Source organism: Tursiops truncatus, chromosome 12 (assembly GCF_011762595.2).
Source record: "Tursiops truncatus isolate mTurTru1 chromosome 12, mTurTru1.mat.Y, whole genome shotgun sequence".
NCBI classification, from domain to species: domain Eukaryota; kingdom Metazoa; phylum Chordata; class Mammalia; order Artiodactyla; family Delphinidae; genus Tursiops; species Tursiops truncatus.
In genome coordinates, this window is record NC_047045.1 from 67,177,978 (window position 1) to 67,322,156 (window position 144,179).

The 144,179-nt window shown below is 36.3% G+C and overlaps 3 protein-coding genes across 4 annotated transcripts in view; 2 read left to right on the forward strand and 1 right to left on the reverse strand.

The window, feature by feature from the left end:
• Positions 1–5,291, reverse strand: part of NMBR (neuromedin B receptor) — a 5,540-nt gene extending 249 nt beyond the window's left edge. Inside the window, 6 exon segments of the mRNA XM_019951407.1 lie at positions 1–238; positions 2,684–2,735; positions 2,738–3,027; positions 4,461–4,593; positions 5,002–5,081; positions 5,083–5,291. The exon segment at positions 1–238 is cut by the window's left edge and continues 249 nt beyond it. Coding sequence (XP_019806966.1) covers positions 1–238; positions 2,684–2,735; positions 2,738–3,027; positions 4,461–4,593; positions 5,002–5,081; positions 5,083–5,291 — 1,002 coding nt within the window.
• Positions 5,292–28,829: 23,538 nt separating this feature from the next.
• GJE1 (gap junction protein epsilon 1) lies at positions 28,830–30,691 on the forward strand. Its single transcript, XM_033867383.1, has 3 exons — positions 28,830–28,868; positions 29,548–29,730; positions 30,296–30,691. The coding sequence occupies exons 1-3, from the start codon at positions 28,830–28,832 to the stop codon at positions 30,689–30,691; spliced, it is 618 nt and encodes a 205-aa protein (XP_033723274.1).
• A 10,332-nt stretch (positions 30,692–41,023) lies between these two features.
• Positions 41,024–106,412, forward strand: VTA1 (vesicle trafficking 1). Of its 2 annotated transcripts, XM_033867784.2 has the most exons (9): positions 41,024–41,190; positions 59,321–59,415; positions 61,962–62,089; positions 62,722–62,797; positions 80,692–80,800; positions 86,177–86,350; positions 98,396–98,476; positions 101,743–101,785; positions 105,321–106,412. In XM_033867784.2, exons 1-9 carry the CDS (start codon positions 41,070–41,072, stop codon positions 105,352–105,354), a joined length of 861 nt encoding a protein of 286 aa, XP_033723675.1. In that variant the 5' UTR covers positions 41,024–41,069; the 3' UTR covers positions 105,355–106,412. The 2 variants fall into 2 exon arrangements, with proteins under 2 accessions (XP_033723675.1, XP_019807310.1); XM_019951751.2 differs by lacking the exon at positions 101,743–101,785 and having other exon boundaries at positions 41,026–41,190.
• Positions 106,413–144,179: the final 37,767 nt, after the last annotated feature.

Genomic DNA, 144,179 nt, shown 5'->3' on the forward strand with positions numbered 1-144,179 from the left:
GAAGTGCCTCCTGAAGCTTTCACTGAGCAGATGAAGAGTAAATGGATTGACACAAGAACTGCAAAAACTCAGAACCCGGGCCACTAAGGTGACAATCATGTGGCCTAGAGATGGTTCAATCTCATTATAGTTGAAAGACCTATACATGTAAAGGATGTGATTTGGAAACCAGCAGAAGACAAAGCAACACACAAAGACCAGCACAATTTTGGCCAGGACTTTCTGTGTTTCCATCTGCAAATATAAGGAAATAGTCCCACTGATTAAAATGAAAACGGAGGCAGCCACATTCTAAAACACATCATGGTACAAAAGATGTAAAACTTAACATGCAAGTGCATCCAAAAGCACAAAAAGGATTTTCCTAGTCAAAGTAATGATTTTAACAATTTGATGAAGCCTATTTTGGTCACTATACTAATTTCACTTTAAAACATTTGACAGTTTATAAATGGGTATGTCTTCATGTTAAAACTGTGATCTTGAAAATTTTCTTATTTTTAACTCTTTTTCCTTTGCTTAACATCTTATTGTGATCACTATAAATATAAATCATTTGTTTGTATTAAATCCATTGAATTAATAAACCACAGAATAGATTCAAGTTTAGAAAATTTTTAAATCAGACTATTTTAAATAAGAAATACTGATCTATTGAAAAAGGGCATGACTTTTTTAAAACCCTTACCCACAAAAAAAAAAACAAAAACCTTGAGATTTAATTTAAACTCCTGACTCCCATAAATCAAAATAACCTGACATAATTGTCATTTCTATAAACATTACTATGTTCGGCTGCCTAACCTTAAAATAAAAATAAAAACATTTTCTATCTTTTCATAAAATTCACCTCCTATGTTTACTGTTTTATAAGAAAGTCTTCAGGACTGTGATAAATAGACAAAATTCAAATATGGGACATTAATCGTTTTAAATCTAAAAATCATTTTCTAACATCTAGAGTCCAAAGTTTAGCTCAGATATGTCTAATTTGTTTGAATATTTAAATAAGGCAGCATGAAAGTGAAAACATAATTTATTAAGATATTTATAGTAGACAACATATTTTCTGAGCTAAAGCTATTGGTAGTTAACTAGAATATACCAGAGAAGTCTGGAAAGGTTTAGGATTGAAACAGATCTGACACTGGGGAGTAAGTAGTAGTGAATGGTGACAGTAAACAAAGGTGCAAGTGAAAAGGAATCTAGTTCAAGAAGCAGAACGTGGTACTCCAGATGTATCCCAGTGGCATAAATTAGGCAACTTGGCCTTATAAATGAGGTGGATGTGAAATTTACATTACTAAGCACAGTCCTCCCTAGCAGGTGGAGCATAGGTGCAAGAATTTCGCAGCAGTCTATACTTGGAGATTCAAATGTATAGGTAGGCTGTTAGCATTGAGATTACTTCTTGGCAGATGTCAAGCCCAGTTACCCAGCCAGAGTTTATAAGTCCCAGTAGGGAAATTCACATACATACACACACACAAAAGTCAGAACTAAGACCACTGAAAAACAAAAAAGTGGAGGTGGGGAAGGTCAGAGGAACTCAACTCTAGAAACCAAAGCAAAAACTCAGATACCCAAACTGAGATACAAATTGGATCACAGGGCTCTGAATAAAAGGATTGTATATAAAGGGAAAAGTACAGTGAGCCTGTGACCCAGACATTTTTGCTTCAATGATGCCAGGTATTGAGGTAATAAATATATTACTTTTTCTAATAATTACTTTAATGACTGGTATTTTTTAAGCCTTTAAAGCAGATGTGGATCACTGATGTTTATGGACATCAATAAATAGAGGTCACCATCTGCACAGGAAAACCTTAACCAGATTTAGTGCCCAAAGCCCCAGCCTGTGCCTCCAGCTACAGCCCATCAAATTTTAATCATCTGTGATTCAACTCCGCGTACCTACAGAGCCCTTTGGAAGAAGTTCCTCACTAGGAATGCACAAATGTACAACTTGAAACTGTCCCATAACTGCAGTATTTCCATCTTAACGCAACTGGTTTTACCTTACATTAGTACTATGTATTCTTTAGAGAAGAAAAAGTACATAAGGTGCAGGTCATAGTTTTAAAATTAGTATGTAATATTTATTTATCGGAAAAGCTATAAAGTTGAATTAGACCAAGTCCTATTTCAGCACCAGCCCACCTTCTGATCACTCTCACTATTGCTCTGCTGCCCTCTGTTCCCAGTCTCTCATTTTGGCATCTTAGCCAAACCTCATCCCCGGACCCCAGCAGTGTCCTACAGTCCTTTCCTGATGCGTCCTTCCCCCAGACTTTCTGTCATCTTTAGTGAGCTAATGGGAGAAGAAAAAATAATTGAATAAATGTATACTTATAATGTGAAATTCTTTTCTGGTTTGTTATGTGTTTCTTTGCATAAACATTTGCACATAAAGAAAAGCCACCAGAGACATTAATTTCAAATGAGCCTAGGCCCAGATGTCAGATAAGCTGGACCTCAGTGGGCTTTTAGAGCTAACACATGGCCACATATTAGAGAACCCCCAACATCCCTTCCAGTTCAGGCTAGTGCGTGTTCCAGTGCCCTTCTGACTGTTCTAATCATTTCTGATAGTGAAAGCCCATGAAATAGAACTCAAAATAGCACCTAATGCTTCTGCCCAGCTTGCCCCCAACACACACACCTACCAAGCTTACCTGTTTTTTGGTAATGTTCATTGTATTCTCCCAGAAGATTATGTGCACTTTTAATTAAGTCCTTGCAATATGATAATAATAAATACTAATAATAACAAGTGGTATAAGGAAGTAGACCGAGAAGAGGAGCACTGAATGAATCTTTGGATGTAATTCATCAGTCTGAGGATAGGGTATACACGCCGTGAAGCTGCCATTATCCAAGCCACCGATGTGCGCCACTTGGGAAAACACGGCTTCTGGAACAGCCAACAGCACCGAGACCACCCAGATACCCACGGCCTTCACACAGGTCCACAGCACTGCCCCTGATGTCTGGATACCCATGGGGTTTACAGTGGCTCTGTTCCTGGGCAGATAATACATTTCAAATTACTCTCTTAAGAAAGAAAAATTAAAAAGAGAAAGGAAAAGAGAGAGAGAGATCTTACTAAAAGAGTGGTGCCAACACCCCATTATTCCCAGGCTGTTACGTACTGTGTGGAATAACTAAGATCCTTGGTGTCTCTCTGTCTACAAGTTATTCTACTGCTTATTAGCACAGAAGACATGAAGAGAAAAGCAAATATTTTACATTGTCATTTCCCAAATTGCAGTAATTTGCTTACCTCCTTCACAAGTATTTTCTAAATCTACACGTACTACAAGTATCATTGTATACTGAATATTTTTATTTAAATACTTTTATTCCCAAAAAATCTATTACTACTGAAATTGATATAATATACAATAACCATAAAATATAAAATGTTCACAAAATAGTATTATTAAAATTTACCTGGATACTCTTCTGGAGCTTCTGAGGCTGGGTCTCCTACTTTTTTTCTTAAGGACATTAAGAAATCTTAGAGGCTAATCCAGACTGGGATTTTCTCCCTAATTCAGTCATAAGGACGAAAAGAACTGAAAATGGAATAACATTCTGTCTTTACAGTTCAAATTTCTTTAATGTCAAGACCTCATGCAGTCTTCTCTCCTCCCACCTAACACCATCGTAGTGGTAAATGAACCACACTCCAGGATGCAATGGCTTAAACAATCCAAGCCTCTATACCTCATTCAATTACACATGACTATTAAGCAAGGTAATAAAAATACAAACCGAGCAAAATTGTACATAAACCTCAAATTACTTATATCTGTCTTTAAAAGTATTTCAGGTTACAGTATACCTAGGAGGTTAACAAGATACAGCAGAAAGCAATTTTAGTCAGACAAGTCTGCACTGTTATCCCATCTCTGATATCCTTTGGAAAATCACTTAAGATCTTTTTCTTCATCTGTAAGGTGGGGATAAAAACACCACCCTCAAAGTTTTGTGATTAGAAAAACTGTATAGAACACCTATTACAATGCCTGGCACCTAGCAGATATTAACCATGCCATGACCCTGTACCTTCTCTTTATTTACATTTGAATTAGTCTGATATTCTAAAAATTCATAATATTTCAAGCTACATAACAAGCAGATAAAGTCTCCTTCTGAGGTTCTCTAAAGATGTGTCTCATTGCCCACGGGAGAGGAGCAGCCCCCAGCCTCAATACCTTTCCGAGGGGAGCCTCTAATGCAATTTTAATTATTTTTAAAATAATGATTTTCTTATATTTTTTTCAAGCGTCACATCAGTCAATTTTAACTCCTTTTACTCTGATTCCCAGATACAGTCTCTCTCCTTCTCCCCTCCTCCTCTCAGCCCTTCCTTTCTCCCTCCTCTCCCCAGGTACACTCCCTGCCCCTCTTCACTGCTTTTCTAGACCACCCACAGTTACCTATGCCCTTACCTGTGGGTGCTGAGGGCAGTGAGAGTGAACACGGACACCCCCACGGAGGTGAGCTGGATCACCCGGATGAGTTTGCAGCCCACCTTTCTGAACATCCACTCGTCAAAGAAGTAGCAGGATTTGTTACCGTATGCTAACACATATATATGGAATCTAAGAAAAAAAAAAAAAAAAGGTCATGAAAAACCTAGGGGTAAGACGGGAATAAAGACAGACCTACTAGAGAATGGACTTAAGGATATGGGGAGGGGGAAGGGTAAGCTGTGACAAAGTGAGAGAGTGGCATGGACATATATACACTACCAAACGTAAAATAGCTAGTGGGAACCAGCCGCATAGCACAGGGAGATCAGCTCGGTGGTTTGTGACCACCTAGAGGGGTGGGATAGGGAGGGTGGGAGGGAGGGAGACGCAAGAGGGAAGGGATATGGGGACATAATGTATATGAATAACTGATTCACTTTATTATAAAGCAGAAACTAACACACCATTGTAAAGCAATTATACTCCAATAACGATGTTAAAAAAAAAAAAAAGTAGCAGGAAGCATCCACAGGGACGCAGGTGATCAGCAGCAGCACGTCCCCAACGGCCAGGTTAGAGACGAAGATGCTGGGGACTCATGGCGCTGTTGGTGATGAAGATCTTCACCAGCATGATGTTACCCAGCAAGCCCACTGTGATGATGAGCAGGTAGAGGGACGGGATCACACAGCGGATCACGAACTCCGCAGTGGTCCCGTCCGGGGCGGGTAGGAAATCCCTTTCCAAGAAACCTCTCTGATTCACGCCCGCGGTCCGGGAGAGGTTGGAAAGAGACTTGGGGGGCATGATCTCTTTCCCAGGAGAGTCCGCTGGAGTTTTCATGCACCCAGGTGCCTTGAAAAGTGCAACGCACTCTTGGGCTTAATGGATTTCCCTCTTGCTAAGTTTACCTCCCGCGGGGATCGCGTCACACCGCCTTGTCCCGAGGAGGACCGGGCCGGGTGAGAAGACTGGCCACAGGCTCCAGCCTTTCACTTTTAGAAGGGGCACGCACATTGGCTCCTGCTGGCTCCGAATTTAAAAAAAAAAAAAAAAAAAGGAAGAAGTTGAGTCTTTGTTCCAGTCCTCAATGGTTTGTTCTCGCTTATAGATAGCGGAGAACAGCCTTTTTGTGAACAAAGATTTATCCCTCTGGAATTAATTAAAATACCTGCCAGGGCTTCCCTGGTGGCGCAGTGGTTGAGAGTCTGTCTGCCGATGCAGGGGACACGGGTTCGTGCCCCGGTCCGGGAAGATCCCACGTGCCGCGGAGCGGCTGGGCACCCCCGTGAGCCATGGCCGCTGAGCCTGTGCGTCCGGAGCCTGTGCTCCGCAACGTCCCACAGCTTTGCTCTTGTTTCTGCAGTTCCTGCTGTATTTTGTGGGATTGGAGGGGCTGAGTCCTCTCTCGCACACTGCCTCCCTATATAGATCTATCCTTACTCACCTCCGAGTAGGAGACGCCCCAGACAGAAGTCTGTGAACCTCTGAAGATTTGGGAGCTGAGCTGGTGAGTCCCTGAGGCTCTCGCACTGAATTTAGGAAAGAAAAGGAGTGACAAAAGAGGAAGTAAATGAATGGAATTCCCTCCCTACTTTTCTTCCTTGATCCACTTTTCTCACCCCAAATATAGAAACTTTCCTACTGCTGGCATATTATTTTTTAACTTACAGTTTATTGAAATATAGCATGCATAAGGTACACAATTCTTAAAAGTAAGTTTAGTCTAACCACCATTCAGAAATCTACAGTCTAACCACTATCCCCTAATGTCATCACTATTCATTCTGCCTTTTATCATCTAAAGTTAGTTTGCCTGCTTTTGAGAATCATATAAATGAAATTATAAAATGTTTAATCTTGTGTCCAGCTTCTTTTACTCAACATTATAGCTGTGAGATCCACCCATATTTTTGTGTGTAGTATTTTTCATTGCTGTATACTATTCCAGTATAAATATACCACTGTTCGGGTATCCCTTCTAATGTTGATTGACATTTGGATTCTTTATAGCTTTAGCTAATTTGAGTAATGTTTCTGTAAATATCCATGTGCCTGTCTTCTGGTGCACATTGGAATTCCAGACGTGGATTTGCTAGGTCACAATGATTATGTTAAACTTGAGCAGAAATTAACAATTTTTCAAAGTGAATTCCAAGTTTTTTTCTTTTGGAAACTTGCTTGACAATACCTATTAAGGCTGAACATATGCACGTCTATGACTGAGCAATGCCATCCCTAAGTATATTCTCAATATATATCTGATACATTGTTTTAAATAGAATGTCCCTAAGAACGAAATAACTCTCCAAATTAACACCATTTGAGTCTAATATAAACCTCTCAGGAGTGGTACAGTTCTGAAGTTAGCCAAATAACACTTTTTACATTAGGAAAAAACATCTGGCTAATTCTTGGTTAAAGGATAAAATTGTATGATAACAAGAAAATTGGTCAAGGACTGCCTACAATGATCTAGTCATAAGCTGATGAAAAGTGCCAGGCCATTTGTAAAATTTAAGTAATTTTTTCAGATGCTGCTGACCAAGAACAGCATTTAATTATCATAGTTTAATTAGACAAGGTAAACATTTGCATTGTAATCAATTTTACGTTTTTCTAACACAATTACAAGTGCTAATTATACTCTTCTTGGATTTCATTACTTAAAATAGTCTGTTATTGAGGTTGGCTAAATAGAATGCTTATATAATACATTTGAATATGTGTTAATGAACTTTATATATCATAGATATCAAGGCAATTAATATTACATATAAGTTGAAAATGTCTCTAGGAATTTTATCTTCAAAGTTATTTAAGTTTTCACTTTTAGCATCCTATCTCATTATGCAAGCTAAATTAACTACAAAGCAATCTTCTAAATTCTGAAATCTCTCAGCCTTTCAAACTGCAACTATACATTTTAACCTATTTTATATGAAAACATATTTTAATCTAAATTGCTGTATGCATAGCTGTATTCTCTTCTGATTGTGTCTGGATGATGCTAAGGACTTAGATAAGAAAAATGTCTCATGTAAAACTGGATTAATAAATATCCAATTGCCTAGCGTTGTAGAAATAGGGCACCTGAATTATTGATTTTTTTCCATTTCAAGTGAATCCATATGCATTTACTGAAGGGCTTGGGCTCGTAGGAGTGGAGAGTATGATAAATGTGTTAATAGTGATGGCCTTCCTGATATTTTATTAAAATATGTTATAAAGTTATTGGCACTATGTATGTGTTATTTAGACACATCACCAAGTTACATATAGGTACACGAGTGTTGTCACATTTGTATAGGAGCAATATACATCAGAGATAAATATCTGTTGAAGGAACAAACCTTTTTTTTTAAATCAATGTGTCATACACTACATTAGATTCCTTAGCATCATGTCTAATTTAACATTTATAAATATTCTCTGAAGTAGGTATTTGAATCTTAATTTTACATATGAGACAATCAGAACTCATAGAGACAAGATAACTTTCTTAATTTTATAAAGACATCAGAAAAACTGCATTTTAAAGCTTATTATATTTGACTTCAAAGTCTATTGTATCTCACTGTTCCCAGAGAATAAAAGTGCCTGGGAAAATGTGATTTCTATATAATTGAAGGATATATTTTTAGTACTAAGGCATTCAATGTTTATAAAATATACATTATACATTTCATGGCCTTAAACTGAACAAATGCTTTTCAGAACTATATATAAACATTTCTTGCTGTTTCAAATTCATGCAAATAAGTTGGAAACCACAACCAAAAATAAGGACAAAATCAGTCAATTTAAAGTAAGCCAATAATGGCACAGATGATATAATAAGTAGATAAAGATATTAAAAATGTTAGCAAAACATTATTTCATGATTTTGAGGCGTAAGAGGAAAACATTAACATGTAAGGAGAGACATGGAGCATATAAAAATAAATATATTGAATTTATATTGAGATAAAAACAATGTCTGTGATGAAAAATAAACTTTACAGGATTAACAGCAGATCAAACACTGCAGAAGAAAAGGTAGAGAATTTGATAATATAGTAAGAGGAGCTATCTGAAATGAAATACAGAGAGAAAAAGACTGAAAATAATGAACAGAGTATCAGCGCACAATGTCTGTAACTAGGTCCCTGAAGGACAGGAAAGAAAGGAAGAGGTTTTTAAATATTTGAAGAAAAAATGGCCCCCAATTTTTCAAAATGATGAAAGCAAATCCCAGGCAGAAGAAACAAGAAGAAAACTCTACCAAGATTGAAAACTAGCAGCTTTCCCACTAAGGTCAGGAAAAAGGAAAGGGTGTCCTCCTTCACCACTTTTATCCAACATTGTACTGCAAGTTCTAGGATTGCAATAGGGAAAAAAAAAGAAAATGAAAGGTATATTGATTAGGAAGGAAGAAATAAAACACTCCTTGTTAGGGAATGACATGATTGTCTATGTAGAAAATCCAAAAAAATCAACAACAACAAAAGAGCTCCTGTAACTAATAAGCAATTACAGCAAGGTTGCAGAATATAAGGTTAATTTATAAAAGTCGATTGCTTTCTTATATACCGACAATAAGCAAGTGGAATTTGAAATTAAAAACACAGTACCATTTACACTAGCACCCACCAAAATAAAATACTTAGGTATAAATCTGACAAGGTATGTACTAGATCTGAGATTATTAATGCAGATGAATCCATGGAGAACATAACTGGGCTCAGATACTGGAGATCACATTACTTTCAATCAAGGTGGCCTACGGGAGATCCACATAGGTATATTGGGTATATAAAGGTATATTTACGGGTAACCACTCCCACATGAGTTTGTCTTGGGAAATGGAAAAACTTTCTGTGCAAATGTGTTTCCTAATTTCACTCAGGCAGTTACAATACAATGGACACAACATATATGGTAGATAAAACAAAACTGGACTACCAGGTCAAAGAGACCATCAGGGGAAATGAGACTAGACATAGGTAAATCAACACAAACAGAATTCACCTTTAATGCAAAGAAACATTCAGAGGATAAAACCTTCTTGCAAGAGTATGGTGCCCCATGACATCTTATTCTAGGGAGAAGGCAAATGAGAGTAAGCTTCTTAGTCTGGTAAAGAAGCTTTAACTAAATTTCTTCCAAAGGGAAGAAATGAACAAAATGGTAGGAAGGAGCTTGTACTCTGAATCAAAAAGAGCTGTTAGATATATTACTACAGATAGAAGCAGAAGTAGCCCAGGATGGGAGGACAATGTCTAGAATGGCAGTGCAAAGAGTCCACATACATTCTCCCTAGTGAAACAACCATAATTGGTGAAAATTATAAGTAAACATAAATAATCATTTAATGTCTCTAGAAATTGTCCAAAGTACATACAGCAACTGAAGAAATATTATTCAATATTATCTACTAAATCTAAGTGAAAACATCCAAAGTCTGACATTTGAGACTTGATCTTCTTTTTCTATCCCCCACACTGCTAGCTCTGCATGACAAAATCTCCTCTCTGTGTGGATGCAACAACGAACACAAGACTCCTTCTGCACCCATCAGAGAAACCAATCATTAAGCACCATGAAGAACCATGGTAATGTGATATCACAGATACACGAAAAAGACAATTCTCCAGAAACCAAACTTAAAGTCATGGAATATTATGATCTAACTGATAAAGAATTCAAGATATAATAAAATAAAATAATTTTATTCAGGAATAAAATTAATGAACAGAAGGAATACTTTATCAAAGAGATTGAAATTCTAAAAACAAACCAAACAGAAATTCTGGAGTTGAAGAACTCAATAAATGAGATGAAGAACACATTAGAAAGCACTGGAAATAGAGAAGACCATATGATAGAGAGCATTAGCGAGCTCGAAGATATAAATATAGAAATGAAACAAGTAGAAGAGGAGACACAATTAAGATGTTAAAAAATGAAGAAATTCTATGACAGTTATCTGACTCCATTAGGAAGGGCAATGTTAGAATAATGGGTATCCCAGAAGGAGAAAAGAGGGAGAAAAGAGCAGAGAGTTTATGTAAAGATATAAAATCAGAGAACTTCCCAAACCTGGGGAAGGAAATGAATATACAAGTCCATGGAACTAAGAGAACATCAAATTACCTAAAAGCAAAAAGGACTTCTCCAAGACATATTATATTAAAGCTGTCAAAAGTTAGTGACAAAGAAAGAATTTTAAAAGCACCCAAGGAAAAAAGAATGGTAATCTACAGAGGAACCTCCATTAGGCTATCAGCAGATTTTTTTCAGCAGAAACTCTACAGGCCAGGAGAGAGTGGAATGACACACTCAAAGTATTGAAAGTATTGAAAGATAAAAACTCTCAGCCAGGAATACTCCACACAGCAAAATTATACTTAAGATATGAAGGAGAAATAAAGGATTTCCTAGACAAACAAAAGCTGAGGGAGTTCATCAACACTAGACTTGCCTTACAGGAAATAATGAAAGAAGCTCTTCTATCTGAAATGAAAAGGGAAAAGCACACAAAACTTTGAGTAAGATGATAAATAGACATCCAGGAAAAATGCAACTCTGTTGGGATAGTTTGTTAAAAACTTAATTGTAGCACAAAGGTTAAAGGGAAAAAAGCAGCGATAGTACTATAACTACTTCAATTTGGTAACAAATTCACAACAAGAAAAGGGATAATTTGAGACAAAAAATTCAAAAATGGGAAAGAGGAAAAGCATGGAACCCATATAAGCAAATGAAGATAAGATGCCATTAGCAGAAAAAGGACTATTTTATCTATGAGACAGTTTACACAAACCCCATGGTAACCTCATGTCTTTCAAAAATAGGCAGGATTATAGTTTCTTGGGAGATAGTAGCTCCCAAGAATTTCATTTGAATTCTGAATTTTGTGCTTAAAGGAATCACCACACTGTGATTCAACATTTTCCCCTCTTGCAGCATATGACTGGAAAGTAGTTCATAGAGGCAAACAACTTGACTTAGTTTTCAGTAGAAGGTGCTTTATGTTTTTCAAATATTATGAAGTAAACATGAAAGAATAAATAGTATCTTCAAACTCAATATAAAGTAAGAATTGAATAAATATCGAAAATCATTGGATGTGGCATCAGCACTCCTCAAATAAGAGACAGGATGACTAGCATGTCTTTACCCCCTTAATTCTTATTACTAAACTATAACGTATCTTCATGGGCAATAGGAGTTGACAATTCAATATTTTGTGTCTCATTAGCTCCACCTACCGAGTGCTGGTCACATTTCAGAAATAGTTACAAGTAAATGCAAAAGGAACCAAATCAAAGTAACAGAAGGATGACAATAGAATGATTGTATCTCAGCATTTCTTTTAATCCATGCTATTTGAGTAGACATGCAGTAGCCAGAGCAGTGACCGTCAGGTCAAAAAAAATAAGAATTATCTTTAAATTTCATTTATATAAGTATGACACTTAATTTGATTAAAATATTTGACAAAAGCAAATATTAAGCCATACCAGCCTTATTCATCAGAATTATAATAAAAATTATATAAAAAATCCATGTGAAAAATCTTTGCAAACCACAAAACACTAAAAAATTTAAAACATTCTATACAATTTAACCCATAATGGAATGCCATTTTCAGTTTTAATTTTTTTCAAAAAACTTTAAAATGCTACAACTGAACTTATGATCTAAGCTAGGCTGTTACTTTAACTTTGGTTAATCAAAAATTTGGGAAAGCTGAAATATTTTATTTCACTGGAAAGAGATTTTCCATATTTGATGTTTAAACCCCTTTCTTAGTATTTTCTCATATCTAAAAATAAAGGGAGGGTATTTTTATAGCATAAAGTCATATTTTATTTTTCAGTTTTGAAAATGCATTGAATCATACACACGGAACATGGTGTATTAAGACTCAATTGATGAAAATGGAGTGGTAATTCAAACTTCTGACTTCTCTGAAACAACTGAAAGAGTCAGGAAGCACATGAAGAACTTAAAGTGGTTAAGTATCAAGTTTATTGATATTCAACAGTTTTGTCTGAACATTTCCTTTTCACGTAGAGCCTTTGATGTTTTGAAAATATAAACATAGCCAAAATATTGAAGTCACTAGTAGTCTCCAAATGCAAATACATGAATATTTAGCAGAAATCTTCCTTTGGTTCAATTCCTTCCTACATTCACATTTTCCTGGCTGTAAACCTCTGGTGATGCCCCAGAGGTTTCTCAGCATGAAGAGCCCAATTATGAAATGGGAAAAGCTCACTCAAAGCCTATACATGCAGTTACAAAGTGCTCTGGAGAGGTTAAAAAACTGATAAGAATTTGGTCCACTGAATATAACCTGCAGTGATATTGCTAGAGAAGACAAGAATTTGAATGCACATAGGTTGGAAAAATAAATTACCTCGTTGCCTTGAAGGCAATCTCCTTGGGTCAAGGCTAAGACCTTTTTCTTTGGTGTTGTGTGGAGAATTATCTTTATCACTTTTTTTTTCTCCACATAACTAAGTGGTTTGTGGTCAGTAATCTGCTACTTTTTCACAAATTGTCTTTCAAAAAATGGAAAGGGTTCTCGTTAGTTAAATGGAAATGATTGATCATGATAACAAATGTCTTTCTCAAAATCCATCATGACTTTAAATTAAGGTCAGGGTATGAATAGGACTTCTACCTTCCTCATATTTATTTTCTCTCTCTAGGTTTTATGTCAGTCTGTGTCTAGCTAATGTCAACAGCAGAAGAAAATAACATCATGCTTCAAGAAATGCAGTCTTGTTAATATTTATTTAAGAGGTACTGACTTGATCATCAGAAAACATTTCAGTCAAAAAAACCCAAAAATGTACTTGTGTCTACAAATACATTTAATTTCTATAGCAGAAACTTTAATTCAAGGAGAAAATAAACTAGTCCTGAGACTAAGGATGGTGGCACAAAACATAATATTTGTAAAGGTCAGTACAACTTACTGATTAGGGTTTCTATGCCAAATAACTTGCTAGACAGTTTATATTCATTATCTCATGTCGTATTCTTACCAACACTATGAACTCCATATTATTATGCTTGTTTTACCAGGAAGAAAACTAAATTTATAGAGGTAAACTAACATATCCAAGGTCATCCAGCTAGACAGTGACAGAAGAGAGAACTGAAGTCTAGTGAATCTCCATTCACTAGGAAAAATGCATCCTGGCAAGGAGCTACATGTGATAGGATTAAGAAATACTTTTTTCTAATTCACTTAGAATCAGAGTCAGTTCACCCAGCTGTGCGCCTGTGGGACTGTCTGCCCAAATTAAGTGATTCTTTCTCATTTATACAAAAATGTCCAGGGATCTAGTACCAGCCCCGTGTGGTGACAAATGTTCTACAACTTCAGGGAGAAGTTTGCTTTTAGCTCAGTTGATCAGAAATAGGATCATACACATAAAATTTAAACTTAGCCTGACAAGAAGTATAGAATTTTAACTAGGAAGATGAAGAGTGGGAAGGTAAAGTAGGACATTTTTTTGGAAAATGCAAAGGATCCACCCATTGTTCTGTGTATTCTATTAATCTCACAAAAACATACACCTACCCAAACGCATACACCCACACCCACACAAAAACATATCTTCAGCCTACAATTACTATAGGAAGCTGTGCACAGAATATTTGGCTCAAAGGGAGTGTGTAGCATTATTAAAACCTTGTTTGAATGCAGATAAAGTTCTTCAAGGGGTTCTATTTTTAGAACCTTTTATGAAGAACTCATGCTCACTAACATGAGCATGAGGTACTTTCACTAACAGTCTTGAAATTCTAGAAGGTTGTTGATGTTTTTGAGTTGTGACATAGGAGGAATCAGGGGAAGGTCTCTCTATCATATCTGTGATACCACTTGATTCCAAATTACTCTGTCTACCAACTCCAGGGTCTTGCTTTTTCCAAGATCTCCTTTTGTCATTTGACAATTGATAAGCAATTTTCAGCCAGGTGTGACTTAGGCATTCTTTTATTTTCTTATCCATCAAATCCCCATTCATAACTGTTACATATCTCAATAGATTTAAGATCTATTGGCATAAAAACATTTTTCAGATTATTGTTATTGTAAATTTTATCCAGTGAGGCAAATAACCCCATAATTATTATCTTTGTAGTTAACATAATTGCTTTAAACAAATTAACTTATAACATCATCATTAGAAACCTGCCACCTCACCCAAAATAAGTTAAGTCTTACATACGTTTTTTTTCTTTTTTTTTGCGGTACGCGGGCCTCTCAATGTTGTGGCCTCTCCCATTACGGAGCACAGGCTCCATAGGCGCAGGCTCAGAGGCCATGGCTCACGGGCCCAGCCGCTCCGTGGCATGTGGGATCTTCCCGGACCGGGGCACGAACCCGTGTCCCCTGCATCGGCAGGTGGACTCTCAACCACTGCATCACCAGGGAAGCCCTTATGTACGTTTTATAGATAAAAAGTGTTATTAGGAACTTACAGCCCATAAACTCACCTTAAATTCTTTGTATCTCAAAAACATAAATGATGGGACTGGTTTCCATTCGTTGCAGTGTACAAGGATCTTGTGATGATAAGGTCACTAAAGGTCACTAGGCATTCACAAAACCTTTCACTACATCTTGAAAAGTATGTACCCTGAACATATAAAGCTGGATAAATCATTCCTTCTAAAACTATCAGAGACTACGTGATGGTTTTAGTTCATCTGACTCATAAAACTCAAATAATTATAGTCAGTAGCATATTTATATAATCATCTCACATATGGTTTCATATTTTACCCGCTCCAGTACATTTGCATCCTGAGATCTATATTAACATTTTAAAGGTAAACTAGCATACCCTAATACTTAATAAGTAGGAATTCATAGAAAAATGGACGTTAAAATTTGCTTCTAAAAGGGAGAAAATATGGTTTATATATTAAGTGTTCATAGCAGGAAAGTCATTAATCAGCTTTCAAAAGCTAAATTTGTCTCAAGCTCATTATTATTCAAAGCAATGAATTTTCCCTGGTAACATGTCACAAAGGGAATAAAGAATGGAAGTTCTAATGATAGCCCAGCAATTTAGAACAGGGTTTTAATTCAGTAATCTGGAGTTTATGCACATAAGACTGATTATATGCACCAAAGTTTGATACTACAAGCATTTCATAAATTAAAGGAATGCTATGTATTTCAACAATGCAAAATATGATTCAGTATATACTGAAATTAAGAAACTGTTGGAGTATACTGCTTTGCCAAATATAAAAGGATCATACTTTTCTCCACACTAAAGCATGCAACAAAAGCACTTACAATTTCTCATTATGTCCAACATTGGAAAATTACAGCAAATTGATCATTTATAGAACCTATACTGATGAAAATTGGGGTGAAATCAAGGATAAGCACTGACAAATGAGTAATATTAAGATTGGGCTTCTGAGTTTGACTCTGTAGCAAATAATTTCACAAAAACCATTGACTGTCAGATGTTTAGTTCCCTGCAGATACTTGGTTCACAGAAAATAATTTAATAAAACTGAGCATGAATGAATTTTAAAATTTAGTATTTCTCAGGAAGATGAGTAAAGCCTCCAATCAATAAATCTACAGGGTCCCGTTACAGCGCCATAATGCTCACTAACTCCTTCGGTATTGAAGTAATTTGAAATAATATGAAAACTTGGGCATGTGAAAGGTATATGCTAATACACTCATATCTGTAGTCATCACTAAGTTATTACTAAGAATATTAATCCTGTGCACATAGCCAACCCTAATACCTAAGTTTCTCATTTGCTATTGGCAATTTGTAATAAGTTCAGATAAGAACCCTCCAAAGTCAGGTCTATTGATACAGATTGTCTCATGTTGGGAGAATCTGTTAATTGAAGAATTACACTAACACACCTTCAGGTTTATCTAGGAATCACTTTTAGGAGAAATGGCCATGTCTGAAAATCTTTTGGAATATGTGGACTATTCAAAAAGTGTCAGGAAGCATGGAAGTTTTGGGGAAGTTAATGTGAATCTGAGAGTTAAGAAATATTCCATTTTCCGGCACATCTGAAAGATAAACACCTCAGCTACCTAGAGCTATCTTTTTTTTTTTTTTTCCAAAAGCGACTTTTTTTTTTTTTGCGGTACGCGGGCCTCTCACTGCTGTGGCCTCTCCCGTTGCGGAGCACAGGCTCCGGACGCGCAGGCTCAGCGGCCATGGCTCACGGGCGCAGCCGCTCCGCGGCATGTGGGATCTTCCCGGACCGGGGCACGAACCCGTGTCCCCTGCGTCGGCAGGCGGACTCTCAACCACTGCACCACCAGGGAAGCCCCTTCTTTCCTCTTTAAGATTGAAATGTATTCAGGAACACATGTATTATAAAGGTTTCCAATTTAAAAAGAAAAAACATTCCCAGATTCACTTGGGCTGCTGAAGGTTGTGTTTAAGAACCACAGGGAAGGAAGGCATAGGAAACCATCTTAGCAGATGTTCAATAACTCTTGATCTCCATACTCCTGATTCAGAGGCCTATGTCTGGTCTCAGAGAGAGCCAGAGCAATGGATCATCTGTATGCCAAATTACCATTCTCTCACTTGGGTATGTCTCATATTCATGCTCCCCAAGTGTCTTAGATTGGGTTCCACAAGAATGGACTTTGAGATGATGACATGTGTGCAGAAGGTTTATTGAAGAGTGCTCTCAGGAGTTGACACTGTAAGGAAATGAGGAAAGTAGGACTGAGCAGATGAAGAAACACTTGCAATGTGGCTGCAGCTGAAGTCTCCATCAATCCCAAGGGTTGCTCCAGAGCTGGAATGGCCCTTTAGAGTTGTTCTGAAATAGGACAGGAGCAGGCCTTTTAGCTCTGCATCAGCCAGTTTCTGGCCACATATCCCTGTGCTCTGGGAAGGGACACAAGCTTGGGTGAGGCATTTCCCTGCAATGGAGGGCTGTGTTTGGTGAAGAATATATGCATTGCCACCAGCCAATATTCCCAGCAGCGGGGGTATGGTGCAAAGGCAAAGTGCCATAGCGTTCACCACCCCAAGAAGAGAGCTCTGGCTCAATCAGGTTCCTTCCACTAAATAAGAACACGCCATTAGGCATGGCCTTCTCTACTATACCTACTCATGGCCAGTTTCAGCTGGTGCCCTAAGAGCTTGTTCGGTCTGTTGAAGCCAAGTAAATTGGCCTGCTTTCACCCAAAATATAAAGCAAGGACTCTAGCAAAATGGGTATTTAAATGTTTATAGACTCATCTTCAGTACAACTTCTCAATAACAATCACATCAACAACAATAATAAAATAGTATTTTACGTTAATTTGGTACATACAGTGCTAGGTACCATGTTAAATACTTCTATTTAATCTATCTTACTTAATCTTAATAGCAACCCTATGAGATGTGTACTGTTATTTTTATATTACAGACGGAAAATTGAAACCCAGAAAAAAAAACTGACAAATGTATTTAATATCACATGACTGATAAGTCATGGAACTTAGGGTTTCACACTCCATCATTGTAAGAACTTTACTAAACTATCTACACAACTTGACTTATTACTAACCATATACTACTTGACACTTGAAAAGAACTCTGTTGACGTCTTAATTTTTTTTTTTTTTTTCTGGTACGCAGGCCTCTCACTACTGTGGCCTCTCCCGTTGCGGAGCACAGGCTCTGAATGCGCAGGCTCAGCGGCCATGGCTCATGGGCCCAGCCGCTCCGTGGCATGTGGGACCTTCCCGGACCGGGGCACGAACCCGTGTCCTCTGCATCAGCAGGCAGACTCTCAACCACTGCGCCACCAGGGAAGCCCGACTTCTTAATTTTAAATGTAAAGTTAGATCTACTGCGTTACAAAGATTGCAAAGTTGACATTATACTTATTCAAAGCTCATATGATCTTAACTCTTTGGAACATTGTCAAGAACCCTGAAACCAGTGTAAAAGGTTTTATGTTCTGGTAGAAATGGAGTAATGAGGATTGGGTATTCTCTTCTACTTTCTGCATAACAACAACTAGAAAACTGGATCAAAAAAGGTAACCATCATTGTAAAATATGAGACAGCCATTGGAAAACAAGCAGCACAGGACTATAATCACCAAGAAGAGGGAAGCAAACCACGGGAGCCTTGAACACAAGAACTTACTTCCTCGAGGTAGTTTTCAGGCCACTGATCAGGAAGTGGAAACCCTAATAGAGCCCAAAGTCCTCACTGAATTTAGGAACCAGAGGCAGCATCTGAGGAGGCAGAGATGGCTAGAATTTGGAGGGCAGCGTACTACTGAGGTGGGAGCTAAACAGAGAGAACTTCAGAGATCTGCAGGGGGTTCCACTTAAGGCTTTGACTGAGTACTGGTATGCTTATGCATGAGAAGAAACTTCCCATGGCTAGAGAAAGAACCACCCACTAAGATTTAAAGTACAAACCGGGCTGAGAGTAATTTGTGTCTCCACAGGAGAGTGGAAAGACCTTGTAAAGCAATGTGTACCCTGTAGAATACTTAGAAACATATTATTGGAGTTGTGAGCCTAAATAGCCATATACTACAAGTTAATCTAAACTCAGCTTTGCAATGCTTTGATCAGGCCTCAAGGGTATCCAACTGATTCCAGTGACCTACCTGCATGCCAGAACAAATTCTAACACTATTGAAAGTATGACAATACAATACAGCAACCAACAAGTCAAGCATCCAGTATTAAAAATTATCAGTTATATAAATACCAGGAAAATATAACCCATAATGAGGAGAAAATCAATCATTAAAAAGAGACATAAAAATGACAGAAATGATGTAACTAGAAAATAAGGACATTAAACAGCTATTAAAATATACTCCATCCTCAACATCACTCATCATCAGGGAAATGCAAATCATAACCAGAATTAGAAGTCACCTCACACCTGTTAGAAGGGCCATCATAAAAAGACAAGAAGTAACAAGTGTTGGCAAGGATGTGGAGAAAAAGGAACGCCTGTGCACTGTTGGTGGGAAAATTGGTGCAGCCTCTATGGAAAACAGTACGGAAGTTCTTCAGGAAATTAAAAATAGAACTACCACGTGATCCAGCAATTTCACGTCTGCGTATTTATCTGAAGGAAACAAAAACACTAACTTGAAAAGATATATGCACCCTTATGTTCATTGCATCTGTGTTTACAATAGTCAAACATGGAAACAACCTAAGTGTCCATCAGTGGATGAATGAATAAAGAAAATGCAGAATATATATGCAATAGAAAATTATTCAGCCATAAAAAAAGGAGGAAATCTTGAAATTTGTAACGTGGATGGACCTTGAGGGCATTACACTAAGTGAAATAAGTCACTGAGAAAGACAAATATGATATAATCTCACCTATAACTGGAATCTAAATTTTTTTTAAAAAACTGAATTCATAGATACAGAAAACAGATTGTTATTGCCAGAAGTGGGACATGGTGGGTAAGTGAAATGGGTGAATGGGGTCAAAATGTACAAATTTCCAGTTATAAAATAAACTAGTCATGGGGATTTAATGTACAGAATGGTGACTGTAGTTAATAATAATGTATTGTATATCTGAAAGTGGCTATGACAGTAAATCTCAAAAGTTTTCATCACAACGGAAAAAGATTTGTAACTATGTGTGGTGATGGATGTTGATGAGACTTGCTGTGGTGATCATTTCACAATATACAAAAATATCAAATCACTCTGCTGTATGCCTGAAACTAAAATAATGTAATGTTATTTGTCAAGACAAAAAGTGAAATAAATACATATATTCCATCTACATTTACAAAGGTAGAGAAAAATATGAACATTATGCTCAGAGAAATGGAAGACTAAAAAAAGACCCAAATTAAATTTCTACAGCAGGGCTTCCCTGGTGGCGCAGTGGTTAAGAATCCGCCTGCCAGTGCAGGGGACACGGGTTCAATCCCTGGTCCAGGAAGATCCCACATGCCGCGGAGCAACTAAACCCGTGCTCCACAACCACTGAGCCCGCGCTCTAGAGCCCGCGAGCCACAACTACTGAAGCCCGTGCACCAAAAGCCCGTGCTCCACAACAAGAGAAGCCACTGCAATGGGAAGCCTGTGCACCGCAACGAAGAGTAGCCCCTGCTCACCACAACTAGAGAAAGCCCATGTGCAGCAACAAAGACCCAACACAGCCAAAAATAAATAAAATAAAGTAAAATAAATACATTAAAAAAAAAAAACCCAAAACGTCTAGAGCAGGGTTGGCTCTGGAAAGATTGGCAAATTTTTTCTTAAAGGGACAGATAGTAAATATTTGGGGCTTATGGGCAATATGATCTTTATTGCAAATATTCAACTCTCACAAAAGCAACCACAGACAACACATAAATGAATGAGCATGACTACATTGCAATAAAACCTTATTTTACAAAAAGAATGGGCTGATCTATGGACAATAAATAGTTCACTGACCCCTGTCCTAGAGATAAAAATATCAGAAATGAAAAATGGCCTGAATAGGATTAGCTTCAGATAAGATTCTGTACAAGATCAGGGAAATTAACATAGTGACTATTCACAATGAAACACCATGAGAACAATGATTTATAGAGAGAATCAGGTATATTTGGCAACATATCAAGCAGTCTTGTTATATATACATATTCTTAGTCCGAGAACAAGAGGTGAAGGAGAAAGAAAAAAATATTTGAAGAAATAATGGCTGATTTGTTTTTCTAAATGTGTTGAAAACAAGTCTACAGATACAGAGAGCTCAACAAATTCCAAGCAAATGAAGAAACAGGTTTAGAGTTGTTAGATAATTTTGCCAATGTATTTCCATTACAAGCTATGATTCAAATACATGTTTGCTGTTTAAAGAACCCAGGTTTTTACTTATTTGGTAGGCTTCCTCTCAAACTTGATAGAATGACTCTAGTCTCCATAATAAGAGCAAAAGTCGTATTTTTTGAGAAGCCAAATATGCATCAAGCGCTGTGCTCCATGTTATCGCATATATTCTCTCATCTAATTACAGTATCTCTATTAAGATACAGATACAGTATCTCTATTAAGATAAGAATAATTTTCCCCATTTTACAGATGAAAAAACTAAAACTCACAGTTAAGACAGAATGTTTAAATAACAACCAGTGATGGTAGAAAAAGACATGAACTCAGGTCTTCTGGATTTACAGGCTGTGTTCTCCTATAGAGCTTGGCTATATGGATGGAGTATCTGAAAAAAGAAATAAAGCATACGTATTATATAACTAGAGACCATGTAGTTTAGGAATATTTAAAATACAAACTCATTGATAAAGATGGAAAACAAGGCCTTCAATTTAACCATTAGGTCAAGTAATTACTGGCATCATAAAAATTACTGACAATAAATTTCAGAGCTAGTAAAATAGCTCCAAGTATGGTTATAAGACTTAGAATAAAAAAAAAAAACATAGATTGTGAAATTATTTACAAATCATAGAATCCAGTCTTTTCATTTTGGAGAAATGGAAACACACCCCAGAAGGTTAAATAACTTGCCTAAAATAACATCATTGGTTACTGACCCTTTATTCTAAGCCATCCCCAGTTCCATTCCAGAAAATATAAATTATTCATGCAGAAGGACAAACCCAACTTTGGCAGGTCAGAGATTTCAATGAGATGTGAATTGGTTAAGGACTGTGATTTATGAAGTGAGGCAGCTATCCAGATTGCCTTATCTCAGCTGTCCTTCTGTGAAGCACACTATTGGGAGCACCTAAATTGACCTCTATTCCATCCCATTCAACAATCATTGGATAGCTCATGTGGAGGAGGGTAAATACTGTAACGGTGCAAAACTTATATAGAGATCATTTCTTCTTGTTTGCCAGATATAAAATAACCCAAGATAGTTTACGACACTACTCTGAAGGATTTAATATGTCATGCCTCATTTTAAGCAAGTTCTCAGGAGTATACACATCAACTACATGCATGTATACACATGTACACATGTACATACATACATACAACACAAGCACACATGCTCTTATGTAAGCCCCATGAAGGCAGGGGCCACAACGTTCTTACATATTACCAATACCTTACACAGCAGTTGATACTGTAGGCGCTCAATATTTAGTGTATGAATGAGAAAAATGGGTGAATAAGCACAAACGCATAGAAAAGCATAGATCTAGAGCAATACATATAACTCAATTTTAAAGTACTAATTTAGAGCAGATTACTAAATAGTAATAATAACTAACGTATGGATTGATTTTCATGTGTAAGCTGTCATGAATAGTGCTTTTCTACACTGTTAATTTATTCAATACTGTCTTGGGTTTTGCACAGAATTAAAGGTTTACCCCCCTTCCGGGTTAGACCACAAAGGTCTTAAATGTTTTTAATCTCAGAAATTTTAGGACATCAAGAATATCTGTCAAAGATTATATGTGACTTCCAGGGTTTAGCTTAGTACTGGAAGGTAGCAGCGATCCATAAATGCCAGCAATTTGTGTGTATGTGTACAGTAGTAGCAGCAGCAGTAGCAGTGCTAAACCTGAGCTTGTCTTCACCCCGCTATCTGAAGTTAAAAGCTTTAAGCAAGTTTGAGCAAGTAAGCTGGTATGGTTGCCTCAAATTTTTGGCCATTTAGTCAGGAAATTGATAGAGGTGTCCTGGTCATTTTTTTAAATCTTTGAGGCTTGGAGAGCAGAGGTAGCTTTTAGTGATTAAATTTACTCAAAGCCCACTGGGGTTCAATCCCACTAGTCCTTGCTGAGCAAAAGTCCATATCTTGCCATCTTAGTAATAGACCCTAACAGAAGAGACACACCTCCCAAATAGATGAAACAGAGATGAAGAGAGAGACACTGAAAATAGACATGGCATTTGCATGTTATTTATCCTTCCCTGAAACATTCTTACTCTGGCCAACCCAAAGTTTCTTTACATTGAAGAAAGTAGTGGTTCTTCCTTGTTTAAGAAAGATTATTAATATGTTAATATCCTATAGTCTCCACAACAAGGAAAAATGAATAGAAAACAATTGATGGTTCAAGCTCTCATTAAAGACAGGAGGAATAGTCCTCCAAGTGCTTTAATAATCCACATGCAACAACCCTGTGAGGTAAATACTATTGTCATCCCCAGGTAAAGAAGCTGAGATTAAGATAGTAAATTTTCCTGAGATCTCAAATCTAGCTAAATGGTGAAAACAGTGTAGATTTTCTGACTCCAGAGCCCCTGATCCCAGATACCATGTGGTCATTTCGCCTTACACTGAGGTCAATTGGGAAAGAAACATTAGCTAAATTCATTTCTGTGGAGTCTTTCATGTTTCTCAAGTACTCCCCCAGCACGTATTATACTTGGTTAGCTCTCTTCATGGCCTTTCATATTCACAATGAGATCTGGCCAGGAGCATGGGATAAGGGCCAAGCTCTGCAGAACCATCCAGCTGCTGTGTGTCCTGATAACTCTCTGAGCTCTTCTCAGAGAAAATAAGAATGTCTGAGCTTATTTCCCCTTCATTCCCTGTGTTTCAGGATCCTAGCAATCAACCTATTAATATCCTCAATAATATCCTTTAGCTTGTCATTTAACAACAAGTAACTCATTCACTGTCTGTCCCTACCTGGTTTTACCACTTACTAACTGTAACTTTGGATAAATTGCTTAAACCCTCTAAGCCTCATCTGCAAAATAGATCTATAAGAGTACATACTTTACGGAGTTGTAAGAATTTAGAAAGATAATTTGTTTAAAACACTTAGTAGCAAATAGAAACCGTTCAATAAGTGTAATACATTATTATTAGCTTTTAACTACAAGAGAGTTCTTTTCCCATCTGTTCTAGTCCTTCTCATGTTCCTTTCACACCAGGAAGTAGGGGCTCAATGTAACAGCACATAAGCCTGACCTCAAACTTTAGTTCTCATAAATCGATTCTAGGATTCTCTACGAAAGAAAGTACATATCCATGATTCTCAAATTGCATTTTGAAACAGCCAAAATTCTTGAATATTAGATTTACTCGATTTATGCCCCCAGTCATGTGATAGATTGTAAAATTACTGCAAATTCTTCATCTTTCCACATCCATGCCACTGGAATGTGACTTCAGATCTTCCCACTAAGAGCTGGAATCTAAGTTTGCGGTGACACTTGCTTTGGCCAGTGGAACGTTAGCAATCATGAATCAAGCAGAAACTTGAAAAGCTTTTGCACATTTGGGCTTTTCCATTACTTGCTGCTTTGGGAACTCTGCAATCACCACCATAATAAGCCTGGGCTAGTCCCCCAAACGACAAGAAACATGTGCCATAGTCACCCTTATCACTCCACCCAAAGCCTGCCAACCACCTGACACGAGTGAAGTCATTCTAGATAACCCTTCTGGCAGCTTATCTGCATACTGACCACACATACACATGAGAATCCAGCAGAGGTCAACTGAGCCAGCCCAGACAAGGAAAAATAATCACCCAAACCATAAGCTAAGTAAGTGTTTGCTGTTTGACCATTAATTGAGTGGCTTGCTATGAAAACAATTCTTAACTGATATAGATATTGGTACCAAGGATCAGGAGCTGCTATAACAAATACGTTAAAAAAACATGACATCATCTTTGGGACCAGGCAGGAGGCAGAAGGTAGAAAAGTAACAAAGAAACTATTACTAATGTCCGGGAAAGCAATGAGAAACTATTAGTGAAGGCTGGAAAAGCAGTGAGGAAACTACTGTGACAGGCTGGAAATATGGTAACCTTTATTATATGTAGTGAGACAATTAGCACAACAGTCACCTGAAATAACTTGGAAGGTAGAAAATGTATTAGTTAAATGTTGGATTTGACTAAGGAACATCCCAGAGAGAATACTAAAGGTAACAGTTTGGTACTACTGGCCACATTTTATAAGGTATAAGAAGAGAGAGATTACCTAGTGAAGGAGCCTAGAGATGAGTTTGCAAAGAAAACTTGGGGAAAATATAGAGGGATCAGGACTTGCTACACAGGAATTCCTTTCTTTCTTTTTTTTTTATCCCTAGTGTTGGCCAGTAAAACTTTCTCATGTAAAACATGGTTTGAGGGTAAAAAACAAATCATTCATGTGACTATAACAGCCTTGATAAGACTCAAATACTTAAGGCATGACTAATGATCATCTCAATCAATTAGACAAAAGTTTTCTAAAAATCTTAAAAGCATGGTCTCAGAGAAGCTTAATCCAAAAATAGCAGTAAATAAATAAATAAATATCTGTAAAATAATTGTGGGTATACCTTTTTTTCCCAAATTAATTGCATTAAATCTAATACATAGAAAACTCAAAAAGTGATTAAGAGACTTGTACAAGTAAAAGAACTACTAATTTTAATTAAAATAAAATAGTGGTGAAATTGTAGAAATGACTTCTGGTGCCCCAACTTTCTTCTAACAAGAAGTGGTTTGAGGAAGATAATCAGCTTCGAATATAGCCATTCTTTTAAATGCAAAAGGGAAGATATTTTCAGCCAAGGACCCACTTCCATTAAGCAGTAGAGTACAGTAAATTAGGGAGCAGCTTTCGGGGAATAGTACTATACCTTAATCACAGACATTTTCTGACTCCAGAATAGGAAGAACTGGCAACATTTCCCCTGCAAGATTTCAAAATTGTCATGGACCAGTGACAGTGATGTGCCTCCTGTTGGAGTGGAAGCACCTATTGGAATCATCCTACCCCTTATCATCATTGTATATTGACTTTGTATGGAAAATAACTTTTCCTTTTGTTTCATTAGATTCTGGATCACCAAGAGTCACCTCTGAGCCACATCCAGATTTGCACATGAGACAAGTCACAGAACCCTGGACTCAAACTTTAATGTTATAATTAGATGAGAGTTCTGACATCCTGGGATTAAGGTGAAGACATGTAGGAGAGATATGAATATATGTGATCATAGGGCACACTGTGGTAGAATATAAAGTTGGCCACAGATTTTTTTCTATCCTTGTACCCACAGCTCTGCAACATGACTTTGCAGGTCCATCAAGACATAGAATCTATTTCTTGAATCTGGGTTGGGATTGTAATTCATCTTGCCTAATGTAACATCAGCAAACATGAAGCAAGCAGAGGCCTAAACAATGCTTGCACACTGGGGATTGCCCTCTTTTGCTGCTTTTGGAAACTTGCAACTATTAACACGTAAGGAAGCTCAGGTTGTCACCCTAATTAACAGCCCTACCAAGTATCATACATGTGAGGCCAACCTCACTATCTTATCTGGTGAGTTCACCTTACATTTGGAAAGTAAAACTTGGCATACATCATTCATTTCTTAGCATCTTCCCCTTGGGAGCAGGTTGCCCACAGAGATCAATAGTTCTATTCTGCTCTTTTCATGCATAAATCTTATACAGGAGGGGGGCGCTCCATGCTGGAAAGGCAGCCATGATACAGCATTGACCTGGCCTGCACCTGTGTCTGCCTGAAAGTCACACTTTCCCAAAGAGTTAAGCTATGTCCCTTTTCCAACCAAATCTTTATGGTAGTAAGAGTGTAACAAAGGTGACATTTTGGTACCCATCTGCCTTATTCCTTTGTCTTATGATTCAGTCGGGTCATAACCCATAAGAGGAAGACCAGTATTATTTATTTTGCCTCTCATAGATCCCAACAATGAAATGATGCTGCATTTTCCTCCTCTACACATGCAATTAAGGTTCAAGACAATTTCATTCATCTCTGGAAAAACACAGGAAGAACTTTGATGATTTTTACAAGTCTGACACTTGAATATATTTGTCTAAACAAAAACATTTACTACTGTACAATGGTAGAAGTCAAAGCAGGATTCCTCTCATGCCAATGATTGTTTTGGCTTTTGGATACCCCTTCGAAGGAATCAACACACAGTGAACCTGGAATTCTGTTTCACAGAAGATGAGAATATATACCAATTTCTCTTACTCAGCAGTTCTGAGGGGTGATTACATTGCCCATTTTTATTTTTTCCTATCCAATACAACAGTCTGGTTCAAAAGGCCACTGCCTCTTGCTCATTGGTTATAACTACATGTGTTATGCAATCACTTCTCCACTTGCTGACAAGAGCAATGAAGTCAATTGGAGTTATCACTTTCACAGATTGCAAACAAAACAAAGATGAGAAAAGCAAGTGAAGAAATCAAGTTTGATCAACCATTGGCTGAATAGTGTTATAGGCGGCTGGAAGATAGCAAGCAGATGTATTATCAGTTAGAAGGCAGCCACTTGTTCTTGGCCCCTGCTCATTCTCAGTACCCATAACCATGTCTAGCAGATGATGTGTCTACTGAGGACAAAAGAAAGGGAGGGTGGGATTATTTACATGATTTATGCTAGATCCAGGTCTTATCTTGGTTAGCAGTATCTATCTTTTTCCTTAGAATCAAGATCTAACTGCAGATTTTTCCATGGCTGTGGTAAGTATTCATCAGAAAGACAAAGATAGGGGCTTCCCTGGTGGCGCAGTGGTTGAGAGTCCGCCTGACGAGGCAGGGGACGCGGGTTCGTGCCCCGGTCCGGGAGGATCCCGCGTGCCGCGGAGTGGCTGGGCTCGTGAGCCATGGACGCTGAGCCTGCGCGTCCGGAGCCTGTGCTCCGCGGCGGGAGAGGCCACAACAGTGAGAGGCCTGCGTACCACAAAAAAATAAATAAAATGCCGTAGTAATTGCACATAACCAACACACACCAAAAAAAAAAAAAAAAAGACAAAGATAGTAACACATTAGTAATATTCAGTGATGTAATAGCTATCATAACCTGCTTTACAGTTTCTTAAACTTCCCAGAAATCAGTTTTATTCCATGGAAGTAAACAAGAAAGAATCAGGAATATTTCCCACATACTTATCTTTTCAGACATACCTAAAAGGAAGTCAAAAAAAAAAAAAAATCACTTGACATTTCAGAGAAAACTCTAAGCTAGAGAGTCCGCTGCTTTACGCGCAGGAAATTCTTAGGTAACTGAGAGGCACTGAGTGTCAGAACCCTTGCTGGCCTGGCCTCCTGCTTTACTGGCACTCCTGTCTGGCTGGCTGGCTATGCTGACAGTGTAAATCAAGGGATTATCAGATTGACCACATGCCCTAGTCTTTTGTTTCTTTGTTTTTGTTTTGTTTGGGGAGAGAGAGAGGAAAGTTGACTGGAGCCCCAGAGATCTATGAAAAAAAAAAAAAAAAGAAAAGGAGGAGGGGAGAGAAATGTGCAGTATAAGTGCTTTCTGTTGTAAAAGTTATGACAGAAAATAAGAGTTTGATTCTGGCAGAAACAAACTGGCAATGTGGGTCAAGGATTAACCCACAGGGATGCTGGGATAACATCTCCTGAGACATGTCTCTAAATTACATCAAAAACTTCTATGAAGGATGTGTAAGTATTATACAAGCAGCAGCAACAACAATTGTATGAGTCCTATCTGTTATTTTAACATGATTTGCATGAGTGCTGATGAATAAGGTCCTCTACATGTATGGAGAATGATATAAATATCAACCATTTGCTTCAACATATTCTGAATTTAAATAACTGTAACTAGAATAATTCAGGAATTACTTTTAGCTGTTGGTGCTTTAAAGCTGATCGCTCTATCAATTTGATAATTGAGAAGAGAAGCTGTAATGACAACTAAATAAACATTATTTGCTTATTAAGATAGTGTGTATACTAATGAATTTAATGTTGGATTTATTATCCAATTTTTTAAAAAGGTACTAGATATACTAAGATTACCTTGATTTTATTGCAAAAGGTTTACAGGGGTAAGGGATATTAATTAAATTCAAAGCTTTTTACAAGTTTCCAAAATTATTTATGTCATTAGCAACAAGTTCCTATTTGACTGTTGCACTTCAGAATTTCAAAGTGAAAAGGGTAAGAAATCTCAAAATGCAGGATTTGAATTGGGCTTGATGATCTCTAAGTTCCTGTCTTTCTTTGAAACTTTATGAATCTTAAATTTTTTTTAATGTGATAATGAAATCATCCTTTAAAATATCCCCCTTTAATGTTTGTTTTCAAAAGTTTTTTTTTTCTCCTAAAACTGTAACAGATGAAGCCTCCCACCGTGATCGGTCAATTCCACACCCTTTTCTTTGGATCGGTCAGAATGTTCTTCCTTGGGGTGTTAGGCTTTGCAGTTTATGGGAATGAGGCTTTGCACTTCAGTTGTGATCCAGACAAGAGAGAAATAAACCTCATCTGTTACAATCAGTTCAGGCCAATCACTCCACAAGTAAGTGTTTCTGTGTGCACAAATGTAAACCTTACTCCACACCAGATAAAATTGTTTTCTTTTTAAATGTAAAATAATGTCATAATAAGATGAAGAATATTCTAACAGGTATTATTTCTAGAATAATTACCTTTTTAAAATATTAGCTGTATATTTCAGGTAAATTAATTTGAGTTGGTCAAGAGTTTCTTCCAAGTCCAGCATCCTATTATCTATTGATGTTAGAATTATATTCCAGGCTTGTAATTAGAAATGGAAATTGAGTAGATACTAAAATAACGTATTCCATCATTATTAGTAATTGGTAGGTGATGACAGTAAAATATGACTACATTTTTACAATTACTAAGTGTTTAAAATTTTAAACTCTAAACATCTTGGTAATTAAATGAGATTATGTCCAGCATTACCATCTTCATTATATTATTTTTATCCTCATAAGACTTACAAAACTTAGAATTTTTAAATTAGCCTCTATTGAGGGTCAGTGAATTATGGGTTTTTTTAGTGTGTTTTTTCATTACGTGTTGACTGATTTGACTAAGATATTTCTGACATACTTTAGGTGTTCTGGGCATTACAACTAGTGATTGTCCTGGTTCCTGGAGCTATTTTTCATCTTTATGCTGCATGTAAAAGCATCAATCAAGAATGCATTCTTCAAAAGCCCATCTACACTGTGATTTATATCCTCTCTGTTTTATTAAGAATTAGTCTAGAAGTGGTAGCATTTTGGCTTCAGATTCACCTCTTTGGTTTCCAAGTAAAACCTCTCTACCTGTGTGATGCTGTGTCTCTTCGGAAAAAATTTACTACCATAAGATGCATGGTGCCAGAACACTTTGAGAAGACCATTTTTCTCATTGCAATGTATACATTTACTGTAATTACAATAGTCTTATGTGTTGCTGAGATTTTTGAGATAATATTTAGAAGATTATGCTTTCTAATTAAGCAATGACCAAAAGGTTGATTACCTACTGTCATGCCACAATTATTTATCAACCATTTTTATTTAGTTTTATCTCATTCAGTGAGTATCTCAATTTCAAACATAAATATCTGTTCTTCAAACTAACCTCAGTGTGTCTAAAATTTATGTCTAGTATAAAGTACAATACTCAGTTCTAAGGCAGGGATTCTTTTTTTTTTTTTTTGCGGTACGCGGGCCTTTCACTGTTGTGGTCTCTCCTGCTGCGGAGCACAAGCTCCGGACGTGCAGGCTCAGCGGCCATGGCTCACGGGCCCAGCCGCTACGTGGCATGTGGGATCTTTGCGGACCGGGGCACGAACCCGTGTCCGCTGCATCGGCAGGCGGACTCTCAACCACTGCGCCACCAGTGAAGCCCCAAAGAAAGGGATTCTTGAACAAAACCTTTGTTCCATTTTAATTTTGTCACACATTAGGAAACATACATGGAACTAATGTTAACTCATTTTTAAATAGTACTTTTACAGAGTTCTTTCATATACAACATCTTAATCAATCACAGTATTTTATGGCCAGAGAAACTTTTATTAACTCTTTTACACAGAGTAGAAAAATGAGGCTCAGGGAGATTAATATATGCAATCCTAGGATGCAGCTTTCCTAACTATAAAGCTATTTCCCTTTCCACTTAACTATGCAGCATAAACTTTGAGGATGTAATTATTGTTGTATTCATGTAAAATATAACTTATTTAAGTGCAAAAGTTGTCAATTAATTATTAAAAGAGTCATTCTATAATTTGATGACTAACTTGAAGAAATGGAGCACTTACATTTTTAATATTATACTCATACTGTTGTCTTGAAATTTTAAATATTAAATGATATGGTAATGTGGCCACCAAATAAATAAAAAATGCTATGGAAAATAGTGTGCATGATTTCCTTGTTGCTTGTTGGAAAAAAAAACCCCTCTGTGCTCATAGATATCCTACAACAATAGTTTCTATATTCAAGATTATTGAAATAGTAAGTTATATTTATATTAAGCTAGACTTCCTAAATAGCTATGAAATGATTTCAAAGGCAATTTTTTAAACTTTTTATTTTATAAAGGAGTATAGCCGATTAACAATGTTGTGATAGTTTCAGGTGCACAGCAAAGTGATTCAGCCATACATATACATGTGTCCATTCTCCCCCAGACTCCCCTCCCATTCAGGCTGCCACATAACATCGTCAAAGGTAATTTTATATTAATTCAGTGCATTTCTTTTTATCTGCCTGTCTTACCAAGAATCATGTCCATTTGATATCATTTAAAAACTTTGTGTATGACTGCGTTATACTGGTGCTTTATTAGGGAAATAAGTATAGTCAGTCAAAAACTGAGGTTTTCAATTTTTTCTTAAGCATTATTCAACCTATGGTTGATATCATGAATTTCTACATTAATTTTTAAATCATTGAGGCTTTCTCCACAGAAAAGCACAAGAAAAAATCCAATTTACCTTCATTCAACAAATAGCTGCATAGTATCGATTATTAAACATGTACCACATTAAAAGTTCAAATACAAAGATAAACAAGATGTAGTACCGTTATAAGATCATATTCTAGTGAGGGGCACAGTGATATGACAAGAGGCTGGGGGCTGTTGGAAATAGCCCCCTCTGAAGGGAAAGACTATTTGCTCATTGATTTTGTTTAGAATCACTGGCCCTTAGTGATAATAAGCAGCAACAATGTCTAGTATGTTTTATTCTTATTTTTAAATTATCTGTAGATAATATACCGTTTATTGCCTGTACCTAGGGTGGACTCCTCCAACCAATTCTCCCACAAACACATACATCTTCAATATGGTTCATATTTTCCTGCATCTTTAGAAGGCATGTAATTTTTTATTGGATACCAGACATTGTGTGTTTTACCTTGTCGGATGCTGAATATTTTTGTCTTCCCATAAATAATTCTTAAATTTTATTCTGGGGCACAGTTAAATTACTTGGAAACAGTTGATCCTTTGTACTTCCTTTTAAGCTTTGTTAGATGGGACCAGTGTAGCCCTTACTGAAGGGCTAATTTTGCCCCGTTACTAAGGCAAAACGTTTCTGAGTGCTCTATGAGATGCCTCTTTGGTACTTTGGAAATGTTATCTTTCCACCATTCTCAAATTCTTGAATTCCTTCCTCAAGCTGGTTGACTCATTGTCTTAGTCCATTTGGGCTGCTATTACAAAATACCTAGACTGGATAGTTTATAAACAAAAGAAATTTATTTCTCATAGTTCTGGTGGATGGAAGTCTGAGATCAAGGTGCTGGCATGTTCAGGTTCTGATGAGAGCCATCTTCTGTGTTACAGACTTATTGTATCCTCACATGGTAGAAAGAAGGCCAGAGAGCTCCCTAGGGTTCCTTTTATAAGGACACTAATCTCATTCATTAGGGCTCCCTCCCCATGACCTACTTACTTCCCAAAGGTCCCACCTTCTAATACCATCACATTGGAGGTTAGGATTTCCAAAATATGAGTTTTGGGGAGACACAACATTCGGCCCATTGCACTTATGGTTACAACAGAAATTGCTGTAGCTACAGGAAGCAGGTTTTTGCTGTGCCCAGGGAAAGAAGGGAGAAGCGGCAAAAAGACATTCTTCTTGTTTGCCCCTCAGGATTTTTCTAAGGGAAGATCATTTTTTAAAAAAACCAACAGACCTCCCCTTAATATCACTGCCCATTCACAGGCAAACAATTTGATTTATTCTTATGCTGATTCATCCTAGGACATTGTCAAAGTATGCTCCTTTTTAAGAGGATTTCTACCCTAGCTGTTGGAAAAAGTAACTGTTCTCAGTTCTGTGCGAATCTTGGGTATTGTTCCTTTTAATCCTTTCAGGTAGCTCTTTTTCTGCAAAGATGTTTAAAGATGTTACATTGATCAGGACTCAGTCGAAGACCCTTTACAGATTTCTGGAGCTCTCATGCTTTGTAGCTTCTCCCTCTAAGGTAGTCTGTCCTATGAAAACTAGCCTCTTTAGCCCTGGACTCTCTCTCCTCAACTCACAAGGAGGAAGGATAGCATTTCTAAGCCACTAGAGGAACCCTGGTCACCTCTGCTTCTTTTAAGTAAACAGTCCATATTGTTATGTGTAAAGATACAGATCCTGTGAGAGTTGGTTTGGACAGTCTTTTAATTCCTTAATGATCTATACCATTCTATGATTTCATTTTGTTAGTAAGTATATCAGGATTGTTAGCACACAGCTGTATACTCCTGGATAATAAATGCTACATAAAAATATAGCATTTATAAAATATAAGATATTTAAATATATGTAATACAGTTTAAAATATAAAAACTGATTTTTCTAACTAAACTGCAAATGTAGCAAAAATTAATAAGAATGTCAAAGTTAAACAAATAACTAACCACTTGAAAATATATTTAAAGTTATTCCAGAAAAAGTTGTTGGGTCAAATAAGGTAATTCAAACTGAAGTTTTTCAGTTTGTTTATAAATGAACAACAGTCAGAATATTACATATTAAAACCTATAAGATATTGTCAAAATTGTAGTGCATGGCCAATTGACAGTGGAAGATACATTTCTTCTTAAAAAATAAACAATAAATGTAATTCAAACAGCAAATGTAAGAACTTTAAAATAAAACTAAGGAAAACAAAAATAATTTAATAAGAATAAAGACAGAAAATAATAAATCAGAAAAAAAACAGCATACGATGGATAAATCCAAAATTGTTCTTGAAAAAACTATGTGTGGCATATCAAATCAAGTGTGGAAGTATATCCTTATAAGATTTTATAATATATATGAAGTTATATATCACTTGAAGTACACTGTGATAATTTAAAGATGTATACTATTAAATACAAGACAACCAGAAAAACAACAAAATTTTAGCTACTAAACCAACAAAGGAAATTAAAACATTCAATTAATCCAAAAGATGACCAAAAAGACAAAAAGGGAAAAAAACAGATGGGACAAATTGAAAACAATAACAAGGTAGTAGAACTATACCTAAAAATATCAACAGTTACAATAAATATAAAGGTCTTAGCACTCCAAACCAAAACAGGGATTTCTGACTGCATTTTTTTTTTTTTTTTTTTTTGCGGTACGCGGGCCTCTCACTGTTGGGGCCTCTCCCGTTGCGGAGCACAGGATCCGGACGCGCAGGCTCAGCAGCCATGGCTCACGGGCCCAGCCGCTCCGCGGCATGTGGGATCTTCCCGGACTGGGGCATGAACTCATGTCCCCTGCATCAGCAGGCGGACTCTCAACCACTGCGCCACCAGGGAAGCCCCACATTTAAAAAAAAAATCCAGATCAAATTATTAACAAGACCCCACTTTAAATATTTAAAACATTTTAATATTTTTACAAATAAATAATAATAAAAGTGGAAAAAGATATATCATGCAAACAGTAAGCATCAGAGAGCTGAATTAGCTGTATTAATATGAGAAAACTCAAGCAGATTTCAGGGCAAAGAATAATGACGGGGATAAAAGAGACATTTCATAATGATTAAAGTATAATTTCATTAGGAAGCATAACAGTTATAAATGTGTATTCCACCAGTGCCAAAATAGAAGAAGCAAAGCCTGCTAGAACTGAAAAGAGAAATAAATCCAATTATAATTAAAGATTTCAACATTCCTCATCAGTAATCAATTGACAAAGTAGAACATCAGGAAGGAAACAGAACACAAACATTACCAATAAGCAACTTGAACTAACTGATATTTAGAGAACACTCTTACTAGACAACAGCAGAATATACATTTTTTTCAAGTGCAAGTGTAACATTCACCAAGAAAGTTCATTTTCTGGGTCATGATAAAGTCTCAATGACTTTGTTTAATTCACAATAGAATTAAACTAGAAATTAATAAAAATAAGATATCTGAAATATGCCCAAATATTTGAGAAAATAACAACACATTTTTATTAACCCATTGATCAAAGAAGAGATTACATGGAAAATTTTAAACTACTTTAAACACAATTTATCAAAATTTGTGGAAAGCAATTAAAACGGTTCTCGACAGCATTTTAAAAGTTCTATATATTATGTTAGAAAAAAGAATTTTTAGCTTCCACCTCAAGAAATTATTTTAAAAAACAGTTTAAATACAAATTACATAGTAGGGAAATAAAAATAAGAGCATGAAACATTGAAATAGAAAACTGAAAGACAATAGAAAAATCAATGAAAGGAGAAGATGGTCTTTGAAAAGATTAGTAAAACTGACCAATTTCTAGCTAGACAGATTGAGATAATAAAAGAGAAAATGAAAATTACTCATATCATAAATGAAAAAAGAAAGAAACATCACAACAGAACATTTAAATGATTATAAGGAAACACCATGAATGATATTATACCAATAATTTGGTAGTTAGATGAAATGGAAAAATTCCTTGAAAGACACATATTACTAAAAACTGACTCAACAATAAACAGAAAATATGAATATCTCTACACCTATTAAAGAAATTGAATTTAAAATAGAAGCTTTCCCAGAAAAAAAAATCAGGCCCAGATAGCTTCGTTGGTGAATTCCTTCAAACGTTTAAGAAATAATACTTCACAACCTCTTTCAGGAACTAGGAGGGACTATTTCCCATGTCATTTAATGAAGCCAGCATAACCTCGATATCAAAAACTCTTACCAAAAATAGTCTAGCATATGTAATCCAGCAATATATATAAAGATAATACATCATGTTCAAGTGGGGTTTACCCCAGGAATGAAAAGTTTTTTTAACAGTCGAAAACCAATTAATGTAATTCAACTAGATTAATGGAATAAAGGAAAAAAATCACCTAGTCATCCTAATAGATGCGGATAAAAGCATTTGATTACATAACACCCATTTATAATGAAACAAACAAACAAAACCCCAAATCTCTCACTGTAAAATGGAACTAGCTAAACTTGATAAAAAGCATCTAAAAATACCTACAGGAAATATCCTATTTAATAGTGGAAGAATGAATAATTTCCCATATAATCGGGAAAAAAGGTAAGGATGTGTACTTTTACCACTTTTGTTTAACATTGAACTGAAGGCCAATAAGACTAAACAAAACAAAAATTACATATATATTTAATATATACTTATTCAATAAATGCAGTAAGACAAAAAATAGAAGATATACAGATTAGAAACAAAGAAATATCATCTTTAGTCACAGACATAATCATGTAAATAAAAAATTCTAAAGGATGTGCTAAAAGTTACTAGAATTTGTAATTAAGTTATCAAGATTGAAATTTCTGTAGAGCAATAAAAAATGAAATTTAAATTTTAAAATAAGATTTACAATATTATTAATTAAGTATGAAACAGGTAGAGATAAATTTTACAACAGATATGCTAAACCTGTACAATAAAAACTACAAAATGGTGTTGAGAGAAATTAAAGATGTTAGGGCTTCCCTGGTGGCGCAGTGATTAAGAATCACCTGCCAATGCAGGGGACACGGGTTCGAGCCCTGGTCCAGGAATATCCCACATGCCGTGGAGCAACTAAGCCCATGTGCCACAACTACTGAGCCTGCGCTCTAGAGTCCATGAGCCACAGCTACTGAAGCCCGCGTGCCTAGAGCCCATGCTCTGCAACAAGAGAAGCCATCGCAATGAGAGGCCCATGCACCGCAACGAAGAGTAGCCACCGCTCACTGAAAATAGAGAAAAACCCATGCACAGCAATGAAGACCCAACGCAGCCAAAAATAAATAAAATAAAATAAAATAATTTATTAAAAAAAGAAATTAAAGATGTTTTAAATAAGTGGAACAATAAACCAAGTTCATGGTTTAGAGACCTTAATCTTTTATAACTTCGGTCACTCCAAATTGATGTGTAGATCCAATACAATCCCAGTCAAAATCCCAGAAAGCTTTTGTAGAAATTCATAAGCTGCTTTTAAATTTTATATGGGATACAAAAGACCTAGAATAGCCAACATGATTTTGAAAAAGTAAAAGTAGACGACTTACATTATGTATTCTCAAAACTTACTACAAAGGTACAATAATCAAAACAGAGTAGGGTTGGTATGCAGATAGGCATATTGATTACAGGAACAATAGAGACCAAAAATAGTTCAGCACATATATAGTTGTTGTTTCTTTTAATTCTCCAATTTAATTCAATGGTGCTGGAACAACCAGATATCCATGTTGAAAAAAATAAAAAGCATTATTTTACCTTTACCCCTGTCTCAGCCATGGATGTGTAAATGGACCTGGCCAAGTCATTGGTCATCTCTTTCAGTCTTCTGATAGCAACTGTAGGGGAAAAAAACAACTCTATTTTAGGGGATGCTAAACAATCAGAATGTGAGTCTCATATACTGGAAGACAAATTTCTACCATAGAGAGTGTACCCAAAAGAGACAGCTATAGGTATATACTACCCTCATTACATTGGTTGAGCCCTGTCATTTCCCATCAAAATATTGGTGACCACAATCAGAATAGAAAGTTTTGCTGTGAGAAGACCACGAGTACACTGGAGTCCAGGGAATGGTGCAGAACATTTACCTTTTCCCACCAAAACACCAGTCAGTTCTGGTCTCTCTCCCTTTTCTTCTTCCTGTGGTTGCTCCTATCCCCTATCTCTGCCCTCCCCTAACTTGCCAAGATTCTAGCCCCAACCTGGAGGGTGACATCAGGTCCTTCAGCAACTGATCAGAGTTGGATGGAAGAGAGTTAGGTCCTTCTTCATAGTAAAATATCAGTAAATTCTTATTGTAAATCATCAACCGGAAAAATCAACTTCATGTTGTTAATATTTACCTTGTTTACACTCATACTTACTAGCTGTGACCTGGTGCAACTTAAATAAATTCTATGTGTCTCATTTTTCTCACTTGTAAAATAATGAAAATGATAACACCTTCTTTGCAGGGTTGTAGTAAAGATTAAATGATTTAAAGTAACTAGAAACATGCCCGATACACAGTAGATACTTGGCAAACTGCTAGCTAGTTATTCTTGCTTTGTTGTGGCATGGAAGAGGTGAAACAATTCATATTTGGTGAACTTAACTTCAGTAGCAGGAAGTGCAGTTTCTAACCAGGGCAATCAGGCTAGAGGATCTGACTTGAAGAGAGTGGAGAAGGCTTAAAACATCAGCCATGTACTGATGATTCACTAGGGCACTGGCCCTCAAACTTGAGTGTGCCAATTTACTAAAGACCTTTTAAAAATACTGGTATTTAGGATCCAACTCAGAACAGTAAAATCCGTAAACCTGGGCGGGGGTACCTAGACATGAGCTTTTAAAAAATTTCTGGGTTGGGGCTTCCCTGGTGGTACAATGGTTGAGAATCTGCCTGCCAGTGCAGGGGACACGGGTTCGAGCCCTGGTCTGGGAAGATTCCACATGCCGCGGAGCAACTGGGCCCGTGAGCCACAACTACTGAGCCTGCGCGCCTGGAGCCTGTGCTCTGCCGCGACAGAGAGCGGCCCGCGCACCTCGATGAAGAGTGGCCCCCGCTCGCTGCAACTAGAGAAGCCCTCGCACAGAAACAAAGACCCAACACAACCAAAAATAAATAAATAAATAAATAAATTAAAAAAAATTTTCTGGGGTGAACTTTAAGGACAACCACAGTTGAGAATCAAAAACTAATAGGAAAGAATAAATGAGACATCATAAGGACAGAGAGATGATTCTGCTTTGCTTCATTAATTTCTCTACCAATCTAGCAACTTCTGATTGGATAGTGGGAATAGAGCAGGAGAAAGAACCCATACTATCTTTGTCTGTTCCAGCTGCTATAACAAAACACCACAGACTGGGCAGCTTATAAACAACAGAAATCTATTTCTCACAGTTCTGAAAGCTGGATGGTCAAGTTCAGGTGCCAGCATGGTCAGGATCTGGTGGGAGCCCTCTTCCAAGCTGAGGACTGTTGATTTCTCATTGTATCTGCAAATGGTGGAAGGGCAAGCTAGCTCTCTGGGGTCTCTTTTATAAGGGTATTAATCTGATTCATGAGGGTTCTGTCTGCATGACCTAATCATATGCCAAGGGCCCCACCTCCTAATATCATCACCTTGGGCATTCAGTTTCAACATATGAATTTTGGGGAGACACAAATATTCAGTCCATAGTACATACGTTCTCAACTGGTAATGAATGTGTTGCTGAAATTGGGGAGAATACAGAACTCAAGTTTCTTGTAAAACAGGTAGCCCGCTAACTAAGGTGATCTACTCTGCAAAAAGGGATAGACAAAAATGTGGACTGGAGACAACACAAGGACACAGAGTAGGTTCTGCTGAGCTTGGGGGTGGGGATAGGGTGGAGTGTTGGTTAGAAAATAGTAGGCAGAGGGAAATTTCAGAGCTTGAGATCTTGTTTCTTGGAGATGGTGTGATTCCAATGAAAACCAGTTTTAAGATGAACTCTCAAAACTGGGGAGTGAGATAAAATAAAGAAATAAAGATTAAGGTTACTGGAGGAGGTAAATAAAGTGTAAAGTCCTGATAGCATGGGCTGGAGAGGAGAGAAAAAGAACTGATGACGTCACTGATGGTAGAAAGAAAAGTTGATGCCTACCTACAATGGTATGAGTCGGCAGCATTGAGCAAGAACTACTACCTGAACTCCTTATCTGTGCATTGACAAGATAGTAGCTGTCAAATGACTTTGCAAATCTCTCATTACTCTCCAGAAACAAACGATCTACAAATTATTCATTCACTGGTGTATATGCTCTCCAGCTCAGAACAAAAGCTCAATTTTCTTCAAGCTTAATGTGTTAGTATTTATGTTGAAAAAGTAACTGGTTATTTTATCCAATGTGCCCATACAGAAGAGTGTAATTTAAAATGGAAACACATCATCTCTCATCTTACGCAAGAATTGAATTTAAAGTTTCTAAAATTAGAAAAGCTTCTATGGACGCTATTAAATTAATCTGAGGTACTGGAAACGATAATTCCTGAAGAATGCCAAAGGCAGTTCATGTCTTTACCTTTTCTCCCAATCAACAAACATTATTTTCTTTTTGTGTTTGCCTTTCTACCCATCCTTCAGCCACAAAAGGCGGGTAGAGGCTGGAAACAGAAGAGAAATAAAACAAAATCTCTTCTCTCTCCGGCCAGCGGCCAGCAGGGAGCGCTGGTGCCATAGGCGGTATCACAGCCAAGCTGCTCCACCTCCTCTGGGCTCTATAACTGCTACGAGCCAGGCGCACTGAGATTGTCCCTGCTGGGAACCCGTAGTTGCCTCGACGTTGCTGAGCAACGGGAAAATGGGCGGGATTTGCCTGCGCGTTAGTGCGCGCACCCTCCCAGACGGAAGCGGAAGTGTCGGTGGCCGGCGAGTAAGAAGGGCTTGTTCCTGGAGTGGAGATGGCGGCCCTTGCTCCGCTCCCCCCGCTGCCCCCGCTGCCTCTACAGTTTAAGAGCATACAGCATCATCTGAGGACGGCTCAGGAGCATGACAAGCGGGACCCTGTGGTGGCCTATTACTGTGAGTCTTTCCGAGTCGCCGCGGCCCTACTTACCCTCCGGGGCCCACACACCACCCCCTGGTTCTTGAGGCAGGCCCCGCTTCCCTAGCTTTAGATCTGAGCTTTGACCTCTGACCTGCCCTGGGAATCCCTTGGGGCCCCTCCCTCCTCAGGGATCTCCACCTTCTCTCCGCCCCCTTGAAGGCCCCAGAAAGGCAAAACTTCAAAAGGACCATGGTGTCTACGACCTACCCAGTCTTGTGCTTAAATATTTTTAAACAGAATACTTGGACTCATGAACTCTGGAACACACTGTTCTAAGGGTTTTTTTCTGCGTGTACACACAAGAGGCTCTTATCGCCACCAGGGAATCCTGATAATAACCTGGGTAGCTAAGTAATTGAGTTGGAGCTAAAACGAAGGTAAGTGTCCCAAAAACAGTAGTGATGTGGACAAAAGGAAGATAGACTAGTTGAAACTATAGTAATAAGTGCACGTGAATTAGGACAACATGCAAGCGCATTCAAAAATTCATAAATGGAGAGTAGCTGCTACAAAACAAGCACTTGGATTTGTCCATTCCCCCTTCTGCATTCAAACTACCCTGTCCCACCAATGAGAATTTATAGTCTTGATTTTGAATAATACCTGGGATTGAGACAAAGCAATAGTCTTGCTTTGGTTGACTGTGATGCTTATAATCTACAGGTGATGAAAAACACAGATTAAATTTGTTGACACTTTTTTCTTTGCAGTGAAGAGAGTAGATTCGGTAAACTTTATTTCATATTCCATACTCTAATGTTGTTGCAAATAAAACACGTGACTAAGCAACTATAAAGCTTCTGAAAAGGATTTTTAGCCTTGAGAAGCTCAATATAATGTGTCCTCTATTGTGGATGTTATAAGATTAGCTAAAAAATGGTCCACTGTCATCCCTGCCATACTCCAGGTAACCCCATTTTCATTTCTCAAATTGCAAGCCTCTTTCAAACCTCCACGTTCTTCACTGTCTTGGACCTTCTTCCTTTATTCTCCAATTGGCAAACTCCTTATGATTCAGGGTCTAACTCAAATGTCACCACTTCTGTGGGCAGTAAGTTGATTACTCTCAAGGCTTTACCTCAGCTTGTTCAAATCGTAGCAGCATTTTTCCATTATACTTGTTTTTGAGGTTCCTTAAGTAGGGACTATTAGTCTTTCATTCAGCTTGTATTTATTAAGATTCTACCTGTATGAGCATTACCAGGAATTGTGACTACAGTTCCTGCATTCATGGAATTTACATACTATGGGGTGGGGAGATTAAGCAATAAAATGAGTATATTATATAGAATATTAGAAGGTTACAAAGAAAAATAAAGCAGGGAAAGTATAGGGAGTACCAGGAGTAGGGTGGTAGGAAGTGAGGAAGGGATTTCATTTTTAGACTGGTCAGGGAGAGCTTCACTGGGTTCACATCTGAGCAAGACTTGAAAGGAGTGAAAGGCAGGCTTTGCATCACCGGGGAAAGAGTACTCTCCATAGAGGGGGTACACAAAAAAAGCACAAAAGTCTTGCTTGAAAGAGGATCAAGGTGACCATTGTAACTGGAGTGATGGAGCAAGGAGAAAAACGATGTGATTAAAGTCAAAGAGGTTATCTCTTATAACAATGAAATAGGAACCCTTGATTCTGTGTAAAACTAATCCCTGTTTATGGGTTCTGTATTATATACCTTTGTGACTGCCCAGAGACCCTTTATTTCCCATGTCATTATCTTCCCTCTTTTGCTGTTTCTTTCTAAACTTGCCCTAGTTTCCTTTATTTAAAAACTAAAAGGAGCTCTCACTGTGACATTCCCCTAAAGTTGCAGTCCTGTCTGCCCAGCCTCAAAGATAAGCTTGAAATAATTGTCTGTAGTTGTCTTTACATCCTTATCTAATAGAACTTTTTCAGCCCATTGTGGTCTGGTTTTCATGCCCATTATTTCACTGTAATTGCTCTCAGCAGGGTCATGAACAAACATTTTTATTGCTAAATCCAGGTGACACTTGAAAAATATTTTTGTTATGAAACATATGCATGTTAAAGAACATATATAATGTATGTAAGGAACAGTAAAATGAATGCTAATGTACTCACCATATTTGCTGCTATTAGACTTATATTTTTGCTGATCTGATGAGTGTGAAATGATGTCTCATTCGAGTGAAATTTGCAATTCACTGAGCCTTAATAAAGTTGAGCATCTTTTCATATTTTAATTAACCATTTGTGATTTCCTTTTGAAATACCTATTTATTGCTTTTGACCGTTTTTCTATTTCATTGTCTTTTCTTAATAATCTAGCTACTGATCCATTGGTATATGCGTTGTGATTGTCTTCTCCAAGTTTATAGTTTGATTTTTCACTTGATTTATGAAATCCTTTGATGTGCAAAAGTTTTTAATTTTAAAATATGGCCAATTTATTAATCTCTTCCTTATGGTTCATGTTCTGATTTTCTAGGCCTTGATTTCTTTTTGTGTACCTTATTTGGCACTTTGGCTTCCTGAGTTTGTAGGTTGGTGTCTTTCATTAAATTTAGAAAATTTTCTACTATCATCTGTTCAAGTACTGCTTCTCTGCTATCTCTATTCTCTCCTGCAGTTTTAATTAGGTATGTGTTGCATTTTTCTCCTTTAGCTTCTTTGTCTCTTAATGCTTTCATAGTTTGTATCCATTTTCTTTCTGTGCTACATTCTGTATAATTTCTTTAGGTCTGTGTTCACCTCCACATATCCTATTGTAGAACCCATCTGTTGAGTTTCTATTTCCATTTTTTATTTCTAGATGTTCTCATTTTGTTTTTAAATCAGCTAGCCATTTCTGATAATCTTTTGTTAACTGTGTTTTTAAAACACTCTTCTTTAAATGCTTTAAAAAATATTTACGTTTATATTTGCTGTCTGATAATTCCTGTGCATGTTATATTTTAGGTGTGATTCTGCTGTCTAACAGAAGATGGCTCATGATGACTTTTTTCCTTGTAATTTATGCTCTAGATGTACTAAACCAGTGCTATTCAAACTTCAGTATGCAAATAATTCTATGGGAATCATTTTCACAGTTCTCAACTTCTGTATGTTTCTTTCCTGACAAAGTTCCTTTGGTCAAGGTAGCAAAGTAGTATGCTTCTTCCTTTTTTTTAAATCATATCCTGTTCTCAGTTGCCCTTCTCCTACTTTAAAGAAGAAGGACATACTCTGATGCCTCATTAGCATTTTTATGGTGTATTGCCCTGGAGAAGAAGGTGGAAAATACTCCAGGGTGTCCAGAAAAAAGGGACAGTTCAAATAAATTACTGGTATTAGTGAAACCTCAATTAAGGTATTAGGTAGAGCTTCCTATCTTTCTCTGTCTTATTTGGAAGAACACCAGTCAGAGCAAAGAGTAAGCTTTTATTTTAAAATGCTGGGCATGAGAAAGAAAGGATGTCAAAGGAACATTCTAACATATAACTTTTTATAAGGGGAGCGGTCAGGAATGAAACTCAGAAGAAGAAGGAATTGTTCTTAGCTATTAGCAGCCATTGTTTGGTCATTTTGGATTTTATCCCGAGAAATGCAGAGGGACAGTGTGCGACCAAGATCAAGTGCAAGATGGTGTGGAGAGGGTTAGCTGTGGGAACAAGGACATGAACGTACCACAGTGGAAACGTCTCTGTATTTCAGAGTCTCTTACACTTGTATGTATATATATTAAGGGTAACATCTCATGTTCAAAATTGGCCTGTGTTGAGGTGTTCTGAAGTTTCAAAATGGTAAGAGTTTTCATTATATGACCTTACCTTTTTGTTCTCTGTTCCTTACTAAAGTGTCATTCCGGAGGTAAGAAACAAAAGGGAAATGCTGAAGTGGGGCAGTGCCTTATTTCATCCAAGTCACAAGCTCATGTAAAGGTCTGTAGGATATCAAAATTTTAGAATTAGAATTCAGAAATGAGATGGGGCTTGCGGGGACATGTTAACATATTTATTCGAATTAGAGAAGTCATATTTTTCTGAAAAAAGTAAACCTCCAGTGGCTGATTGGTTTGGCTTTAACAGCTGGTTTTGCCATTTATGTAAAATGGTGGACATTCTCCTTAAATGAGGTAAATCTTTAGCTCTGAAGTGTTTTGTTTTTTCAGAAATACATTTAAAACAAGTGACAAAATTAAAATACTAAAAAATTTTTTTTCCTGCCAGCAGATGTTGAAATGAACAGTATTTCCATTTTCCCAATCCTGTGTCACTGTCTTAGGATAAAAAGAAGCCTTTGAAAGAAAATGATGAGTCTTTATAAGATCTTTTCTGAATACTTCACAGGAATTGAGAGAATGAATACTCTAATGATGGGGTGACAGATTCTTTTCTAGTCTTAAAACAAATTTTCAGGCAGACCTAATTAAAATGTCAGCTAAGAGAGATTATTAACAATATTATTTGATGATAAGTGATGATGTGGTTTTTAGCCTATAACCCAGAAGGAATTTAAAGAATTCAGTGATTTTGCTGTGACAGAGCTTCCATTCACATCTGCTGCTTTATATGAATGAATTTTCTCCCTTGTTAAATTCATAAAAATGAACGTAGGAATAGAACCAATACTCTACCCTGGTTCATTATGAGGATAAATCATATTAATTCATAGATAGGCAGTTTAACTCATTATTTGATGCATTTCCAAGAAAATTGTAATATTTATACTTAATGATTATTAAAATAAATAATCATGTTGTCCTGATCAATTATACATAATAATAATTGCCAAAATTCAATTCCAGAAGAAATATTTTAACACATAGTAGCTTCGCTCACAGGAAATTTTGTCAAAATTTCAATTTTTATATCCTTTCTGTTGCAGAGCAGTATGATAGGATAATCAAGTAGGACTTTTGAGCATACAAATACATTTTTTATAATAAAATTCTATAAGATAAGTAAATAGAAATACAGGTTAAAAGAAAATACACAGTATTTCTGACTCTTAAAAAAGCTATTTGTATCTTAAAATAGATTATAATAGATATCAAATTACTATGGTATTTACAGTTGAAAGAGTGATATAATTTTTAGATGTCAATATTTGATGTAGTACAGAAATTACATTTTTTTACCTGTTTAAACTTCTGATGAAAAGTGGTAGATGTCAACTGAAAAATGTGTGAAGGGATACATTTCTATAAACTTAGAGCAAACAAAAATATTCTAAATTCCTAGAGCAACGAAGAATTTTTTGTGAGAAAAAAATTCAAGATTATTTTGCTAAAGTACTTGCTGATTTATAAAAGTTCCATATTCTCTTATTTCTGAGGCTTTATATATGTTGCTCTCTGCTTGGAATCCCCTCTGACTTCCTCTTAATCTAATTTATGCTTACGGACTCAGTACTTTTTGCAGATTGGTTTTCCTGACCTCATAGAATGGTCTAGAAATTGTTTCACATATGTCCCTCATCTTGATCACATTGTGTTATAACACTGTTATCTTTCTGTCTCCTGGATTCTCCTGGAGGACAGGGATTGATACCTTTTTTTCACCTGGCACATAATTGGCATTCATAAATATTTAATGAATGCCATTGTTCTAAATATTACGAATATTTCGTTCTTACTAGAATGTAAGCTCTGTGAGAGCAAGAAGTATGTCTTAGTTGAATCTCTTAACTCCTAATACAGTACCTAAGCCATGGTGGATAATTGTAAATTATGTAATTTACATGTAATATCTGTTGATTGAATAAATGAACTATACGGTAATTCTTAGTTTTTTCATATGCTCTTACTACAGTAAGGAAACGTAATGAAAAGAATTTCAAAACACAGTATTTTATGACTTGTGGGTATTAGATTAAGTCATAGATATGTCATAGGATGTGCCCATTGTGCCTCCTCCTTTCCAGTATTTTGTGATTTCCAAAAATGATTTCTATCTGGCCTTAATGGGAATTAAACATTTCTAAATTGTTTGATCTTTTATTTTTAAGTCAGGAATGAGTGTTGAAACACCATAGATCAAATTATTTTTTGACTAATATGCTTAGTGTTTACTTCTCTGAACCTTTTAATGTAGTAACTAATAACAAATTATTAAATTTACTCATATTTGGAACATCTCCTCATTCCTGGAAAGAATCCTATTAGATTTTTTTTCATTAAACTTTTTATTTTGAGATAATTGTAGATCCACATACAGTTGTGAGAAATAATACAGAAGATCCTGTGTGCCTTTTACCCATTGTGCCCCAATGGTAATATCTTGCAAAATTATAGTACAGTATCACAACCAGAATATTGACATTGACACAACCCACTAATCTGATTCAGACTTCCGTAGTTTTCCACGTATTCATTTACGTGTGCGTGTGTTTTTAGTTCTAAATAGTTTTGTCAGGTGTAGGTTCATGTATCCATCACCGTAGTGAAGATAGAGAGCAGTTTCCTAAGAAGAATCCTTCATGTTACCCTGTTACAGCCAGAACTTTATGTTTTGGGGGGAAGTTATTTTTTATATTTGTCAATTTACATTTTAAAAAATTAGACTTGAGCTAATGTTGATGTATTAAAGTTTTCTAGAATATCTTTCATATCTGTCAGATTTTCAAATTTATTAGTTAAAAATTACAAATTTAACCTTCCCATCCTTTCCTCATACCTGTCACAATCAGCCAGTCATCAAACATTTAAAATTTTACTTATCTCCTTAGTTTCTCTGATATCATCCCCTCACCTTACATCTAAGCTATTGACATAGCTTCCTACCTTCTACTTCAAGCAGGTAATCCCTGTTGCTACTAAAAAGTTCTGCTTTAAATGCTTAGGGGAAAAAATGCAGAATAAAAGAATGATAAAGTTAACTAAACATTTAGGAATTGTATGTGACACAAACAGTACAATTAATTTATAAAAACATTGCATTAGGAAAAAATATTTCCAATAGATGAGAGACAAAGATGAGAGATCCAAGATCCAATAGATGAGAGCCAATATCCCTGATATATGAAACACTCATATAAATCCATTTAAAAAAAAACAAAACTAAGATCCCCATAGATAAATGGACAAAGAATATGTATGTACTACTAAAGGAGAGAATACTAGTTATTAACATTCAGGTAAGTTAAAATGGCATACCTTTTTTGGACTATAAAGTTATCACTCAGTGCAAATGAGTATATGGTGAAATTTTCATTGATGTGGCTGTGTGAGTTGATTCATAGTTTTAGAAAGCATTTTGTCAGAGTGTATGGAATTGTAAAACTATCTGATGTTCAGTAATTCCAGTTTTGAAAAGCTTGTGCTTAGGAAATAATCACTAATATATTAAGAACTTTATGCAGAATTCTCTGAATGATTATTTATACATTTGTGGCAAGCTCAAAACAACCTAAATATATATCATTGTGGAAATGGTTAAGTAAGTTATGGTATATCCATTAGATAGAAAGTGATGTAATCATTTAAAAATTAGAAAGCATCTTTTGAAACATGGGAGAAAATTGATATAAAAATACAGGATATAAAATTATATATATACTACGATTTGAACTTTCTTATATGTACATACATACATACACTTGGAGAAGAAATTGTGGCTTTTAGGTTTATATATGGTTTTCTTTTGATTGTCTTTTTTTTAATGTTTTCTATTCTGTAAGTGGGCATGTCCCATAAATACTAAAAAACAAAAGCTTTATTGAAAGCAAAAATTTTTGTAAAGGTACTTGTGGTAGCTCCATCTGACTATCAGAAAAAATATAAGTGCCTTTAGGAACCACTTATGATTTGAACACGGCATCATCTTTTGTAGTTTTAATCAAACTGAATTTCATTCCGTTTCTAGAACCTTACTGGCTTTCTGTTGTCTCCAAGCTTTCCAACATTGTTCTCTCTCCCTTGGTACCTCTTCCCTTCCCTGCCATCCCCGCTTCATTTTTATCCTTTGGATACTAGCTTGAATGTCACTTTTTCTGGGAGACCTTCTCTTAAACTCCCTAGTTTTAAGGTGCATCATCTCTGTGTCCTCATTATGCCTTGTATGGCTTTACCTAATTGCTTTTCATTTGCCTATTTTGTCTTCTAGGTGGTAAACTTAAGAAGACTGCACGCTGCTGGGAGCTCTTTATTCATTTACTGTACCAGGTAGTGCTAGGTCACTAGACATATTTACACAATAAAGAATAGGTGCTCCAAAAATGTTAAATTGATCTGAATTTTAAGGCAGCTATAGTCCCTACAGGGAATTATGGCCTTATAGCTGTCACTGAATAAAGAGGCCAGATAACTAACATTTATGTAGCTCTTGGCATTAATAACAATACTTTTCTTCAGAGCATCGGATTTGAACCTTATAGTTATCCTGGTCCTTTTATTAGTAAGTGATGGAGCCAGGACCTGAATGACAGATTCTAGATGAGAAATGGTTATATGTAAAATTGTTGATAGTAGGTAGTAATTAGAATACCACTTACAGAGTGAAGGTAAAGGGACTAGTTAAATTGGTGAAAAAGAAAGGGGGAGCCAATGCAGTAATCTGGAAGATTCCTAATAAGTGGAAGGTAGAAATGGAGGACAGGCTTGATGTTATTAACATATCTCTGAGCTCTGTTATGTCTCTTTTTTTTTTTCCTCAATGAAGCCAGAAAATACTTGAGTCTCTACTAAACATGGGCACCATATGATAACTATTTTGATTCTGTGAAGTTTGGTGTTGTGGATAAAGCTAAAAGTAGAAAGATTCCTTCCTTTTAAATTTGCTTAAGTAACTAAATACATAAAGTTTCAAGTTTATTTTTTTAAAGTTTCCTCTAGGGGGTGATATTGTACAGTTAATAGACATTCAGTAAAAGTGTACAAGTGTTCTTTCAGAGTCATGTTTATATGATCATAGGAAAATTAAATGTAGTTTTCAGGAAGTTGTAAATACAAATGGTATATTTCATATACAAGATGTTATAAGATGCACAAGTGTAAATTTTTAGTTTAAAGGCCGAAAAATATTGGATTTTTTGCTTCATGGTGGATATTAGGATTAATAATCAGTTGCCTGTTATTTTTTTGTTGTTACACAGAAATCGGATTTTTTTAATGACAGATAAGCTTAACTAAGCCAGTGAAGATAAGCAGTGGCTTTTTTTTCTTTTTGCTGATTTCTGAATCTGTAACAATTAATTTGAGCCCATAGTCCTCTTACCTAAGTACTTATCATTTTTTATTATAAGCTGACTCGGGATACTTTACTTTAGCAATGACAGGTTAATAAATACGCACAGAAAGTTGGACTACTGGCTTATCCATTAGTACTCCATTCTTTTTGTTTTTGCAAACATATATGCAGACATTTTATATCGTAAAATAGTCATTTTAATAATTACTCCTTTTTTTTTTTTTTTTTTTTGTGGTACGCCTGTCACTGTTGTGGCCTCTCCTGTTGCGGAGCACAGGCTCCGGATGCGCAGGCTCAGCAGCCATGGCTCACGGGCCCAGCCGCTCCGCGGCATGTGGGATCTTCCCGGACTGGGGCACGAACCCGTGTCCCCTGCATCGGCAAGTGGACTCTCAACCACTGCGCCACCAGGGAAGCCCAATAATTACTCCTTTTTTGAGTAAAGTAAATCAGTTTGGTTTTAGACTCTTTCAACCTGTTTCTAAGGTTGAGGGGACAGGATCAGTGTGGTCAAGTAACTTGTCCTTATCTGTCATTGTCTTATGTTTGGCACCCATGCAAGTTTAAATCATCTTTGATAAGATTCTTTTTTTTTTAATGACAATTATGATTGTTCAAAGTGAAAGCTTACATCCTCTTGAGCAGCACAGGTTTCAGTGCTTGATAAATTCTCACTTTCATTCAATTCATCATGTATTTTTCTGTGGCTTGTCCAGGTTTTTTGGTTTTTAGGTGTTTTTTAATCCCAGTTGTTTCTCTTTGGAAACACTTTGGAGTCCATTGTACCTCCACTGTGGGCTTATTAGATATTCCTCTTTGTTTTAGTATTTTTAATGGTTGCTCTAGCATTTACAGTAACTTATCACAGTCTACTATCATATAACACCTCACATATAAGTTAAGAACTTCACTTTCTTTTCTCCTGTCCTTTGCCTGTAGTTGTTATGTGTTTTATTTATACATATACCATAAACCCTAGAATATATTTTTTAACCATCCTTTTTAAAAAGATTCATAAAATGAGGAAATATAATTTTTAATATATTCCCACATAATTACCATTTTTAGCACTCTTCATTCCTTTGTGTAGATTGTTTTAAATCTGGTATCATTTTCTTTCCTGTTGAAAAGTTTATCATTTCTTTTGTAGGATTGCCACCAATTCTTTCAGCTTCTCTTTTGTGAAACAAGCTTTTATTTCATTCTCATTTTTGAAAGATATTTTTGCTGGTTAAAAATTTTAATTTGTCAATTGTATTTGCCACACCTCCCCACCTTTGGAGGGGAGGATTCCAATTACATGTATGTTAGAGCACTTGGTGTTTTCCCACACCTCACTGAAACTCCGGTTTTGTGTTTGTTTTTGTTTCTCTTTTCAATCCTTTTTCTCCCTGCTTTAAGTAGTTCCTATTGCTATGTTCTGAATTTCACTAATTTTTTCTTTTATGGTGTCTAAACTACTGTTAATCCTGTCCAGTAAATTTTTTATTTCAGATAGTGTATTTTTCATCTCTGGATGGTCCATTTGTGTTCCTTTGTGTATGTTCTGTTTCTCTCTGCATTTTATTCATGGTTTCCATTAAATATACTTTATAATAGTTCCCCAGTATTTTAATGTCATCGTCTGCTATTTCCATTATTTTGTCATTGTTTTATCTTATCTTATTGTTTTATCTTATGTTCACATTCTTCTGCTATTGCCGTCATTAGTCATTCTTGATTGGTTGCAGGGCAGAGTGAATTTTAAGTTCTTGAATGTCTGTTCTTGAAGGGATTTAATGTGACCAACAGTTAAGTTAATTGCTGTTCAGTTAGATTCTTTTGTGCTTTATTTTGTTTGTTTTTAGCTTTGGGGAGCAGGTCTAAAGTAGCCTTTGCTTTAGGGACAGGTTAACCCTATCACTAAAGCATATCCCTTTGGGGGTCTCTACTGAATATCCTGGGTGAGCATCTGGGGCTCTCCACTCCTTCTGATTGGAACTTGAATACATCCCAGCCCTGTGTGTGCTCTGGGGACAGTCCAGCTCACAGTTTCTGCTCATTCTTTGGCCGTGTGGAGTTTTCTCCTTCACATGCACTATGGTTGGGTTCTCCTGAGCCTCAAGTTTACCCCTATACAGATTTCTGGATTTCTTTTCTTCATAGCTTCATCCTCTTCAGAACTCTGCCCCTCAACTTACAGCTGCCTCAGTCTCCGTGAACTCCAGTCTGTTTTCTCAACTCAGCTAGAGGACTGTGCTCTGCTTTGGACTCCCCTCCTACTCCTTAGACTGGGATGTACCTCCAGGCAGAATGTTAGGCTGATATTGGTGTCACCTCATATGTTTCCTTTCTTCAGATGTCTTGGTCTTACCATGTTTCCATTGTCTGAAAACTTGTTTTGTATATTTTGTCTAGTTTTTTTGTTGTTTACAGTGGGATAGCAAATCTCACTACTCCATGTGGTCAGAATTAGAATCTGTGTTCTCATTTTAGTAATCAAATCATCACTTAGTGTTCGCTAAGTACCAGCATGGTCTTTTAGTAGGAATTCAGAAATAGCTAACTTTTTCTTAAAGCTACTGTATTATGACAGAAGCTCTAAAAAATTTGTTTAAGAAGGAATGAGTGAAGTAAATACCCTTTATTAATATATATTCATTCATACTTTGTTTTTATTCCTTGATTTGGAAGTCCATTCACAAAAGATAATAAAATCCCTGCTTTCACAAAAGCAGGGATTTATAATATACTTATGAGTAGAGTAATATATTTAGTTCTCTTTATTGGAATAAAATTTGCTTTTATACATCAGTGTATAGCATAATGATTCCTATTTGAGTGCTACATTAATTTAACCTATTAACTCATAACTCTTCACAATTGCTTTTATATACCTTTTGTGTGCTTATATCATGCATTTCATATTTTTAGGTTTCTCATGTATAAGCAAGGGTGTGTTAGAATGTTAATGTTTAGATTTAATGTTCATACCTTCAGGATTAGTAAATGTTTGTCTCCTAAATGTTTCACATTAAAGTTAGGTTGGAAAGTATTTAATCCTTTTGCAAATATGTCTCATTACTCATCTTCAAATAATATTTATTCATAAAAATAAACATTTCCTTGATGAAATAAATCAAATATATTTTCTTATACATGATTCTAGCTACATATTTATTCTGTTTCAGTCGGCAGCTTTCCATGTTAGACATTAATTTTTTGTCGTACTGCTGCTGCTACAATGAATTACTTGTCCTGAACAGAGTTCTGTGTGAAAGTGATGCTTTTTTCCATCCATTATGAAAAAGATCTTTTGGTGTATTTATTAATTTTCATAAGTAGGTTTAATGTCTTTTCACTTTTATTAATATTAGAAAGTATATCTTGTGATACAACTTAAGAATTGTAAACCATGTAAGATATTCAAAAATGTAAGAGGCCAACTTTTATCCTAAATCTTTCCGGGTCTGAGATGATTCTTTCCAGTCCTTCATTTAAAGGTGTTGCTTTACAATAATGTCCTATAATTGCGAAAACTGAATATGCATGTAAGCCAAGAAAAAAATGCATGTACGTGAAACCATTAAACTATATTGTCATTAAACTATATTTTGAGTACTAGCCATTTGTATTAAGGTTAACTTCTAAAGAACAAGAAGCTGACATTTGTTTATATTTGTGTTGTGAGGGAGATTGATGATGGTTGTGGTGATAGTGAATTGGGAATAATTTGATTTTTGTTTCAAAGGAGATACAGATAATCTTCATTGCTTGGTAGCAAGAAAGTGCTGATTAATTTTATGCATGTTTGCTTAATGGGCTCTTACCTATGCTGGATAGCCATTTATGCCCATAGTTGGTCCACTAGGTAGCTAACTACACTCCATAGATGGTAGGATTCATATATTGTTCACTACTTTGATAAAGTAAGGAGAAAGACCTCCTAGGGGAATGAAACTGTCAGTACTGTATTTCCTCACATTATTGTGTTATTGTGTTGACTAATAGTATATATAGATAGCGAGTAATTAATTAATGTCTACTAAATTTTCTGTGTGTGTGTTTGGGTGAGGTTTTGTTTGAAAGATGTTTGAAAAAGTCATTTGAGAGGTTGGGAAGATAAGGAAATCCGTCTTACACAATTAATATAAAATGTCTTCAGAGAATGGAGAAAACAGGAGAGAAGATGGTAAACAAAATAGAGAACTTTAATATTTTCAAACCAACTGTTTCACATTGGATGCAAAATGTTGGCACATCATAAAAATATGGATGTTTAAACAACTGTAGCTTGTGCTCAGTTTATAGTGATAGAAAGTGTATTTTACTTTGGTCGAATAAATAATACTGAAATATTCAATTATAAAAAAAGGTATTAAGCTCATTTGAGGTTGATAATTATGGTATTTATAGTGATGCTGATCTGCCAGTGGTCTCTGTTGCTAGTATGTAGGCATAGGAAGAGAGGATAGTTGGGCTTATATATGAGTGTGCTTTTGCCAGAGGAATGTAATAAAAAGATTCAGGGATAGGAGATAGGACAATAAAGTTCAAGAAAAATCTGTCATAAAATCAAAGCTGGTTGCAGAGGGAAGTTAAAGGAGAAAAGACTGGTTGTAATGAAGAAGTAGGGCAACACCAGTGAACTGGAAGCCTGTTGTAGCAAGCAGAGTTTAAAATTGGAAGAAAAGGAGTTATGCTTAGAGTGAGTGATTGATATACTGATATTGACAGTACAGCACTTTGAGATGGTAATTTAGTTATGGGGTGACTGGCATGTAAAGGAGAGTATGTACAGTTATTGGAGATCATTGTTGATAAGAATTGAGAACACAGCACTCACTGTATGCATAAGAAATAGATTTGCTTTTTCATCACAGAAAATTCAAAATTACAATTGCTAAGTAAAATAAGGATTTATTCCCTCATTTAAAGGAAAGTCTGATGTTGGCAGTACCCAGCGCTAGTGTGCCAATTCCATGAAGTCATCAGGGACTCAAGCTCTTTCTAATTTCAAGTCTACAAACTAGCACGATTACCAAGGTTGCCTTGTGGTCCAAGATATCTGCTAGAGTTTCAGTCATCCCATTTCTATTCTTGGCAGCAGGGAAGAGAAAGGGGAAGGAGTTAGTAAGGTCCTTTCCTGCTGTCATTCCCCCTTTTAAGGTCCAGAAGTCTCTCCCAACAATTTCTGGTTATATGATATTTGTCTTCGGTAATAACATGGCCGTATTTTACTTTGAGGAATACTGGGAAATATACTATTTTGGCTAGCTACATTACAGCTCCCTAATAATGTGTAGGGATCTAGTTTGTAAAGAACACGGGGAGAAAGGATGCAGGTAGACAGCTAGCAGTCTTTGCCAGAAGTATTGATTATCCATGTGAACAGCGAAAGTTTGAAGATGGTGGAAAGACAAGGAGAGACCCTGAGGTCCATGGGCAATTACAAGCATAACAATCCAATGGAAGAGAGTGGATGAGCCCTAGACCAGCGTATTTAGAAAACATTGAGAGAATACTGTAATAGTGGGATGCAAAGAGAAAACCAATCATACCTGCCAATTCTCTTTTTCAATTCTTTTACACACTAGAAGGAATGTAAGAGAATTAAAACTCATTACTTGAGAGGACTGCAAATAAAATTATTTCTTCAAGTGACATTCAGGTTTTAATTAAGACAAAGAGGAAGAAGGAATCTGAGGAGAGGTAAGGGGAGTTTGCTGATTCTGAAACAGTAGTTCCAGGGAATATGGTAGAAGGAACAGGGCTGTGTGGAGAAAATACAGTTTACAGTTGAGAAGAGTAAGGATGCAGTGAGCAGTGATTCTTAACCTTTTGCCCATCTACCCACGAGTTAAAAATAATTAAACACAAATCTCCAATAATATGTAATTATTTATAAATAACATTTCTGTATTGATGTACTAATACTATATATGTATTAGAAAAATACTATATGTGTTATAAAAGATATGTAAAAATAGGAACTTATAAAGAATGAGATACATGTATTAATAGAAATGCTGATATCTTCTTGCCCACACTCCTGCCAATCCCTGGGATCTTATAGGTCTCAAAGGCTGCAGCCTCAGTATAGCTTAGGATGGGGACTATTAGGGGAAATAGGAGCAACCTAACACAGAATTGATCCCTACTCTCAACTAAAAGCCTTCCCCTTAAAAATAAGAGCAAGAACACTTAAAATTCTTCAGAAAAAAATTTGTAGCACCATAAGACATAGTAAGATTAAATTTGGAGGAAGAAAAAGCATATTATCAGTTATAGGTATTATCATGTGAGATGACATTTAATCTGTGATCTCAGTGAAATCAAATAGCCAAGACATATAAAAAGCAAAAACATATTAAGGAACCACAAATCATTAGAGAAAGAAAGGATTATTTCTTGAGTGTATTTGAGACAGATGCCAGTAACTGAGGTGGATGCATGTTATTAAAAGTTAAATTCAAAAAGGAATTTAACTGGAAAAATCATAACTGAATATCCAGTTTCTTAGAGATAAAAGAGCTTTCCAAGCTTAGAATTGATTGGGGGAAAAAATCGCTTTGGGTACATAAATATTTTAAGCTTCTGTGTTTTAAAACAATATTCAAAAATTGGAAGATGGCACAATATTTTCAGCCAATATTTATTTTCCAAAGAGCTCATGTGATGCACTTTTAATAATAAAAAAAAAATGCAACAAAAATGCTGGAAGACCAGAACAATTCACAGAGAGGAGGTGTTGGGGAGTTCAGTCACAATTATAACAACAAAAGCTGACTAAAACAGGTAGAGAGCTTGAACAACTCAAGAGATATGACTGGTTTGAAGAGGGGAGGGGGTTCAGCCATGCTTTAAAAGGCGTGGAGTGGGGAGAGGTGATTAGAACCTGGTACTCAAATGGGTAAACGACCTGGACATGTTGTTAAATATGACTGGTTAAAAGAAAGAGGAAAAGGCAAAATTTAGTCACACTTGTGATTAAAGCAATGGATAATAAGGGCTTTTTTTGCTTCTCAGATTTTTTTTTTGTCAGAGTGATATCCAGTGCTGGTTACTGTGCAGTGAAAATGAAAGCATCATGCTTTTTACACTGTAAGTCAGTGTAAATCTCTACAGTACTTTTAGAACTCCATTTTTTTCCTCTCATTAATACCTAGATGGATCAAACCCTTAAATTTGATATAGAAATAAATGTGTTAATTAATTAAGCTTAAAGCTCTATAACATGAGATAGCTGTAAAAGCCTAAGCCTTCAAAAGTAGTTCCCTCAGATACAGCTATTGAAATTAAAAATACATGCAGAATACATAACTGTATTATTTGTATATTAATACATCTTTAAAGAAGATATGATTGGGTTGACATAATTGAATTGGAAATCCTGAGAGTAGCTAACATACCAAGCCATGTTCTAAAGCTGCAGTAAATAAAGCAATGATAGACCAGTAGACTAACAAATAACAAAGCAAGATAGACAATATAAAGAATTAGGCCCTTTTATCCCATGAAAACTTAATGTATGCTAATGAATGATAAAAGTGGCATTTAAATCAGTGGGGCAGAATGCGCTATTCTTTCATTCATGTATTTATCTATTCAGAAAATGTTTATCGAAGGCCAGGCACTATCCCAGATGCCAGGGATACATCAAACCAAGTAGACTACAATCGCCATTTTCATGGAGCTTAAGTTGGAGTTGTAGTAGAATCAGAGGATAAAAAAATTGAAGATGATTACCTGCTGAGGAGAAAATAAAGCAGGGAAGGGGGATAGTGTTCACAAGATTCCATTTGGTGGGGAAACATGATCTCCCTCCTTTCTACTGTACAAAAAACTGCCACACGGCAATTTGTTAAAAAGGAAACAACCCAACAGAAAATTTGGCAGATTTTTTCCTTTTATTTTGATAGCTATTCCTAATTCATAAAGGAGGATATAGAGCTATCCAGTAAATCTCTAATACCTTTGAACAGTGAAAATGCAAAATCAGACAGTGAGGTAACACAGTTCTGAGATTGATAAGTTTAATATCAATTTTTAATTTAATATCAATTTTTTGTGAGTTTAGGAGAAATGGGTGCTTGCATGTGTTATAGATATAACTGCATAGTGGTAATTCGTTTTGGAAGACAGTTTTAAGAGTAGCCCTTAAAGTGAGAAAGGTACTACATATACCATGAGCCAGCAATTCTCATTCTTGGTATCTCCGTCAGGGAACTCTTGAATGTGTGCTCAAGAAGGTCTGGTAGCGCAACATGGTTTGTAACGATGAAAATCTGAGAACTACCCAAATGTGCTTTAGTTTGTTGTGGCCATAGTGTGGAGCACTGTAGTGCTACGCAGATCTCCTGAGCATATTGTTGAATGTAAGAGGTAAATTATAGGCAGTATATATACATACCAGTGGTAACAACAATTACCACCAAACTTTACAGCTCTTATCACTGGGAAAGCTATTTAGGATTGTGGTAGCAGAGAGGTTTTTAGCTTCAGCCTTATCTCTAATATTTCTATTTTTTTTAAAGAGATGGTATACTTATTTTTATTTGTATATATAAAAATGACCAAAAAAATTCTCCCTGTTAGCCTCAGCCTGAGTGGCATTTCCCCTTGTCCCAGCCCATATTGTGTATTTTATCAGTATTACTTATCTCGCCCTTGGCAAGTGCTCTTGTACACGTGGTTGTTTTTCTGAATGCCCTCACTTACCTATTAAATTGCAGGTCCCTTTGACAGCTTAGGACCTAGTCCTTTTATTTTTTAAACATAATGCCAAAAGAGAAGGCCTTACTTCATAGAAACTTATCATCATTCATCTTGCATTCTTTGGATAATATTTTTGTGTTCTTTATATTTGTGAATAAGAGCCATAGTAAATCAAAGTTTTATTTTATTTCTCAATTCACTTAAAACTTGAATTATTAATTAGACAAAACATATTTTAAACATTCAGTCCTGGAAATTGTTCAAATCGTATTTTTCTTTGTAGGTCGTTTGTATGCGATGCAAACGGGAATGAAGATTGACAGTAAAACTCCTGAATGTCGTAAATTTTTATCAAAGCTAATGGATCAGTTAGAAGCTGTAAGTTGAACACTGAAAATTTATTTTCTGCTTAATGTTTAAAATGCCATTTTATTTCATTTGTGTGTGTGTTGTCATTTTAGTTCTTCCTGTTGGCAGCAATCAGCAATGTCATAGCTGAGGAAAAATGAGACACATTTTTTTTTCATTTACATCATACTGCTTAGGGAGTTGTAAGTAGGTATACGTCGGTTTCAGTATCTTTACATATACATTATATTTTGTTCCAGGTTATTGTAGATGACCTTTGAGTCATTCTTTTGTAAGTGACAAACCCTTTCTAACCTTCCTTCATGCAGTCACACCGATGATTGATTTGGGAATTCTTAAATGGCTCTTGTAATAATGAAATCGGGGACTTCCTTGGTGGTCCAGTGGTTAAGACTTCGCATTTCCACTGCAGGGGGTGCATGTTCGATCCCTGGTTGGGGAACTGCAATCCCACATGCTGTGAGGCACGGGCAAAAAAAAGAAAGAAACGGGCTATTTATTTAGTGAAAAGGACCATGAAGGAAGTTGCCTATTGTTTCTTCCTCCTACTCTTGGTCCCATAACAAGATACTCTTATGGTCTAGGCATTTTCCTCTGCTAGCAGAAATGTGGGAGGTGACCAATAAGTCATCTTGAACTGTGATAGAACTTCACAGGTTATGTAGAAGCACGAATCCAGGGAAAATTGAAGGATTTGATTGGGTGTCAGTGCATCAGGAAGGCATTATTAAACCATAGTAACCTTACTTAGTAAGCAGGGCTCCACCCTGTGCCTCCCATGCCCAGCCATCCCAGTTTCTTTTTTAACAATGTCAAGGTTTACTTCTCATTAATGCATCTCCTCCAAGGCAGTTATATTCATAGCTGTGGCTTACTTTTTATTTGCTTATTTAGTTATGTGACCTGCTCAAGAGAATTAGAAACGTAAATATTTATTTGATCAGTTGCATTATTTTGTTTAGAGAAACAAAATTCAGACATATTAAAAATCAATGCACTTATACCAGTCGGCCCAGAACTTTTTTTAAAAGTTGAAAGTTATTCAGATCAAAGCCTACTTGTATTAAGCAGCCATGGGCAATAGTGTTCTCTCTAACTTTGTATGGGTGCCTGGCCTTCTGACCCAGAATCCTGTCATCTGCTACTATTAACCATCCAAGGTAGCCTGGTGGCATCACTGATGACAACTCAGCTGCCCTTGGAGCCTGTCTGGCCTTCTACTTCTAATACTGCTTCTGTGGATGCAGGAAGAATTTGAGTACTCTTCTTTTGGAGGGTGGGGTTAGGAGGTGGGAGGAAGAATTTGTCTGACACGTAGCAATACATTTGTACAATACAGTCTCTTACAGACATTTTATATAGAATATATCTCTTTATTAATTTTACAGCTTAACAATAATAGCTAAAATAACAATAGCTTATGGATAAGACAAAACTCAAACTGTCTTTATAATATGCAAAATGTAAAATCACATTTATAAAGAGACTTACCAGGAATTTATTATTATCTACATTAAATAACAAGTTCATTCCATGGTGAGAACATATCTGCTTGTGCTATAATGTTTATATTTATAGTTGGAACACTTCAAGTATATTATGTTTTTGCTGCCAGTTTTTTATGCTGAAGGTGAGATGAAATGACATGCTCCCACTAAATTTTTCTAGAAATAAATTGCCTCTACAATTAAAGCATTTCGCAGTGTGGATACAGTAAACCAGTGTTATATGTGGGGCTTTTTTTCTGTTTTTGTTCAGGATGAGCATGCTCAGATGTCCTTAAATTCCAGTATTCAAACTCTTCTGGGCCTTAATTATGAGAATATGTACTTTGCTGATTTTATGAAAAATCCTCTCGCTTTTTCTAAATTTAATTTGTTACTTTATAATGTTCTTTGAAAAAAGCAATTTTTAAACAGTAGTGTGGTGCTCAGATCTAATATTCCAGAAGGTCATTTTACTCCAATATGACAGTCTGAGTAAAATGTAGGAATTTAGTTTGTTGTTTTTAAAACACTTTAAATTATTGTATGTGTAGGAAAGGGATGTACTGACTGGAAATTTACATGGTTGTAAATTGTGTTGATTTGAGGTATATATTTGTCTACATTTTTAAAATTTCCGTAATCCTATTCTAAGTTTGTTTTCTTATACGTTACTTAGAATTAGATCTCTAATGCAGTGTGCTCTGAGAGATACTTTTTTAGGATATAATGATCCTTCTCATTGTATTTTTCTGTATTTGATAGAAGAAATTGAAATAGAAATAAATTAAAGATTTAAATTATGTATGGTTAGGAAAGAATTTCTTAATCCCATTTTTAGGATACTTGTTAGTACATTTGAAATATTTGTCTGATGCTTTACATAGATAGTTGGATGGTTTTTTTTCTTGATTATTTTGATATTTAGAGCTAAATTAAACGTTCACGTTATCATAAGTGTCTTTCTTCAAAATTTTGTGAACGTTGGATTTGATTATTGGGAATTTTTATACTTAAGTATACACTTCTGTGAGCCCAGAATCATAAGTTCTGTATCTCATTTTATTTTAGCTTAAGAAACAGTTGGGCGATAATGAAGCTGTTACTCAAGAAATAGTTGGTTGTGCCCATTTGGAGAATTATGCTTTGAAAATGTTTTTGTATGCAGATAATGAAGATCGTGCTGGGCGATTTCACAAGTAAGTAAAGATAGATAAAATTAAATTTAGTTACTGTATAACCAGAATTTATCCAGTTTTCTCTTGATTACTCTCAGACTTCCTGATTAACGATTTAGATTTTTTTTTTTTGAATCTCAGAATGAGTTTGGGTTACAAGAGTGATCCTGGCTTTTTAGAGAAAATGGCTAAACGAAGAATACCCAGGGCAGATTCATTTTCTTCATAAATATACCCTAACTAGCCATTTAGTAAGATCTGTGTTGATTTTAGCCAAAAACAGCCTGGTCCAATGATACTGATTTTAAAAATTCCCACCCCTACCGATTCAAATGATTTGTCATTATTATAATAAGACTTAAATACAAAGAAATACACATGGCTTGATATGGATTCAGATAGTACTGTCATTACATTTTCTAAAATCAGACGCATACTATGAAACCTTGTTGTAGCATATTCACCTGTTATATGTGTTGTAACTTCCTCCTAATAACAGATTACAGGAGCTCCATTGTGTTCTTGAAATCTGATTTTATTTAAAACAATTTCAGAGTGCTTTTATAAACATTGGAAGCTTTTGTCTTGTAGCTACAAGACTAATTCTTACATTTTTTCATTTGAATTAGATGAACTTTTCTTTTCTCTTCCAGAAACATGATCAAGTCCTTCTATACTGCAAGTCTTTTAATAGATGTCATAACAGTGTTTGGAGAACTCACTGATGAAGTGAGTGTACATTCTTTATTGTCTTATTAGCTGGAGATCAGTGTTGTTGCTTTTTATTAGTTTTATTATTGCATTGTTTAGTTAGAGCATCATGTCCATCAGAAATGTAGTATAAGCAAAATGTGTAATTTTAAATTGTCTACTAGCCACATTTTAAAAAGTGAAAACAAAAGATGGAATTATTTTTAATGATAAATGTTATTTTTTGTAGTAAGTTCTTTAAATCCAGCATGTATTTTATACTTTAGTGAGTACATAGCTACTGTATTGGTCTCTGAACCCCAGGTTCAGAGTTTGATTTTATTAAGTGTTTAAATATTACTGATCCTGGATGCTGTTAAATTTCTGTACTGTTATTTGGTAAACATTACTGGAGGCAGAGACTTTTTAGTACTGCTTTTTTCCTATTTTGTTTCTAGCCAGAAATATTATTGTTAAAGGTTTGTCTCTATTGTAAAATACATATAGAACTTGATATTTTACAAGATACTTCCTATCCATTTTATCAGTTTGTTTCTCATAACCACTCTAAGATAAGTAGAGCACATATCCATTTTATATATGAGCAAACTGAGGCTAAGTGACAAACTTGTTGCCGTGAGTTCAGTGTTGTTTTCACTGTAGCAGGCTTTACCATTGACCTGGAAGGAGAGATGTTAATCTAGAAAGAACAAAAGAGAGAGAGAGAGAGGAAGGAAGGGAGGGAGGGAAGGAGGGAAGGAGGAAGGGAGGAGAAAAGAGAGTTACAAATGAGACTGATAGAGGCATGTCATATTAGTGATTTGAGATCTATGAAGAACATTGCTTTCTATGAAATGATTTTTTCAAAATGGTGAGCAGCTCAGTGTATCATTCCAAACAAAACAAAGTACAATCTATCTATGCGATATTTTACGTTTGTAAAACAGTACATCAAAACTGTGCAATAAATGCTTTGTTTATATGTAAAATGTAGTTAAGCTCGAGGCCTGACGATCATAAGCTGAGTTTTTGAGTTGGCAGAGATGTGCAGGACATTTCAAAGTTGTGCCAAATGAGGGACACTTTTTTATTGTGTGTGACTGTCCCTTTTCTTTCAAAACATCAAGCATCCTGTCTCTTGCCCACACAGCATTCCCCAGTCAGATGACTAGAAACCACCAACAGATATTTCCAAACACCCGCGAGGGTATGGGGCAATGCCCATTGAGAGCCACTGCTGTTAACTTTTCTTGAAATAGAGCAACATCAGAGAAAACTGAGGCCTGGAGTGTGAAAACCACAAATGCTTCTCACTTTTTTGCATTTTAGAGGCCCTGTGGATCCACTGTTCAGCTCCCTTTCTACTCCTGTCTCCTGTTACTACTGATCTGGATTTTTTTTCCTGTTTTACTAGTATGGGGCTCTATACTAAACAGGGCACACAGAGGACATAGAGGTGATTTAAGCATGATATTATGGAAAGCTGTAGATAGGTAGTAGGGTTTTGGCGAGTACCAGGTGGCTGAAGGAGAATAATGAGACCAGATTAGAAAAGTAAGTCATAAGCCAGATCAGACAGATGATGAAAGGCCTGGCATCTTCAATTAGGGGATTTATATTTATTATATTTATTGAATAAAGAATTCTACTTTGGGGTGCTTGGTATGATAAGACTGTATAGAATGAACTGGGGTAGGAAAGAACTACAAGTCATTTGGCAAAAGAACTAGTTAATGATTACTGTGGAACTTCGTACAAAGTGGGTTGTCGTTGACCTGAGGAGAAATAATATGTTTAGACTTAAATTTTAAAGTGTGAGGTGCAGGTGTAGCATACAAAAATAAATCACCACAAGACTCTTAGAAATAAAAAGACAAGAAATATGCAAAATAGAGATAAAAGTTCAAGTTAGGAGATTAGACAAACCCTCAGGTAAGAAGATAGTTTTGAAAGAGAGAGAAAATGGTCAGATAAACATCCTGATAAACACCTGTATTTAAAAGACTAGAGGAAGAAGTGAATAAAGAAACACAAGTAGAGAAGTAGCTAGAAATGTAAGATATCAGAAGAGAAGGTCATGGTAAAGCACAGTAGCAGATCAGTTTGCCAGATACTTCTGAGATGGCTTTTCTTGCCTCTCCTACTTCTTACTTAGAGGAGCTGCTTTTGCCCATGTATCTCAGAAGCAAGCACACAGTTCTTTGAAGTTATAACTGCTAACAGTGGGGAACCCAGATAAAAGGTAAAGTAATAGATACAGGAAAAAGAACAAAATGTCCAGAAGTCTTAAGTGAGTAATGTAGGTTTTGTTTTGTTTTTGTTTTACTTAAGGGACACATAAATACCTCCACACATAATTAGCATGTAATTCATCTGCATTTCAGAAGGAAAAAAAATCTAAGTTTACATACAGGTATCCTTAACAAAGAACAGCTTTCTTAGTTATTTGAATATAGTAGCTAAGGCAGGGACTCTTAATGGGACAAATGAGAGGGCTTCAAAAGGAGTTGGGGGAGAGATGCTTAGATACTGAGGATACTAAAGACTACATGTAGCCCAAGAGTGAAAGGGACATTTTTCCAAAATGTTTACACTCTTTTCTTTCCCTGTCTAATCACCCAACCTGCTACCTAAGTTTTTCTGCCTTGCATTGGCATTAAAGTAGGAAATAACATCTGTGTTGGTGGTTAAAGGATCCAGAGAGCAGGAGGGGTCTGAAATGGTATGGAAAAAAGAAATTAGGCATTGTAAGGCCAGCATGGAAAGGACGTCCCTATAATTATTTGATTGGGCTGAGGTTTATTCTTTGGGCCTTTATGTAAATCCTGCATTTTAAATTAGCAAATGTATGTACACACATTTAGTATGTAATTATATGTGGGTGCTCTTCACTAACTTACATATGCTTGTTATAACATGCAAAGTTTATACATCCAGTGAAAGTTGTATATATCAAAAGTTATGGGCTTCCCTGGTGGCACAGTGGTTGAGAGTCCGCCTGCCGATGCAGGGAACATGGGTTCGTGCCCCGGTCCGGGAAGATCCCACGTGCTGCAGAGCGGCTGGGCCCGTGAGCCATGGCCGCTGAGCCTGTGCGTCCGGAGCCTGTGCTCCGCAACGGGAGAGGCCACAACAGGAAGAGGCCCGCGTACCACAAAAAAATAAAAAAGTTATAATTTGTTTGGCATACAATACTGACATTTCTCATATCCATTATTATACAGTGATCTTATCCTTATATGACTAGTGAACTGGTTTTTGGCCATGAACTAAGGTTGACTAAATAAAGGCAGCCGACAAGGAAAGTGAAATACTGGCAAGACTGTTCATACAGCAATAACATAATCCCCCAGCCAGCCAGTTTGATCAGCCTAGTTTCAAATTCTATTTTCCCTTACTTTTAATGTTGGTTTTTGTTCCATCATTTTCCATTTCTAGAAGTGGCATATTCATCATTATCACTGAGATACAGATTTTTCAAAATAATGATTTAAAATGTCATAACTTTAAATAATGCTCCACTTGAGTGGAATAGGGAGGAATACGCTCTAGCTGTGACTTTCGCAGCTCCTACCAAAACAGATAAGCAGAGTATCATCGGCATCAACCCTCTCTGGTAGGTCCTCATTGTTGTCTGAGGAAATCTAAGGCTTGTATTTATTTACTTGTGATTTAAGCACTCTGTGCCTAAAATAAGACACAAACTAGCAGAACATTTCTTATTTCACAATAACTATTAAAAATATGACATGTTTTAAAAGCTGGGTATAACTGGTTACTCAAAGCATTGTAACTCATTCCTCCTTTCCACTTTCACTTTAGTTTCATCCTATACTTTGAAAACACTAGCAGAGACAAAGACAGGAAACAGAAAGGTGGGAAAAGAATAAGTTTAAGGATTTCAGGTAGGCAGATTTTGTTTTTTGTTTTTGTTTTTTTTTTTTTGCGGTACGCGGGCCTCTCACTGCTGTGGTCTCTCCCGTTGCGGAGCACAGGCTCCGGACGCGCAGGCTCAGCGGCCATGGCTCACGGGCCCAGCCGCTCCGTGGCATGTGGGATCCTCCCGGACCGGGGCACTAACCCTTGTCTCCTGCATCGGCAGGCGGACTCTCAACCACTGCGCCACCAGGGAAGCCCCCAGATTTTGTTTTTTAATATATACTCCTGTAGGTATATTTCAGGAATTGCTGTTTCTTATTTGTTCATTCATAAAGGAAATGTGGTGGTGTTATTACCTGCATAATATCCCATAGCTTTTTAATAAAGCTGGAACTTTCTTCAAAAAGAGTTGTTTGCCTTGCTTCTCAAAGAATGCTGCTTGAGAAACATTAAAGACTACAATAACAGAAAATGAGGAAGGGGAAGGCATTATAATTATCTTGTAGTTTTTATTTGTGTTTTTTTTTTTTTTTTTTGCGGTACGCGGGCCTCTCACTGTTGTGGCCTCTCCCGTTGTGGAGCACAGGCTCCGGACGCGCAGGCTCAGCGGCCATGGCTCACGGGCCCAGCCGCTCCGCGGCATGTGGGACCTTCCCGGACCGGGGCACGAACCCGTGTGCCCCAGCATCGGCAGGCAGACTCTCAACCACTGCGCCACCAGGGAAGCCCTTTATTTGTGTATTTTAAAATTATCTTTTAATTTTATCATCTTTATAATCAAGATAATGGGGGTTTTTTAATTATATTTTTTAAAGTTTAAAAAATGGTATGGTTTTTTCCTGTCAGTTCTGAAAATTTATTTAAAAGAATAGCAACAGTGGTTGTCAGAGCCAAGCCTAAACTCCAAGCCAAGAGGTCATTTTACCTCTTAGGACTTGGTTTTTCTTCTATAAAATGGGAAGCCTGGTCAAGCAGATCTCTGAGATCCTGTGCAGCTCTACCAGTCTATGATTATGTGTTCCAAACATGCAAGAAGAGATAGGAAAAGGAGAATAAAAAGCAAAGATGAAAAAGCAGACAAAAAAAGAAAAAGAGAGAAGCAAAAATAGTTTTAGATTAGAAGCTCCAAAAGGAGGGATGAAAAATTACCCATTTAAGTTATATAAATGATAATGAAAAGTAGAGCCACCAGAAATTATGACAGCAGAGAACTAATTTCTAGTAGGAAGAAAGGAGAAGAAACATGACATGGCAATGTAGAGGTTGTCAGTGTAGGGAGGGAGCAAGACGAACATCTGGGGCCTTCTTATGGCATTTGTACGTAAAGATGTTGCGTCTTCTAATTAAATTCCTTTTATTTAACATTCCAGCCTTTTTTTTTTAAAGGTCGTTGGTTCACAAGCTACACTACTGCAGTTTACCTAATTAATTTTCCTATTTTAGGCTCTTTTACCCTGGAACCTATTCTCTTCTGTCATTGTTTTATTGAAGAACCTAACAGGGACTTTTCCTTTCCTGGCATTGCAAGTCCAGACTCCTTCCTATGCTACTTCTTACCAGTCCCATTGTATGTTTGTCAGACCATTCTGCTTACCTCCCGTGCTCAGCTTTCACCGTTGTAAACGTTGGTTTTTTAGCCTGCTTTGTCTAAGTGTTACCTTCTCTTCGAGTCGTAGCTCCATTATTCTAGCCCTTATATGCATTTCTCCATTCTCTCAACTCATTTAGGATCTTAACTTTATGAATGTTACACTATAAATGTGTTGACTTAAGATTTTTGTTTTTTTAAAATTATTTTTTTGGCTGCATTGGGTCTTTGTTGCTGCGCACGGGCTTTCTCTAGTTGCGGCAAGCGGGGGCTACACGTCATTGCTGTGTGTGGACTTCTCATTGCATTGGCTTCTCTTGTTGTGGAACATGGGCTCTAGGCACGCAGGCTTCAGTATTTGCGGTGCATGGGCTCAGTAGTTGCAGCGCGCATGCTCTAGGGCACAGGCTCAGTAGTTGTGGCACACGGGCTTAGTTGCTCCACGCCATGTGGGATCTTCCCAGACCGGGGATTGAACCTGTGTCTCCTTCATTGGCAGGCAGATTCTCTTTTTTTTTTTTTTTACATCTTTATTGGAGTATAATTGCTTTACAATGGTGTGTTACTTTCTGCTTTATAACAAAGTGAATCAGTTATACATATACGTATGTTCCCATATCTCTTCCCTCTTGCGTCTCCCTCCCACCCTCCCTATCCCACCCCTCTAGGTGGTCACAAAACACTGAGCTGATCTCCCTGTGCTATGCGGCTGCTTCCCACTAGCTATCTATTTTACATTTGGTAGTGTATATATGTCCATGCCACTCTCTCACTTTGTCACAGCTTACCCTTCCCCCTCCCCATATCCTCAAGTCCATTCTCTAGTAGGTCTGTGTCTTTATTCCTGTCTTACCCCTAGGTTCTTCATGACCTTTTTTTTTTTCTTTCCTTAGATTCCATATATATGTGTTAGCATACGGTATTTGTCTTTCTCTTTCTGACTTACTTCACTCTGTATGACAGGCTCTAGGTCCATCCACCTCATTACAAATAGCTCAGTTTCGTTTCTTTTTATGGCTGAGTAATACTCCATTGTATATATGTGCCACATCTTCTTTATCCATTCATCCGATGATGGACACTTAGGTTGTGTCCATCTCCTGGCTATTGTAAATAGAGCTGCAATGAACATTTTGGTACATGACTCTTTTTGAATTATGGTTTTCTCAGGGTGGCAGGCAGATTCTTAACCACTGCACCACCAGGGAAGTCCCTGACTTAAGTGTTATATATCGTATTTTGGAGTAAATTATACTGCAAGTCCTCAAAGGGGAGACTGTCTCATTCTACTCTTACATCTTCTCGGGCAGTAGCTGTAAATTTGCACATTGGGTAAAATCTCAGAGTAAAAACAGTAGCTATTTAGTAGCTATTTAGCTATAGATATTTCAAAAGTTGCTATAGTTTAGCTTTTCATTTTTCAATCTATAGTTGAAGATAATGTTCAGACTTGTTTACATGGAACTTCTTTCATAACTCATCTAAAATGTAATAGATCTCATTTTTCTTGGTCTATTTCCTGACATTTTTTCCTTTTAATTTCATGTCATTTTTCATAGTTCGCAGTATTCACAAAAATTTTTAAAGTCTGTATTTTCTTTAATCTTCAACTTAAAAAAAAATACTTTGTTGCTATTCTGTTTCTGAACACTCCTATCTGTTTAGTTATATGTATTTAACTCTTTTAACTGTGCTTTATGTATACAATTCCATCTCAGAATTTGATTAAATTTGTTGTCATTGTAAACTTCTACCATTCCAGTTATAACTGTCTTGGAATCAGTGTCCCAGTTTTAGGTATAAAGTCACCAAAAGTATATATTAAAATTTTTAATTTTGTATTTTAAAGCAAGCGATGTTCAAAATATAAATAAGTTATTTTTCTTTAACATCTTGTGTTAACTACTTCTGGCCAGTATTGATAGGCTTTCTTTTATTGTATTTTAGATTTATTTCACTTCTAGCAATGTTTGAGGAGCAGATACCATTTTGCCTTTATCTGTTGAGTTTCTGCTAGTTTGGGGGAATCAAATGAATATGGTATGTTTTCCTGCCCTCACAAGGTTTGTGTTCCAACTTGGAAAGGGAAGCAGAATAACTGAGTATGATGATATATGGTGTAGTAATGACAAAATACAGTGATGCGATCCAGTCCTACCATTTGCCTGGCACTGTGCTTAGACACTTTAGATATATCTTGTTTCACTTTCACAACCCTGAATTACAGTGAGAAAACAGAATCAGAAAATAAAAGTTCCTTGTCCCCAGATGCTATGGCCCAGAACAGTATTAACAAACTCTGTGTAATAAAGGTATAGCATTTTTTTCTTCTTAATTTCCATTCTGTTGCAAGCTGATTGTTTTGTAAAATATAAATAATGATTAACTAGAAAAATAAAACCTTAAAAAGACATATAAAATACAAACCTAATTTGCTATAAGTTTCCTAAATGCTCTCAATTTCTGTATTGTCTTGTCACAAAAGTGGTAAACAGTTTGCAGGCCAGCTCTGGTTCTGGGACCATATTTTGATTGGCACTGATCTACATCCCTCTATGGGAGCTCCCAGAGAATCCTGTTTGTATCTCAATCATGGACTCTCCCTACTCGAAAAACAGGGCTGCAACATAACTGGAATAATAATATACATGAATAGCTGTCTGCAAAGGAGGTAGTCTGTTTAAGGTATTCATTTGCACTGTAAGGTTCAGAATTAAGCAACATCTTCTTGCTAGCCTAGAAAACCATGGTAGATCAGGAGAAATTCATCTACTTACAAAACTGTGTTTTGTACATACACCATACCTTAAGTTTTCATGCTCTCACTGTACACTGAAGGTCTCAGTAATTGTAATAATAAATAGAAAGATATGAGGGTAGTATTGTCTCTCTTATTAGAGTATGAATTTCATGTATCTTGTATTCACTTCTGTATAATAATTGCCAAGAACAGTGTCTTGTACATGATCTTCAAATAGTTGTAAATGAATGAAGTGTTTTTGCATACAATGTTAGTATAATGTGGTTCAGAATACTGCAGGCATTGGCCTCAAAATCCCATATGCCACTTCATAACTGTGTGACTTTGGGTAAGTTATTTGACTTATATAAGCCTGTTCCCACATCTGTAAGATGAAGAAAATTGTAACACCTACTTCTTCAAGGTGTCTTGGATTTTAAATGAGAAAATACATGTAAAGCCTTTAACAAAGTACCTAGCATATAGTAAACGCTTAAAAAACATTAATTTTGCTTTTATTAGTTGATGGATAATGTTCTAATATCCTGTATTTAGAGAGGACATCCACGTAAAATACATGAAAATTTTAATGGAAACTATCCTCATCTACTCAATCTTATATATTAAGATAAATTTATTCAGAAATAGGCGTATTGTGTATTATTACTACTATATTTGGAGGTCTAGCATGTACAATTGGAGTCCCAAAAAAGAGACTAGAAAGAAAATGTTGAAGAAATAATAACCATAGATTTTCTAAATTGAGTGAAAAAAATAGTTATGGAGCCAAGAAGCTCAGTGAACCTCAAGTAAAATAAATACAAAGAAACCATACCTGAGAGCATTTACTGGTTGTGATAGTCCAACCAGTAAAGTTCAGTGATGGAAGAGGAAATCTTGAAGGAGCTGTCTTGGGAAACGACACATTACGCACAAGGTAACAATGCTTTGAAGGATGGATGGCTTCTCATTTTTTAAAAAAGTTGTGGCAAGAAGGTAATGAAATTGGCATATTTAAAGTACTGAAAGAAAAAGCAAACAAGCAAAAGAACCTGACAGCTCAGACTTCTATGTAGAGCAAAGCTACCCTTCAAATAATGAAGGTAAAATAAAAGACATTTTTAGATAAATTAGTTCATTACTAGCAGATCTGCACTAAAGATCTAAAGAACTAAAGAACAGCAGAAAGGAGGTTTTTCAGGCTGAAAGAAAATGATACCAGATGACAACTTGGATTTATAGGAAGGAATAAAGTACACTGATACAGTGTATAAGTAAATACATTAAAAACTATATATTCCCTCTTTTATTCGTTTCTTTAAAAAAATATATATGCCATTTAACTAAAACTTATTGTAACTATACATATATATTTGGTAACCCCCCCTCTAAAAAAAAAGGCAGGGAAAGGGAACAGAGGGAAACAGAAGCAGATAGGACTAATATAAAACAAATAGCAAATTTTAGGCCTGCATACAGCTGTATCAGTACATACTATAAATGTAAATGGAGTAACACTCCAATTTAAAAGTAGAAAGCAAGTCCTAACTGTATACTATTTATAAGAGACATCCTTTAAATACAGAGACACAGATATTTTGAAACTGAAAGGATGAAAAAATATTCAATGCAAATACTAAGTTAGCAAAATCTGAGATGGCCATATTAATATTAGATAAAGTAAACTTTAAGATGATGTTTTACCAGAGGTAAAATGGGACGTTTTGTTATCAAGAAGATATTACAGTTCATTAAGAAGGTACCACAGTTATAAATGTCTATGTACCTAATAGCAGTTTTAAACTTTATGAAACAAAACGTGATAAAAATAAAAGAAAATACAGGAAAAAAGTCATAATAGTGATTGGAGATGTTAACACCCCCCTCTCAGTCATTGGTAGGATAAATAGTTTAAAAGCAGTAAAATTATCTAAAATGAATAAAGGCTGCCCACATCAAATATTGGCTAGAATGTGTGAAAACAAGAGCTTTCGTACATCGCTTGGTGAAAATGTTAGATGTCATAACCAGTTTGGGAAGAGATTTGGCAGATTTTTGTAAAGTTAAACATACACCTACCTTTTTACCCAGCAATTCCTTGGTGTTTATCCAAGAGAAATGAAAACATATGTCCAGAAAAGACTTGTTCAGGAGTGTTCATAGGAACTTTATTCATGATATCCCAAAGCTGTGTAAACAACCTAGATGTCCACCAGCAGAGGAACTGATAAATAAATTGTGCTGTTACTAAGGTATAAAAAGAGGCTACTGGTATACCCTAAAACATGGATCAATTTTGTAGACATTATGTTGAGCAAAAAAAGACCCAAAAGAATACAAACTGTATGATTCCCTTCATATAAAGTACTACAATAGACAACTTGATTCTAGTGAAGAAAATTAGGAGTTTTTTGGTGTATGGAAAGGGGAAATTGATCTGGAAAGGGATATAAAGGAGCTTCCTGGGGAACTAGAAATGTATTTTGATACGAGTATGTTTTACACAGGTAGATCTTTTTGTCAAAACTCAAACTATACACTTAAGATTTATACATCTCAAGGTATATCAGTTTTACTGCAAAAAAAGTTAAATATTGAACTATTGTTTGTAGGTTTGTTTTTTCTTGATGATATTGAGTTGGCAATTCTAAAACTGCTTACTCTATATTCGAGGACTGTGCAAATGAGTAAATATATTGAGGAAGCCAGATTTCTCACTTCTGGGGAAAGAAGTTACAGTGGGGGGTGGGAGAAGACTATATTGTATTATATTGTTGGATTGGCATTGGAGATGTCCATATTAACTCATGCTTTTAAATATACAAATAAGGCAAAATAGATATATTTCTATAAACAGTATGTATGTATACTATAAATGTGTGCATATACAGTATATGCATGTATTTGTATATACAGCATACATACATAGGTGTGTGTACACATGCACATAAAACATAGTTCCTATATCTCTGTACTGAAAGAACCTAGAAGCAATGATGCATCAATAACAGTGAGCACCTCTAGTGCCTGATTTTGGGTTCTAAATACCCTTCATCTATAAAAGCAACCAGGACTCTTATAGAAAGGACTGAATCTAGGGCTGGGTAAGGGAAAGTACTAAATGAAGCTGGATCTTCTTACTGTGCCAGAAAGTAAAGAAATGGTTCACATAATCACAGGAACATGTCAGAAGGATCCAGAAGCCAACTTGAAAGGGTTCCCACTGTCGGCATCAGGGACAATTTGACTATCGAAATATGAATGATCTTAATAGGTAATGCATTGAATAAAATAAGAATTCATTCGTCCCTACTGAAACATACAATGGAATAAATAAATAAATAATGGAAGGACGGAGAAAGCTCCTTACCGTAGCGTTCTAACTAATAAATAGAGAAATGACAGTGAAGTTAGAAATCATTAATGGGATTTAAAACTAGTGGGTAGAAAATTTGGTGATGAGCAGGATATTTACATTAGTCTCTAAATATCTCCCCTCAGATTGCTTATTAATTTTAAAGGGGAAAATAGTAAGCCAGTAATGGAAACACCTGTCTGACACCACTTTAACCAAGTCGTCAAACCTAACACATTCAATATTGGGACCAGCTGATATTATGTGGCTCCTAATAAGATGAAGTGAGAAAGGCAAATATCACTTCAGTGCAAATCCTGTGGAAAATGCATAATCTGAACCTAATCATGAGGAAACATCAGACAAATCCAAACTGAAATGTCAAGGTCAAGAAACACTAACAAAGGCTGTTCCAGATTAAGGGCTAAAAAGATAATGACAACTAAATAATGTATGCTTTTTAAGTTAAATAGACCCAGGGGAGGAACTACCAAGGACATCATTGGGCCAATTGACAGAATTTATTGGGACTGTGGATCAAACAGTATTCTTGTGTAAGTGTTAAATTTCCTGATTTTAATAACCATTGTGTGTGAGATTGTCCTTGATCTTAGAAAATGATTAATGAAAGGGTAAGGGGGCAGAGAGACTTCCAACTTACTCTTAATTGGTACAGAAAAAAAATGCAGTAAACATTTTGCATATTAATATGTGCATAGGAAGTCCATGCGTATATGAGTAGATTGATAATACAAAATGTAAGCAATTGGGTGATCTGAGTGAAAGATATCGTGTACTAGTTTTAAAACTTTTCTCCAAGCTTGATGAAATTATATAAAGTTCCTTCACAAAACTATATATATATATATTTTTTTTTTTTTTTTTTTTCTCCCCCAGAAGATAGCATTGGCTTCTTTTCTTGCCCTGGTGGATTAGGTTTTAAATAGTTAATGTTCATACCTTCTTTGGATATCTTTCATCTAATTGGAGTGTACCTTTCAAATATTATAAAAATAGAGTAAATTTAAGTATTTGTGTATTATAGTTAAGATTTTTTGGTACAGTTTTACTCTCATTTTTAAAATTTGTTTTATAAAATTCTAGTTGCTTTGATAAATATAAAGGTATAAAAATTTTGAATAAGTCTCCAGGAAATACATATTATTTGTGATAACACTTTAATATTTGAATCATGATAGTAAGTTTGTTGAATATGTATTTTTAAAGTGTTTCTCATTGTGCTGTGTCCAGTGTTCCTGGGAGTTATATAGAGCCCTTGTTTGTGTAATATACTTGGGAGAATTGAGGGCCTAAGAGTATAAATGTGTTATCTGTGATGTTACCACCAGCTTAGAGATTCTTATTTTCTTTTGTGTCACTAACTACTTTGAAATGTTATGAAAGCTGTGGCTTCTCTCCCATGCATATGTGTATTGCTTTTTTTTCATATAATGCAGGGGGTTTCAAGGACACCCTTCACCCTATCCACTGACCCCTCCCTGCAAGCTTAAGTGAAACTGTGTACTGAAGTTTAATGTTCACATTTATTCATTAGCAAGAAGTGTTTCACTCCAGTTCAGTATTTTTCTTAGTGCCGTTCTAGGACAGCCAGCTTCAGAATCGTTTGTGGTACTTGATTTAAAAAAAAAAAAATGGATTCCAGAATCTACTGTCCATTCATTCATTCACCAAATATTTGTTAATGTCTACTACATGCCAAACACTGTTTTAGGCAGTAGTAATACAGCAGTGGATTAAATCCCTGCCCTCGTGGTTATCACATTCCTCTGGTGAAGACAGACAATAAGCAAATAAACACATAAAATGTATAGTATGTCATATGGTAAGTATTATGGTAGGGATCCCATGGTAGGGATAGGAAGGTCAATTTAAATAAGGTATTTGGGGAATGTCTCACTAAGAAGGCAACATTTTAGCAAAGCCCTGAAGAAATAAGGGAGTGAATCATTCAGATGTTCCAGGAAGAGACAAGAGAAAGTGCAAAGATTTGTGAACAGCACAGGTACCTGTTAAAGTTCAAGATACAGCAAGGAATACAACGTGGCTGAATCTAGAGTGAGGAGAGTGCTGGCAGGTGACGGTGGGGAAGGGGAGTTCAAATAGAGTTGACAGGATTTGACTGCTATCTTTAAAGTGTTATTACTTGCATTATAATGGACAACGGTGGAAATAGGGGCACCGTTAGTATATTATTAATAATCAAAGTGAGGGCAGTGGTGGCTCAGACCAGAAATTGCAATAGAAGACATGGTGAGAAACTGGATACATTTTGAATGTAGAACTGACAGAATTTAAGATTCATTGGTAGAATATGAGAGAAATAGAGGGCTCAAAAATGACTTCAAAGGTTGGGGCTTGAACAACTACAAGACATTTACTGACGTGGAGGAACGAATTGAGTAGCGGGAAGATCTGAAATCGGTTTTGAACTTTGGATGTTTTGAGCTATCAGATGTACAAGTGAAATGCTGAGTTGAATGTATACATCTTGAAGTTCAGAAGAGAGGTCTGAGCAGAGAATATGAATTTGGGAGTTGACCGCACAGTATTTAAAGCCATTAGACTGGAAGAGGTCGTCAAGGTAAAGTGTTGAAAACAAGAAAAGAAGTCTAAGAACTGAAGTCTGTGGCACTCCCCACCCTGGAGATGAGAAAGAATCACTATGAAGGTCTGAAAAGGAACACCCAGTGAGGCAAAACCAGAAGACCAGGAAAGCAAGTGAAAAGGGGGTTGCGAGGAGGAGGGAGTACTCAACTTTCCACATTAATGGGGACAAGTAAGATGACATCTAAACTTTGGATTTAGCAAGAGAAGTAATCCTTAACCTTGACAAAAGCAGTTGCAGTGCATGCTAGGGATAAAAACTTGACTAGGATGGGTTCAAGAGGAAGAATTGGAGACAGCTAATATAAAGCATTTTCTAACACACCATTGTAAAGCAATTATACTCCAATAAAGATGTTATAAAAAATAAAGCATTCTCTTTCAAGGTGGCTTTTTGGTATGCTAATGGAGAATGATTTATATCAGGTTTTCTATAATTTGGGCCAGGAATTTTTTTTTTTCATGTGGACCATTTTTTTAAAGTCTTTATTGAATTTGTTACAATATTGCTTCTGTTTTATGTTTTGGTTTTTTGGCCGTGAGGCATGTGGGATCTTAGCTTCCCATCCAGGGATCAAACCCACACCCCCTGCATTGGAAGGTGAAGTCTTAACCACTGGATCACCAGGGAAGTCCCAGGAATTTATTTTTTTATTACACCCTAATATGATTCTTACATGCACCAGGTTTGAGAACCCCTGTTTTAACGTATGATTGGTGTTTGCTGGCCAGTCATTCTTCAGTGTAGCAAGTGCAAATGATTTAAAAATTAAATGAAAATTCTTATTTAACTGCTGACTCAGTGGCTAAAATTTGCAGTTGTCAGTGACTCTCATCAATCCAGTTACAAAACAGGAACATAGAGGCCAGGGACAAAAGTAAAAGTTCTTTTTGTAATTCCTGTTTCCCAGAAAGGATGTCTAATCAGCCAAAATAAGTTTAAAAATTTCAAAAATATTGACATCTTGAAATTCTCCTCTTCAAATATTGTTTAATATTTAGCATCCTTTATTTTAAAGAAAACAAGGAAAAGGTGAATTAGTTTTGAGTTACAACTGCCAAAATCTGCTCAGAATTTAAGCACCAGTTTCTAGCGATGTCTTGGAAATAGTGTGGAATAAAAATCAAACTGTTGTGTTGATTTATCTGCTTTGGGGAAATTTTTTTAAATGTTATTTATTAAAATGAACCCATTTCAGGTTAGAGTAATGTTTTTTAAACTTCACATACTAATGAAGGAACCCAACGTGGTTTAAATGTCTCTACACTGTTCATACTATGAAATTAGGAATGAAGGAACCTTCTAAAGTCATTACAATACGACTTACCCAATTAAGGCTTTAGGCGATGTTAAATTATTTCAGACCAAAGAAAGTCTGTCTCATTTTTAAAAGACTCCAAAAGAAGGTAACTTAAACTTTCCTAAGCAATTTATTCATTTACTTTCAAAATGATTCTCTTTATATTTAAAGTAACTAAAAGCCCATTTTCTGGTTCTGAAGAACCTAGGGGCAGGACAGGAATAAAGACACAGATGTAGAGAATGGACTTGAGGACACGGGGAGGGGGAAGGGTAAGCTGGGACGAAGTGAGAGAGTGGCATGGACATATATACACTACCAAATATAAAATAGATAGCTAGTGGGAAGCAGCCGCATAGCACAGGGAGATCAGCTCATTGCTTTGCGACCGCCTAGAGGGGTGGGATATGGAGGGTGGGAGGGAGACGCAAGAGGGAGGGGATATGGAGATATATGTATACGTATATCTGATTCCCTTTGTTATACAGCAGAAACTAACACACCATTGTAAAGCAATTATGCTCCAATAAAGGTGTTAAAAAAATAATTAAAAAAGTACACTTTCCCTTATTGTATATATTCCTGTCTAAATTACAAATTGCAGTTTGCTAATTGTAGCTTACCAGAACAGCCCTAAATTGAATGGCTGGGTTGACTACTAGTGTGACATGGGATAAGTCATTTTACTTTTGTAATGCCACTTCCTCATCTCTATAATGTTGGCATTATAGAATCCTAAGAGAAAAAGATGAAGAAAATATTATGGACTTCAGATAATACAGGTGTCACATTTAGTGATGGAAGTTATTGCCTGGCTTTCACATTGGACTCCAAAGCTCATGCCTAATTTGTTCATCCCATTACCTCTAGTGCTTAGCATGGTGCCTGACTTGAGTAAATGATAAATAGCTGTTGACTTGCTGGGAGTCAGGGTAGCTCATTACGGGAATAAACATTTGAACTGAACCTAAGAGAAGAGGAGACTTTTGGCAGAAGAGGAAGCCGTATGAGACAGGGAGAATAGCATGAGAAAGACTGCAGGTGAGGCAGAATCCCAGCTGGTTTGAGGGAAATGGTAGGAAATGAGACTGAAGCCATGTCCACAATGTAGAAGGCCTTGAATGCCAGGTTAATCTGTATTTACATTGAGTCAGTCTTTCAATGTCTCAGAGCCTTAGTGTGAGTAAAACATGACCTGCCTAAATTTCAAGGTTGTGGTAAGGACCAGGTAAGGGGAAGTGGAGCAAAATATAATTGTACCTGGAAGAAAATGAAAATCAACGTATGGAACTTTTTAAAAACTGGAATATATGAGAGGATTGTTTTATAAGAGAAGAGAAGTTAAATATACAAATTCAGTAATTTGAAGGGTTACTTTTCTTTAGGTTTCTGTATGTTGTACTACTTATCTATAGTAGTATGTAGAGAATCTCACATTACAGAATACTCAACTAAGTATCTGGACTGTATGCAGTACTTGTAGTTATTGATGACTTAGTGGATCTTTACAAAAGGCAAATTACAGTTGTTTTCAACATAATAAAGTCATGTGTTCTCTCCAACTTTAATGTGCATACAGATCACCTGGGGGGCCTTGATGCAGTGCAGATTGTGGTTCAGGAAGTCTGGGGTAGGCTAGAAGAGTCTGCATTTCTAACAAGCTCCCAGGTGTTAGCAGTGCCACTGGTCCATGATTATAATAAAGGTCAAATGAAAATATAAACTGAAAATCAGTAGTCCATCCGAAATTCTAACAGATTTTACTCTTGTATTTTTAAAGCAAATTTTTGTCTTATTTTATAGCATGTAGCATAAATTTTAAGCCAGGAAAGAAGAAGAGGCAACTAGCAGGTTCTTCACTGATTTTGCATTTCTCTTTACAGCAACCCAGTGATGTATTATTTTCCCCTTTTTAGAACCGAGGTAACTGAGATTTAGAGCTGGTAAATAACATAAGTTAGAAGGTCAAGTTTGCGTAGCTGTCGGTCTAATGTTCATGTGTTTGCTGTAACCACTATAGCATCTTAGTTTTTTGTTTGTTTTCATATATTTGTACAGATTAATTTTTCCCTCTTTAGTGAAAATCGTTTAGTATGTTGTTATTTTACGTTTAATTTTAAATTCAATTTAGCCTATTTCTGTCCTGTGCATAAAAGTTGCCAGTTTTGCTGAAAGGACACTCCTATAATTCCATTATAGACCTTTTCTGAAACACAAAACCACAAAAGAGAACTAGTTATGTGTCTTGAGGAAGATGGCTTTTCATGAAGTCTGTCAAGCCCTAGGCAGTTGGTAGAATCCCATGATAAAGTGGGGAGATTGCCAGAATATATCAGAGCTGTACCATGCAAAAATAGGTTTTATCACAGAAGTATGATTGTCATCATAATGTATATTTTTATTTGACTTTTTTACTGCAGTCTAACATAAAAATATTTCTTTTAGAATGTGAAACACAGAAAGTATGCAAGGTGGAAGGCAACATATATTCACAATTGTTTAAAGAATGGAGAGACTCCTCAAGCAGGGCCTGTTGGGATTGAAGAAGATAATGGTATGTATTTATCTAAGTAAAATGATTTAGTAGAATGATAATTGCTCAATATATTATTATTCAGAGTTTTTAGAAGGAGTGATACAATTTTGTTTCCTTCATCAGGTCCGAAATCAGGTGTAAAATTATAAACTTAGGAACAAGTGAAAAATTAAGGCCAAACTGTTCTAATATCTGTCTGTGTCAACTGCTCTAATATCTGTCTCCGGCCTCTAATCAGATTTCTTTCCTACGTGGGACAGGCAGTCCTTTTTTAATCTATAAAATGTTTCCAAACCACAAAGAACACTGAATTTATTTTGTATATACCTGAGGTGGGTTTTTTGGGGGGAGAGGGGCAGGTAATACTTTCACATGGTTAAAAATTTATACAGTATATAAGAAATATGAAGTGAAATTCTCCTTTCCACCATACCCTTTATCTTCCCAGATTCTACTGAAACCCAAATAAGTAAATAATGTTTTTAGTGTTTTGTGTATTTTTACAGAGATTATTTTTTATAAATTACTAGTAAATAGGAATATATACCCTCACTTTTTTCACACAATTGGTAATACACACACTGTTCTACATCTGGTTGGTTGGTTTATTTATTCATTCATTTGGAGGACTATTTAGAATTTTATAATGCCACTCAGTAAAAAAGCAACACTACAGTTCTACCTGTAAATACTATGTGTAAACTGTTTTTGCAGCTCTGCTCCTAGAGGAGCAAGCTTTTATGCATCATTTCAAGTGAATTTTTTGCTATCTATTCCTGAAGGACACTTCATGATATATCCTTGTTTAATCTTGAGGTAGCCTTTTTCACATAGAATGCTTCTTGCAGTCATATAATAAATGCCTTGCATTCATATAATGCCTTAAAGCTTGCAGATCATTTTCATGTATCTCATACCCTCAAAAATCTCCAAGAGATAGTTGGTGTTATTTCTGTTTTACAGAAGAGGAAATTGAGGTTCTGGGTTTTGGCCTGCCTAATGTCATGGAACCACAGAGAAGGAGAACCATAAGTTGAATTATTACTCAAAGTCCTTTGTTCTTTTTACTAACACTATAGCATGAATACTGTAATATTAAGTTGTTATTAAGTGTTTAAAGTTAACTAGTCTAAGACATGGTTAAGTTTTGGAGTTATTTACAGCATGGCGGTGAAATTGGATTTTTTCAAGTGTATTGCTACAACCTGATCTCTCACTTTTTCATTTAATATTTCGGAATGTTTTACATACTTCCTTCACTGCTTTAATACTGACCACAGTCAGGCATGTTTTATGTTAGTTCTACTGTTTACAAAACCATTAGTCACTTCCAGTTTTCCAAAAGAAAAGATCCAAGATCCTTAGCCTACCAAGCAAGACTCACCACGATCTGGCACTGACCAGTTTTATTTCCTACTCCTGTCGTCTTTGTCCACTAGGGCTGCCAGAGCAAAATACCATAGACGGGGTGGCTTAAACAAAAGGCATTTATTTTCTCACAGTTCTGGAGGCTGGAAAATCCAAGATCAAGGTCCAGCAGAGTTTGGTTTCTGGTGAAAATCTACTTCCTGGCTTTCAGAGGACCACCTTCCTTCTGTTCTCATATGGTGGAGTGTCAAGGAGAGGGGGCAAAGGAGGGGGAGAGGCGCAGATCATTCCTGTTGGATTAGGGCTCCTCCCTTATGACCTCACTTAACCTGTAGTTACCTCTAAAAACCCTGTCTCCATATACCGTCACATTGGGGGTTACGGCTTCATCATACGAATTTTGGGGGGACAGTTCAGTCCATAACACCTATATAAACCCTTTATTATATCCATAGAAGTTAACGGCAAGAAAGTACCTTTGTCTCTTTCTTTAATTAAAACCATTTCTCCCTCCTAAAATGTTCATCTTTCTTTACCTGTCTGAATCGTGCCTTTCTGTAAAAGCCTTCATGTGAATTTCTGCAGAGCTATTTTATGTATGTATTTATAGTTTCTTACAAAATATATATTTAATAAAGTGAGTATTTTTATAATTTATGATAATATTTATAATTTATAGAGCACATGCTAGGTGTTAGGCACTGTGATAGACATTTTACATATATTATCTAATTTAGTCCCCATATAATTCTGTTGGTAGCTGGGCATCGCTATTCAAGCTCTAATGACTAGTTAATGGAACCTAGGATTTGAACCCAAATCTTTATCATTCTAACGTCTATGCTCTTATTCTACATTTAAGTGGATGTATTTTTTCCTCAACCAGATAACAAGACTTAACACGTATATATTTTCCCCATTGAGCCTTCCAGGAAAATGTCCCAATCAACCAATCAACTTAACATAATCTAGTCTTCCCTTGAGAACATAGTACCAACATTATGAGAAACACTTCTGTGCTTTAGCCATGGTATAGAGCCCCAAATTTGTAATGACCTCCCATTTCCTAGGGCATACCCTTGTGCTTGCATTTTTTAAATCTTATACATTTTTTTCATTCATTTTTTAAGAAACTTTTTTTTTCTTTTTTAAAGTCATTTTGTCGGCGTTACCTGCGTACTAGGGTTGGATAAGACATGGTCCTGTACTGTAAGAGCTTACATTCTCATGGGGAGCTATAGGTTAATAAGTAGTTATAGTACATGTTGGTAAGAAGTGGCGCCTGAGCTGAGTCTTAAAAGATAAATTGAACTAATTAAGTCAGGTAAAGAAAAAAGGGAAGGATGCTACAACTGAAGAGAATAGCATCTTCAAAGGCAGGGAGGCGGATTGAGAACTGGCCAACTGTAAGAACTGAAAGAAAGGAAAAAAAAAAAGAAGAAAAATGTTTTTGAAAGTGAATTGGAGAAAGATAATTCTGCAGGTTGTAATGTGAATCCAGGAGCAGTAATCCAAATTATAAATAATGAAAATCTGGGTAAGTTATTGGCCAGGGGGGAATAAAGAGAAGGAAGTATAGTTAAGGAAGTGTAATCAATAGGATCAAGGAATAGTTTAATATGAGACAAGAGGGAGAAAACAGAAAATGATTCCTGTTTTGGGCTTTTGTGCTCAGAGGCATGGTGATTCCATTCAAAGAAATGGCTAATACAAGATGAGCAGGTTGGTGGGAAAAGTCAAGGGAAGGCATTGAGATGCTAATGTGATTACTACTTGAAGAAGTTCAATAGCGATTAGATATTCTACCCAAGATTTCAGAAGAAAGGTCAAGGCTGAAAGTAGAATTTTGGAGTTGTCAGTTTGAAAGGAAGAAGTGAAGCCAAAGTAAAATGCTGGATCACCCAGGGGGAATGGGTTGCTTAAGAATTAAAACCAAAGGTGGAACCAACCTTTTTTCACCTTTAGTAATCATATTAAATTGGAGTCTGAAGCAGAGACACTTCTGTTATTACATATAAGGTACATACACATATGTGTAGTAAATGTAAAAATACATGTAATATTCATAATTACTCTCATTTGATTTGAAAGATACTTCACTGCTTATATATGCTTATGTATGAAAATACACCATGAAAAAAATCTTTGTTTTTTTAAACATATCATTTTACTTTTCAGTAGTATTTCTGAGGTATCATTCTAGATACACTGAAATACCTATAAATGATCAATTTTGTTTTTCAGGCACTCTTTCAGCATCAGTAACTTTCTCTAATCTTAAACTTTTTAACCTTTTTCTCTTGAAAGTGTTGATTATTATCTTGATCTCTTTTGTTCTGAAATGGTTGTTTTAAGCCCTCTATAATACTATAGATTATTAAATCTATGTAATTTTTATTTTGCTTTCCCAAAATTGGCTTAAATTGAGCTTGTAATTTTTATTCATTATTTTCATTCAGTTTTTATAGAGCTTCTGGATAGTAGAAAATTGTTAGCTATAGAATACTAATAATCCTTTTAGATATAAAGGAGTATATTTTCATTGTATACTTTTCAACCTGTTAATTTAAAAAATACCCTGGTGTCATTAGGTGTTAATGTCATAACATCTAACAGTGTCTGCTCAGAAATGGCTTACGGCTCTAAAAGAGGATGTTATTAAATCTGAATATGTATGCAAAAACTCTTCTTTAAAACTGATTTTTCTTTTTCTCAGTGTAGCATTATATTCTCTTGTGTTTTTAAATTTTATAAGATATTCTAGGTGTAGAAGGTATTATGTTTAATAAAAGTCTAATTTTCTGTCATTCTGGAATTGAATTCTAGTAAAGCTAGTAAAAAATAATAGATACTATACCTTAGTTAATTTAGAGTAAGAAAAAAAGAAGTATACTTAATTTTTGAAAACAGTACTATGTCACCATATTGTCAGAAAATACTTAAGGAAGCCATATGATTGGTACAAAAAAGTGTTCTAGAAAAAATTTAGGCTCAACTGAAGGAATATCTGTTAACATTCAAACTCTAAGTTTCCATATCCACTTGGATATGGAACAACAAAGTGGCTCTCTTATTACTCCTTTCTACATAGACAGCTCAATGTGAAATTTTATTCCTTTGTTTTTGTTGATTAATTTGTTGAACAACACACAGGTAATCATTTAATAGCTAGTAAACAATAAATATTAAGTAAAAGGCAACTGTCAGAAAGTAGAGTTCTTATGGAGAGCATAAATGTGACATGTTTTGCCAAAAATGTCCTCCATTTTTCATAAATTTAAAGAATGGGTTTAAAGAAAATTTATTTTTAAGAAAAATATAATATATGCAAAGATTTTACAGAGTTGGAAAGTATTAATTTAAAGAAATGTTGATTATACTGCCAGGCACAACTAAGTGTTTCAAGAAAAGGAAAAAAATTAAAACAATTATTTTAAGAGAAGCTGCTTATCAATTGCATTAAATAGAATTACAGTCAAATGTCTGTCATGTCCGTATAGCAAAATAAGAATATTTGGCATTTCTATTTCAAAATACAGATCTTCCTCAACTTACAATGGGGTTATATCCTGATAACCCATCATAAACTGGAAATATAATTTGAAAATACATTTAATACACCTACCCTACTGAACATCATAGCTTAGCCCAGCCTACCTTGGAAGTGCTCAGAACACTTACAGTAGCCCACAGTTGGGCAGAGTCATCTAATACAAAGCCTATTTTATAATAAAGTGTTGAATATCTCATGTAATTTACTGAATAGTGTACTGAAAGTGAAAAATAAAATGGTTGTAAGTGTATCGGTTTTTTACCCTTGTGGTTGCGTGGCTGACTGGGAGCTGTGGCTGCAGCTTCCCAGCATCACAGAGAGTACTATACTGCATATCGCTAGCCTGGGAAAAGATCAAAATTCAAAGTATGGTTTCTACTGAGTCCCTATCACTTTTGCACCATCGTACAAAAACCCCATGAATCAGGGACTGTGTGGACCTCATTTAACATTGCATGTATGTTATATAATAGATGTTGAGGAAAATGAAGATGCTGGAACAGCCTCTCTGCCCAGTCAGCCACCTCAGCCGTCATCTTCAGCGTATGACCCAAGCAACATGCCATCAAGCAGCTATGCTGGAATACAGATTCCTCCCGGTGCCCACGCTCCAGCTAATACCCCAGCAGAAGTGCCTCATAGCACAGGTAGGAAATTGAAGCTTAACGAATTTGAACTCTCCTTTCATAAATAACAACTGTGCTTCTCATATTTGTGCCTCATAATGATGGTCCTAAAGCATGATAAGATCTTTAAGTTCCACTTGAACCCACCAAAAAGTTACATCCTTTTCGTTGAAGTTTTAATATTAGTTGTATTTTAATTTTTTAAGAAATGACAAAATATATTTATGTGCAATTAATTACTATTGACCTTATGTTTTATTAATAAGTAAAGTTCCTGTGCTTTTTGTGTGTGTGGCTGTTTTCTTTTTCTTCCCCTCCCTTTCTTTCCCCTTCACTGTTCAAGAATAGCACTGAGGTGAGTGGGGCTTATTATAGGATGTGTCTGTCAGGTTCCCACTGTGATCGCAAGATTCATTTTTCTTGACTTATTCCCTTAGGACCCTGCCTCCTCCCTCAACATGGGTATTATTGATGAAGGAGCAAGCTTTGAGCACAGAATCTCAATAGCCGTGGATTCACAGACAAGTGAAAGGAGGGGGGTTGGGGTTTGGTGGTTTGGTTTTTTAATATTACAAACGTGTCTAAAAATAAACCACAGAAGTGATGCCTGCTATCTATGAATAAATTAGTACTATATGTCTGTGTTTTCATAGAAAAAAGATCTGACAAAACTAGTCTCCAGGAATAAGTCAATGTTATAATATAAACTTTTGAAAGTTGCAGATACTCTTATTTACTTGTATTGTTGACAGAGTATAACCCTTACTTCCAAATAGAGGGGCATTTAAAACCATAGTTTAAATAAAACTTATATTTAATTAATTTTTTTTCCAAAAATTGTTTTTAAACTTTTATCTCAGCATAAGGGTAATCTATGGTAGTAACCTATATATTTCAAAATATTTAATTAATGGAATAAAAGTTGCCTTTGCGCCTTGATTTCTACTATTGCGGTTATTCACCATTACTTCATTGACTTTCAAATTTTCAGCCTCAGTTTACCCAAACCATTTAGGTTATTTTGCATGAGTTGAACAACATTTAAGAGTTTTCTGTTTTGACCCTTGTAGCAGCAATTACGATTAGTTTCTCTCCTCCTATTTTACAGCTTTCAACTTCATATCATCTACAAATAATGCAAACATTTTTGTAAGCATATTGATGAACATGATAATTTTAACACTGATCTCCTTAGTATCATCATTCTGTATATTTTACCCTGCCTGACTTTTCATTGCTTTAAGGTCTATGTGATAGAATTAATAGACCAATTTCCATTAGTTTTGTAAGTAAAATTTCATAGAACACTCTTTTAAATATTTTATTATCTTTTGGAAATATTCAGTATTTCCAGGGTAGAATGAAGTAAGCAAAACCAGCTACATATTTAGATGTATTTGCCTTTGATAAATACTGCTCAAGTTATACTATTGGTAGTAAATTTAAAAACTGACCAAGAGCCTCCAACACAAGCATCTTTACAGAAGGGTGAAGTGAGAATAAAATACACTTGGGAGTCACATAGTATTAGTAATTAGTTTCTACTCCTTGCTAAACCACAAACTCAACTGTTACTCAGTTCCTGACTGAGGTTATTCTCTCTTTTAAAATGAAATTAATCATACTTCTCATAGTTGTTTCAATTATTAAAGGGGAAGAAGTATGAAAGTTGACTACTATGCCTAACACAAAATCAGTGTTCAGCAAATTAGCTTCCTTTTCCTTTTTTTTTTCCTTTTTCTTTTCCCATATATTTTATTACAGAATTTTTCTTTTTTTTAAGATGTTGGGGGTAGGAGTTTATTTATTTATTTTGGGTTGTGTTGGGTCTTCGTTTCTGTGTGAGGGCTTTCTCTAGTTGCGGCAAGTGGGGGCCACTCTTCATTGCGGTGCGTGGGCCTCTCACTATCACAGCCTCTCTTGTTGCGGAGCACAGGCTCCAGATGCGCAGGCTCAGTAGTTGTGGCTCACGGGCCTAGTTGCTCCGTGGCATGTGGGATCCTCCCAGACCAGGACTCGAACCCTTGTCCCCTGCATTTGCAGGCAGATTCTCAACCAGTGTGCCACCAGGGAAGCCCCTATTACAGAATACTGAGTAGAGTTTCCTTTGCTATACAGTAGGTCCTTGTTGGTTATCTTTTTTTTTTTTGACATCTTTATTGGAGTATAATTGCTTTACAGTGTTGTGTTAGTTTCTGCTTTATAACAAAATGAATCAGCTATATGTATATATATATATATATATATATATATATATATATACATACATCCCCATATCCCCTCCCTCTTGCGTCTCCCTCACACCCTCCCTATCCCACCCCTCTAGGTGGTCACAAAGCACTGAGCTGATCTCCCTGTGATATGCGGCTGCTTCCCACTAGCTATCTGTTTTACATTTGGTAGTTTATATATGTCAGTGCTGCTCTCTCACTTCGTCCCAGCTTACCCTTCCCCCTCCCTGTGTCCTCAGGTTCGTTCTCTACGTCCACATCTTTATTACTTTCCTGCCCCTAGGTTCATCAGAACCATTATTTTTTTCTTAGATTCCATATATATGTATTAACATACAGTATTTGTTTTTCTCTTTCTCACTTCACTCTGTATGACAGACTCAGTGTCCATCCACCTCACTACAAATAACTCAATTTCGTTTCTTTTTATGGCTGAGTAATAGTCCATTGTATGTATGTGCCACGTTTTCTTTATCCGTTCATCTGTCGATGGACACTTAGGTTGCTTCCGTGTCCTGGCTATAGTAAATAATGCTGCAGTGAACATTGTGGTACATGACTCATTTTGAATTATGGTTTTCTCAGGGTATGTACCCAGAAGTGGGATTGCTGGGTCGTATGGTAGTTCTATTTTTAGTTTTTTAAGGAACCTCCATACTCTTCTCCATAGTGGCTTTATCAATTTACATTCCCACCAACAGTGCAAGAGGGTTCCTTTTTCTCCACACCTCTTTAGCATTTATTGTTTGTAGAATTTTTGATGATGGCCATTCTGACTGGTGTGAGGTGATACCTCATTGTAGTTTTGATTTGCATTTCTCTAATGATAGTGATGTTGAGCATTCTTTCATGTGTTTGTTGGCAGTCTGTATATCTTCTTTGGAGAAATGTCTCTTTAGGTCTTCTGCCCATTTTTGGATCAGGTTGATTGTTTTTTTGATATTGAGCTGCATGAGCTGCGTGTATATTTTGGAGATTAATCCTTTGTCATTTGCTTCGTTTGCAAATATTTTCTCCCATTGTGAGGGTTGTCTTTGTCTTGTTTATGGTTTCCTTTGCTGTACAAAAGCTTTTAAATTTCATTAGGTCCCATTTGTTTAGTTTTGTTTTTATTTCCATTTTTGCATCTATGTTCATCAGTGATGTTGGTCTGTAATTTTTTTGTGACATCTTTGTCTGGTTTTGGTATCAGGGTGATGGTGGCCTCATAGAATGAGTTTGGGAGCGTTCATCTCTCTGCTGTATTTTGGAAGAGTTTGAAAAGCATAGGTGTTAGCCCTTCTCTAAATGTTTGATAGAATTTGCCTGTGAAGCCATCTGGTCCTGGGCTTTTGTTTGTTGGAAGATTTTTCATCACAGTTTCAATTTCAGTGCTTGTGATTGGTCTGTTTATATTTTCTATCTCTTCCTGGTTCAGTCTTGGAAGGTTGTGCTTTTCTAAGAATTTGTCTATTTCTTCCAGGTTGTCCATTTTATTGGCATATAATTGCTTGTAGTAATCTCTCATGATCCTCTGTATTTCTGCAGTGTCAGTTGTTACTTCTCCTTTTTCATTTCTAATTCTGTTGATTTGAGTCTTCTCGCTTTTTTTCTTGATTAGTCTGGCTAATGGTTTATCAATTTTGTTTATCTTCTCAAAGAACCAGCGTTTTAGTTTTATTGATCTTTGCTATTGTTTTCTTCGTTTCTTTTTTATTTATTTCTGATCTGATCTTTATGATTTCTTTCCTTCTGCTAACTTTGGGGGGTTTTTTGTCCTTCTTTCTCTAATTGCTTTAGTTGTAAGGTTAGGTTGTTTATTTGAGATTTTTCTTGTTTTGAGGTAGGATTGTATTTCTGTTGACTTCTCTCTGAGAACTGCTTTTGCTGCATCTCATAGGTTTTGGGTGGTTGTGTTTTCTTTGTCATTCATTTCTAGGTATTTTTTCATTTCCTCTTTGATTTCTTCAGTGATCTCTTCATTATTGAGTAGTGTATTGTTTAGCCTCCATGTGTTTGTATTTTTTACAGATTTTTTCCTGTAATTGCTATCTAGTCTTATGGGGTTGTGGTCGGAAAAGATACCTGATATGATTTCAATTTTCTTATATTTACCAAGGCTTGATTTGTGACCCAAGATATGGTCTATTCTGGAGAATGTTGCATGAGCACTTGAGAAGAAAGTGTATTCTGTTGCTTTTGGATGGGAATGTCCTATAAATATCAATTAAGTCCATCTTGTTTAATGTGTCATTTAAAGCTTGTGTTTCCTTATTTTCATTTTGGATGATCTGTCCATTGGTGAAAGTGGTGTGTTAAAGTCTCCTACTATTATTGTGTTCCTGTCGATTTCCCCTTTTATGGCTGTTAACATTTGCCTTATGTATTGAGGTGCTCCTATGTTGGATGCATAAATATTTACCATTGTTATATCTTCTTCTTGGATTGATCCCTTGATCGTTATGTACTGTCCTTCTTTGTCTCTTGTAATAGTGTTTATTTTAAAGTCTATTTTGTGTGATATGAGAATTGCTACTCCAGCTTTCTTTTGATTTCCATTTGCATGGAATATCTTTTTCCATGCCCTCACTTTCTGTCTGTATGTTCCCTAGGTCTGAAATGGGTCTCTTGTAGACAGCATATATACAGGTCTTGTTTTTGTATCCATTGAGCCAGTCTGTGTCTTTTGGTTGGAGCATTTAATCCATTTCAATTTAAGGTAATTATCGATATGTATGTTCCTATTACCATTTTCTTAATTTGGGGGGGTTTGTTATTATAGGTCTTTTCCTTCTCTTGTGTTTCCTGCCTAGAGAAGTTCCTTTAGCATTTGTTGTAAAGCTGGTTTGGTGGTGCTGAATTCTCTTAGCTTTTGCTTGCTGTAAGGTTTTAATTTCTCCATCGAATCTGAATGAGATCCTTGCCGGGTAGAGTAATCTTGGTTGTAGGTTTATCCCTTTCTTCACTCTAAATATGTCCTGCCACTCCCTTCTGGCTTGCAGAATTTCTCCTGAAAGATCAGCTGTTAACTTTATGGGGATTCCCTTGTATGTTATTTGTTGCTTTTCTCTTGCTGCTTTTAATATTTTTTATTTGTATTTAATTTTTGATAGTTTGAGTAATATGTGTCTGGCATGTTTCTCTTTGGGTTTATCATATATGGCACTCTCTGCGCTTCCTGGATTTGACTGACTATCTCCTTTCCCATGCTAGGGAAGTTTTCAACTATAATCTCTTCAAATATTTTCTCAGACCATTTCTTTTTCTCTTCTTCTTCTGGGACCCCTATAATTCGAATGTTGGTGTGTTCAGTGTTGTCCCAGAGGTCTCTGAGACTGTCCTCAATTCTCTTCATTCTTTTTTCTTTTCTCTGCTCCCTGGCAGTTATTTCCACCATTTTATCTTCCAGCTCACGTATCCGTTCTTCTGCCTCAGTTATTCTGCTGTTCATTCGTTCTAGAGTATTTTCAGTTTCAGTTATTGTGTTGTTCATCACTGTTTGTTTGCTCTTTAGTTCTTCTAGATCTTTGTTAAATGTTTCTTGTATTTTCTCCATTCTGTTTCCCAGATTTTGGGTCATGTTTACTATGATTACTCTGAATTCTTTTTCAGGTAGGTTGGCTAATCATCTTCATTTATTTGGTCTTGTAGGTTTTTACCTTGCTTCTTCATCTGTAACATATTTTTTTGTCATTTCCATTTAAAAAAATTTTTTTTGATGGGTGAGGCTTTATTCCTGTCTTACTGGTTGTTTGGCCTGAGGTGTCCAGCACTGGAGTTTGCAGGCAGTTGGATAGAGCTGGGTCTTGGTGTTCAGAGGAGGACCTCTGGGAGGTCTTACTCTGATGAATATTTCTTGGGATCTGAGGTTCTCTGTTAGTCCAGTGGGTTGGACTTGGAGCCCCCACCACAGGAGCTGGGGCCTGACCTCCAGCCTGGGAGTGAAGATCTGGCAAGCTGCATGGCACAGCAAAAAAAAGAAAGAAAAAAAAGGGAGGTCAGGGGAACAAGCCAAAGAGAGAGAACAATAACAAACTATAAAGAATAAAATAAATTTAGAAAAATAAAAGCTTTATTAGGAAAAATAGAAATGTAAATGAATCAACAACAGTGAATCCACAAGATAAAACAGAACCCCAATCTAAAAGAGGAGGGAAAAAAAAGCCTTTGTATGGGGCAGAATTTAGGCGGGGGTGGAACTTAGGGGCGGGGTTTAGGGTAGGGCGGGGCCTAGGCGGGTGGGGGGGGTGACGTTTGAGCGTGGGGCGGGGCCTAGGCTCAGGACCCAGCTGGAAAAGGCCCTGGGGACGGGGCCTCTGCTTAGGACCTGAAGGGAAGGCGAGAGGCAGCATGTACAAAGGAGGGCCTCTGGAGTGTGGAGTTCCGGAGTTTGGAGGTAGGGCCTGGGTGAGCGTGTGGGAGTGGGGCTTGGGCTCTGCACGGCAGGAGGTTGGCTCCGAGGGCAGAGGATTAGGCCCAAGAGCCCAGCAGGCTCCCCCGTAGCTAAGTGGACAGGGAAAGCTCTGGCCCCATTCCCTTCTGTTCCTCTGAGTACCCCCCCCCGCCGTTCCTCCCCAGGGTCTCCCCCATCCCCACGGGACCCCTAACCGTGTGTGGGTCACTGGGTTTAGGAATTCCTCCCTTTCCCCAGCCACCCCTCAGGGGCACTGGTTCCAGAGGTCCAGCCTTTACTTTTGCTCCCCCTTCCCTCCCTCCCGCTCTGTCAGGACCCGCATGGCTGGAGGGGGCTGTGGTGGGCAGAGGATCAGGCCCAGGATCTCAGCAGGTTCCTGGGGGCCCAAGTGGGCAGGAGAAACCTGGCCACGCTCCCTTTTGATCCTCTGCCCTCCCAGTGGTTCCCCAGTTTCCCCCTTCTGGCGTGGGATCCCTTCCCCTCCCCCAGCCCCCCCCCACAGGGGCACCAGTCCCTCCCACCTCCACTTCTCCTCCCCCTTCACTACCCCCCCACGCCCCACGTCCTACCCGGTCGCTGGGGGTTCCTGCCGTCCCCTTAGGTGTCCGTGGTCCTCCACAGGTGCCTGGTACGTGCCTTAGTTGTGCTTCCTTTTTTTTAATGTTCCTTCCTATTTCTGTGCCAAAGAAAGGGTATTTAATAGGAAGTTAATGAACACTTAAAATCATTTTGTGAATCAAGAAAAGTGTCACTGTTGGGGTAGGACATTGACCTTACAAAAAGATTGCCTAAGGGGTATTGCTCAGGCAGTGTATCTTAGGGCAGAGTTGTGGTATAGGCCCATATACATATATTTTATATGTAGGCATACTGTGTGTATATATGAGAGGGAAAATATGCTTGTAGTAGGAGGGTTATAATAGGTTGAACCAAACAAAGTGTCTTTTTGTACAACAAAAGTGATAAAATATTAGTAGTTTCATATGTTCAAGCTAATAGACTCCTGCTCAGAATATCCACACATAAAGATAGATATCAGGAGGTAGTCTTCTATTTCTGTTAGGAAGTTTTCTGGCATGAACAGTTCATTTTGATCCATTTAAATCTGGCATGAGCCTTATTTTTTTTTTTTCACTCTCTTATGTTCTTCAGAGTGAGACATAAAACTAAAAACCTTGGAACTGCTTTAGGGCATCAGGTGTACATTCTTACAGACTTAGCATTTAAATAATTATCATAGCTATTTCATAAACTTATTCTAACAGAGCTATATTAGATATTGCTATCCCTACTTTACAAACTAAAGAAATTAAGCAGTTATCCAAAAAAAATACACATAGAAACATACCTAATAAGTAACAGTACTAGAATTTGAATCCAAGTCTTTTGGATTTCATGTTTTTGGCACCTCCCTTCTGTTTCCCTTCCAAGGAACTAAAGTTCTATCAAATCAAAACCTACATTTCTCATAATATTTTTCCTCTTAAGGTTGGCTTGAGATATGGGAATCTCCTCTTTGCTGGCAGATTTTTTTTTCTATTATATTTAAAACAGTAAAAAAAAAAAAAAAGTTCATAGTTGCCTAATAGAAAGTGAAATAACATTTTTAGTTTATAAATATAGCAGATGTTTCCCCTTTTACTCACTTTAAGAATGATTTACTTTCTCTCCTATAAAGGTCCAGGATGCACTTTTATCAAAGGGAAATCCTTAAGATAGCTGAAAAGAATAGTATGTACTAATATACAGTTTTTAGTTCTTCCACAGAAAAGCAGAGGGTGCAAGGAGGGCCGGGATAGAGATTGTTTGAACAGCCAAGTGTTTACCTCTTTGTGCTTTTACCACTGTGTAATATCAGATAGAGGCAATACAGCCTATGGTTTTTTCTTTCTCTTGAAACATGCTTTTCACAGTCTGTAAATATTGAAGATGTCAGTGATAAATCTAAATAGATTAAAAGAGTTATTTTAGAATAAATGCTAGCCTTTTAATTATAAATGCAGCTCACCTCATAAGTAAATCCAAAGCTTAGCTCTTTTATTGTTGTTCTTTTAAGTGACAGAAGTACTGCATTTGAATTCTGCTGTACAGCTTTCAAAGTGGTTAATATTCTGGCCTAACCATTTCTATCAGTGCTATTTTCCATGACTATTCTGAGGTTTATTTAACCCAATCTTCTTACATTTGCTTACAGTGTTCCTCATAGTTAGCATGTCTTTCTCTTTCTCTGGCTCTTCAAATGCTACTGACCTTCAGGGTTCTGTTTAATTAATACTTTTTACAACATCTTCTAGAGTTTTCTAACTAACACCCATTTCTCCCTTTTCAGAATCCCCACACCACATAGTCAGGAGAACAATTTAGTACTTAATTAGAAATCATATAGCATTTAATTCTTGAATATATATTAATCTCATCAAATAGCCTGTGTAACAACCATCCGCTAAAAAATTAACCAGAAGTTACTTGTTAACATTGCTTTTTGTTAAGTAATAGAAAGAAAGAAATTTCTAACACAGTTCTGCTTTCCCCCAGGAATGTTTTTATGGTGACATCATTCCAACATACTGTAGTCCAGGGGGCTGCAATCCATTCAATAATTGACAGTTGAAATCTTTCCAAATCAAGAAAGAAGGAAAATTAACTAGATTTGGGCATTTCAAAAAATAAATAACATAAACTAAAAACCATCTTTACTGATTTAACAGATATTTATGCACTTAGTTGAACCTGTATGCTAGGCCCCAGTGGGAACATGTCATGATGGCTGCCAAGAACACAGGCCTTGGTCCCTGGGCGTGGAAACAAATGAGAAGCAGCATCTTCTGACTGCTGCATGAGGCGTGTTGAGCAGCCTGTGCTGTCTGTTCAAGTCTTGGTTGAATGACTGTGACCAAAGTTCTTAATAAAATGCAGATTACCTGTGTTTTTCTTTTAATATCGCTCAAGTAAAATTTTACTACGTAAGTAAATTATTTCTCTGTAAATTCTGTTTTGTTCTTGTTAAATAATATTACCTACTTAATTAATCATCTGGAGATGTACAAATAAGCATTTAAAAATTAATGCAGGAGGCTGACCAAAGAAAGTATGTCTTCTCCATAGAGAAAAGGGTTTGTTAGGAGAATTTTAATTTAGGCAGAAGCACAAATTACTTAGTAAGGAATGGCACTGATATCCAGATTGTGAGATGGTTGTCAACTTATCCTCTTTTCTAAAGATCTGTGTGAAGAATATATATAGTCACCTACCTGTGTTTTTATGCTCAGCTGCTTCAAATCACTGGACTTCACCAGGTAGTCTCAAGAGCCCTCTCAAATCTTGCATTCTAACTTTAAAATATATATGTTATGTAAATTATGTGCCTTTGAAAGTTCAAGTTTTATGGGGAGAATTATGTCATATGTTTACAGTTTAATATAGTTTGTTAGTATTTATCAAAATCAAGCAAAAGATAGACATTGAATTGGTCAGTTTAAATTTGTATGTCTCCTGACTTTGCAGTTATACTTCTGTAATTTTTTTCCTGTAAATATATTCATGCATATATATGTATACAGTGTATAAAAATATTCATGTAGTATTAGCTTTAGCAACAAAAGTTTGGAAACAACGTAAATGTTCGTCAGTAATGGATAGCATTATAAATTGTGGTTCATGCATGGAATGGAACACTATGTAGCCATTAAAAAGAACAAGGAGGATTAGGGACTTCCCTGGCGGTCCATGGGTTAAGACTTTGCCTTGTAGTGCAGGGGGTGCAGGTTCAATCCCTGGTTGGGGAGCTAAGATCCCACATGCCTCATGGCCAAAAAGCCAAAACATGAAACAGAAGCAGTGTTTTAACAAATTCAATAAAGATTTTAAAATGGTCCACACACAAAAAAAAATCTTAAAAAAAAAAAAGTGGATTTAAATATATTTAATCTGGAATTATTGCTAAGGCATATTAAGTGAAAAATGCACAGAATAGTACAGTATGCAGACATATTACCACTGGCAAAACATACATACCAAATAATGCATTCTCCATAGAGAAAGGAGTTTGTCCGGAGGGTTTTGATTTAGGCTAGAACACAAATTTCTTAGCAAAGTACATTTATTTCCTTGTACACACACACACGCCTGGACACACACATGTTTGTATGTGCATAGAAGGGTATTCTAAAACTAGTGATAGCCCTCAAGTGACCTGGAATAGGAATGAGAGGCAGGCTTTTCACCGTTTTTTTTTCCTCTGCCTCTCTTTTTTTTTTTTGTACTATTTAAAATTTGTACTTGACTTTTCATCCATACCCCTTTGTACTGTTAAAATTTTTGTTAGTTCAATTTTTAGTTTAAAAAGTAAGACTTTCATGACTTAATAGCACCAAGCCTGTAAAGTGAAACTAGTTTGTCCTAAGACAAAATTAAATGAGATAAAATAGTATATATTTAAACCATTTTTTTTCCTTTGGATAGGGATTGAGAAGATTCTTCACACTCAAGACTTCATAGCTGCAGAATATATTTCAGAACTTCAGTCAACCTTTGTGAAACCATAGCTCTAGAACTCTCATTGGCTATGTATCCGTGACCCTGAAAACTTCACAATTTGTTTTCTCCCTCTCTTCTGTTCCCGCCTTCTTGTCCTAGTGTCTATCCTACTTTACCGTTACTACAGATTGCCTATTCAGATTTAACCTCTTAGCTTAGGGCAGAAGAATCCTCTTAGCTTAGGGCAGTCCATTAATCAAGAGCAATCAACTTTTCCTGTTCATTTGCTTTCTTGTTAATTGAATCACCTAAGTCTCTTTTGGGAAGTTTCAACAATTTATGTTAATTTTTTAGATGATTAATAATCTTCAACTCTAGTATATTACTTAGTATTAGTCAAGAATGCTAGTTATCCACTAAATATGACAGTCATGACAGGTTCTAATAGGAAGTCAAAACTAATTGCTTATTGGATATATAAAAATATTATCTTAAAAACATAAACTAGAAAACTGGAATATATAATTTATAATTTCATTCATAGTGATGAAATGGGACTCATCCCATAAGTTAAACTAAATCATAATTATAGCCCACCTTATCCCCAAAATTAATTATTTATTTAAGAAATTAAAAGGTAGGAAGGGAGTCTGTTACTTCTACAGATATTAGGTAAGCTTTACTTGAGAAGCAACTTGAAGTATTAGACATGATAGAAAATGCAAAATACATGATAAGAAATGTGTGGCCAATACATGTGTGTAAACACTCAAAATGTATTTTTCTGCATATTTCCTATAGCAGCCTCCACCGTCAAATAAGTATATCAAATTTCAGTTCATTAAGGTTTCAAGAAAGTAATTAAGTGAAGTAATGAAATTCCTCCATGATCCTTTGAGCACTTTCCTAGAATGTAATTGAGAGGTGTAACACTTTTATACCCATTTATGGTTTTCTGATTTGCAGGTGTAGCAAGTAACACTATCCAGCCTACTCCACAGACTATTCCGGCCATTGATCCTGCACTTTTCAATACAGTTTCCCAGGGTAAGTCAGCTGTTTTATGAGATATAGTGTTTCTGCTGTTTGGGGGCGTTGTTTTGTACTTTTATCTTAGGAGTGCAGTGTATTTGAATGTCTAGGTAATTTGAAACACATTTCTTTGAATGCCTTTATTCACTAGATTCTCCAGTAAACCAAGATTGTTTCTTATTATCAAAAATACCTAAATCCAAAGGCATTCTCTCTTTCTTTTTAAATCTTTTCAACTTTTTTTTTTTCCCCCACTTGTTTGTTCTGTTTGTTTAATTTGGTCATTCTTATTCAGAGTTTTCTTCATGTGTCTGCTGAGATTAGTCCTTTTATATTTAGAATGAAGATGTTGATTGATTATTTTCAGTAGATGTTATTGAATTTCCCCCGATACTATGTCTGCAGGTCTGTTTCTCACTTGATTTTTCTGTTCTCCCCTGTGAGTGGGAACAGGCCATTCAGCTTCCTCCTGCATCTCAGCCATGGATGAGATCTTTTCTTGGAGAGGGATGGCAAAGGGTGTACCACACATACCTTGTCCATCCTAGCTCTGTCCAGGAAGTTAATTCCACAATTTTAGAGAGACATTCTCTCTTTTTTGTCTAGGGTCTCATGTGAGAGATGGAAAGCCATTAAGGCTGAGGGTGTACAGGTATGCAGAGGTTGATAGAGGGGGGAAGGATGTGAAACTAGTGCAGATAATTGTTTTAGACTGACTCAGTAAAGATCCCCCCAGTCCCACTCCTCATACAGCTAGACCCTCTCTGAAGTTTCTCTGGATAGGCTCCCCAGTTGCCTCCTATATTACATGTTCTGAGTTGGGATTTTTTTGGACACTGTTTTATCTAACAGCATACCTTCACTTAATTTCTACTTTTCTAGAAGTTTCTTTAAATATCTTGTCAATTATCCTTTCCAGTTTTTACACTCTTTTCTCTTCTCTGCTTTTCCTTCAGTTTTAGAATTTTATTTCGTTTTGTTTTACCTTATCATTTTAATATAGTTTCAGAAGGAAAAATAGTCAATTATGTATGCTTAGTCTACCATCTAGAACTAGAACCCTGGAATTCTTTACCCAACCAAACTGTCATGTATGAAGGCAAAATAAATATTATTAAATATGTAAGGATTCTGAAGTTTTGCCTACCATACACCATTTCTAAGGAAGTTATCAGAAGAAGTTACTCCATCAAGAAAAGAATGATAACCAAGAAAAGAAATACGAGATATAAGAATTGGTGAAATTAATCTTAGGTCACCTAAAGAAAAAGTCCATTGACAGCTTTTCCATAGGCTTGAAAAGCAATTGCTCTAAAATTAGAACAGAAAATCAGAGCTCCCCTCCTTTAAGAAAAATCAAGTGGATTCTGTGCAATACATAGAATAAGAAGCTGTAGACTGGGAAAGAAATGGATAAGAAGCTGTAGAATTCCTTTCCCAAGAAGAACGAAAAGATCCAAGAAAACATTTTAAATCGTACAAGTAGTTTCAAGTAAGAAGCAAACTGAAATATGCCATGATTTTGAGCAATAATAGAATTATGAAATATAAGAAAAGGGATTTTGTTTGACTTGGACACAAAGAACATTCTCCTTGCAATGGCATAGGCTTATCACAAACAGAATACTTTATTCAGGGCAGAATATAAATCAACACTGACAAGTGAAGGTAGAGAGATATTTCTGGAAGTTGAAAGGTGGAATAAAAGAAAGCTGTTATTAGGATGAGTGTCCAGAAGTGAAATGTTGTGATTTTTTTCTAGAGTTGATGGAATGAGAAGTAGAAGACAAAAGTAAGCAACTAAGAAATTTAAAAGCACTAATAAGTTTAGAAGGAGACAGGGCAGGAGAGGAGGATAGTGAGATAAATTCTTTACCTTTCATAGCAGAGTGTCAGTAGATAAAGCCTAAAGACTGATAAATCAAGAAATGGTATAAGCTTATCAACTGGGGTTAGGGAAGTAACCTAGAGAAAACAAAAAATAGAAATAATTCAAAAGTGAAGTGGGCAGGGGCAAGGTAGATGACTTATTTAAGTGTATGAGTTATGTTAAGTTTATTCTACTTTTCCTGGTTTTATTAAAAGAAGATAAGTTATAAAACCTAAAATCAAGAGCTGCAATGGCCTTTGAATCCTGAAAGGCCTAGTTTAAGAGTATGTATATGGGGCTTCCCTGGTGGCACAGTGGTTGAGAGTCCGCCTGCTGATGCAGGGGATACGGGTTTGTGCCCCGGTCCGGGAAGATCCTACATGCCACAGAGCGGCTAGGCCCGTGAGCCATGGCCACTGAGCCTGCACATCCGGAGCCTGAGCTCCGCAACGGGAGAGGCCACAGCAGTGAGAGGCCCACGTACCGCAAAAAAAAAAGAGTCTGTGTATGTTTCATGGGGGAACACAGTGCTAAGGTAAGAAGAGTAAAGAAACTATAATAAACTAGCAAATTACCCAAGAACATAGTGGAAAATGTCTATTAGTAGACAGATAACCTGCCCAGTAAATACTATATTCCTCTGTTAAACTTGTTTTCCAGATTCCTCTCTACAGTCCCATGTACCTGTAAAAGCTCTCCCTAAAATATGATGTGAAAATATCAGAAGCAGACTAGACAGAACAGTGAAACAGAATAAAGAATCCAGAAATCAGGCCACACAGTATGGGAATTAAAATAATGACAAAAGTGGCATTTGGAACAGTGTGGCAAGAAAAACAAAACATCAAAACTGATGTTAGAAAAAATATATATTAGATACTATCCCCCAATTCCTGTATCTCATTTGGTTGTATCTTAACAGGTTAGACTAATGAAAAGTAATAAATTGCATACAGCAAAAGATTTCTTCTCCCCATTATATTGTTAAAATGCAACTAATAGACCAGGAGGAAATCAATACTTAAAAAAATAAAGAATTACTGTTCAGAGCATATATAAAGAGCTCCTGCAAATAAATAAATAAAACTTAGTAGGGAAAAAAAACAGAGAAATAAACATAGGGAATGATTTGTATGCTGTTGGTGGAAATATAAATTGGTGAAGCCTTCTTCAGTAGCATTCTGTCACTGTCAGAATTGCAAATTTTTTTTGACTCAGCTATTCCACTTTTGGGAATCTATCTTAGAGAAATATTTAGACATGAGCACAAAATGTATTTACAAGGGTATTTTATTTCAGCATCACTTGTATTAGTAGAAAACAATTTTAAATGTCTATTAATGAGAAATTATGGCTCATCTGTCCTATGGAATACTGTGCACATATTAAAAAAGGTTAAATACTTTTATAGTGAATTTGTGGCTCACTCTGAAGAGGAGAATGGAATTGGGAAGGTAGGTATTTGAAGTTCAGTATTTACTTTTTTAACTTGTATATACCTGATAGTATTAGAGTGCGAATAACAACTTACTTCTTAAAGGTTTTTTAAAAATTAAATAGAATATATGAAAAATATTTAGTATGGTTCGTGACATAATAATATTCTGCCTCTAATCATTGCTGTTGCCATTATTAAGTGATGTGTCCTGGCGATGCCTGGATTTAAGGGATCAATACTGTACTTTATATTTACCTCCAAGATTTACTTCAGGGAATCAGATGATTCCCATAAGATTTTTGCCTATGCTTTCCATTCAAGTCAGAGGATAATTGAGTACACTAGGATCAGATTATCCAAGGTCCTTCACATGCATTTCTAGTTAAGTAGGAAAAAATCTCTAAAGACCCATTTCGGAAATATTTACAATTAAGTATTCCATCTTCTGCCAAGGTTAGATAAATCAACCTTGGAAATAGATGCTTCTAGCAACTGAGCATGCAGGGATTTCTCTTTATACCAAATAATGTTACTTTTGATCCAGTGCTGACCCAGGCTCTTTCCCCCGGAATAGAGAACTTAACTGATGGCTCTACCTCTCCTCTGCCCGGTTCTTGTCCTGCCCTATGAAGGGGAGAAGCAGCTCTGTGATAAAGACAGTCTTCGTGAAGGCATCTGGAACTTATAAGCACAGATTTCAAAAAAGAGATATTATATTAAATTAGACAACTTCTGTAATTCTTTTTTTTTTTTAACAGTTGGATTAGCTGTATGTGATCTTTCTTTTTTCTAATTCTTTAAACACCTTTTGGGTCCACAGTGTGCTCTCTCTGGTTCTGATTATGGCTTCTGGTAAATTTTAATGATAGGAAAAAAAACAGCTTTCATTTAGGTGCATTAAGTAATAGTTACTATTTTGAATATAAAATCAGAGAAACTGAAATTGAATAGTTGTTCTCTTCCTAAAATGTGTTTTCCTTTGTTATGTCTTTTTTACTTTCTCTATTTAGTTTTTAAATGCTAATTTAAAAGAATCCTAACTAGGAAGCAAATTTTATTTAATTTAAAATTTTAATTCATGTGTTTTATTATTAATGACTTATAGATAATATTTTTAAAGGAAAGAAAGCTTGAAATATTACAAAATAGCAAAAGTAACTATTTGACATGGCTTTTTAAGTTCTTTATATATTTATATATATATTATATATTTATATAGAATATTTTTATATATTCTACATAAATATATATTTACTTATAAATATTTATATATTTAATTGGTAAAAATAAATCTTAACATCTATATAAATTTGTAAATTACATTTTGCATCTAAATCTAAGTTGGTTCTTATCATCTAGTTATTACATTTTATAAGATAGTTACATAATTTGTCATACATGCTGTAAGCTATATATTATGTATCTATAATTATAGTTTTCTAAGATATTCATTTTATAAATATTGAAATTGTTATACCATAAAAAAATGCAATATTTTTGTTTTTAAATAGTTTTATCACTAGTAGATAAGTTTATAAAAACTAAAATAGTAACGGAGTTCTTACTACTATACACATTTTTATCTTATTAATAAATAAGTGATATGTCAGCAAAACAGTGTTAAAGCTGATGCTGTAAAAAATAAAATTAGTCCTGAGCATTAGGGCTTTCCTCCAGAAAGTCCAGTAAATTCTGGATAGATGTCTTACATATTTAAACATTGCCTGGAGATAGAAGAATAGACTATTAAAGCACAAAATGAGTAGTATTAAGGTAAACTTAATTTTCATAGATGTCTCACTCACCTAGATAATATGTCTCACTCACCTAGATAATAGTACACATCTAGGTGACTAGAGCCTCTCAATATACTTTGAAAAAACATTGATGAATCTTTCAGTAAAAAAAATAAGAAGTGTGCCTGACTAAATTGTCAAAAGAACTGCAGGACAGTTGTTTTTTAGGTTTAATGGGTAAGAAATGCCAAGTCACTACAATACTAAAAATAGAACTGTGGAGAAACTGTTTTTTGTTTTTTAAATATATAATTACATTTTACTAGTTTATTCATTTGTATTTCTTACGTTTAGGCAAGACCAGAATTCAGGGAAATTAAAATAAGTTCTGTTAAAATTGGAATGTGTAATCTCTGATTCACAACAGTAAGGACCAACTCTTAATATAAGCTTTAATAATATTAATTCAACAAATATTTGAAGGCTTTGTATGTGTAACACACTGGGCTAGTTACTATATGTAGATGTATAAGTGCATTATCTTAAAATCTGAAATTTAATCAATGTTTAATTCTATGTGAACTTTTATTCCTTTTAAAATGTGGGAAAGAATTTAAAGTACAGACAGCTTTTTTATATTCCTTTGTTGAAGTTATTCAGCACTTACACTGGGCTAGAAACTTTAGGATACATTGTTTCAGTATTCTTTTTTGAAAATTTTTAGAAAATAATAATTTGGATAAGAATTTAGTATCAGAGTATCTGGAATTGCTAAATACTTTGAAGTCCTTGCCTAGGGAATGTCAAAGTTTTCATTTAATGCTGTACTATCTGGCAAAATTAAAAGCAACTAAAAAAAGTAATTATATTTATAACTACAAGCTTATAAACAGGATCAAAATATATGTTCATTTAGAAACAGAATCGAAATATATTATCTTTTCGTTATATTGTATGCCCCCAGCCTTCTGACCAGTTCTCCTTAGAGTCCTCATAAAAATTTCTAAAGAAAATTGTATTTATTTCCAAAGATAAGACACAAAGTCAGTTTTAATTTCACCTTTAGAAATATATATTCAAGTATATTCAAATCTTAGATTAAATGAAATGTTTTCAGTGTGTTTTTTTTACCCAAATTATTTAGTTGGGCTCATCCATATCAATCATAGTGTAACTAGAAAACTTGCTGGAAAAAATTTTGGGCAAATAATTGGTAAGGGTTGTTTACATGTTTAAAAATTGTGTAGTGTAATGATATGTCTTAGTTAAACCGTAGAGTTTTGTGTATGGACAGCACAAAAATGCAAACTATTTTCTTGCTTAAAAAAAGTTAGATGACTTATGTAATTTTTTAACATAAAGTTTGTTATTTAATTTTTTTTTGAGTTATATTTATATTCTAGTTCAAATGAGGGTTGAATGGTTTAGTCTGTGTGTATTTATTGTTCCATGAAGAGAGTCTCAGCAATTCTAACATACACACCAAAGCAATTTTCCTTGTTTTATACAGAATATGATTTTTTTTGCAGTTAATTTGCCAAAATATAAAGGCTTCCAGTTTATGACTTCTGGTAGGAAAATCTTGCTCATATAAGTTGTTATGTATTGACATCTGTATGGTTTATATTAGTAATTTAAAAATTTAAAAGCATAAAGAAACTATTCAAATACAACTGGGGATTGGGGAAAACAGTCCTCAGTTTTTAATATAACCTTAAACATTTTCTGTAATCTTGAATATAAGCATTTACCTAGCCTAAAAGAACGCTTCCTATATTCTTTATAAATATCTTAATTACTCTGTATTTCTCTTAGGAGATATCCGACTAACACCAGAGGACTTTGCTAGAGCTCAGAAATACTGCAAATATGCTGGCAGTGCTTTGCAGTATGAAGATGTCAGCACTGCAGTGCAGAATCTACAGAAGGCCCTCAAGTTACTGACTACAGGCAGAGAATGAAGCCTTTGTACAACATCCATGCATTTTTGGCTTAAAGAACTAACAGTCCACTACTCTATCTTCAGCCTATCAGGAGCATATTTTAAGGAAGACTTCAGTTCCATTGACTATAACAATGGAATCTGTGTCTGTGTATCAGATTCCTGTTGAAGCATTCATCAGCAGCCTCAACCAGTTTTCATTGTCCATTTAGTGGATTCAGTAGTCTCTGGGTGTATAGGGCTGATGTGAGCAAGGTCCTAAAAATGCCCATTTGAACCCTGCTTGTTCAAAAAATGAGAACACACTTCTATAAAATGTATTGGGAATTAGCTTTGTATCTTAATCTACGTAAATTAAGGAATTTTTTAATCTATAATTTGGACAAACAGACCATATTACTTTGCTATAAAATTCTAAATTTAACTTTTAATAAAGATTGCCAGAATATTCTAGAAATGTTTTTGTTTTCCTCAGGACTTCTGAAACAGATACGAACATCCTAAACTGTTGAATCTGAAAGAGATTATGTTCAAATTTCAATTTATATTCATATTAAATATAGCTACATTAAAAGTTAAAATGTTCATGGAAGGAAATGTAACAAGGTAAAGAGGTAGAATCAGTTTTAGACGTAAGAGTAATGTTGGTTGCTCAACTGTTTTTCCTTATTCATTGACGCTTAAGGTGAATTGGTATTTGCTTCCTAGGCAGTTTGACTGCATGTGTTAGAGAATGAAAACAAGACATTTGTAATAATGCCTGGAAACTTGGTGCTTTGAGTTAAGGTTCTCCTCTGCTGCTATGGAATGGATTCCATAGAGTGAATAGTTATGAATGATGCAGAAGATTATAAAAACATAGACTCTCAGTTGTTAAGTTTATAAGTTATGTGGGAATTATGGACTTCCTATGTCACCTGCATTTGTGCTGTTTAAAAAATAAATACAAGGATTCTTTTAACTAATTCAGTTTATCACAGAGCCAAATGTCTGTTTTGCATGCTAAAATTGTCACTTTTCTAAAGTCATTATTTTTAGTTATAAGAATGTAAAGAGAGAGAAATTTGGCAGATTTACCTAAATTATCTGGTCCATTTCATTCATTCCACTAATATTGGGAATCTTTTAACATAGGGGTCAGCAAACTATGGTCCATGGGCTGGCCATTTGTGTAAATAAAGTTTTATTGAAACCAAATAATAGCCATTTATTTATGTTTTGTGTTTGGTTGCTTTCCATGATAGCAGAATTATATGGCCTGCAAGTCTAAAATATGTACTACTTGGCCCTTTAAGGAAAAGTTTGCTGACCCCTGTTCTGACAGTCTGTTTGAAAGAAAATGAATCATTATCTCATAATCTCTTATGTCCTCCTATTTTTCTTTGCATAAGTGTAATGTTATTTATATAGAGTTCCATAGAATGAATATTGACAGAATAAACTGTTCTAAATTATTGCAAAAACAAGCCCCCCAAAAACATACCTCCTGAAAAACATTTTCATATCTTTCACAGCTGAATTCTTAAAACATTTGCAGGGTTCAACATTTGCATCTGGAGTTCCAGGACTCTGATATAGTTCTATAGAAGTTTATTGAAGTAGAAAAATGACTAGGGTGATATTTCATGTCATAAAAGATAAATGTAAAATACAGTTCAGCAAATTTTAATTCAAATCCTAACATGTCTGGCCACTAGAAAGAAAACTGTCATCTCTCATTTCACACCCTACCTGTTGCTCCCAGTTGGGAGAGCACATGGAGGGGAGAAGATGCTGTGGAAACCACGGAGTCCACTGAGAAGTGAGCTGTGATGTAGCAGAAATCCCAGTTGTTTTGTGGCCCATTACTTTAAAATGCTTTCTTGCATGAAGGGATTGAACTATAAAGATTTTTTAGCTTTCATCTGCTATAAAATCTGACAGGAGAAAGTTAGAAATTTTCTGATGTAACACTAGGGTAAATAGTTTTCATTTGATCAGTCAACATGTATTTATTGAGCAGCTACTATGTGCCTGGTATTGTCCTTTGCATGAGGAAACAGCAGAAAACAAGAAAAAGAAATCCCTGCCTCATAGAGTTTTATTCTAATGGGAAGGAAACGGACAAACTTAATAAAAAGTATATCATATATTCTATTCAACCAGTGGTTTTGAACATGTAATTGTTAGAAATGTAAATCTCAGACCCTACCCCAGTCCTACCCAATCAGAAATTCCAAGGGTGGGGCCCAGCCTTCTGAGATTTAAGAAACACTTTACAAAACACTTCTTGTAATCTGGTGGTCCCTCAAGTCAGTGGTTTAGCCCTACTCCCATAGGAAAGATTGAGAGTCTGGGAGGAAGATTCGCCTGAAGTGTGCCTGGACGCCCAGCATCAGTGTCACGTGGGATGGGAATCACACTTCAGGAACTTCTGTATTAGACAGTGATAAATGCTCTGGAGAAAACCACAGTATGGGATAGGAAATGCTTGGGTGTATGTGGGCCTGTGCACGTTTAAATAGGATGGAATAAGCCTCACTGAGGTGACAGTTGAGTGAAAAGGGAAAGGGAGGAAGAGTATTCGTGGCAGAGGGAGGTCGACAGAGGAGGGAAGAGGGGATAAGTGAGGAACGCTGGTGAAGGAGCGAGAAGCTCAGGATTACACAGGCTTTTTGTAAAACACTAAGCTTTTCCTCTGAGCAAGATAGGGAGCCACTCAAAGGTTTTGAACAAAAGAGTAGCCACAACTTTTAAAAGGATCATATTGGCTACTGTGTTGAGACAAGACCATAAGGTGGGCAAGGGTGGAAGCTAGGAGAGGAGTTAAAGAGTATTGCAACAATTCAAGGTGCAGTGTTATGATGGCTTAGATCAGGAGTAGAAGTGGAGGTTATACAGTGTAGTGGGTTTCTGTAGAGCCACAGTATTTCTGATAAACCGGGTCTGAGGTATGAGCATAGAAGGAGTGAAGGTTGACTCCCCAAATTTAACTTGAACGCTTAGAAGGAGCAAGTAGTCATTAATTGCAGTGGGGAAAGTCGCAGAATTCTGCTGACATTTAGGCTGAAGTACAGTGTTCCCAAGTTCTGGTGAGCATCCCAGTAAAACTATTTGATAATATTGTTTTGTCAATACAGACAGAGGAGGAAGAAGAAAAGATAAGTTCTGTCTACAGTGATTGTCACAGACATCTCACCAAATCACTGCTGAACTGGACCTAGAAGCCAAGAACGGTTCCCAAGGTTATGGTCAAGGAAGTTTGCAGGCTTCAAGATTACACCCATGAAAAAGACCCCAGTTACAGGTCTTGAAAATTAACATCCTAGTATTCACAGAATTTATTTATATATAACTTGTACTTCTAGAAATGTGACGTCACTGTGTATGGGTTAAGAAATGGTTGTATACTGTCCTTTCTAAAGAAACTTAAATCCTAATAGCATTGTTACAATTATCTTCAACTTGAAAACAACAATAACTGACTCAGGGTTGAATGTTTTTGGTGATCTGCACGGCTTTCTCTACCCATCCCCATTTTTTTTTAACTTTACTCATTTTATGTTCCAAAGCAATTGGATCAGATCATCTAGTTTGGACAGTACATAAACCTCCACCAGTAGAAAAGTTCTATTTTCAAGAGATCACAGAATTTTAAGGCACCCCTCATATGGAAATATGCTCACCTGGTTCGTTGTAATCTTTGATGTCCGTATGGGATTCTGAGACTAAAAGCTCATTTAATGGAGTATACTTAAGTAGGACTAATTTCAACTAAGTGATACTTTAATAATAGTAAATATAATAACTAACATTTGAGTGTTTACTAAATGTCAGGCACTATTCTGAGTATTTTACATGTATTCATTTAATCTTGCCAGCGATCCTGAGAGGTGGGTCCTACCATTGGTCCCCGTTTACAGATGAGACAACCACAGGATAATAAATTTGCCTGAGGCTACACAACTAATATTGAAATTTTCTAAGCTCAGGCTGCCTATTTCAGGCAATAATATTATCATCCATGTAGGTAAAGGATCAGTTAAATTATTATGAGAATGAGGTGTTATCAAGGTCACTGGACAATTCCTTTTATTAGTGGGACGTGTAGCAACTAGATTTTTTTGTTATATGGACAATATGTTCCAATTAACTGTGGGTGCTAGGCAGTGAATACAGGGCATGATCACACACACTGGAGCCATGGCCTGATAGCAAATGGAGTTTGTGTCCAGAGAGAAAATAGGCAGATTTGAATGACTGGTGCAATGGATTAATATGTCATCTGGAGAGAGTTCCACATCACTACGGAGTCCTGGGTTTCCCAGACACACCTGTCTTTTTCTCTTTATTTTAAACAACATAACCGTTTTTCCTAATTATGTAGCTGTCACAGGACTTCAAAATAACAGTAACGTTTATAATTAGTTATTTCTTTAAATTAAATTTTTGCCCAAAAGTATGAGACAAGAACACCTATCCCTTAACTTTAGATATCCCTTAAAATTGCGGGGAAAAGAAATGATTGCATAACAATAATCCATGAATATAACTTCCTGGAGAACTATCTTCATAGTGAGCAATATTGGGAGATTTTGTAAAAATGTTAGTATCATCCATTTGTTGAAAAATATGAATATGTATTGAGCGTCTACCATAAATTAAAGTTTAACGTGATAGTGCTGTACCGTATGAGAGGTTATGTAGGAGACACAGTCATTCTTCCTGCAGAAAGTCAGGGAAGGCCTGGGAAAAGGGATCGACCTGCAGGTTTGCCAGAGAGAGAAGCAGGGAGAACTTAGCAAAAATAAAACGTGATCAAAAACATGGAGAAAAAAATGTTAGAAATTCAGGGAATTTGAGGAATTTAGTGTTGCTGTGGCAGATGGCTTATCAAGACCAAGAATTACAAATGTGAGATTGCATACGTGGGAAGATGTTATGGACTAAATAGTCTCCCCCCGAAACTTCACAGGTTGAAGCCCTACCTCCCAATGTGACTATATTTGGATATAGGACCTTTGGGGAGGTAATTAAGGTTAAATGAGGTCATAAGGGTGGGACCCTAAGTCCATAGGGCTGGTGTTATTGGAAATAAGAGATGCCAGAGTTCTCTCCATGGTCACGCGAGGGCACAATGAGAAGGCGGCCACCTACAAGCCAGAAAAAATGAACTCACCAGAACCCCACCCTGTTGGCACCTTGATCTTGGACTTCCAACCTAAATTTCTCACAGTTTAAGGCTTTGATCGCCTCAGATATGCTCCTAACATATTGGTTGCTTGCTTTATATTGGTAAACCATCAAGTTAGTTTTGTCTTTTTGACCCCTCAGCTGTGTTATTTTGTGTTGTGATAAAGGAGCCATTCAAAGTCCCTTGAGAAAGAAGAAGAATTTAGATTTGTCTATTGTGCTGTGCTTTTATACTTTTTTTTTTTTTTTGGCTGCGTTCGGTCTTCGTTGCTGCGTGCGGGCTTTCTCTAGTTGCAGCGAGCAGGGTCTACTCTTTGTTGTGGTGCACGGGCTTCTCATTGCAGTGGCTTCTCTTGTTGCAGAACACGGGCTCTAGGACGCACGGGCTTCAGTAGTTGCAGCATGCGGGCTCAGTAGTTGCAGACCCTAGAGCACATGCTCAGTAGTTGTGGCACACGGGCTTAGTTGCTCCGTGGCATGTGGGATCTTCCTGGACCAGGGATCGAACCCGTGTTCCCTAAATTGGCAGGTGGATTCTTAACCACTGCACCACCAAGGGAGTCCCTATACTATTTTATATAAAACTAATAATACCCCTCTAACAACCATAACTTGGCAAAATTACTATTTACATCTTCACCTTATATATCATGTAAGTTAAATATATATATAGATAGATCATTAGATGCTAAGTATGGTGAGAGCTATTTATACATCTGTGAATCCCTAGTATTTCACATGATGTCTGTTGCATATTAAGTATCCCTAACTGGCAAAATTAATAGATGAATGGGTGGAAGAATAAAGATATTATACTGAACTCATAAAATAAATGTTAATTGTGTTCAGAAACCTCAAATATTGTGTTCAAAGTTCTCAAATATTGAAGTGTAAGATAAATTTATAAGGATAATTACATCCAAATGTTCTGAAATCATTTGTTAATCATTGCTATCTAAGAAACCCTCATTCCACAATATCAGAATATTGGAATATTGGTAGAATCCATCTATACCACCCAGTAAGTCTTGATTACTAATTCAAATACGTGGTTCTTTGTTGAAAACATGAAGGATAACAGTGACTTAGATATGCTCAGAACATTCTTATCATATATACTAATAACATCTTTGTAACAACATACATGTTCCCTGCTGGCAGCTTATAGGTTCTCAGTCTATCTGTACTCTAGCAGAAATTAACATGTTCAAGCCCATTGGAGTTATTTGACAAAAAATCCTCTGTCTTAAAAGTAGGGGGAAAAAAATACTCAGGCCACAGTGAAAATTGGAAATAATTGTGGTGTCTGAGGAAATTGTAACTGAAAGATTGTTTTTACAGATGAATGGGCAAATAAAAGTTTAAAATTTTAGAAGCAGCCACTGAGACCTGAACATTTTGAGAAAAGTCAGAACTCATTTGAATTTTTTTTCTCAGTATATACTACTTTATTCTACCCACTGCTCCAAAGACAAGCAACTGAAGAAAAGGTGTGGAGATTATAAAACCACGGGCAAAGGGTGATATAATGCAAAGTGTTCTATTCTGAGTCAGGTAACCGTGGTTCCAGTACCCTTGTTGCTGTAATCTTTTCTGCCCATTGACTAGAGAAAATTTACCCTCCCTGACCTTCCTCTGAGCATTAGTCGTCCCACATATAACATAAGCAGCTTGGTTTAGATATCTAATGTCCTTTAAAGATCTAAGATTCCTTAAGTCTCTGACTACTCCATAGATTTCTGTAGGCAAATTTTGAGGTTAGGTCAGTGGTCCTTGAATCAGTCTTCATTTGAACTAGACACATTATACCATGTTTTCAAAACTTAAATTCTGACATCCATCCTATTTAATGAATAAATATCCCCTGAATATCTTATATTAATATGCCAAGAATTCAGTAAATAAATACTTTTGAACAAAGTTGAAACCAAGGACCAAGACAGCAAAATAATTGTTCCTTTGGGCAGGGAATTTTCTACTGCCAATGCAAAGATTGCCAGTGAGCAAAAATCTGACAAAGAATATTACCAGGGACAAAGAGAGTCATTTCATAATGAAAAAGTGGTCAGTTAATCGAGAGGGCATAACAATCCTAAAGGTTTATGTACTTACTAACAGAGCTTCAAAATACATGAAGCAAAAACTAGTATAATTTCAAGGAGAAATAGAAAAATTCAGAATTATAATTGGGGACTTTAATAGCCATCTTATTAATTGATGGAACAATAAGAAAATATGACCCTTAAAATTGGTCTATGACCCTGAATAAAACCAATGTATCTTTTTTTTCTTTTTGCAGTGGGTTTTGTTTGCTCTTCTTCTTTTGTAATGACTCCTACATAGGATGATATGAGAATAATCTTCTGACCCTGTTTGTCAAAATTGGAGGTTTTATTTCTACATGTGTGAAGACTGCAAGCAATATGTCTGCTTTTTTTGATGCTGAATTTAAAGGGAAATGCATGGGTGTGCTAAGTTATTTACAAATGAGTATATATACTTACTGAGAGTGTGTATATATATATACTTATTCTTTTTGTAATATTGTCTTGAGATACTGTCTATAAACATCCCCTGATTTTCTATGTATTTCCAAATGTCTGCCAGCCAAGCAGCATAGAAAGTATTTCTTCCAAGTCACTATTACAAAAGCTCTCTAATTCTTTATTTATTGGTACCATTTATGAGAAAACTCTCAATGTCACAGGTAGAATAACATAGAAGATCCTGTTAAATAAATGTGTTGTGTTTGTGTATATGTAATTATATTTATATTATATAAATTACATATATTACATATGTATATATAATTAATCTGAGAGCTTCTACTATAGTGACTTGGAATAAATTTTTTCCAAGCTGCTTGTTTGGCAGACTTTTGAAAACACTTAGAAAGTCAGGAGATGTTTATAAACAGTGTCTTAAGACAATACTGGAAAAAGAATGAAATTGCTTCATGAATGACAGTAATCCTTTTGAAAATTATTTTTAGAATTATGTGGAACAAAAAGCAAAGAAAATCATAAATAATTTATTTTCTACTATAATTTCCTCATCTGCTATGACTGGAGGTGCATTTTCGTTCCTACCGTACTGGGTAGTTATTTCTCCTCAAAATGGAGTGCAAGAGATGATCCAAACATTTCTAATGAATGATCTTTGAGCTGATGAACAGATACTGTAGGTTTTCAATCTACTTCAGTTCAACAAACTTTGCTTAAGAAGTTGCAAAGTGGTCTTCCCTGGTGGCGCAGTGGTTGAGAGTCCACTTGCCGATGCAGGGGACACGGGTTCGTGCCCCAGTCCGGGAAGATCTCACATGCCGCGGAGCGGCTAGGTCCGTGAGCCGTGCCCGGAGCCTGTGCCCGCTCTGCAGCATGTGGGATCTTCGCGGACACGGGCACGAACCCGTGTCCCCCGCATCGGCAGGCGGACTCTCAACCACTGCGCCACCAGGGAAGCCCTAGATTCTCTTTTTTTAAAGAATGCATGTGAGTAGATGGAGACCACCTAGATAACCCAGGATCCCCTCCCCACCTCAAGGTCCTTAAGTTTAATCACATCTGCAAAGTCCTTTTTGCCCTGTAAGGTAACATATTCACAGGTTCTGGGGATTAGAGCTTGGGGATCTCTGGGGACCATTATTCTACATAATTAGGATTATGGATGAAATAATTATGTGGAAATCAGTAATAAAAATATATTAAAAAGCCAAACTTGTCCTATAATAATGTGTATTTAATAACAAGATCTAGAACAGGTCTACTAATGTCCATAAATTCAAAATAGCGGTGAGTGTAGATGATTTTTCAATGTATCAGTAACAACTGCAATGACTGATGAGGTATGAAAATATCTGTAATTTTTATTGGTAACAGAGTCACTGGAATTGCTCATACCACTGTGGTTTGTTGTTTATATTTACAAAGAATGGTAAATTTCAGCTAGAAGTTAAAACAGTAAATATGTTTTTTTTCTCAATCAAGAGACCTTTTTCTCTCTCACTGATTTGGTATTTTATCATACATTGCCTTGAGATGTTATATATCTTTCATGCGTATGTTTCTTACCACCCTGATGAGCTTGGATCTCTATAAATAAAGTAATACACATCTCTGTTCCTCAGTGGAGCTTTGAGAGCTTTTAAGAGTAGTAATGGGTGAATATGTATGAAGTGATTGACCAGTTAATCAATTAATGATTCAAACTGTATTTACATACATATTTAGGTGAAAATGACAAATTTCAAGAATTGTGCTTAGTCTTTTTGAGCTAGTCCTCAGAACAAGATCTATTATATGAAAAGATTCTTGCTCTGAAAGTTGGAGTTTCTTCTTTTTTCCTCTTTCACTAATCAGTTTTGTGATACTGATCAAGTAAATGCATCTCTCCTGGGTCTCAATTCCATCCTTAGTAAAAATGGAAGGATTGGATTAGATCACCTCTAGGGGACCTCTACCGTCTTTAAGAGTTTGTGAATCAAAGAGTTTATATCACCTTCATCAACATTATTAAAGCTTTTAACACTTCATTAGGACTGAATTCAAGTTTCTAGTATTATTCAGCTTCCTCAAGTAGTTTAAGAATTGAAATGCCGGACTTCCCTAGTGGCGCAGTGGTTGAGAGTCCGCCTGCCAATGCGGGGGACACGGGTTCGTGCCCCAGTCCGCGAAGATCCCACATGCTGCAGAGCAGCTGGGCCCGTGAGCCATGGACGCTGAGCCTGTGCTCCGCAACTGGAGAGGCCACAACAGTGAGGCCCGCATACCGAAAAAAACAACAAAACAAAGTAAAATAAATAAATAAAAATAAAAAAAGAGAATCTTTCCCAGTAGTAGTGAAAAAGGGGGACATGAAAAGAACTTGATTTGCCTTTGCAGGCAAATTGAAAGATGAGGAAAGGGAAGATGAGAAAAGGGAGCCATGAGCCAAGGAATGTGGATGGCCTCTAGGAACTGGAAGAGGCTACGAAACAGATTCTGCCCTAGATACTCCAAAGAGGAACACAGCCCTGTTAGCACCTTAATTTTAGCCCAGTAAGACTTCTATCAGACTTCTGATCTTCAGAACTGTTGGGTAATAAATTTGTGCTGTTTAAGCCACTAAGTTTGTGGTAAGTAGTTATGGCAGCAATAGAAATCTAGTATATTATTTATATTATTCATTTAAAATATTATTCTGAGAACTTCACCAAAGATGTTCATGCACAAGTACAGGTTAAAAACCTTGCCTAGTAGTAGTGTCTGTTGCTACAGTTAAAAGGAAAACCTTAGGTAATCTGACATTGACATCAGTCAATGTCTACTGGGACCCCAAAGGTAAATATATATATATATTTTTGACAATGGTCCAAATGTTCCAGTAAATATTTTTGTAGCAAAATCACAAGCACAGTTCTCCTTCAGACTTGGCTTTTTCTCAGTACTTTTCTTTCTCAGTGGTTCTTATTTTTTCTGGCTTCCACCATTTCCGTGTCTGGATTACATTCACATATGAAACTCATTCATGCAGGAATGAGAGCCAAGGGAAGAGTGATTTTAATTCCTTTAATTGACATTGTTACTTTACAGGCTTCCAAATGAACCCAGCAGCTACTAAAATATCATGCAGGGAATTGTTGTAAAAAAATGAAAATCCAATAAAGAGGACATGTGCCAAAGGAGATGTGTTTCCCATTCCCAGTAGTGATAGGGTCTCTGATGATTCCTTTGTTGGAATTCTGGGGGTCTGTTTCTAATCCTGGTATAAAATGTTGATGCCAAAATGACTTTAAAAAGTGTTTCCATTTTCCTACTTGTTAAGTGTAAATAAGCACCTTTTGAATTATCTTGTTAATTAAAATTGATAATGATATTTGTGTTCTGTAAAGTTCTAGGGAAATGCCTGGTACAATTTTACTGGTGCCATTCTTATCTGTTGCTTTGGAGTCTATCAGAAAAAAAAGAAATTCTTATTCCAAAAGACTTGTTTCTTCCCTTACGTAAAACTACACCATGTAAAAAGCAACAAGTATACCTATGTCAACAGCAGCATCATTTGTCTGCTGCTGGTTAAAACTTACAAAACACTTATCAGCACAACCTCCATATGCTCTTGTAACAAGCAGTCTTGTTAAATGTGTACTTGTGGGTATTTAAAAAATTTTTAATTAAAACCGTCAATGCAAACATTATAAAATTGTAAATCACTGATCAATTTGCTTTTGAAAATATACATAGAGTAATCTAATCATTACTTCCCAGGACTCACTTCTTTGGGTAATGAAAGACAGACACGCTAGTTTTGTTGAAGTCAAGAACATACAGTGTATAATAAAGTATCATATCTGGGCCTTGGACAAAATGGAATGCCAAAACTGTAATGTTGCCAGCTTTCCACTGCGCAAGGTCTAAGTTAAGTGATACATCTTCTTTCCGTACTTTATGAACCTTGATGCATTTTCAGGAATTCAAAACTAATATTTCTCATTAATAGAGATGCACATTCTGCCTCAGGTACAGAAAGTTGTGTTAAATGACATCTATTATCACATGGGAGTTTTTCAGAATGTCTTGCAGGGAGTTTTCTAAAATGTAGAAAAAGTAAAGTGATGCTAAAATGCAGCTGAAAAATCAATAAACATTTAAGTTGTGCTTCCTAAAGTTTGGACTTACTTTTTCACTAAAGCAATTGTATATTCTCACATCTGAAAAATATCTCACATCTTTAATAGCAACCCTCAACTGAGACCAGCATTTTATTGGTATTGTCATATAACTAAAAACTTCCTAAATGCTGGGCATTGTATGGTAAGTGGTGACAAAAGAGAGGAAATACCTATTGGAGATGCAAACAGCACTTGACCGTTCTGATTTTTTAAATTAATTTTAATATAATAGAAAATAGCATACTACGAAAAGCAGACAAGGAGCCTCAAGAAAAAAAAATACAGGCCAATATCACTGATAAACATGGATGCAAAAATTCTCATCAAAATATCAACAAACTGAATTCAATTAAAAATATCATACACCTTGATCAAGTGGGATTTATTCCAGGGATGCAAGAATGGTTCAATATTCACAAATCAGTCAATGTGATACACAACGTTAACAAAATGAAGGACAAAAATCATATGATCATCTCTATAGGTGCAGAGAAAGCATTTGACAAAATTCAATATCCATTTATGAAAAAAACTCTCAACAAAGAAGGTATAGAGACAATGTACCTCCACATAATAAAGGCCATATATAACAAGCCCAGAGCCAACATCACAATCAATGGTAAAAAAGTTGAAACCTGTTCTTCTAAGATCAGGAACAAAACAAGGATGCCCACTCTAGCCACTTTTTTTCAACATAGTAATTGCAAGTGGTGAGTGATGGGCCCAGGCTGCTTCTGTCTTGTGGCTCTCTCATCCCCCAGAGGCTTTTTATCATCAATATACAGCTGGAGGAATGGGGAAAAGAACTTGGCGGTGATACACCCTCTTCTTAAAAGTTTTTCCCCAGAAGTTGTACACATCATTTCCACTCAAATTCTATTGAAAGAATTTGTCACATGACCACACCTAACTGCAAAGGAGGATGACAAATGCAGTATAGCTATGTGCCCAGGAGGAAGAGGAATCAGACTTTGTGAACAAACTCTAGTATTCAAATCATCGTAGGTTGATTTTCACAGATATGAGATGTATACCTTCTTATTTTGGAAAAATAACTCATTCTCAGTGGGAAAAATAATCCAACATATTAGGAAAGAACAAAGTAGTAAGTGAAAAACCACCTCAAGCCCCAGAGATAACCACTGTAAACATTTTGATAAATATGCTCCCTTTCTACACGATTATATATTTGTAAGATCTTTATATCATGTAATACCACTCGTAATTCTATATCCTGATTCTTTTTATTTAGCAATATCTATTATATTTTTTCACATCACCACAATAAAAGTATATGTCATCAATTGTAGTGCAACATAGTACTCAATTTTATGTTTGTCATAATTTAATTAATATCTTCCCTGTCTGCTGTTATAATTGACAATTATTCAACAAACATAAATGTGGGTATATCTTTTGCCATTTAGGTGTTTATTTGGGGGATAGATATTTATGTGAGTGGGATTGCTGGATCAAAGAATTTGCATATTTTACATTCTTAAATATATTTTCTATCTGCTCCCAGAAAGGTTATGTCAAGTCACAGCCCCATCAAGGATATGTAATAGAGCCCTTTTCCCAATGTCCTCTACATTGCAGCATTTGGTATTATTCATATTTTTACCTTTGCAAAGTATATTTCCTTTCTTTTCTTTTTTCTTTCTGGCTGCACCCCACATCTTGTGGGATGCTAGCTTCCCGACCAGGGATCAAACCCGGGACCCCAACAGTGGAAGCCCAGGGTCCCAACCACTGGACCTCCAGGAAACTCCCCATTTCATTTTTAATTGGCACTTCTTTTATTATTAGTGAAGCTGACTATTTTCAGTTCTTTGGGAGCCCATTGTCTTTCATGTTCATTGCCAATCTTTCTATGGAGGTTTAGTTTTATTACATTAATTTGCACATGCTCTTTGCATAGGGATATCAATTCTTTGTTTTTCGTGTATATTGCAAGTATGTTTCCAGTTTGTATTTCATCCTTATCTGTGCTTTCATATGTATATAGTAAGAAAAAATTTAAATTTTAGATGAGTCAAATTTGATTTCTCTTTCTCTTTCATTGCTTTTAGGTTTTGTGAAATGCTTAGAAAGCCTTCTACAACTGAGGCTTATAAAAATATTCACTACAACAGATTTTTTATTTCGGATATTCAAACTCAGTTGAATCCCAACAACAGAACAAAGTAAAAAACCCCAGTGCTCACTCTTCATGCTGCTTTAGCAACAAACATCTGTGAAAAGAGAGACTAAGGCTAATAAGCTAGTTTATTAAATTAGTCCCAGGGAAACATTGTCAAGGCTGGGAAATGTTCACTAAATTTGCTGTTTGTTAACAAAAAGGCAAACGTCCAGTTTAGCTGATTATTTTCTTTGAATTGATCAAGAATTTAGTTATGAAATAGAATAGAGCTTTTGTATTACTGTAATGCCACATTTATTTAATAAAGATGATGGTAAAAAAGAACCTAGAAGGACCTTCAAGATGGCGGAGGAGTAAGACATGAAGATCAGCTTCCTCCCCACAAATACATCAAAAAGACATCTACATGTGAAACAACTCCTACAGAACACCTACTGAACGCTGGCAGAAGACCTCAGACTTCCCAAAAGGCAAGAACCTCCCCATGTACCTGCGTAGAGCAAAAGAAAAAAGGAAAAACAGAGACAAAAGAATATGGACGGGACCTGCACCTCTGGGACGGAGCTGGGAAGGAGGAAAGGTTTCTACACACTAGGAAGCCCCTTCACTGGTGGAGACGGGGGGTGGGCAGGGAGAACTTCAGAGCCACCAAGGAGAGCACAGCAATAGGGGTGCAGAGGGCAAAGCAGAGAGATTCCCGCACAGAGGATCAGTGCCAACCAGCACTCACCAGCTTGAGAGGCTTGTCTGCTGGGGCGGGTGTGGGCTGGGAGCTGAGGTTCCCGCTTCAGAGGTCAGATCCCAGGGAGAGGACTGGGGTTGGCTGCGTGAACAAAGCCTGAAGGGAGCTAGTGCACCACAGCTAGCTGGGAGGGAGCCCAGGAAAAAGTCTGGAACTGCCTAAGAGGCAAGACACCATTGTTTTGGGGTGTGCGAGGAGAGAGGAGTCAGAGCACTGCCTAAACAAGCTCCAGAGATGGGTGTGAGCTGAGGCTATCAGTGAGGACATCAGAGACAGGCATGAAGCACTAAGGCTGCTGCTACAGCCACCAAGAAGCCTGTGTGCAAGCACAGGTCACCATCCACACCTCCCCTCCCAGGAGTCTGTGCAGCTCACTACTGCCAGGGTCACGTGATCCAGGGACAAATTCCCCAGGAGAACACACAGCACGCCTCAAGCTGGTGCAATGTCAAACTGGCCTCTGCCGCTGCAGGCTGGCCCCATAACCTGTACCCCTCCCACTCCCTGGCCTCAGTGAGCCAGAGCCCATGGATCAGCCACTCCTTTAAAACCCTCCTGTCTGGGTGAAGAACAGACACCAGAGGGCAACCTACATGTAGAGCCAGGGCCAAACAAAAAGCTGAACCCCAAGAGCTGTGCGAACAAAGAAGAGAAAGGGAAATTTCTCCCAGCAGCCTCAGGAACAGCAGATTATATCTCCACTATCAACTTGACGTACCCTACATCTGTAGAATACCTGAATAGACAACAAATCATCCCAAAACTGAGGCAGTGGACTTTGGAAGCAACTGTAGACTTGGGGTTTGCTTTCTGCATCTAATTTGTTTCTAGTTTTGTGTTTATCTTAGTTTACTATTTAGAACTTATTATCATTGGTAGATTTGTTTATTGATTTGGTTTCTCTCTTCCTTTTATATATATATATATTTTCTTTTTCTCCTTTTGAGTGTGTATGTGTATGCTTCTTTCAGTGATTTTGTCTGTATAGGTTTGCTTTTACCACTTGTCCTAGGTTCTGTCTGTCCGTTTATTTTAGTATAGATTTTATCACTTGTTATCATTGGTGGATTTGTTTATTGGTTTGCTTGCTCTTTTGTTTCTTTAATTTTTACTTTTTTATTTTTTTTATGTTAACAATATTTTTTTAATAACTTTATTTTATTTCTTTTTTCTTTCTTTCTTTCTTTTTTTCTTTTCTCCCTTTTCTTCTGAGCTGTGTGGCTGACAGGTTCTTGGTGCTCCAGCCAGATGTCAGGCCTGAGCCTCTAGGTGGGAGAGCCGAGTTCAGGACATTGGTCCACCAGAGACCTCCCAGCCCCATGTAATATCAATCAGTGAAAGCTCTCCCAGAGATCTCAGTCTCAATGCTAAGACCCAACTCCACTCAACGACCAGCAAGCTACAGTGCTGGAAACCCCATGCCAAACAACTAGCAAGACAGGAAAACAACCCCACTCATTAGCAAAGGGGCTGCCTAAAATCATAATAAGTTCACAGACACCACAAAACACACCACCAGATGCGGTCCTTCCCACCAGAAAGACAAGATCCAGACTCATCCACCAGAACACAGGCACCAGTTCCCTCCACCAGGAAGCTGACACAAACCACTGAACCAAACTTAACCACTAGGGGCAGACGCCAAAAGCAACGGGAACTATAAACCTGCAGCCTGCAGAAAGGAGACCCCAAACACAGTAAGTTAAGCAAAATGAGAAGACAGTGAAACACACAGCAGATGAAGGAGCAAGGTAAAAACCCACCAGACCAAACAAATGAAGAGGAAATACACAGTCTATCTGAAAAAGAATTCAGAGTAATGATAGTAAAGATGATCCAAAATCTTGGAAGTAGAATAGAGAAAATATAAGAAACACTTAACAAGGACCTAGAAGAAATATAGACCAAAAAAACAATGATGAGAACACAATAAATGAAATGTAAAATCCTCTAGAAGGATTCAATAACAAAATAACTGAAGCAGAATAACAGATAACTGAACTGGAGGAAAAAATCTTGAAAATAACTACCACAGAGCAGAATAAAGAAAAAAGAATGAAAACAATTGAAGACAGTTTCTGAGACCTCTGGGACAACATTAAACACACCAACATTTTAATTATAGGGGTCCCAGAAGAAGAAGAGAAAAAGAAAGGGACTGAGAAAATATTTGAAGAGATTATAGATGAAAACTTCCATAATATGGGAAAGGAAATAATCAATCAAGTCCAGGAAGCACAAAGAGTCCCCTATGGGTTAAATCCTAAGAGAAACATGCCAAGACATATAATAATCAAACTATCAAAAATTAAATACAAATAAAATTTATTAAAAGCAGCAAGGGAAAAGCAACAGATGACATACAAGGGATACCCCATAAGGTTAACAGCCTATCTTTCAGCAGAAACTGCAAGCCGGAAGGGAGGGGCAGGACATATTTAAAGTGATGAAAGGGAAAAACCTACAACCAAGATTACTCTACCTAGCAAGGATCTCACTGAGATTCTACGGAGAAGTTAAAACCTTTACAGACAAGCAAAAGCTAAGAGAATTCAGCACCACCAAACCAGCTTTACAACAATAGCTAAAGGAACTTCTCTAGGCAGGAAACACAAGAGAAGGAAAAGACCTACAATAACAAACCCAAAACAATTAAGAAAATGGTAATAGAAACATACATATTGATAATTACCTTAAATTTAAATGGATTAAACACTCCAGCCAAAAGTCATAGACTGGCTGAGTGGATACAAAAACAAGAACCATTTATATGCTGTCTACAAGAGATGCACTTCAGACACATACAGACTGAAAGTGAGGGGATGGAAAAACATATTCGATGCAAATGGAAATCAAAAGAAAGCTGGAGTAGCAATTCTCATATCACACAAAATAGACTTTAAAATAAAGACTATTACAAGAGACAAAGCAGAACGTAACATAATGATCAAGGGATCAATCCAAGAAGAAGATATAACAATTGTAAATATTTATGCACCCAACGTAGGAGCACATCAGTACATAAGGCAAATGCTAACAGCCATAAAAGGGGAAATCAAAAGGAACACAATAACAGTAAGGGACTTTAAGCACCCCACTTTCACCAATGGACAAATCATCCAAAATGAAAATAAATAAGGAAAAAAAGGCTTTAAATGACACATTAAACAAGATAGACTTAATTGATATTTATAGGACATTCCATCCAAAAACAACAGAATACACTTTCTTCTCAAGTGCTCATAGAACATTCTCCAGGATAGATCATATCTTGGGTCAAAAAATCAAGCCCTGGTAAGTTTAAGAATATTGAAATTGTTTCAAGTATATTTGCCGACCACAATGCTATAAGACTAGGTATCAACTACAGGAAAATATCTGTAAAAAATACAAACACATGCAGGCTAAACAATACACTACTCAATAACCAAGAGATCACTGCAGAAATCCAAGAAGAAACAAAAAATACCTAGAAACAAATGACAAGGAAAACACAACCACCCAAAACCTATGGGATGCAGCAAAAGCAGTTCTAAGAGGGAAGTTTATAGTAATATAATCCTACCTCAATAAACAAGAAACATCTGAAATAAACCATCTAACCTTACACCTAAAGCAAATAGAGAAGGAAGAACAAAAAAGCTCCAAAGTTATCAGAAGGAAAGAAATCATAAAGATCAGATCAGAAATAAAGGAAAAAGAAATGAAGGAAGCAATAGCAAGGATCAATAAAATAAAAGCTGGTTCTTTGAGAAGATAAACAAAATTGATAAACCATTAGCCAGACTCATCAAGAAAAAAAGGGAGAAGACTCAAATCAATACAATTAGAAATGCAAAAGGAGAAGTAACAACAGACACTGCAGAAATACAACGGATCATGAGAGATTACTACAAGCAACTATACGCCAATAAAATGGACAACCTGGAAGAAAAGGACAAATTCTTAGAAAAGCACAACCTCCTGAACTGAACCAGGAAGAGATAGAAAATATAAACAGACCAATCACAAGCACTGAAATTGAAACTGTGATTTAAAATCTTCCAACAAACAAAAGCTCAGGACAAGGTGGTTTCACAGGTGAATTCTAACAAACATTTAGAGAAGAGCTAACACGTATCCTTGCCAAACTCTTCCAAAATATAGCACAGGGAGGAACACTCCCAAACACATTCTAAGAGGTGAGGCCACCATCACCCTGATACCAAAACCAGACAAAGATGTCACAAAGAAAGAAAACTACAGGCCAATATCACTGATGAATATAGATGCAGAAATCTTCAACCAAATACTAGCAAACAGAATCCAACAGCTCATTAAAAGGATCATACACCCTTATCAAGTGGGGTTTATCCCAGGAATGCAAGGATTCTTCAATATATGCAAATCAGTCAATGTGATAAACCATATTAACAAATTGAAAGATAAAAACCATATGATCTCAATATATGCAGAAAAAGCTTTCAACAAAATTCACCACTCATTTATGATAAAAACCCTCCAGAAAGTAGGCATAGAGGGAACTTACCTCAACATAATAAAGACCATATATGACAAACCCACAGCCCACATCGTTCTCAATGGTGAAAAACTGAAACCATTTCCTCTAAGATCAGGAACAAGACAAGGTTGTCCACTCTCACCACTATTATTCAATATAGTTTTGGAAGTTTTAGCCACAGTAATCAGAGGAGAAAAAGAAATGAAAGGAATCAAAATTGGAAAAGAAGAAGTAAAGCTGTCACTGTTTGCAGATGACATGATACTATATGTAGAGAATACTAAAGATGCTACCAGAAAACTACTAGAGCTAATCAATGAATTTGGTAAAATAGCAGGATACAAAACTAACGCACAGAAATCTCTTGCATTCTGACACAAAAATGTTGCAAAATCTGAAACAGAAATGAATGAAACACTCCCATTTACAATTACAACAAAATGATTAAAATACCTAGGAATAAACTTACCTAAGGAGACAAAAGACCTGTATGCAGAAAACTATAAGACACTGATGAAAGAAATTAAAGATGATACAAACAGATGGAGAGGTATACCATGTTCTCGGATTGGAAGAATCAACATTGTGAAAATGACTATACTACCCAAGGCAGTCTACAGATTCAATGCAATCCCTATCTAACTACTAGTGGCATTTGTCACAGAACTAGAACAAAAAATTTCACAATTTGTATGGAAACATAAAAGACCCTGAATAGCTAAAGCAATATTGAGAAAGAAAAATGGAGCTGGAGGAATCAGGCTCCTTGACTTCAGACTATACTACAAATCAAGACAGTATGGCACTGGCACAAAAACAAAAATATAGATCAATGGAACAGGATAGAAAGCCCTGAGATAAACCCATGCACATCTGGTTACCTTATCTTTGATAAAGTAGGTAAGACTATACAATGGAGGAAAGACAGCTTCTTCAATAAGTGGTGCTGGGAAAACTGGACATCTACATGTAAAAGAATGAAATTAGATCACTTCCTAACATCACACACAAAAATAAACTCAAAATGGATTAAAGACCTAAATGTAAGGCCAGACAATATAAAATCCTTAGATGAAAACATAGAACACTCTATGACATAAATCACAGCAAGATCCTTTTTGACCCACCTCCTAGAGAAATGGAAATAAAAACAAAGCTAAACAAATGGGACCTAATGAAACTTAAAAGCTTTTGCACAGCAAAGGAAACCATAGACAAGATGAAAAGACAACCCTCAGAATAGGAGAAAAATTTGCAAATGACAAAGGATTAATCTCCAAAATATAGAAGCAGCTCATGCAGCTCAGTATCAAAAAACAAACAACCCAATCCAAAAATGGGCAGAAGACCTAAATAGACGTTTCTCCAAAGAAGATATACAGATGGCCCACAAACACATGAAAGGATGCTCCACCTCACTAATCATTAGAGAAATGCAAATCAAAACTACAATGAGATATCACCTCACATCTGTCAGAATGGGTATCACCAAAATGTCTACAAACAATAAATGCTGGAGAGGTGTGGAGAAAAGGGAACCCTCTTGCACCATTGGTGGGAATGTAAACTGATACAGCCACTATGGAGAACAGTATGGAGGTTCTTTAAAAAACTAAAAATAGAACTACCATATGACCCAGCAATCCCACTACTGGGCATATACCCTGAGAAAACCATAATTCAAAAAGAGTCATGTACCACAGTGTTCATTGCAGCTCTATTTACAATAGCCAGGACACGGAAGCAACCTAAGTGTCCGTCGACAGATGAATGGATAATGAAGATGTCGCACATATATACAATGGAATATTACTCAGCCATAAGAAGAAGCAAAACTGAGTTATTTGTAGTGAGGTGGATAGGCCTAGAGTCTGTCATACAGAGTGAAGTAGGTCAGAAAGAGAAAAAAAAATACTGTATGCTAACACATATATATGGAATCTAAAAAAAAAAAAAGTTCTGAAGAACCTAGGGGCAGGACAGGAATAAACAAGCAGGCATGGACTTGAGGACATGGGGAGGGGGAAGGGTAAAGTGGGACGAAGTGAGAGAGTGGCTTTGACATATATACACTACCAAATGCAAAATAGGTAGTGAGAAGCAGCCGCATAGCTCAGGGAGATCATCTAGGTTCTTTGTGACCACCTAGAGGGATGAGATATGGAGGGTGAGAGGGAGACGCAAGACGGAGGTAATATGGGGATATATGTATACGTATAGCTGACTCACTTCGTTATACAGCAGAAACTAACACACCATTGTAAAGCAATTATAATACAATAAAGATGTTAACATAAATAAATAAAATAACAATAAATGCTGTGTAAATAGTTGCTAACACAGCAAATTCAAGTTTTGCTTTTTAGAGCATTCTGGGATTTTTTTTCAAGTATTTTCAAGCTGTGGTTGTTTGAACCTGCAGATGAGGAGCCCAAAGATATAGAGGGCCGACGGCGTCTATGAGTTTGGGGTTTTTGTTTGGTTGGTTTTGGTGTTTTGGTTTTATTTTTCAGATTCCATATATAATTGAGGTACACATTTGTCTTTCTCTGTCTGACTCATTTTACTTAGCATAATGCCCTCCAGGTCCATCCATGTTGTCACAAGTTTTCTTAGTTTGAAAAGCAGTTGCATATTTTTATTATTATTGTAAAAAATTATTAAACAGAAACTTCAATTAGAGTTGGGAGACCAGAAGGGGGAGCTCTCAGGCCCTGAGAAGACAGCAGAGCCCAACAGGAAGAAGTATGACTCCTCTTCTTTCCTGGCAATAATTCAGCCAATGAAAAGCCATGGACTCTTTGTTTACAGTAGTCCTCCCAACTTCCTTTTCTCCTCTATAAAAGTACTTCTTCCCTTGTCCTGCAAGACATGCATGTGGCTTGCCAGGGTTGCATACAGTGAATTGCAACACTATGCTGATCCAGAATAACACCGTTTTTTTTTCTTTTCTTTTCTTTTTTTTGCTGGAGAAATAAATGGCAGTCTATTTGTTTTACGTCAACATTATTCAGTATGAAAATCTGCAAGAGTTTTTTCAAAAGGATGAAAGTGTTTTTGATTGTTTTTTTAAGACAAGGAAAATCCATACTTGAAAAAATTTCTAATGTGCTCAAGTCTTAAAAGAGTCCCAGTTCAGTTTGCTTTCTCCCACGCAGCTGAGGTGCTTCAAACCTGCAATCGGAATAAGATTGAAATGAACTGAGAATAATGTTGATGGTAAAGGAGAACTTTCCAGTTTTACTTTTATTCGAATTCCTGATGGATGAGGCTGCAGCACAGTTGAAAGAGGGAGGGGGTGAGGTTGGCCACTGTGTAGGCTGAAAGAGTCCTGCAGTGGAACAGAGGAAAAATCAGAAACGAAGCCAAATCTACGTGTCTTCTATATACTATTCACCCAGGAGGCTTACAAATATAAAACATGTGAAAAAAGTAATTGAGTAGCTATAAATTCCATCATGAAATTTTCCCAGTGGGACTAGGCAATAAGTCCATTTAAAATAAACCACAACAGGAATTCTTGATGGTGGAAAACATTATAAATAACTCACAAGCTGGCAAGAAATTACAACCAATAAGCGTGTTCTAAGAATAGTATTCTGGAGGAGGGAAACTACCTACAATAAATGATTTCCAAAGGAAATTCCAATTATTAGAAAAAGGCCAACAAAAGAGATGGAGATGGCCTGAGTTTTAGCATGCAAACCTCTGTCTCTTTCCATTGGCTTCAGTTAAAAGGAAGATTTAAAAAAATTTTTTTTAATTATGAGTGGTTCCCATGCTTTAATATAATCAGAAGATTTATTTGTTTTCCCCACAATGTAGAAGGGTGCCTCATTCTTTAGGAAAATAATGAGAACTGCAAACAATTCTCACCCTGGCTCTGTCTAGAGAAGTTTATATTTCTGTGTCTTGAAGAATCATCTACAGAGTTTACAAATGAAGCTAGATGGTGGCCATAAATTCTAGTCCTTTAAGAAATTTACACATATAAACAGCACATGTGTCATTGTCACATGGGAGATTTGGTGTCAAATAAGACCTCGGCCTTTCCTTCAGTGATTTTGTTTGACCCAGAGCCTGACATTAGCAAAAATAACACAAGTTCCTAATAAACCACTAAGCAAAATCAATGACAAACTGGTTAATGAGTGTTAGCGATTTAGTGAGCATTTAAAATAAGTCACTAGACAAGAAAACTTTAAATGTCAGAAATCCCACAGCTTGTATGTGAAAAAGGAAATCTGATAAAGTTTCCCCAGATTTGACAAGAACCCTAAAAATTTATGACATTATCATTTCAGCTTTGAAGCTGAAAGTTTTCTAAAATATTAATAACTATAATTATTGAGTAACAATTTTAGTCTTCATAATAGTGGAAACACTGAATTTTCTTTTCATTCTCACAAGAGTAATATTATAACAGTTGTTATATATACCAACATTATATATATTATATATATATAATGTGTTATACACACATTATAATGTGTGTCAGCAGTTAATTAATAAAATTCTTTCTTCTGTATTTTCTGGTTTGCGGTGTCAGTTTTTGCAAATTGTAGTTATGATTTTAAAATAATAATTTAATAACTAATAACATAAATAATAATTTTAATAAATATTTGTTTTAATATCTAATGCATTCTTCTCATTAAAGAGAGTCCCACACATTGTATAAGATTAGGGACCCACAAAACTTGTATCTGTCCTCATTTCCAGCCTATTATTTTTTAAAGCCATTCTCTTTTGGATGAAGGGATTGCCTTTGTTATATGGATTTCAAGTTGTCTGATGTTGCTTTATATGAATGTTTACTTGAAGAGACAGCAACGTATACTGGATGGAGCTCTGGCTGGGAGTGAGCAGAGCTGTGTGCCAGCCTGCTTCTGCCCGGCTGCACAAAGACTAATATCAGACTAAAATCAGAGTTGGATTCATTTAGTAAAAGAACTTAATTAAATATAGGTCTCCCTAAAAGAAAAATATTTTAAGCTGTCATTAGTCACTTACACTTTAGTGCAGTTCTGTCCAATAAATGGAACTTTCTGTGATGATGGAAATGTTCTATATATAGTGTGCTGTCTGACTCGTAGCCCAGTAGCCACATGTGGCTGTTGAACGCTTGAAATGGGGGTAGAACAACTGATCAACTGAGTTTTTATGAATTTATTTTATTTTATTTATTTATTTTTGGCTGTGTTGGGTCTTCGTTGCTGCGCGCGGGCTTTCTCTAGTTGCGGTGAGGGGGGTTACTCTTCGTTGCGGTGCACAGGCTTCTCATTGTGGTGGCTTCTCTTGTTGTGGAACACAGGCTCTAGGGCACACAGGCTTCAGTAGTTGTGGCACTCAGGCTCAGTAGTTGTGGCTTGCAGTTTCTAGAGTGCAGACTCAGTAGTTGTGGCGCACGGGCTTAGTTGCTCCGCGGCATGTGGGATCTTCCCGGACCAGGGATCAAACTTGTGTATCCTATATTGGCGGGCGGATTCTTAACCACTGCACCACGAGGGAAGTCCCAGCAACTGAGTTTTTAATTTTAACTAATTTACATGTAAATACCTACATGTGCCCAATGGCTTCTCTATTATAGGTCAGTGCAGTTCTAGTGTAAATGACTGATGAGTGAAAAGTTAGAGGATAAAGGTAAGGAATACCGAGAAAAGGAGGATGGAAAGACAGGACAGAATGTGGTTAAGGCTCACTGTAAAAACTCATTCCCTGGGAAGTGTAGGAGGCGAAGCCATGCCAAAATGTGGTTTTGGAATGCCTGTCATTCTCTATGTCACCGTCAGATAATGTTGAAGAAGAATTTCTCAGGAGACGACTCTGGCTGTCATCTGTCCTACTTCTCTTCTACAGTCCAGGGTCCACACAAATAGATAAAGCTCATAGAATTCTTGTATCTCTTATTAGGAAGGCAGCAAAGTATAGTGGAAAGAGTACAGCACCTGGAATCAGGAGATCTGACTTTGCATCTTGGCTCTGCACTCAAAGCTAAAAAAATGTTGCCTTGTATCTCTGAGTCACTGTTTTTTGTTTATTTGTTTGTTTGTTTCATTTATAAAGCACAAGTGGTAATACACGAGGAAATACAATCTACTTGGCTTCATTCAGCATATCTGATAGAGTAAGATCAAGTAAACCACTGTTAATGGAAACCCCTTGGACCCTAAGAAGACCATTTAAATATTATTGATCATTCCTGTGGATATACAGGGAGTTAGGATATACAGGGACCTGGGGCACCACACACCACCCTCCATGCTGCAGGGAGAAGTACAAGAAAGCCATCTCTCCCCATGGGTAACCCCGTGGAAGCTGGTGGGGGACTGCCTTTGGAGGAGAGTTGAGGGAAGCACCTCCCCCTCTATTAACTCTTGAGAACTGTTCTTTGCCTCCAGTCCTTACCTTATTCCAGAATGGGAGGATGGGGAAGTGACCACATCAATTTCTGAACAGTAGTACTTTTTTAAGTTGACAATATGCATTGAAAATGGGTTCATCTAGTTAAATAATTCCTAGTTAAATAACTAGTTAGGGATATTTCGGTCTTGTAGCAATCCTCAAATCAGTTTTATATTTTTAGTGATACTATGGGTCAACCATTTTAAAAATAGGCAAGTAAATATCTTTCTGTTTTATTCTGATAACGGTCTCAGAGAGTCTTGGCATACATTTTGATAGAAGAGTGAAAGACTTTCAGAAAAAAAAAGAAAAGAAAGAAAAATAAAAGGGAGGGAAAAATGAAAGTAACAACAAGACTTGAATAGAAGTGATGGTGTGACCATTTCTAACAGCAAAGAGTATATCTGGCTGCCCTTCACAACACACCACAGAGTCATTAACAAAACGTCTTGCACCGCGGCTTGACCTCTGGTAGTATATTTCAAATACTGACGAGAGTAAATTTAATATAATTGAAAACAACATATTTAGGATCAACAAAACCAAAAATTGTCTACAAAAATCAACAAACCTCTGATAAGAGTGATCAAGAATAAACAATATAAAAGTGTGTAGGGGTGGACTATATGTAATAGAGTTTTTTTAATCAAAGAAAATTACATGAATAACTTTATATTTGGTAAATTTGAACACCAATAAAACGAACAATTTCTTGGAAAAATACAACATTAATATTAATTGAGAAATTTGAATTTGTATTTAAAGGTAAAAAAGAAAAGAGTTCCTGAAAAACATCAGGTCACAATGTTTTACTTAGCAAATTATGTGCACTCTTCAATCTACTTATTATATCTATCTGAAAAAAAAAAAAACTGTTCCAGAGGATAAAAGTATGGCAAAATTCCCCAAGGAATTAGGAGTGGAATGGGAAATGGGTGGGAGAAGTGAAACATGCCAGAGTTCTCATGGACGTAGGAAGGAACATTAAATGGAAGGGGATAGTGAAAGTTTTCTAATATTCTTCTGATATTAAGATGGCAGAGAAGCAGGGGGGAAATAGAGTATCTTGAAGGGGAAACTGAAATTCACTGGACATATGTTTGTGCTGTTTGTGACTCATTACATGAACAGAGAAAGGAAATCTGATCATTGATAACATGTAAAAACACAGTAGAAATTCCACAACAAGGTAGTGAAAAATGAAATGAATAAAAATTTGATCAAACTGTAAAAATAACATGCAAGAACGAGATTAAGAATCTAAAGTTAAGTAACACATTTAATGGAAGGAATAAATAGAAATAAATGGACTTATAAAAGAAAGAATATCAGGTTACATTTTACAAGGTCTCCAAAAAGTTGGGAAACATAGGATAAACTTCTTGTTAAGCAGTATGTTCGTTATAATTTGAAAATTATCTTCAATATTCTTTAAAACAAAAATCGTTCAGACAGGTTTTCAAGTGAGGTACCTCTAGATTTAAAGCAATGACTTAAATTTTGATTACTGCATGGACTGTCCAAAAAGTCCATGGAAACACAAGAAAAACTGTGTGCTTATTGTACTTTTTCCAGATTAACAATTGAGACACAGAGGCAAAATGTGAAATGAGTATAGCTTTGTAGGACAATCCAGAGGAGTCTGTGTAAAGCATAGGGGGAGAGAAAATCATCTTAATATTGAAAATTCCAAATGGTTTAACAATCTCAAAATTAAAAGTTTTTAGATGGCAAAAAATGTTACAAATAAAATCAGGAGGTAACAACCATATAATGGGAAAATATTTGTAATGTAATTTGTAATGTAGATGCTAAAGAATTAGTATATATGGTATACAAAGATACAAAAATTTACAAGAAAATGACAGACAATCAAACAAAGTATCCAATAGCACAGCCTAAGAGTAAAAAAAAATCACAGAGGAGTTAATCTAAATGGGCAAGAAACACTTGAAAGAAATGGTTATTTGAAAAAAAAAAAAAAAAAGCTCAAAAAACCCAGAAAGATATCACTTTATACCCACCAGACTAGTAAAATTTAACAAGATCTATAAGACCTATTGTTGGCACAATGAGGGGAAATACTACTTTCATATATTTTCTGTGGAAATATGATGTGTTACAGCCACTTGGAAGGCAATCTGGCAAGATACACTAAAATTAAAAATAAACACATCCTTTGATGGGCCATTCCTCTTCTGGGGCTCTAACCCAATGAAATATAAGTACAAACATGTAGGGACATATGTAAAAAGCTATTTGTTGCAGCCATGTTTTAGCTGCAAGAAAACAAGCAAAATATTTACATCCATTAATAGAGGAGTAGATGAAGAAATTATAGGACACTTTTTTAGCATTTTATGAACATTTATTCATACTCATGAGCCCTTGTATTATTCAACCAATAAAAAATTACTGCTCTACTAATTTACTTGGAAATATTCCCAGAAGTAATGTTGAACAGAAAAAACAAGATACATAAAATATATTTAATATAATCTCATTTTTATAAAACAGTGATTTTTTAAAAATCCTTCTGCAGGTGTATTTATATTATGTACATAGAGGGAAAGAAAGGTCAATTTCTCAGCTCACTCTTCTAGTCCTATATTCTAGTATAAATGGGAACTTGATGAATTACAGCTCAGAAAGGCATTAGAGTAGGCATGAAAGATCAGTAGGGAAACAGTGGATATTTAATAAATGGTTTGGGACAGTTAGCTATGGGAGAAAAAGGTGAAATTAGATCTGTAGTGTACGTCAAATACTAATAAAATGCATGGAAAGTTTTGAGAAAAAAATTTTTTTAATTTTTAGATAAAATTTTTGCATGAACATAGGAAAATAGTTACCATATCTGGGGAAAGATTTCTTTTAAAAAAAAAAGCACAATCCATAAAGGAAAAAATTTAACAAAAATGGCTATTTTTAATTTGACACTTCTATACACCAAGAGGTAATTAGGAGTGGAGAAAAATAGGCCACAGATTGGGAGGAGGTATTGGAAACTTTATATATGCATCAAATATAAGAAAACTATTAAATATTAATACAAAAGGACAACCCAACAAACAAGTAAAGGATTTGAATTACTTAAGGCAATGCTGCTAGCATCTCTAAAATTAAACCTCCAAGTTTCATTGGATTAACACAAAAGTTCATTTTCCATTCATTTAACAGTTCAAAGAAAGTATTCCTGGTTAATGGCCAGCTTTCCTCCACATGGTCCTCAGGGATTCAGATTCCTTCCATCTTGGAAAGCTCTCCATCTCCCAGGGCTTCAGAGACTTCTGCAAACAGATAAAAGAGAAAAAAGAGTAGAGAAGGCACACTCACTTCTTACCCACCTTGATCCAGGTATAACACATCATTTCTGCTCCTATTCCACTGGTAAGAGCAAGTCATCTGGTCCAAATGAGATGACAGGGGTGCCTAGAAATATTTCTGGATGATATCATTTATCAGCAACAGGTCCACAAAAGCATAGGGGAGCATGAATCTTTGGCAGTGCCCTCTGCCACAGGTTATGAACTGGCTAGTGACAGAAAAAACTGGAAAGGTCTTGAAACAAATAAAACAAACTTAACCTCAGCATTCATCAAGAAATTATCAATTAAACAACAAGACATATCAACTTTTACACTAAATATGGCTTTTAAAAAATATAAAAAGACCTGAGAATATAAAGTTAGCAAGATTGTAGGGAACCATTTTTAAACCATGTGGTTGACAGCTTAAATTGATAGAAGCAATCTGGAAAGTAATTTAGCTATCAAGTAAAATTGAAGATTCTATTCCCTATAGCACAGTAATTCCTCATTTAAATGGACTCTCACATTTGCAAAAGAGGAAGTTGTAGGATGTTCATTTGAAGCACAGTTTGTAATGTCCAAAATGTGGGAAAATGCAGTAGGAAAATGGCTACATATAAATGGTGTTTCTTCATTTAATATAATTTATACTGCATTAAATTAAATAAACGTCTGTATAGATCAACATAAAGAAACTAAAAAATATAAAGTTGAGAAACAGATCAAGTTGCAAAAGAGTACGTTTGGCAAGCCACCATTTATCCAACATTTTGAAATATAAAAAACAATAATACATACTGCTCATGAAGACTTACAAAAGCACTACATGTATAAAAACTCCCAACTTAAAGATAATGGTTACCTCAATAAGTATGCTGGGAAAAGGAGCGGGGGTGAGGGAAATTTTAGTTTACAGATCTGAAACAAAAATGGCAAAATACTAATGTGTTGGGTAAATGTATATTTACCCAATGTATGTATGTATGTATGTATAATATACATACCCAATGTATGTATATTATATTATTATATTATATTATATTATTTTCTATGCTCTTCTCTGTGTTTCAAATTAAAATTATAAAATTTTCAAAATTGAAAATTTATTTATTGTTAATGAAATTAAAGCTTTGTCATCAGTCTGGGGCAGACTTTTGGAAATAGTTGATAGGCAAAATTCTTGCTGTCCAAAATCAGATTATAAGGTACCAGATATCTTTAGACACTTTTACAGGTAATTGAAAAAATTCAACATTATTTTGTAATGGAAAGTAATCCATATTTATTGTTTTTAAACAGAATACTCTTCTACTCTATACTATACTATATTGTAGGACAAATTACATTAGTCTACCAAAATATGCCCATACTTAAAAGATTATGTACAATTATCTCTGATAATTGCCATAGAAAAAATTGAGGACAAAAGTTTGTTCTTTTAAAATATAGGACAGTGAATAAGAATAAAATAACTATTGCCATATATTAACAAAATAGTTCATATCTGTACTTACATTTTCATCTCTAAGTATATTTGACAAAATCTCTATAGTTTTAGCAAAAATATGAGGTAGGAATTTTTATTCTTACAACTAAATATTCACATAACTAACTGGAGGACTTAAGCAGCAACTAATAAATAGTGAAATTGATAACTGAGTCCAGGTTTATCTTGTTTCTAATTCTTACTAATAAACACTAAGAAACACTCTCTTACTTTCCTTATTCCTAATGTAGAAAGGGATCAAATGAGAAATATCATTGAAAAGATACATCACAGTTTTTGAAAATAGGTGATTGTCTTTGTTCTCCTTTGTCAATTTATAGTGATTGTTCTTGCCCATAGTCTTGATAAAGTGTACAGGCATGGGCTCACTTCGATCTAATTTTGTGTTGTAAACAGGAAAGATGAGTACATTCAAAGATACCATTTTTTTGTTAAAATTTTGTACTCAAGTTTATTTTGTGTGAGCGTGAAGTTCCCAGGTCAACCTCCCTTCTTGACTACTAAAAAGTATAATGAAATTTTTAAAAAGAAATACTCTGAAATGTTAGATAAAAACATTTCCTCATATGACTCTAAATGATAGAGCCATATTCTCTTCTGTTCAACTGACTGAGAAGACCAGCCCCATCTTGACATTCTTCATGTATAAGAGTGTATGAGAAGAATGTGTAAGAATGTTCAATCTTGCAAATAGTGTCCTGTTCTCCCATGAAGTACATCTGTCAAGGAGAAGAGCTAACAAAGAAAATTTTGAATTTAGAACAAAATTTTGATCAATGAAATGTGACAGAGCAGTCAGAGGATTGTCATGAAAAAGCTGAAGATATCAATGTAAGGGTGACTTCGTACCAGAAAATGGCCATATCTAAAAAAAGACCACCTTCATCGCTGCTTACTAAACTCATAGTTCCAGCTAAATAGTAATAGTGGTAAACTTTGCAAAATTACAGATTAAACAAATTTAATTAATTATTTATTATTATTATTTTATTTTTGGCTGCTTTGGATCTTCGTTGCTGTGTGTGGGCTTTCTCTAGTTGTGGCGAGTGGGGGCAGTGCGTGGGCTTCTCTTGTTGCGGAGCAGGGCTCTAGGCGTGTGGGCTTCAGTAGTTATGGCACATAGGCTCAGTAGTTGTGGTGCATGGGCTTAGTTGCTCAGTGGCTTGTGGGATCTTCCCAGACCAGGGATCAAACCCATGTCCCCTGCATTGGCAGGCGGATTCTTAACCACTGCGCCACCAGGGAAGACCCAGATTAAACAAATTTAAACGTTTCTTTATTACAGGACTTCTCAGAGCCTTTATTTTGTTAATCAGATTAATTATTCTTCAAGAGAGGGCATTACTATACATGACTGTGTGATCCTCCATTTTATTCAGGCTCTCTAACTCAATAAGTGGTTCCAGGAAAACACGTTGAGGACTTCTGCCCCTGAAACCTATGTCTTTCAATGTCCTGTCTTGCCTTTTACTCAGTACACATTTGTTTATTGCATTCCTGCTCTGGACCTTGTACTATGGTGGAGGCTAGAGACCTCATGAAGTTCAAAGGCTAGTTGGAAAAGCAGATATGCAAACAAATTGTTTTAGACTCAGTTCAAGGTTGGCTCTGGGTTAGAAAGATACTATAAGATAAGGAAGAACAAGCTTTTGCATTAACAGTGCAGTGGAGAATAAAGATCCCAACTGCTCAAAGTCAGAGAAGTAAAATTTAGGACTCTGGCACACCAGACTGAAAAGTAGCCACGTCATCTTTAGTATACACCATGACACTGAACCTCCACGGGGAAGGGATATTGATATTTTTTTTCTTTTCAGCAATATTTTTAAAAGATCTAGTATAGACTAGACACTTATTTATTGAATTAATTATTGACTGAATGTATGTCCCCCACCCTAAGCCCACATCCCTGCCAGGAACTCACCTAGGATACTCTTCTCTCGAGCTTGTGACTCTAATTCTTTGTTTTTAAACTCACTCCTTAATTTCCCAGATGGATATCTCCTGAAGCTCTGTTCTCTCTATCCATAGTTGAAGAATTCTTTACTGAACGGATTGAAAAATGACTTCCCTTAGTTTCTCCAGAAATTTACTTGTTTTCCTATCTTATTTCTCAAAGCCAGATTTTTCTATCTTCCAAGGAAACAGTTACTATATCTGATGCACTCATTCTTACCCATGTGCTAATAGGAGTGTGTTAATTTTAGATCTCCAAGAAGTAGATGGGATTAGGAGGGTAAGAGAGTTCTGGGGGGTAATGCTCATGAAATTTAAAGAGAAGGGAATAGGAGAGGACGAGGAATCCTTCCGTCTGCAACGCAGTTCCGACATCTGTGAAGGAGAGGGTAAAGGAACCAGGACTGGGGAGGAGTTCTCAGACTACAGCACAGTTCTGAGAAGATTTCAGCCAGGCCAATGGAGAGTCCTTGAGACAAAGTTACACATTACAGGAGACTCAAGTTAGGTGCGAATGGCTGTGGCGCTCAGCCACTGACGGCCTGGAAGGGGAAGATAGGCCTTGAGGGGAACAGCGGGTGCATGAAGTGAGGGAGCAGCAGCTGCATCTGTCAGTCAATTATGTTCTTTGCAGAGGATCTGAGTGGTGTGTTTTTATGACCATGACCGCCACAGGGAAAGAACTTAGAAGTGCCCCATTAGTGTTTCTCTCCCTGCCCTGGTAACAATTGGACATTTCCCAGTGCTCTCCGAAAACAGGGCTCTGCTCTTATTTACTCTTGTGCTTCCCCTTCTCTGTGGGCACACACAGAAAATGCTAATATATCGACAACACATTGCAGTACATAAACAGAGGCTCAGGGGCTCCAGCAATGCAGAGGACTGATGCAATCTGTATCCTAAACTTTCTTAACCCATTTGAAGCACTGTGTAGTGAAATTGTGATCTAACCCATTAATTATTTTTGAGAAGGAGGTTTTCTGCATTGTGATTCTCAACCCTGGCTGTATATCTACAAAGTGCAGCTCCCCTTACCTATGATGTGGTTGCACAGTGACAGAAGTTCTATAGGAAAATCAGGACGCATGTTTGATCCTTTTGCTTTATTTACCCGTTTTCAAAATAGTCAGTTACACAGTATTCTATACCTTTTCTTCTTCAGCCAGACCACCAAAACATAAAAGCTCTTAGCTGTATGTGTTGATTAAATATGTGTCAGACATCTCTAAAAAGTATGTTTTTCTAAAAAACATGGCTCCCTCCTAAATGCCAAGGCATGGGAATAACTTGATTTTTAATCAGGAAAATGTGTTAGGTGATATTTTTAACCAGCCACATCTTTGTTTTCTAAGTATTTTGGCAAGCCTGAGTGGATTTGTATGCAATTTCACCCAATTATGAGATTTTCATTTATAAATTGCAAAGTGCAAGACCCAAAGATGCCTCTCTTGGGTGGGAACTGAGACCCGGGCACCAATATTTCCATGTGACATACAGAGATTTGGGGAAGTGAGAAGATGGTACCAGATGTGAAGAGTCAGCTGATGTGGGAGGAAAATAGATCAAAGGTCTGTCCTCAAATCTTTTGCTCTGAAAGGCCAGAGGAATCCCCTTTAAAAAGTTTCTGAGTTATGTATGTTGAATTTAATGGGCATGCCCTTCCTCAACGCTTTAGTTGGCAGGATGAAGCCCATAATACACACACTGAACAGATCTTTTATTGGTTGTCCTTGTGTTCCCAGCAGGTTACTAGGGGTCACAGAAAAAGAGAACAGGAAGGCATGGATCCTGCTTTAGGGGTTTACATTGCAGTTGAGTACAACTGAAATGACTCTTCCCCATGGGCAGGCTTGCAACGCTCCTTGCTCGAGAACAGAGAACTGATAGCACTTAATACAAAGTCCAATGCATGTAGACCCTTAGATGATGAAGTGTGGCCATGAGACAGAAGGAGGAGGACACTTGGGTATAAATTTGAGAGACCCGGACTTTTGGTCTTAGTTTGTCTCTAACTTTCTAGGTCACCTAAGTCAATCAGTGTATTTGTTCTAGCTTTCAATTTTTTTTGTTACTAAATCCTGGATTAAATACTCTTTACCTCTCTCAGGAGTATGTTTCTAATACTAAATGGTGGTTATATAATCTAAGGAAAAAATGTTATAGGCAGGAACCTCTGTGCACACTGTATCCGCTGGTATGAAAGACTGAGGGAAAAAGAAGTTATAGACCCTGCGGGCAAGGGCCACTTTCTACTGGGAGAACTACCCAGTTCTGTTGGGCATTCAGCATGGAGCTGTGACTATACAATAAACTGGGCAGCATGCTCTAGCAGAGGTCCAAGAAAGCTAAGATAGGAGTGTCTAGACATATTCATCGATTTAAAATATTTTACTTTCAAAGTCGGTGGTCCCCAAACTTTTTGGCACCAGGGACCGGTTTCATGGAAGATAACTTTTCCATGGACCCGGGGGTGTGTGTGTGGCGGGGATGGTTTCAGGATGATTCAAGCGCATTACATCTATTGTGTAGTTTATTTCTATTATTTTTACATTGTAATATATAATGAAATAATTATACAACTCACCGTAATGCTGACAGGAGGCAGAGCTCAGGTGGTAATGTGAGCGACAGGGAGCGGCTATAAATACAAATAAAGCTTTGCTCACCCACCAGTGTCTCACCTCCTGCTGTGTGGCCTGGTTCCTAACAGGCCACGGTCCGGGGGTTGGGAACCCTTGTTCTAAGGCATTGAAAAAAAGTCAAAAGACCTCTCATACAAGATGGATTATTTCTTCTCCCAATAAAATTGTTTTGTTTGTTTGTTTGTTTGTTTAGGCTGTGCCACGTGGTTTGTGGAATCTTAGTTACCCAGCCAGGGATCGAACCCAGGCCAGGCAGTGAGAGCACTGAGCACTAACCACTGGACCGCTGGGGAAATCCCTTCTCCCTGTTTTAAAATGTTCCATAAAATTTGAGTATTATTGTTTCCTATTCTCCTTAGAACTTGCCATGCTAGACAGGTAGATCTCATGATTCTTACTTATTTCTGCTGCGGTAGCTTCTGAATGGTGGTACCTCTGCCTACAAATTTATATGTGTCCTTCTCCTTTTTTCACATTTATCCCATTCCTACCTTCCTTCGATGCCCAGTTTATCTTTCTTTTTCTCTGTGATGCTTTCCTCAGAACTCTTGTGTCATCTTGTGTCTGCATCACTCACTTTGTTACCTACTTATCCTTTACTTTGTAATGTTATTGTGACTGTTTCCTCAGGAGTCTGGGGCTTGTTTTCCTGATGAGGCAGTAAAATTTAATCAATATCAGGGAGTGCCTACTTTGCACAAGACACAGTGTTAGAGACTTTCGACTTCAGGGTAGAGTAAGATAGCCCCAACCTTTAGGAAATGTATAGTGGAATTGGAAGATGGACGTCAGCACAGTTTAAAGAAGAGAAGACTTTAGGAAGAAGTTAGCACCTGATGATACCCTTCCTCATCAGGAAATAATGGGGGAAGTTGGGCCAGACAACAGGAAGGGCTTTTAGGTCAGAAGGGAGATCAAAGGAAAAAGCACAGATGTGAATCTCATCTTTCACTTCTTTTTAACTTTCCACAGAAGCTGGTCAAAGTGCTAAGTACATTCGTGGGAAGTCAAGCGCTAAGAATTTAATTTCACAGAAGGAAGGAAAGTGGGGAAGTAACTCTACCTGAGGAGTCAGACAACTCAATATTCTGGGCTGTCTCTTTTTAAAATCAAATCAAGCTTGAATATGTATCCAACTATTTAAGTTCAGAATGTTCATGGAACAGAGATCGCAGTGGTCATGGAGTTGCTGGTTACTTGTCATTTATGTCCTGCTCAGAAACCTGGGGACCTCCATAAGCTCTTTGTATAACTTCCCAATACGCCATCAGCATCTCTGATGAGAGGCAGTATCTTCAGTATATACTTTCATTTCTTTTAGTTAAGAGCTTACGAGGTAGAGGAAGTCAGAACTCTAACCCTTTAACTCAGCAGTGAACACAAGTAATCAATCACAGCAAAACAAAAATGTTAATGGAGGTCATGGGTTTCATGTCTTTGTATCCAGGTAGTACTGTACTTGAATGATGATCTATACCAAGATCATCCTTCTTATTTTTAAAAGCAAATACATTATTCTACTTTCATCGGTAATTTATTCATTTCACTGATTTACAAATTTAGCCCAATTACATTTTATGCTTTCATTTTATGCTTTCTTCTACCACCTTTGGTTGTTTACAGTTTAAGCTAAACCACTAAAAACTCTGCTCCGAGGTGACATTAAATTAACTTTACTTTTGCTGTAGAAGTTCACTGCTTAACAGGGTCTTTATATGTTTTTAACTTTTAAACATGTGCAAGTGTTTTCCACAAGGAGCTTTTCAGTTTGCTCTGGTTTCCATTGTGACCACCTCATTGTACTGACCACCCACCAGTTCCTTGTTTTTCATGCATAATAAATTTCAAAACCAAGTTTCAGCCAACATTTCTGGTAGAAACTCCTACCTCAAGGGAGGGAAACTATTGATTTATTCTTTTGATTTATTCTTTTGATTTATTAATTGACCATTAAGCATAGGCATTTAAATGCCTGCAAAGAAACAAGTGCTGAAATGAAGTCTAGGTGGCCAAAGAATAAAGTTTCCTGTAAACAAAATAAAATGAAACTCAAAGATACCCTTGAGAAACCATATTTAGGGAAGTTTCAGAGGGCATATTTTTATTAGCCTCAAGTACAGAGAGAGTATACAAATTTCTAGTGGAATTCTGGGCACTTATCAAAACATCCCCCTCGCTCAACCAATGGGACATTTTAAGGAGGAATTTAATAATGACTTGGAAATGACAACTGCTGCCCAGAAGCCAATTTAATATTCAGGTTTCTCAACAGTTCAAATATCAAGTGTCCATGATTTGCATTTCTATACATCTGGGAGGTACATAAAGGATTTTTTTTTTTTTTTTTGACCAAGTGTTTTCTCTAGGTACAATGCAAGGAAAGACATTTCTGGTTTTTTGGGGGTTTTTTTTAACATCTTTTTACAAATTATTTGGGTTTTGGTGTGTTGTACAATAATAAGGTGTTTCTTTCCTTTGATCTTTTTGAAGATCCCCCCCCCACACACACAAAGTCACATTCCAGTTGCCATTCTGATATCTTTCTGATTCATGTGATTGGAATGTAGCTGCAGATCACAGAGCTGATTTTCCGGCTGTTGGCAAAGGTCTTCTCCTGAATATTACCTTTGCTAATACTGGAAATTCCCTAAATTCTACCATTTGATATTTATTAATTTTGTCCCCTACACGTTAAACTACAAATACTCCGACCCTGGGACAAAGGTAGCATAATGCTCCTAGTTCTGATTCTTATTTACAGCCTTCCCAACTGTTCAGTTGGCAACGGATTTTGCTGGAGAGATAGAGCGAGAACAGAAAGACCATGAGGAAGCCTGACCCTGAGGGAATGGGGGAGATGTTATAAAAGAAAGAAGAGACAAGCAGGGGAGCATTATTGGGAGATTAGGCATGAAGATTCACATTTTTAAGAGCCAACTTAATGTCACTTTCTCCCTGAAGTCCTCCGCATGCGTGTGATCAGAAGCAAGATGACACCACTCTCCTATCTAATCTAGGAGGACTCAGCACCAACATCGAGATAATCCCACATACTCCCTTGCACTGTGGTAGTTTTTACAAATGTTTAATCTCCTGTTTTGTGCATAGATATATTTTATCAATTTCTCTGATCCTCTTTTATTGTCCTTTTATTTTTTTTAACATCTTTATTGGAGTATAATTGCTTTACAATGGTGTGTTAGTTTCTGCTTTAAAACAAAGCGAATCAGCTATACATATACATATGTCCCCATATCCCCTCCACCTTGCGTTTCCCTCCCACCCTCCCTATCCCACCCCTCTAGGTGGGCACAAAGCACAGAGTTGATCTCCCTGTGCTATGCAGCTGCTTCCCACTAGTTATCTATTTTATATTTGGTAGCGTACATATGTCCATGCCACTCTCTCACTTCATCCCAGTTTATGCTTCCCCCTCCCCATGTCATCAAGTCTATAATCTACGTCTGTGTCTTTATTCCAGTCCTGCCCTAGGTTCTTCAGAACCATTTTATTTATTTATTTATTTTTACATTCCATATATATGTGTTAGCATACAGTATTTGTTTTTCTCTTTCTGACTTACTTCATTCTGTATAACAGACTCTAGGTCCATCCACCTTACTAGAAATAACTCAATTCCATTCCTTTTTATGACTGAGTAATATTCCATTCTATACACGTGCCACATCTTCATTATCCATTCATCT

Coding starts and splice junctions, on each gene's coding strand:
- GJE1 (XM_033867383.1), top strand. CDS start 28,830: ATGTCTCTAAATTACATCAAAAACTTCTATGAAGGATGT. Junction 28,869..29,547: donor AAAACTTCTATGAAGGATGT/GTAAGTATTATA, acceptor AAACTGTAACAG/ATGAAGCCTCCCACCGTGAT. Junction 29,731..30,295: donor TCAGGCCAATCACTCCACAA/GTAAGTGTTTCT, acceptor GACATACTTTAG/GTGTTCTGGGCATTACAACT.
- VTA1 (XM_019951751.2), top strand. CDS start 41,070: ATGGCGGCCCTTGCTCCGCTCCCCCCGCTGCCCCCGCTGCCTCTACAG. Junction 62,090..62,721: donor CGTGCTGGGCGATTTCACAA/GTAAGTAAAGAT, acceptor TTTCTCTTCCAG/AAACATGATCAAGTCCTTCT. Junction 62,798..80,691: donor TTGGAGAACTCACTGATGAA/GTGAGTGTACAT, acceptor TATTTCTTTTAG/AATGTGAAACACAGAAAGTA.